General features: G+C 38.7%; 1 protein-coding gene across 1 annotated transcript; it reads right to left on the minus strand.

Moving 5' to 3' along the window:
* Positions 1-22: 22 nt before the first annotated feature.
* Positions 23-67,510, minus strand: LOC139709887 (hyalin-like; the record flags this gene model as incomplete). Its single annotated transcript, XM_071621843.1, has 12 exons — positions 67,162-67,510; positions 59,927-60,160; positions 58,851-59,090; positions 58,079-58,318; positions 55,422-55,664; positions 30,288-30,431; positions 10,806-11,048; positions 9,188-9,325; positions 8,594-8,842; positions 2,230-2,472; positions 617-754; positions 23-271 (listed from the first exon to the last, which is right to left on the minus strand). Coding segments are annotated over exons 1-12 (2,710 nt in total), but the record flags the coding sequence as incomplete, so codon positions are not given.
* Between the last annotated feature and the right edge of the window lie 76,669 nt (positions 67,511-144,179).

Consider the following 144,179-nt stretch of genomic DNA (forward strand, 5'->3'; position numbering starts at 1 on the left):
ACAATTCAGTGTGACTGCTCACCAATGATGGTGATTGAAAAGGAACATATGACAGCATTGCCACTCCGGTCTGTCGCAGTGTAGGTAACGTTGTATTCCCCGATGTTGTAGGTCCCGCCATTCCTGCCCGGTCCATTGAACACAAGAGACACATAGCCAGATGAATCTGATGCGTTCGGGTCAATCCAGGAAACAATCGCGTAAGGCAATCCAGGAAGTGTTGGCACCGACTGCGAATCCGGACATCCAGTGATGTTTGGAAGTGTCACATCTGTGAAGAGATGTTATTGTCACGTCAGTCTACATGTCAAACCCCGGTTATGTTAGTGCACGTCCAGATTCTCGTAGAAGACGTGATCTAAGAGTGACATCGGGGACTTGATTTTACTCAATCCATTCTATACATATAGATTATTGTGATTTCCCTTTAACATTGAAGATAAAGACTAAGGGCCTAGTAGACGAAGAAGCATAATATTTTGATTCATAACCGTGGCTTCATTTTTTTATGCTATGCAACAATACTATTCGATTGAATTTGCAAACATGGTGTTCAAAGTGACTCGATAATATAATTAAAGAGGTAATCAAATTTCTTTTTCTTGCTGTTTTTTACCTTCGCAGAGTCTCCCAGGGTACGACGGGTCAAGGTCCTCGAATCCGTCGTTACACCTACAGGTGAAATTCCCTTTACTGTTGATGCACTGGGCATTTTCATGGCAGTAGTAAGAAGCATTCGCACATTCGTCAAGATCTGTTGGGTCAAAGGAAAAGAGTCGTTTTCTTATTTTCAAAATGAAATTTCATTCACCGATTCTCACTCAATCCGAGGACACACATGCAATCATTGTTAATCGTTAAAATTTTATGTTGCGGAATTAAGGTGATACATTATCTTGTCGTGACGGGGAAAACTGATCATATCTATTTGAAAGGTCTCTTAAAAAAAACAGCGTTTCCTTATTATCAGAGTTTACTTTCTCTTCAACTAAACGAAATATTGCCGTTCTTTTTATTATCATGCATTGCCGTTCTTTTCATTATTGTTACTATTGCCTCAGCCTTGACTATAAGATCTTTTTGAACCTATACTTCGCAGTTGAAGGGTTTGTTCTATATTCTTTTTTCTTCTTCTTTTTCTTCTTCTCTTTCTTCCTCAAACCTCCGAGGATCGTTGTCTTTGTCTTTGTTGCATATTCCTGTCCATTCTGTTACCTCTTTATCACGATATAGTCTTGTTTCCTCTTGTAGCGTCTAGTCTGTTTTTTTTCCTATCATAGTCTTGTTGCTGTCTCAGTCCTGTTTTATGCTCATTACTCTGTTTTTTTTTTGTATAACTATTTGTCCGTCTGTCTCTTAGTGGGCTTCCAAACTTTTTAGTGACAAATTTTTTGTGCCGATTTGTTGTTGTCTTCAATTCAATTTTTGCATCGGGCTTCTAATACAAGAGGGGCCCACACTCTTTGTCTTTTTAGTGGGTCTCTCCGTTTTTTTTTCACACAGTGCATATATTGCCAACTATTTCACTTCCGTTACCTCAGCAACTATTGTAATGTATCGCTATAGTTAGTTTTTTTTTTCTATCATTATTGTTTTCTCTGTACAATTGTATGCACTGTTTCTTTCACTCAAGAAAGTGAGATTTATGTTTGTATATTGTGGAAAAAACAGATAAATTTGAACTTGAACTTGAATAGCCATTGTTAATCTTATATTAAACATAAATGTGTATGTGTATATGAAGTCAAGAATATCTGGCGTATGATAGATAGAATTAAGTGTACACTGATTGGTACCATGATTAACCAAATACGAAAGTATGTTTCATCATTTGAGGGTAAACCTTCAAAAGCTTTCTAGGAATTATTGTGTAACTTGGTATTTCCGCAAGGAAATGTGAAATAGAGCAATACATGTACATATTTGAAACAATTTGAAACAACAATCTAACCTAACTACTCACGTAATCTTGATTAGAATTTCACTTTCACATTATTTGTTGAACTTATTCCTTTAAAAGAGTTTCTTTCATTTTACCGCGATTGATTTTCTTTTGTAAAAACATCAACATGAAAGTAAAGGAAACATCGGAGCATTTTGACACCAACATGAGAAATTCATCAGGAAATCAGAGCTTCGAAATATTCATGTCAAATGTCTAAGAAGCCCAAAGAGAAAAGGTGATCCATGGATCATTGGAACTCGAGAAGGCTCGTGCATCTATCTTACCAAGTACAGTGATGACAAATTGACAGCTACCGACATTTCCACTCGCATCCTGTGAAGATACATTGACCGTAGTGTTGCCGACACCGAAAAGCGAGCCTGACCCGGGTACAGACACAGGCGGTGAGAAAGAACCCGAGTTATCTACCACAACTGGATTTGGCCACGTGACGTTCACAAAAGCAGAATTTGGCCTTTGACGCTTCCTTATGTCCTTGGGACAGGTGATGATTGGAGATTCACGGTCTATAGTAAGAGAAGATTGAATCCGTATAGTTTATAAGAGAGCATTTTACTCTTTTAATATTGTTTGGATGTCCATTACGGAGTATTGCTGAAAACATTTTGGTCTACCAGAAACGGAAATGAACGTATACAGCGGCGACGATGAAAACATGTGATTATTGCAGAGAATCAATTTGGCCGTTTTTGTTTTATATGCACTGCCTACCCGTTACTAAACGTGTGATGTGTTTCAGTCACTCATTAGGTGTATCAATATCAAAGCAATGCATGATCACAGCCTATTCTGTATCACAGTACTGATTCATCTTCATGCTCCAACACGCACTCTAATATGATCCAAACAAATTCTTCTTTCCATCACGAGTGTTATCATTTTGGGAACAGAGCTCCGTTAGCATCTGCGAATGTATCCTAGGATTCTCTATCATCATTGGAAGTGGGCTAAATAACATCATTGGAAGTTTTTAAAACCGCAGTAAAACTCTTCTCCGCCTTGATTTTTAACCGCGGTGAAACCAACATAACGTTCTCCAATGTAGAAGACTGAAGCGCACATTACTACTTCAGCACGAAATAAAGGAGCATAATAATGAATATCACTCCTGATGCGCTTGTTAACGACATGACTAATAACTTTTCTTATGTTTACCGACGACTGTTACTGTGAAATTGCACGTTGCTTCGTTCCCGCTTGAATCTTCAGCCGTAAAGTATACAGTGGTATTCCCGGCTGGCAATATACTTCCTGACGAAGCAGTGGAACTGATAATGAAGACCCCAGAGTTATCGGTTATGTAGGGATCTGACCACGTGACATTGGCACTGTACAATCCCTTGTCTGTTGACTGTGTGATGTCGGCGGGACAAGAGATGTTCGGAGACTCCAGATCTAAGAATAGATAGAGCGGATGTTATGAATGAACAGAATTCAGCACATCGTTGCTAAAGCTGCAAAATCGCAGGTTGAGATGTTTTTTCCTTTCTGTATTCTGTATTTCTATACATCCGTAAGATGTATTAGTATAGGCCTACGAGGCACAAACAGTAATTTCAGCACGGAATTTCATGGTTTTCCTCTAAGATAGAAAAGATACTATGATTAAACAGAAGATCACAAATAACTATGGGCGCAAGTCAAAATGGATTGGCTATAGATGAAAATGATGATGATTATGCTTGTCTATATGTCATGACCCATAATGAATGAAATGTTTACCGACGACTTTAACTGTGAAATTGCACGTTGCTTCGTTTCCGCTTGAATCTTCAGCCGTAAAATATACAGTTGTATTGCCGGCTGGAAATACACTTCCCGACGATTCAGTAGAGGTGATAGTAAAGACCCCAGAGTTATCGGTTACGAAGAGATCTGACCACGTGACATTGGCGCTGAACTGTCCCGGGTCTGTGGACTGTGTGATGTCGGCGGGACAAGAGATGTTCGGAGATTCCATATCTAAAGATCAAAGCACAAACGGACACAATCATGCTCTGCATCGTTGCTTCAGTGGACGAAAGCTCAAAATTATATATTTTTTTCTAAAAATAGTAATAACGTAATCAACAACCTCAATGTCATCGACCAGAATGTGTCCTCATTTGAGAAGGTTCTCAGTACTCGATTTTTATGCTAACTACAGTGTGGATTAGACATAGTGCAAATTATTTAATACGTATTAGTATACAAGGCAGAAACAGTAATTTCAGTCGGAAATTTGCTGGTTTGGCCGTTAAAGATAGGAAAGAGACTATGATTGAAAACTGAGACGAATAACTTTGTAATCAATATTTACCGACAACCGTGATTGAAAAATTGCACGTTGCGTCATTCCCGCTCAAATCTTCAGCCGTAATAGATACCGTGATATTCCCGGCTGGAAATATACTTCCCGACGAAGCAGTAGAGGTGATAGTGACGACCCCAGAATTATCTGTAACATATGCATCTGACCACGTGACATTGGCGCTGAACTGTCCCGGGTCTGTCGGCTGTGTGATGTCGGAGGGACAAGAGATGTTCGGAGATTCCATATCTAGATATCAAAACACAAACAAACACTAGCTCCGTATTGTTGCCTCAGTGGATGAAATCTCATATATATATATATATATATATATATATATGTATTTATTTATTTATATATACTATCAACAATAATCTAAACAACGAACTCCTTTTACCACAGCAAGGAAGGGAAGTTCATTTCAGGATGTCAAAATGGATGGGCTATAGAAGAAAATAATGATAATTACATGGTATGCTTGTTACAATATCACGACAAATAATGAATGACATATTTACCGACGACTGTCACTGTGAAATTGCACGTTGCTTCGTTCCCGCTTGAATCTTCAGCCGTAAAATATACAGTGGTATTCCCGGCTGGAAATATACTTCCCGGCGAATCAGTAGAGGTGATAGTGACGACCCCAGAGTTATCGGTTACGTAGGGATCTGACCACGTGACATTGGCGCTGAACTGTCCCGGGTCTGTTGACTGTGTGATGTCGGTGGGACAAGAGATGTTCGGAGACTCCATATCTAAACATCAAAACACAAACAAACACTAGCTCTGTATCGTTGCCTCAGTGGACGAAATCTAAAATACATATCTTTTTCTACTACCATTAATAATCTAAACAACTCACTCCTATTACCCCAACAAGGAAGGGAAATTCATTTGAGGACGTCAAAGTGGATTGGCTATATAAGAAAATGATAAAAATTACATTCAATGCTTGTCAAAATGTCACGACCAATATTGATTGAAATATTTACCGACGACTGTTACTGTGAAACTGCAGGTTGCTTCGTTTCCGCTTGAATCTTCAGCCGTAAAATATACAGTGGTATTCCCAGCTGGAAAGATACTTCCCGACGAAGCAGTAGAGGTGATAGTGAAGACCCCAGAGTTATCGGTCACGTAGGGATCTAACCACGTGACATTGGCGTTGAACTGTCCCGGGTCTGTAGACTGTGTGATGTCGGCGAGACAAGAGATGTTCGGAGACTCCATATCTAAACATCAAAACACAAGCAAACGAATATTGATTTGTGGACGAGAGCTCAAAAATATATCTTTTTTTTCTAATACCAGTAGTAACGTTAACAACTCATTTATATTACAGCAGAAGAGAAGGGAAATTAATCTTAGCAGGTCAAAATAGATTGGCTATAGATGAAAATAATGATGTTCGGAGATTCCAGATCTGAGAATAGATAGAGCGGATATGATGAAAGAACATAATTCTGCATAACGTTGCTACCGCCGCAAAATGACCAGTTGAAATGTATTTCCCCTAATCCGGAATGACGGCGAAACAGTTTGTCCTTATTTAAGTAGGTGTTTTCCTTTAATGCAAACTGCAATGTGAATTTGACACAGTGTAAGTCATTTAATACGTATTCATATATGAGGAGCAAGCTGTCATTTCAGCAGACAATTTGATGGCATGGCCCTAAAAGGTGGAAAAGTTACTATGAGAACAAAGTTACGAATAACATTGTTATCAATATTTACCGACGACTGTGATAGTAAAATTGCACGTGGCGTCATTATCGCTCAAATCTTCAGCTGTAATAGATACTGTGGTATTCCCGGCTGGAAAAACACTTCCCGACGAAGAAGTAGAGCTGATAGTAAAGACCCCAGAATTATCTGTAACATATGCATCTGACCACGTGACATTGGCGCTGAACTGTCCCGGGTCTGTTCGCTGTGTGACGTCGGCGGGACAAGAGATGTTCGGAGACTCCATATCTAAAAATCAAAACACAAACAAACACTAGCTTAGTATCGTTGCCTCAGTGGCCGAAATCTCAAATACATATCTTTTTCTACTATCTGTTACAATCCAAACAACGATCTCCTATCACCACAGCAAGGAAGGGAAATTCATTTCAGGACGTCAAAATGGATTGGCTATAGAAGAAAATGATGATAAATACATTGTATGCTTGTCAAAATGTCACGACCAATAATGATTGAAATATTTACCGACGATTGTCACTGTGAAATTGCACGTTGCTTCGTTCCCGCTTGAATCTTCAGCCGTAAAATATACAGTGGTATTCCCGGCTGGAAATATACTTCCCGGCGAATCAGTCGAGGTGATAGTGACGACCCCAGAGTTATCGGTTACGTAGGGATCTAACAACGTGACATTGGCGCTGAACTGTCCCGGGTCTGTAGACTGTGTGATGTCGGCGGGACAAGAGATGTTCGGAGACTCCATATCTAAACATCAAAACACAAACAAACACTAGCTCTGTATCGTTGCCTCAGTGGACGAAATCTAAAATACATATCTTTTTCTACTACCATTAATAATCTAAACAACTCACTCCTATTACCCCAACAAGGAAGGGAAATTCATTTGAGGACGTCAAAGTGGATTGGCTATATAAGAAAATGATAAAAATTACATTCAATGCTTGTCAAAATGTCACGACCAATATTGATTGAAATATTTACCGACGACTGTTACTGTGAAACTGCAGGTTGCTTCGTTTCCGCTTGAATCTTCAGCCGTAAAATATACAGTGGTATTCCCGGCTGGAAATATACTTCCCGACGAATCAGTAGATGTGATAGTAAAGACCCCAGAATTATCGGTTACGTAGGGATCTGACCACGTGACATTGGCACTGAACTCTCCCGGGTCTGTGGACTGCGTGATGTCGTCGGGACAAGAGATGTTCGGAGACTCCATATCTAAACATCAAAACACAAACAAACAAATATTGCTTCATGAGACGAAAGCTAAAAAATATACCATTTTTCTAATAACATTAGTAACGTTAACAACTCATTTACATTATAGCAGAAAGGAAGGGAAATTAATCTCAGCAGGTCAAAATGGATGGGCTATAGATGAATATGATGACAATAACATTGTATGCTTGTAAAATGTAACGACCAATAATGAATGAGATATTTACCGACGACTGTTACTGTGAAATTGCACGTTGCTTCGTTCCCGCTTGAATCTTCAGCCGTGAAATATACAGTGGTATTCCCGGCTGGAAATATACTTCCCGTCGTAGCAGTAGAGGTGATAGTGACGACCCCAGAGTTATCGGTTACGTAGAGATCTAACCACGTGACACTGGCGCTGAACTGTCCCGGGTCTGTTGGCTGTGTGATGTCGGCGGGACAAGAGATGTTCGGATACTCCAGATCTAAAGATAAAAATAGAAACAACTATATTCCGGTCGTCCCTGTAACAGCAGTTACAGCTTTAATATCTGATATTGAACAGCAGTGACAACAAACACAATTTCCAGCAGGAGTAGATAGAAACACGAATTTCAGGTCGTTTTGACTGAAAAAAAAAAATGTCTTCAACTTTTACTTTGATGATACCAACAAGCACAATTTGTCGACTTGATTTTAAAACACAGGAATTTCAGCAGAAACTGAAATATCAACACAGGATTGCTGTGAAGACATTTTCCAAAACACCAGTCTTAAATTCGTCGTTTCTGTTTTTTTTTTTTTTTTCTTTTTTGGGAACGCTGTGAAAGGAACATTTCTACAAGATGAATAGCTTGATGCCTTTCATTTTTGGGGGTTATACGTATAGGGTCAACCTGCGGTGATGTAATATACCCACATCCATTCCCTCAAATTATTCTTGATTCCAGTAAGTTTGATTCTGTTCCAGTTCATTCTATAGCTTGTCACATGACGTGCCTCCAATAAACTCTCCTAAATTCTCAAGAGTGAAAAATCAAACACCTAGGAGACCTAATCATACAGGACTTTGAAATCTTCGTTATGAGATGGCTTCTTTTGGAATTTCAGAGCACTTTATGAAAACAGCTTGTTTCTTTCGTATGCAACAATATTCAATATCCAAGCACATCACTGGGAGGCAAGTACAATATGTAAATGGAACCAAACAATTTCTGGGTCAAGCATTCTGCCAGCCTCAGAAACAACTGTTTTACTTATCAGTATTATGATGTTATATCATGAAAGAACTAATTACAGGAGAATCACTCTTGCGCTTGCTTTATAGAAATAACATCACCCTCTCGGGCAGTGGAAATAATTTATTATCAAGATTCATGAATCGACAGGAGTTATTGGATGCACAATTCAGTGTGACTGCTCACCAATGATGGTGATTGAAAAGGAACATATGACAGCATTGCCACTCCCGTCTGTCGCAGTGTACATAACGTTGTATTCCCCGATGTTGTAGGTCCCGCCATTCCTGCCCGGTCCATTGAACACAAGAGACACATAGCCAGATGAATCTGATGCGTTCGGTTCAATCCAGGAAACAATCGCGTAAGGCAATCCAGGAAGTGTTGGCACCGACTGCGAATCCGGACATCCAGTGATGTTTGGAAGTGTCACATCTGTGAAGAGATGTTATTGTCACGTCAGTCTACATGTCAAACCCCGGTTATGTTAGTGCACGTCCAGATTCTCGTAGAAGACGTGATCTAAGAGTGACATCGGGGACTTGATTTTACTCAATCCATTCTATACATATAGATTATTATCATTTCCCTTTAACATTGAAGATAAAGACTAAGGGCCTAGTAGACGAAGAAGCATAATATTTTGATTAATAACCGTGGCTTCATTTTTTTATGCCATGCAACAATACTATTCGATTGAATTTGCAAACATGGTGTTCAAAGTGACTCGATAGAATAATTAAAGAGGTAATCAAATGTCTTTTTCTTGCTGTTTTTTACCTTCGCAGAGTCTCCCAGGGTACGACGGGTCAAGGTCCTCGAATCCGGCGTTACACCTACAGGTGAAATTCCCTTTACTGTTGATGCACTGGGCATTTTCATGGCAGTAGTAAGAAGCATTCCCACATTCGTCAAGATCTGTTGGGTCAAAGGAACAGAGTCGTTTTTTTATTTTCAAAATGAAATTTCATTCACCGATTCTCACTCAATCCGAGGACACACATGCAATCATTGTTAATCGTTAAAATTTTATGTTGCGGAATTAAGGTGATACATTATCTTGTCGTGACGGGGAAAACTGATCATATCTATTTGAAAGGTCTCTTAAAAAACAGCGTTTCCTTATTATCAGAGTTTACTTTCTCTTCAACTAAACGAAATATTGCCGTTCTTTTTATTATCATGCATTGCCGTTCTTTTCATTATTGTTACTATTGCCTCAGCCTTGACTATAAGATCTTTTTGAACCTATACTTCGCAGTTGAAGGGTTTGTTCTATATTCTTTTTTCTTCTTCTTTTTCTTCTTCTCTTTCTTCCTGAAACCTCCGAGGATCGTTGTCTTTGTCTTTGTTGCATATTCCTGTCCATTCTGTTACCTCTTTATCACGCTATAGTCTTGTTTCCTCTTGTAGCGTCTAGTCTGTTTTTTTCCTATCATAGTCTTGTTGCTGTCTCAGTCCTGTTTTATGCTCATTACTCTGTTTGTTTGTTTTTTTTTTTTGTATAACTATTTGTCCGTCTGTCTCTTAGTGGGCTTACAAACTTTTTAGTGACAAACTTTTTGTGCCGATTTGTTGTTGTCTTCAATTCAATTTTTGCATCGGGATTCTAATACAAGAGGGGCCCACACTCTTTGTCTTTTTAGTGGGTCTCTCCGTTTTTTTCACACAGTGCATATATTGCCAACTATTTCACTTCCGTTACCTCAGCAACTATTGTAATGTATCGCTATAGTTAGTTTTTTTTTTCTATCATTATTGTTTTCTCTGTACAATTGTATGCACTGTTTCTTTCACTCAAGAAAGTGAGATTTATGTTTGTATATTGTGGAAAAAACAGATAAATTTGAACTTGAACTTGAATAGCCATTGTAAATCTTATATTAAACATAAATGTGTATGTGTATATGAAGTCAAGAATATCTGGCGTATGATAGATAGAATTAAGTGTACACTGATTGGTACCATGATTAACCAAATACGAAAGTATGTTTCATCATTTGAGGGTAAACCTTCAAAAGCTTTCTAGGAATTATTGTGTAACTTGGTATTTCCGCAAGGAAATGTGAAATAGAGCAATACATGTACATATTTGAAACAATTTGAAACAACAATCTAACCTAACTACTCACGTAATCTTGATTAGAATTTCACTTTCACATTATTCGTTGAACTTATTCCTTTAAAAGAGTTTCTTTCATTTTACCGCGATTGATTTTCTTTTGTAAAAACATCAACATGAAAGTAAAGGAAACATCGGAGCATTTTGACACCAACATGAGAAATTCATCAGGAAATCAGAGCTTCGAAATATTCATGTCAAATGTCTAAGAAGCCCAAAGAGAAAAGGTGATCCATGGATCATTGGAACTCGAGAAGGCTCGTGCATCTATCTTACCAAGTACAGTGATGACAAATTGACAGCTACCGACATTTCCACTCGCATCCTGTGAAGATACATTGACCGTAGTGTTGCCGACACCGAAAAGCGAGCCTGACCCGGGTACAGACACAGGCGGTGAGAAAGAACCCGAGTTATCTACCACAACTGGATTTGGCCACGTGACGTTCACAAAAGCAGAATTTGGCCTTTGACGCTTCCTTATGTCCTTGGGACAGGTGATGATTGGAGATTCACGGTCTATAGTAAGAGAAGATTGAATCCGTATAGTTTATAAGAGAGCATTTTACTCTTTTAATATTGTTTGGATGTCCATTACGGAGTATTGCTGAAAACATTTTGGTCTACCAGAAACGGAAATGAACGTATACAGCGGCGACGATGAAAACATGTGATTATTGCAGAGAATCAATTTGGCCGTTTTTGTTTTATATGCACTGCCTACCCGTTACTAAACGTGTGATGTGTTTCAGTTACTCATTAGGTGTATCAATATCAAAGCAATGCATGATCACAGCCTATTCTGTATCACAGTACTGATTCATCTTCATGCTCCAACACGCACTCTAATAATGATCCAAACAAATTTTTCTTTCCATCACGAGTGTTATCATTTTGGGAACAGAGCTCCGTTAGCATCTGCGAATGTATCCTAGGATTCTCTATCATCATTGGAAGTGGGCTAAATAACATCATTGGAAGTTTTTAAAACCGCAGTGAAAACTCTTCTCCGCCTTGATTTTTAACCGCGGTGAAACCAACATAACGTTCTCCAATGTAGAAGACTGAAGCGCACATTACTACTTCAGCACGAAATAAAGGAGCATAATAATGAATATCACTCCTGATGCGCTTGTTAACGACATGACTAATAACTTTTCTTATGTTTACCGACGACTGTTACTGTGAAATTGCACGTTGCTTCGTTCCCGCTTGAATCTTCAGCCGTAAAGTATACAGTGGTATTCCCGGCTGGCAATATACTTCCTGACGAAGCAGTGGAACTGATAATGAAGACCCCAGAGTTATCGGTTATGTAGGGATCTGACCACGTGACATTGGCACTGTACAATCCCTTGTCTGTTGACTGTGTGATGTCGGCGGGACAAGAGATGTTCGGAGACTCCAGATCTAAGAATAGATAGAGCGGATGTTATGAATGAACAGAATTCAGCACATCGTTGCTAAAGCTGCAAAATCGCAGGTTGAGATGTTTTTTCCTTTCTGTATTCTGTATTTCTATACATCTGTAAGATGTATTAGTATAGGCCTACGAGGCACAAACAGTAATTTCAGCACGGAATTTCATGGTTTTCCTCTAAGATAGAAAAGATACTATGATTAAACAGAAGATCACAAATAACTATGGGCGCAAGTCAAAATGGATTGGCTATAGAAGAAAATGATGATAAATACATTGTATGCTTGTCAAAATGTCACGACCAATACACGTTGCTTCGTTCCCGCTTGAATCTTCAGCCGTAAAATATACAGTGGTATTCCGGCTGGAAAGATACTTCCCGACGAAGCAGTAGAGGTGATAGTGAAGACCCCAGAGTTATCGCTTACATAGGGATCTAACCACGTGACATTGGCGCTGAACTGTCCCGGGTCTGTAGACTGTGTGATGTCGGCGGGACAAGAGATGTTCGGAGACTCCATATCTAAACATCAAAACACAAGCAAACCAATATTGATTTGTGGACGAGAGCTCAAAAATATATCATTCTTCTAATATCACTAGTAACGTTAACAACTCATTTATATTACAGCAGAAGAGAAATCAATTAATCATAGCAGTTCAAAATAGATTGGATATAGATGAAAATAATGAAAAAAAAAACATTGTATGCTTGTCAAAATGTCACGACCGATAATGAATGAAATATTTACCGACGACTGTTACTGTGAAATTGCATGTTGCTTCGTTCCCGCTCGAATCTTCAGCCGTAAAATGTACAGTGGTATTCCCGGCTGGAAAGATACTTCCCGACGAATCAGAAGAGGTGATAGTGAAGACCCCAGAGTTATCGGTTACATAGGGATCTAACCACGTGACATTGGCGCTGAACTGTCCCGGGTCTGTTGGCTGTGTGATGTCGGCGGGACAAGAGATGTTCGGAGATTCCAGATCTGAGAATAGATAGAGCGGATATGATGAAAGAACATAATTCTGCATACCGTTGCTACCGCCGCAAAATGACCAGTTGAAATGTTTTTCCCCTAATCCGGAATGACGACGAAACAGTTTGTCCTTATTTAAGTAGGTATTTTCCTTTTATGCAAACTGCAATGTGAATTTGACACAGTGTAAGTCATTTAATACGTATTCATATATGAGGAGCAAGCTGTCATTTTAGCAGACAATTTGATGGCATGGCCCTAAAAGGTGGAAAAGTTGCTATGAGAACAAAGTTACGAATAACATTGTTATCAATATTTACCGACGACTGTGATAGTAAAATTGCACGTGGCGTCATTTCCGCTCAAATCTTCAGCTGTAATAGATACTGTGGTATTCCCGGCTGGAAAAACACTTCCCGACGAAGAAGTAGAGCTGATAGTAAAGACCCCAGAATTATCTGTAACATATGCATTTGACCACGTGACATTGGCGCTGAACTGTCCCGGGTCTGTTCGCTGTGTGATGTCGGCGGGACAAGAGATGTTCGGAGACTCCATATCTAAAAATCAAAACACAAACAAACACTAGCTCAGTATCGTTGCCTTAGTGGACGAAATCTGAAATACATATCTTTTTCTATTATCTGTTACAATCCAAACAACGAACTCCTATCACCACAGCAAGGAAGGGAAATTCATTTCAGGACGTCAAAATGGATTGGCTATAGAAGAAAATGATGATAAATACATTGTATGCTTGTCAAAATGTCACGACCAATAATGATTGAAATATTTACCGACGACTGTCACTGTGAAATTGCACGTTGCTTCGTTCCCGCTTGAATCTTCAGCCGTGAAATATACAGTGGTATTCCCGGCTGGAAATATACTTCCCGGCGAATCAGTAGAGGTGATAGTGACGACCCCAGAGTTATCGGTTACGTAGGGATCTGACCACGTGACATTGGCGCTGAACTGTCCCGGGTCTGTTGGTTGTGTGATGTCGGTGGGACAAGAGATGTTCGGAGACTCCATATCTAAACGTCAAAACACAAGCCAACGAATATTGCTTCAGTGGTCAAAAGTTGAAAAATATATCATTTTTCTAATAGCAGAAGTAATGTTAACAACTCATTTACATTATAGCAAAATGGAAGGGAAATTAATCTCAGCAGGTCAAAATGGATGGGCTATAGATGACAATGATGAGAATAACATTGTATGCTTGCCAAAATGTCACGACCAATAATGAATGAAATATTTACCGACGATTGTTATTGTAAAATTGCACGTTGCTTCGTTCCCGCTTGAATCTTCAGCCGTAAAATATACAGTGGTATTCCCGGCTGGAAAGATACTTCCCGACGAAGCAGTAGAGGTGATAGTGAAAACCCCAGAGTTATCGGTTACGTACGGATCTAACCACGTGACATTGGCGCTGAACTGTCCCGGGTCTGTAGACTGTGTGATGTCGGCGGGACAAGAGATGTTCGGAGACTCCATATCTAAACATCAAAACACAAGCAAACCAATATTGATTTGTGGACGAGAGCTCAAAAATATATCATTCTTCTAATATCAGTAGTAACGTTAACAACTCATTTATATTACCGCAGAAGAGAAATCAATTAATCATAGCAGTTCAAAATAGATTGGCTATAGATGAAAATAATGAAAAAAAAAACATTGTATCCTTGTCAAAATGTCACGACCAATAATGAATGAAATATTTACCGACGACTGTTACTGTGAAATTGCATGTTGCTTCGTTCCCGCTCGAATCTTCAGCCGTAAAATGTACAGTGGTATTCCCGGCTGGAAAGATACTTCCCGACGAATCAGAAGAGGTGATAGTGAAGACCCCAGAGTTATCGGTTACATAGGGATCTAACCACGTGACATTGGCGCTGAACTGTCCCGGGTCTGTTGGCTGTGTGATGTCGGCGGGACAAGAGATGTTCGGAGATTCCAGATCTGAGAATAGATAGAGCGGATATGATGAAAGAACATAATTCTGCATACCGTTGCTACCGCCGCAAAATGACCAGTTGAAATGTTTTTCCCCTAATCCGGAATGACGACGAAACAGTTTGTCCTTATTTAAGTAGGTATTTTCCTTTTATGCAAACTGCAATGTGAATTTGACACAGTGTAAGTCATTTAATACGTATTCATATATGAGGAGCAAGCTGTCATTTTAGCAGACAATTTGATGGCATGGCCCTAAAAGGTGGAAAAGTTGCTATGAGAACAAAGTTACGAATAACATTGTTATCAATATTTACCGACGACTGTGATAGTAAAATTGCACGTGGCGTCATTTCCGCTCAAATCTTCAGCTGTAATAGATACTGTGGTATTCCCGGCTGGAAAAACACTTCCCGACGAAGAAGTAGAGCTGATAGTAAAGACCCCAGAATTATCTGTAACATATGCATCTGACCACGTGACATTGGCGCTGAACTGTCCCGGGTCTGTTCGCTGTGTGATGTCGGCGGGACAAGAGATGTTCGGAGACTCCATATCTAAAAATCAAAACACAAGAAACACTAGCTCAGTATCGTTGCCTTAGTGGACGAAATCTGAAATACATATCTTTTTCTATTATCGGTTACAATCCAAACAAAGAACTCCTATCACCACATCAAGGAAGGGAAATTCATTTCAGGACGTCAAAATGGATTGGCTATAGAAGAAAATGATGATAAATACATTGTATGCTTGTCAAAATGTCACGACCAATAATGATTGAAATATTTACCGACGACTGTTATTGTAAAATTGCACGTTGCTTCGTTCCCGCTTGAATCTTCAGCCGTAAAATATACAGTGGTATTCCCGGCTGGAAAGATACTTCCCGACGAAGCAGTAGAGGTGATAGTGAAAACCCCAGAGTTATCGGTTACGTACGGATCTAACCACGTGACATTGGCGCTGAACTGTCCCGGGTCTGTAGACTGTGTGATGTCGGCGGGACAAGAGATGTTCGGAGACTCCATATCTAAACATCAAAACACAAGCAAACCAATATTGATTTGTGGACGAGAGCTCAAAAATATATCATTCTTCTAATATCAGTAGTAACGTTAACAACTCATTTATATTACAGCAGAAGAGAAATCAATTAATCATAGCAGTTCAAAATAGATTGGATATAGATGAAAATAATGAAAAAAACATTGTATGCTTGTCAAAATGTCACGACCGATAATGAATGAAATATTTACCGACGACTGTTACTGTGAAATTGCATGTTGCTTCGTTCCCGCTCGAATCTTCAGCCGTAAAATGTACAGTGGTATTCCCGGCTGGAAAGATACTTCCCGACGAATCAGAAGAGGTGATAGTGAAGACCCCAGAGTTATCGGTTACATAGGGATCTAACCACGTGACATTGGCGCTGAACTGTCCCGGGTCTGTTGGCTGTGTGATGTCGGCGGGACAAGAGATGTTCGGAGATTCCAGATCTGAGAATAGATAGAGCGGATATGATGAAAGAACATAATTCTGCATACCGTTGCTACCGCCGCAAAATGACCAGTTGAAATGTTTTTCCCCTAATCCGGAATGACGACGAAACAGTTTGTCCTTATTTAAGTAGGTATTTTCCTTTTATGCAAACTGCAATGTGAATTTGACACAGTGTAAGTCATTTAATACGTATTCATATATGAGGAGCAAGCTGTCATTTCAGCAGACAATTTGATGGCATGGCCCTAAAAGGTGGAAAAGTTACTATGAGAACAAAGTTACGAATAACATTGTTATCAATATTTACCGACGACTGTGATAGTAAAATTGCACGTGGCGTCATTTCCGCTCAAATCTTCAGCTGTAATAGATACTGTGGTATTCCCGGCTGGAAAAACACTTCCCGACGAAGAAGTAGAGCTGATAGTAAAGACCCCAGAATTATCTGTAACATATGCATCTGACCACGTGACATTGGCGCTGAACTGTCCCGGGTCTGTTCGCTGTGTGATGTCGGCGGGACAAGAGATGTTCGGAGACTCCATATCTAAAAATCAAAACACAAACAAACACTAGCTCAGTATCGTTGCCTTAGTGGACGAAATCTGAAATACATATCTTTTTCTATTATCTGTTACAATCCAAACAACGAACTCCTATCACCACATCAAGGAAGGGAAATTCATTTCAGGACGTCAAAATGGATTGGCTATAGAAGAAAATGATGATAAATACATTGTATGCTTGTCAAAATGTCACGACCAATAATGATTGAAATATTTACCGACGACTGTTATTGTAAAATTGCACGTTGCTTCGTTCCCGCTTGAATCTTCAGCCGTAAAATATACAGTGGTATTCCCGGCTGGAAAGATACTTCCCGACGAAGCAGTAGAGGTGATAGTGAAAACCCCAGAGTTATCGGTTACGTACGGATCTAACCACGTGACATTGGCGCTGAACTGTCCCGGGTCTGTAGACTGTGTGATGTCGGCGGGACAAGAGATGTTCGGAGACTCCATATCTAAACATCAAAACACAAGCAAATCAATATTGATTTGTGGACGAGAGCTCAAAAATATATCATTCTTCTAATATCAGTAGTAACGTTAACAACTCATTTATATTACAGCAGAAGAGAAATCAATTAATCATAGCAGTTCAAAATAGATTGGATATAGATGAAAATAATGAAAAAAACATTGTATGCTTGTCAAATTGTCACGACCGATAATGAATGAAATATTTACCGACGACTGTTACTGTGAAATTGCATGTTGCTTCGATCCCGCTCGAATCTTCAGCCGTAAAATATACAGTGGTATTCCCGGCTGGAAAGATACTTCCCGACGAATCAGAAGAGGTGATAGTGAAGACCCCAGAGTTATCGGTTACATAGGGATCTAACCACGTGACATTGGCGCTGAACTGTCCCGGGTCTGTTGGCTGTGTGATGTCGGCGGGACAAGAGATGTTCGGAGATTCCAGATCTGAGAATAGATAGAGCGGATATGATGAAAGAACATAATTCTGCACACCGTTGCTACCGCCGCAAAATGACCAGTTGAAATGTTTTTCCCCTAATCCGGAATGACGACTAAACAGTTTGTCCTTATTTAAGTAGGTATTTTCCTTTTATGCAAACTGCAATGTGAATTTGACACAGTGTAAGTCATTTAATACGTATTCATATATGAGGAGCAAGCTGTCATTTCAGCAGACAATTTGATGGCATGGCCCTAAAAGGTGGAAAAGTTACTATGAGAACAAAGTTACGAATAACATTGTTATCAATATTTACCGACGACTGTGATAGTAAAATTGCACGTGGCGTCATTTCCGCTCAAATCTTCAGCTGTAATAGATACTGTGGTATTCCCGGCTGGAAAAACACTTCCCGACGAAGAAGTAGAGCTGATAGTAAAGACCCCAGAATTATCTGTAACATATGCATCTGACCACGTGACATTGGCGCTGAACTGTCCCGGGTCTGTTCGCTGTGTGATGTCGGCGGGACAAGAGATGTTCGGAGACTCCATATCTAAAAATCAAAACACAAACAAACACTAGCTCAGTATCGTTGCCTTAGTGGACGAAATCTGAAATACATATCTTTTTCTATTATCTGTTACAATCCAAACAACGAACTCCTATCACCACAGCAAGGAAGGGAAATTCATTTCAGGACGTCAAAATGGATTGGCTATAGAAGAAAATGATGATAAATACATTGTATGCTTGTCAAAATGTCACGACCAATAATGATTGAAATATTTACCGACGACTGTCACTGTGAAATTGCACGTTGCTTCGTTCCCGCTTGAATCTTCAGCCGTGAAATATACAGTGGTATTCCCGGCTGGAAATATACTTCCCGGCGAATCAGTAGAGGTGATAGTGACGACCCCAGAGTTATCGGTTACGTAGGGATCTGACCACGTGACATTGGCGCTGAACTGTCCCGGGTCTGTTGGTTGTGTGATGTCGGTGGGACAAGAGATGTTCGGAGACTCCATATCTAAACGTCAAAACACAAGCCAACGAATATTGCTTCAGTGGTCAAAAGTTGAAAAATATATCATTTTTCTAATAGCAGAAGTAATGTTAACAACTCATTTACATTATAGCAAAATGGAAGGGAAATTAATTTCAGCAGGTCAAAATGGATGGGCTATAGATGGCAATGATGAGAATTACATTGTATGCTTGCCAAAATGTCACGACCAATAATGAATGAAATATTTACCGACGATTGTTATTGTAAAATTGCACGTTGCTTCGTTCCCGCTTGAATCTTCAGCCGTAAAATATACAGTGGTATTCCCGGCTGGAAAGATACTTCCCGACGAAGCAGTAGAGGTGATAGTGAAAACCCCAGAGTTATCGGTTACGTACGGATCTAACCACGTGACATTGGCGCTGAACTGTCCCGGGTCTGTAGACTGTGTGATGTCGGCGGGACAAGAGATGTTCGGAGACTCCATATCTAAACATCAAAACACAAGCAAACCAATATTGATTTGTGGACGAGAGCTCAAAAATATATCATTCTTCTAATATCAGTAGTAACGTTAACAACTCATTTATATTACAGCAGAAGAGAAATCAATTAATCATAGCAGTTCAAAATAGATTGGATATAGATGAAAATAATGAAAAAAACATTGTATGCTTGTCAAAATGTCACGACCAATAATGAATGAAATATTTACCGACGACTGTTACTGTGAAATTGCATGTTGCTTCGTTCCGGCTCGAATCTTCAGCCGTAAAATGTACAGTGGTATTCCCGGCTGGAAAGATACTTCCCGACGAATCAGAAGAGGTGATAGTGAAGACCCCAGAGTTATCGGTTACATAGGGATCTAACCACGTGACATTGGCGCTGAACTGTCCCGGGTCTGTTGGCTGTGTGATGTCGGCGGGACAAGAGATGTTCGGAGATTCCAGATCTGAGAATAGATAGAGCGGATATGATGAAAGAACATAATTCTGCATACCGTTGCTACCGCCGCAAAATGACCAGTTGAAATGTTTTTCCCCTAATCCGGAATGACGACGAAACAGTTTGTCCTTATTTAAGTAGGTATTTTCCTTTTATGCAAACTGCAATGTGAATTTGACACAGTGTAAGTCATTTAATACGTATTCATATATGAGGAGCAAGCTGTCATTTCAGCAGACAATTTGATGGCATGGCCCTAAAAGGTGGAAAAGTTACTATGAGAGCAAAGTTACGAATAACATTGTTATCAATATTTACCGACGACTGTGATAGTAAAATTGCACGTGGCGTCATTTCCGCTCAAATCTTCAGCTGTAATAGATACTGTGGTATTCCCGGCTGGAAAAACACTTCCCGACGAAGAAGTAGAGCTGATAGTAAAGACCCCAGAATTATCTGTAACATATGCATCTGACCACGTGACATTGGCGCTGAACTGTCCCGGGTCTGTTCGCTGTGTGATGTCGGCGGGACAAGAGATGTTCGGAGACTCCATATCTAAAAATCAAAACACAAACAAACACTAGCTCAGTATCGTTGCCTTAGTGGACGAAATCTGAAATACATATCTTTTTCTATTATCTGTTACAATCCAAACAACGAACTCCTATCACCACATCAAGGAAGGGAAATTCATTTCAGGACGTCAAAATGGATTGGCTATAGAAGAAAATGATGATAAATACATTGTATGCTTGTCAAAATGTCACGACCAATAATGATTGAAATATTTACCGACGACTGTTATTGTAAAATTGCACGTTGCTTCGTTCCCGCTTGAATCTTCAGCCGTAAAATATACAGTGGTATTCCCGGCTGGAAAGATACTTCCCGACGAAGCAGTAGAGGTGATAGTGAAAACCCCAGAGTTATCGGTTACGTACGGATCTAACCACGTGACATTGGCGCTGAACTGTCCCGGGTCTGTAGACTGTGTGATGTCGGCGGGACAAGAGATGTTCGGAGACTCCATATCTAAACATCAAAACACAAGCAAACCAATATTGATTTGTGGACGAGAGCTCAAAAATATATCATTCTTCTAATATCAGTAGTAACGTTAACAACTCATTTATATTACAGCAGAAGAGAAATCAATTAATCATAGCAGTTCAAAATAGATTGGATATAGATGAAAATAATGAAAAAAACATTGTATGCTTGTCAAAATGTCACGACCGATAATGAATGAAATATTTACCGACGACTGTTACTGTGAAATTGCATGTTGCTTCGTTCCCGCTCGAATCTTCAGCCGTAAAATGTACAGTGGTATTCCCGGCTGGAAAGATACTTCCCGACGAATCAGAAGAGGTGATAGTGAAGACCCCAGAGTTATCGGTTACATAGGGATCTAACCACGTGACATTGGCGCTGAACTGTCCCGGGTCTGTTGGCTGTGTGATGTCGGCGGGACAAGAGATGTTCGGAGATTCCAGATCTGAGAATAGATAGAGCGGATATGATGAAAGAACATAATTCTGCACACCGTTGCTACCGCCGCAAAATGACCAGTTGAAATGTTTTTCCCCTAATCCGGAATGACGACGAAACAGTTTGTCCTTATTTAAGTAGGTATTTTCCTTTTATGCAAACTGCAATGTGAATTTGACACAGTGTAAGTCATTTAATACGTATTCATATATGAGGAGCAAGCTGTCATTTCAGCAGACAATTTGATGGCATGGCCCTAAAAGGTGGAAAAGTTACTATGAGAACAAAGTTACGAATAACATTGTTATCAATATTTACCGACGACAGTGATAGTAAAATTGCACGTGGCGTCATTTCCGCTCAAATCTTCAGCTGTAATAGATACTGTGGTATTCCCGGCTGGAAAAACACTTCCCGACGAAGAAGTAGAGCTGATAGTAAAGACCCCAGAATTATCTGTAACATATGCATCTGACCACGTGACATTGGCGCTGAACTGTCCCGGGTCTGTTCGCTGTGTGATGTCGGCGGGACAAGAGATGTTCGGAGACTCCATATCTAAAAATCAAAACACAAACAAACACTAGCTCAGTATCGTTGCCTTAGTGGACGAAATCTGAAATACATATCTTTTTCTATTATCTGTTACAATCCAAACAACGAACTCCTATCACCACAGCAAGGAAGGGAAATTCATTTCAGGACGTCAAAATGGATTGGCTATAGAAGAAAATGATGATAAATACATTGTATGCTTGTCAAAATGTCACGACCAATAATGATTGAAATATTTACCGACGACTGTCACTGTGAAATTGCACGTTGCTTCGTTCCCGCTTGAATCTTCAGCCGTGAAATATACAGTGGTATTCCCGGCTGGAAATATACTTCCCGGCGAATCAGTAGAGGTGATAGTGACGACCCCAGAGTTATCGGTTACGTAGGGATCTGACCACGTGACATTGGCGCTGAACTGTCCCGGGTCTGTTGGTTGTGTGATGTCGGTGGGACAAGAGATGTTCGGAGACTCCATATCTAAACGTCAAAACACAAGCCAACGAATATTGCTTCAGTGGTCAAAAGTTGAAAAATATATCATTTTTCTAATAGCAGAAGTAATGTTAACAACTCATTTACATTATAGCAAAATGGAAGGGGAATTAATTTCAGCAGGTCAAAATGGATGGGCTATAGATGGCAATGATGAGAATTACATTGTATGCTTGCCAAAATGTCACGACCAATAATGAATGAAATATTTACCGACGATTGTTATTGTAAAATTGCACGTTGCTTCGTTCCCGCTTGAATCTTCAGCCGTAAAATATACAGTGGTATTCCCGGCTGGAAAGATACTTCCCGACGAAGCAGTAGAGGTGATAGTGAAAACCCCAGAGTTATCGGTTACGTACGGATCTAACCACGTGACATTGGCGCTGAACTGTCCCGGGTCTGTAGACTGTGTGATGTCGGCGGGACAAGAGATGTTCGGAGACTCCATATCTAAACATCAAAACACAAGCAAACCAATATTGATTTGTGGACGAGAGCTCAAAAATATATCATTCTTCTAATATCAGTAGTAACGTTAACAACTCATTTATATTACAGCAGAAGAGAAATCAATTAATCATAGCAGTTCAAAATAGATTGGATATAGATGAAAATAATGAAAAAAACATTGTATGCTTGTCAAAATGTCACGACCAATAATGAATGAAATATTTACCGACGACTGTTACTGTGAAATTGCATGTTGCTTCGTTCCGGCTCGAATCTTCAGCCGTAAAATGTACAGTGGTATTCCCGGCTGGAAAGATACTTCCCGACGAATCAGAAGAGGTGATAGTGAAGACCCCAGAGTTATCGGTTACATAGGGATCTAACCACGTGACATTGGCGCTGAACTGTCCCGGGTCTGTTGGCTGTGTGATGTCGGCGGGACAAGAGATGTTCGGAGATTCCAGATCTGAGAATAGATAGAGCGGATATGATGAAAGAACATAATTCTGCATACCGTTGCTACCGCCGCAAAATGACCAGTTGAAATGTTTTTCCCCTAATCCGGAATGACGACGAAACAGTTTGTCCTTATTTAAGTAGGTATTTTCCTTTTATGCAAACTGCAATGTGAATTTGACACAGTGTAAGTCATTTAATACGTATTCATATATGAGGAGCAAGCTGTCATTTCAGCAGACAATTTGATGGCATGGCCATAAAAGGTGGAAAAGTTACTATGAGAGCAAAGTTACGAATAACATTGTTATCAATATTTACCGACGACTGTGATAGTAAAATTGCACGTGGCGTCATTTCCGCTCAAATCTTCAGCTGTAATAGATACTGTGGTATTCCCGGCTGGAAAAACACTTCCCGACGAAGAAGTAGAGCTGATAGTAAAGACCCCAGAATTATCTGTAACATATGCATCAGACCACGTGACATTGGCGCTGAACTGTCCCGGGTCTGTTCGCTGTGTGATGTCGGCGGGACAAGAGATGTTCGGAGACTCCATATCTAAAAATCAAAACACAAACAAACACTAGCTCAGTATCGTTGCCTTAGTGGACGAAATCTGAAATACATATCTTTTTCTATTATCTGTTACAATCCAAACAACGAACTCCTATCACCACAGCAAGGAAGGGAAATTCATTTCAGGACGTCAAAATGGATTGGCTATAGAAGAAAATGATGATAAATACATTGTATGCTTGTCAAAATGTCACGACCAATAATGATTGAAATATTTACCGACGACTGTCACTGTGAAATTGCACGTTGCTTCGTTCCCGCTTGAATCTTCAGCCGTGAAATATACAGTGGTATTCCCGGCTGGAAATATACTTCCCGACGAAGCAGTAGAGGTGATAGTGACGACCCCAGAGTTATCGGTTACGTAGGGATCTGACCACGTGACATTGGCGCTGAACTGTCCCGGGTCTGTTGGTTGTGTGATGTCGGTGGGACAAGAGATGTTCGGAGACTCCATATCTAAACGTCAAAACACAAGCCAACGAATATTGCTTCAGTGGTCAAAAGTTGAAAAATATATCATTTTTCTAATAGCAGAAGTAATGTTAACAACTCATTTACATTATAGCAAAATGGAAGGGAAATTAATCTCAGCAGGTCAAAATGGATGGGCTATAGATGACAATGATAAGAATTACATTGTATGCTTGCCAAAATGTCACGACCAATAATGAATGAAAGATTTACCGACGATTGTTATTGTAAAATTGCACGTTGCTTCGTTCCCGCTTGAATCTTCAGCCGTAAAATATACAGTGGTATTCCCGGCTGGAAAGATACTTCCCGACGAAGCAGTAGAGGTGATAGTGAAAACCCCAGAGTTATCGGTTACATAGGGATCTAACCACGTGACATTGGCGTTGAACTGTCCCGGGTCTGTAGACTGTGTGATGTCGGCGGGACAAGAGATGTTCGGAGACTCCATATCTAAACATCAAAACACAAGCAAACCAATATTGATTTGTGGACGAGAGCTCAAAAATATATCATTCTTCTAATATCAGTAGTAACGTTAACAACTCATTTATATTACAGCAGAAGAGAAATCAATTAATCATAGCAGTTCAAAATAGATTGGCTATAGATGAAAATAATGAAAAAAAAAACATTGTATCCTTGTCAAAATGTCACGACCAATAATGAATGAAATATTTACCGACGACTGTTACTGTGAAATTGCATGTTGCTTCGTTCCCGCTCGAATCTTCAGCCGTAAAATGTACAGTGGTATTCCCGGCTGGAAAGATACTTCCCGACGAATCAGAAGAGGTGATAGTGAAGACCCCAGAGTTATCGGTTACATAGGGATCTAACCACGTGACATTGGCGCTGAACTGTCCCGGGTCTGTTGGCTGTGTGATGTCGGCGGGACAAGAGATGTTCGGAGATTCCAGATCTGAGAATAGATAGAGCGGATATGATGAAAGAACATAATTCTGCATACCGTTGCTACCGCCGCAAAATGACCAGTTGAAATGTTTTTCCCCTAATCCGGAATGACGACGAAACAGTTTGTCCTTATTTAAGTAGGTATTTTCCTTTTATGCAAACTGCAATGTGAATTTGACACAGTGTAAGTCATTTAATACGTATTCATATATGAGGAGCAAGCTGTCATTTCAGCAGACAATTTGATGGCATGGCCCTAAAAGGTGGAAAAGTTACTATGAGAACAAAGTTACGAATAACATTGTTATCAATATTTACCGACGACTGTGATAGTAAAATTGCACGTGGCGTCATTTCCGCTCAAATCTTCAGCTGTAATAGATACTGTGGTATTCCCGGCTGGAAAAACACTTCCCGACGAAGAAGTAGAGCTGATAGTAAAGACCCCAGAATTATCTGTAACATATGCATCTGACCACGTGACATTGGCGCTGAACTGTCCCGGGTCTGTTCGCTGTGTGATGTCGGCGGGACAAGAGATGTTCGGAGACTCCATATCTAAAAATCAAAGCACAAACAAACACTAGCTCTGTATTGTTGCCACAGTGGATGAAATCTCAAATACATATCTTTTTCTATTATCAGTAATAATCTAAACAACGCACTTTGATTACCACAGCATGGAAGGGAAATTCATATCAGGATGTCAAAATGGATTGGCTATAGAAGAAAATGATGATAACTACATTGTATGCTTGTCAAAATGTCACGACCAATAATGAATGAAATATTTACCGACGACTGCTACTGTGAAATTGCACGTTGCTTCGTTCCCGCTTGAATCTTCAGCCGTAAAATATACAGTGGTATTCCCGGCTGGAAATGTACTTCCCGACGAGGCAGTAGAGGTGATAGTGACAACCCCAGAGTTATCGGTTACGTAGGGATCTGACCACGTGACATTGGCGCTGAACTGTTCCGGGTCTGTTGGCTGTGTGATGTCGGCGGGACAAGAGATGTTCGGAGACTCCAGATCTGAGAATAGATAGAGCGGATATGATGAAAGAACATAATTCTGCACACCGTTGCTACCGCCGCAAAATGACCAGTTCAAATATTTTTCCCCTAATCCGTATTGACGACGAAACAATGTGTCCTTATTTAATTAAGTATTTTCCTTTCATGCAAACTGCAGTGTGAATTTGACACAGTGTAAGTCATTTAATACGTATTCATATATGAGGAGCAAACTGTCATTTCAGCAGAAAATTTGATGGTATGGCCCTTAAAGGTGGAAAAGATACTACAATATTTACCGACAACTGTGATTGAAAAATTGCACGTGGCGTCATTCCCGCTCGAATCTTGAGCTGTAATAGATACTGTGGTATTCCCGGCTGGAAAAACACTTCCCGACGAAGAAGTAGAGCTGATAGTAAAGACCCCAGAATTATCTGTAACATATGCATCTGACCACGTGACATTGGCGCTGAACTGTCCCGGGTCTGTGGACTGTGTGATGTCGGCGGGACAAGAGATGTTCGGAGACTCTATGTCTAAAAATCAAAAAGGAATCAAACACATTCTTCATTTCACACTTGTGAATATGATGTTATTGACTTAATAGTCAGGAGTTTAAGTAAAAACACCAATTAGCAATAGTTTGGCGAATTCGCTGCCTCAAAGAATATCCAGCTGCACTGCCCCTTTGCAGCCAACCGTTGTCGTCCCGCTGTCGGAAATTCACAGCGTGGATGCCTTCGTTCTAGTCTTGCAAGCGGAAGCAGTGGTATACTCCAAGCTTTCCGATGCGCTTCAACGACAGCGTTGTGGTGGTTTGCACCATAATGGATGCCACGCAGCTTGTACCATCACAGAGCCGCCACTTACCTGTGTTGTTTCGCTAAGGCTGCGTTCACATAGAAGTATACTATTCGGGTATTCGGGGCTCGTTTTCGAGGGCACGCGAATAGTTTGAATCGAACGATAGGATTTCCTCACACCGGTTCACATAAGAGGGCACTATTCGAAAGTACCGAATAGCTGCGAATAGTATAGCAAAGTGGGAATCGAGCTTGTTCGATTTTCTTGCAGCGTATACCGTCTCTCGTTTATGAAATAATGACAATTTTGGTCTAGATTTGCCCTTCAGCAAAAATAAGCATGTAGACTGACATTCTGATGTAGTTTAGAAATTGTTAATAAGATTTTCTGGGTTGTAGGAGGAAGAAATCCTCACTGCATGGGATGGTGAGTTGACGGTGCGGGCGATGGTGTACTCGGTGCCCGAATAGCGAATGGCGAATAGCGAGTAGCGAATACCGAATACCGAATACTTCTATGTGAACGCAGCCTAATGAAGACGTCACGAAGGTTTTTCTCATGGTAATCGATGAACTCGTTCTATTCCATCTGCTCGATCAAAAGGACCTACAGCTCTATTAAACAACATGTCACAAGTGTCCAAGATGAAGCATTCTGTGCTCTCTAGCCCAGCGGAGATTAGCAACTCTGTTATGTGGCGAAAAGCCAGGCGTGGACATTAAGCCTTCATGCTTAGTAACCATGCTGGAGCCATCTCCAATTAATGATTGACCTAGAAACGTTGATCCCATCATTTCTCGACCACAAACGACAACGACATTTTTTTCATTTCATAGGCAGAGATTAAACATTTCATCGATCATCTCGTCTCGGACCTCTCATCGGACCTTCATCGGACCTTCATCTTGCACCTCTTGGAGGTTTCCGTGGCGCCATATTCCGTGCCTCACATGGTTGATGTTTAAGATATACCCTGTAACATCCAGATGATATTAGGGATATTACTCTGCAGCCGTCCTACCCCAGTGCTACCAGTCTCTCGCGCATAAGCAGCTCCGTTTAACAAGGCATAAACCAGGAAACATTTTCATAGATCAATATTGGAGACAGTTCTAGGAGCTCGAAAACAGCCTCGTTTAACACGGCGTTGCATCAAGGGATGGGTGAGAATTTCACTGGCAATTTCCTGTATAGTCTCGAACAAGATAACTATCTACTTTTTTTGTTTTAAAGAATATCTTATTCTTCATCAATGGGAAACATATACAAACAAATCTATACAAAATTCTCTGGACCAGTTTCATAATCATTTTCGTCAATGAATACAAAATTTATACCAAAACTTAACATCAATTTAATACATTTTGATACACTCCGATACATTTTTTTCTCACAATCCATATACACAATCCGTATACACATCTCTTCTTTTCTATTTTTACAGTACTAATCCCTCATTCTCTTTTTAATTTAATTCTTTCATTGCATTACAAATTGTATTAACTAAATCACTAACCCCAAAAATAATTTCTTTTTATGTACTATGTATTTACTGTTTGTTTCAAACAATATTTTATTTCGATTCCATCATCCATCGTTGAATACAATTCAATATTTAGTTGTGTTGCTTGCTGCGTGACATTTCAAACGTATATCAAAATATTACAAAATAATTCTTAGGACTGTCATTGTGTCAATTTCTGATTATTCTACTATACAATACACAGTAACTGCTTCACAAATAAAATCATCCCCGCAATAATTATACAATCAATTTTTGATAATGCCTAATGGGTCAGCAAAACCAATATGTATGTACAATACACATTACAAAATATACCCATTGACTGCGTCCGTATAGTATATACTCGTCACAGCAGTGATTATTAGATAATGAAATCAATATTGTTAAGGGGTCAAACAAAAGGTCTGCATACCTATGTATCAGGGGTCAACAAAAAGCCTACATACCTATGTACACACATACATATACAAAAACTTTACAAATCTACATGATCAATGTCTGTACATAATCCATACCTATAAACATATTCTTTCTGTAATACATCACCCGTATAACCTCATCAACACTCTCCCCTCTAAATAGGCATACTCCAGGTATACCTCACTCCAGCACAGATACACACACGTATTTGCACACACACACACACACACACGCCCACAAACATCGAACCTATTCACCAAACAATCAACAACAAAAAGCACAAAAAGGTACCAATTGATGTGGAGTAAGAATCACCGTGTCATGAATTGATTCCATTTCCTGCTGTGCAAGGCCAGCGTATCTCGTTTCATTGCTAATTTCCTTTCTTCTTCTCGACTTTCTAACATTCTTTCTCTAATTTCTCTTATCAATGGGGGCCTGCTCTTTTCCTTCGAAAATACAAATATCATCCTTTTTATGAATAATATAATGGTTTATGAGTTGTCCTTTTCCAATATCTTGCGTTTTAATACCAACATGAACAGATTGCCAATCTAACTTTTGCATCTGGGGTAAAACAAAAACTTCACTACACAATTTCCAAATCTGACTGACTTCACTACAATAAAAAAACAAGTGTTCATAAGTCTCAACCTCAGAATAACAAAATGTACATTGATTATCTCCTACAAAACCAAAAGAAAATAACTTAGCTTTTGTATATATTCAACCATACAACATTTTATATTGAAATTCACGCAGCTTACAATCAAGAGTAGACTTCCAAGGCCTTAGAAAAGTCGATCTAATATCTATTTCCTCAAAATTATATAAACCAACTAAGTTATTATATGCTGATGATGTTTCAATTCCATCCCTCATCAACGCTTTATAAATAAGTTTTGACGTTATATCCTGTATATGATATATTTTGTTCTGCGTAATTTACGTAATACATAATCGATGCAATAGGGGAAATGTTATCACTCAACTACCCATTTGTTTACACGCAGACTGCCAAATTAAAAAAAAAAATCAAAAAAAAAAACCAGACTGTGAAATTGTTTCAAAAAAAATATCCCATTAATGTCCAACGGTGCCTTATGAGCAGGATGACTATATACGATACGACCATTCTTGGGCATGGCCTTAAGAAAAATAGCACCACCTTGACGATTGGAAATAAAAATGAGAATTATACGAGGGCCGTGAGGTATAAATGGCTGAGTGATTATGCATGACTGCTCACCAATGATAGTGATTGAAAAGGAGCATGCGACGGTATTGCTCGAACCGTCCATCGCGGTGTACGTGACGTTGTATTCTCCAATGTTGTAGGCACCGCCATTATTGCCTGGTCCGTTGAACACAAGAGACACGTAGCCAGACGAATCTGATGCATTCGGTTCAATCCAGGAAACAATCGCATAAGGCAATCCAGAGATTGCGGGCACCGACTGTGAATCTGGACATCCAGTGATGCTTGGAAATGTAACATCTGTTAAGAGAAGGCATTAAATCTTGTGTAAATAATGACGAAATTGTGGATGCCGTTTATAATTGCCGGGGAATCCAAAATGAGAGATTACACAAAAAGGTAATACAGGTCCTAAGGCCGTGCTCATCATTCTTAAAAAGAAGAAGAAGAAGAAGAAGTAATGAACACTATCCAAGTGAAATCCTCGCCAACTTTTTCATATAGTAATCACTGATACTGTATTCTCATCCAGAATTATCTATAGGATACACAAAGGCGAAAATCCCGAGATGAAATAAATGTAATAGGGATACTATATGCTCTAAACGGATCAATTCAAAGATATATTAACCCTTTGGTGATATGATCTTTGCAGTCAGAATGATATTTTACGTCAATGTATTGTACGAGATTATGTGCAACCCTTACCAAATCACAAACATTTTCTTAGTACACGTACCTGATATTCATTACAACACAAACCACTATTGCCTCTGATAAAATCCAAACGAGTAAACCAAACACCCACCGTCACAATTTCGTCCCGGAGAATGTAGGTTCAGGTCGTCATATCCAGTATTGCACTGACAGGTAAAGGAACCCTCGGTATTCATGCATGTTGCGTTTTCATGACAGTCATGTGTAGCTGTTGAGCATTCATCAACATCTATTTGCAATAAAAGAAAAACAATCGAGGACACTTAAATCAGTCACTATACATCAATGTCGATGAGGAAGTGATTTAAAGCATAACATCAGTCCTGGACAAGTTTCAATTCAATTCAATTCGTTTATTCATCTCATTTTCGGATAAAACAATACAACAGTATTGGATTTTACAATACACAAAAAGATAATCAATCATTTACATATAACAGTGAAAATGAAAAAAGAGAACTTGAGTAAAGCCAAAAGGCCTTGTGAAGTAAGTTTCCTTCCGAGTATGCACAAAATAATTAATTTTATTTTGATTTTGATTTTGTCACCACTTCTACGGTTAAGTAGATATTATAACTAGTCTATCTGTTGTCGATGGCTACTTGTGTCATCACTTCTATTATCAATGTATGATGGGCTGTCACTGTTCAGAGATCGTGGGCGGGGGAATTTCGTAAAACGTTTTATCCGACAACTTTGTTGAACAAATTTTCTCTAGGCCAATCACATGCAATGATTTCAGTAGCTTATAACAATGTGTCAGGAAAGAAAAAAAATCAGACAAAACGCTTCATGACACGATCAGCCCCCCTCCTGAGCGTATTTCTGGTCCCTAGTAAGATATTCACAATGCGAAGAAACCTTTGGCTATCTACCATAAATGCTATCATTAAAAATATATATATATATATGAACTGGAAATTTATCTTTTTAAGATATTTTGTTACTTCAGACTTTCTCCCATAAAATCATGACGAACTGGATATTTGATTATCATTTCCACTTTCGATCTAATATTCGTATTTCATGCACGTTCTGCCAGTGTCTGATTACCTAATGATATTTTTTACTCTCAGAGGCATAAAAACGATATTTGCATCTATCACTTAAATTCATTTTCGGTGTATGGTAGTACAAAGAATATGAAACAAATGCGACACAGTTATAGACTACTGCGCAATCCCATACAGCCTTGCCTACGGGAAACGAATATCTGAGAATCCAATACAAGAGAAGACAAGGAAAAGTAGAAATTACGCGGTGCGTGATGTATGTCCCCGCCGGAAGTAGCATTTAGTAGCAAAATGTACAATATAGGTCAAAAACCAAGGTCAAAGGTCAAAGAAGTCAAAGGTCAAAATTCTGTGTAGAAGTTTTGAAGCCCTCACCTTGTGCCATCACATAAAGCAAACGGAATCGAAATCAGGTTAGAAATGGCGAAGGAGTAGCATTTTGTAGCCAATGTACAATATAGGTCAAAAATCAAGGTCAAAGGTAAAAGAAGTCAAAGGCCAAAAATCTGTGTAGAAGTTTTGAAGCCCTCACCTAGTGCCATCACATAAAGCAAATGGAATCGAAATCGGGTTAGAAATGGCGAAGGAGTAGCATTTGGTAGCAAAATGTACAATACAGGTCAAAAAATCAAGGTCAAAGGTCAAAGAGGTCAAAGGTCAAAATTTTGTGTAGAAGTTTTGAAGCTCTCACCGAGTGCCACCACATAAAGCAAACAGAATCGAAATCGGGTTAGAAATGGCGAAGGAGTAGCATTTTGTAGCCAATGTACAATGTAGGTCAAAAATCAAGGTCAAAGGTCAAAGAAGTCAAAGGTCAAAGAAGTCAAAGGTCAAAATTCTGTGTAGAAGTTTTGAAGCCCTCTACTAGTGCCATCACATAAAGCAAACGGAATCGAAATCGGGTTAGAAATGGCGAAGGAGTAGCATTTTGTAGCCAATGTACAATGTAGGTCAAAAATCAAGGTCAAAGGTCAAAGAAGTCAAAGGTCAAAATTCTGTGTAGAAATTTTGAAGCCCTCACCTAGTGCCATCACATAAAGCAAACGGAATCGAAATCGGATTAGAAATGGCGAAGGAGTAGCATTTTGAAGCAAAATGTACAATATAGGTCAAAGGTCAAGGTCAAAGGTCACAACTGAAATTCTGTGTAGAAGTTTCAAAGCTCCCATGTAGTGCTATCATATAAAGCAAACAGAATCAAAATTGGCTCATAAATGACAGAGAAGTAGCAAATTGAACATTTTGATCACACACGGACGCACAGACAGACGGACACACGGACGGACACACGGACACACACACGTACGGAGCCCGTTTCATAGGGAACAAACAAAAGAATGCAATGTCCATCCGTCGATATAGACAAGGGAGAAGAAGGAGGAGCGAGCAAAAAAAAAATGTCCTGAATCATCATCTCCACAATTTTCTGAACAAACCAGCATACATAAACAAACATATAAATCACGACATCCAAGTAAACATGAATTAATTGGTATTAATACAGAATATGAGACTTCAAAGTAACCACGTGACATGGAACTGATGAATTATCCTTCCATCAAAAGCAGGTAAATTTCAATAACACGTGGGTACTGTTTGTGATCCGTCGTAACTGCATGACATTTGATGAAAACATTAAAGTGTGATTTATCCCTAATTAGCGGAAACTTGAAAAAGGAACTCATTTAAGTAAAAGTAGGGTCAATCAGAGCCTTCTATTACAAAGTTTGGCCAACTTAAACACAGGCGCCATTTTGTGCCCACCTTGTGCCCACCAAAGAGGTTCTGTAATGTAATAGAGTGCGCTCTCGCATATAGAAGCGGGGCCAATTGAACGACCCGCCGCCATTAGCAAAGTGGTCGAGAAGTCGAGCATTCGCGAGGATACCACACGTTTCTGGTAGTCAACCTCTTTCGTGCGCGCGCGCCACTGCTCAATTGGCCCCGTTTTCATTTGTACGCACCGAATGGTGAGGGCTTACTCTATTACATAATAGAACCTCACGCAATGGGCACCGTAGATCGAAAAAACTCATAACAGGGTTGGCCAAACTCTGTAATAGAAGGCTCTGGGGTCAATAATAACATTTGTAGAGTACGCATTATACATCATAGTGACGAATACCACATATTTACAGCTATGAAATGGAAACATGACATATCATTCATAATGATACATAATGTTATTCGAGACATAAGTTCATGTGAACTATACAGCCAAAAGATCGGTAGGCATGAAAAGTCCTTTTCCCTCCTCGAAAAGAAAAAGGTTCCTGCGTACGACCTTGTCTTTGTCTCTCGTATATCCCCCAGAGATCGACTGGATCAAATCGTCGACACGATATCTGTCGTTTAAAGTGATATTACGGTACTCACATGGCATACATGACCCCTTACCATGCTCACGTAGGAAATAGTTCCCAGCGGATTCATTTTGAGCATTCAGCTAGTATTCGGCCACACCCTGCATCATTACCTTCCGCACAAAAACTATAAACCGTGCACAGCTTTCTTGGGGGGGGGGGGGGGGGGGGGGGAATCGATGCTCGTCTGTCACGGGTTTTATCAATAAACTAGTAACGGTGATGCAGCATGTTCGTTATTTTGTTTGTGTGTAATCACAATCCATTTTCAAGTAACTATACAAACTAATATGTACACTTTAGGCTAAATTCCGAGTTAAGATGGAATCATCCCAAGAGCTTGACATTGAAAATAGTTTCATGAGTCATACAGCCCACGAGTCATACAACCTAATGACCTCGACACTGGGTAAAAAAGGCCCTCTGCTTCAGCTGCTGATCTCGGCTCTAGGCAAATGTAACCCACGAGACCGACTCCTGGCAAAAAAGGCCCCTTGGAACCGGCAATGCGTACTAAGTCTCCTGATGTAATGTCGGTCTTGCGTGCCCCCCCCCCCCCTTTGTTTTTTTTGCCTAGTGTTGATCTCGATGGCTTCAATTTCATAGTGCCGAGCTTGTGGATCCTATGTAGCTGGTGGGTCTATATTCATACTTGATGTCAAGCTCATGGGTCTTTTTACTCAGTGTCTTTAGCTCGTGGGCTGTATGATTCATGAGCTGTACGACTCGTGGGTATCGAGGTCGTGACGTGCACTGGATGAGATGTGCAATGAACAAGGGCCTATAATCACACAACAACAGCAAACAGAACAGTTTCTTGATGTTGTTTACAACGATATAGCTCCACAGTCCACCCGCAGGAATCCTATGGCATTATAGGAAGTGGCTTCAGGGCTGAAAGAGAATAAAAAAGTGAGAATTTTGTATACTGTAGGCGAAAAAAAAAAAGATTACACAGGACCCGTGTCCATCCCTGTCCTGATTACTTTCGCAGGAGATTCACACGATAGATCCGACATAACTGTTAAATATCAGACACAATCCGTATTTCCAACTCACTTTCCAAAGTATAGGACCGCAGATACTTACCAGTAAGGGGAGCTGTAGCTGTGATTATATCAATTTCTGTAACAGTTGAATCTGAAAATGGGCATGGTTATAAACAAACAATCATTACTTCTGTGATCAAATAAAAAAAAACACCATTTTTCAAACTTTGTACACCAGACCCCGTGAGGATGTTCTATCCGAGCATTGTTTGATAATTACATAGTTCTTTTGTTTTATTACTGAAAACGTCGATTCATAATAAGGTTATTTTCACTTTATATTAACACTTTCTGAGTCCTACTGAGAAGTCACAGTTACTTGAATGAATGTTGCTTTTTTATTAATTCCAAATTGATATAGAACAAATACGAGTTGTTGCAACTGATTGACAAATTGCCCTACATCGACGTAAATAAGCACTGAATTGATCAGTGTTTTAGTAGTAGCCATGATAAAAAATCATGGGCGTACATACTCGAGCAGGATTCGAACCTACAACCTCCTGATCACCGGACAGGCGTCATCTCCACTAGACCACCGAGCTTTCACCCGCCAGCAAGTGTTGGTTCTAATCCTTACAGCGTGCAGCGGGTACTGCTTTGTTATTTAAATTCATGAAATTCTTCCGTCGAGATGTTTTCATTGCAACTGATTGACAAATTGCCCTACATCGACGTAAATAAGCACTGAATTATCTCCACCACTAGAGTGCTTTAAGGTTTGGGGGCGTTGTAATCATGTCAACCGCGAATGTGCAGTGCAAACTTGACGCAGTGACATGTTCAATTAATTGATGTGAAATGCGCAAACGTATCCGGCAAAATGTGGAAGTCATTGTATTCATAAGTAATCGGATTATTTAACAATATTACGTATGGATGATAGATGGGGGAGGGAGACCGAATTGAGGTGCTCGATTGTACCACCATTAACATTTTTATGAACATCTGATCGACCCGTACTGTACTCCTTAAGAGGCCTAAATGTAGGAACCTCCTACTTTTACAGATAGGGCCTACAAAATACATTGTAATAGCAAATTAAGTCTTGATGAAGCAAAGCTCATGTGGCGAAGCTGACTTGGGACAGGGAAAACGTCTCACGTAGTAACGCTATAGGGTTATATTATATTTCCGGTCGCCACAGCAGCCCCGTTAGCCCGAAACGTCGTGCGCCGTTGGATTTGGCAATTTTCCTCTCTTTTTTTTTTGTCCGTGAAAAAGTTTTGACCATTTGTCCTACAGCCTGGTCTTCTCTGTTTGTATAGAATATGAAGCAATGTGTCGTTTACCTCATTTTACTGCAGCCATGAAGTATCTAAAAAGCCCCGTGAATGCCATGGCCTATCTTTTCAGTTTAGATACTGGCCTGAAAACACTGCAAGCACGTCCTGTCACTTTTGTCTATACCTTTGTTGGCCTTTGCTGGCTTTCAAAACGTGATTGCCGTGGCCGCCGGATGCATAATGTAAACCTGGCATTAATATGTTGTTTAATACTCATTTACAGCCATGCATGCACTAGATGTGAGGGCAAAACTCATCATTTTCTTTTCACTCCTTCCAGAAATACAAGAATAGAACGACAGATAATCAAAAGGAAATGTTTGAGGGTAATAAATGCTGAACATAGACAGTTAATATTGCGAGAACCGCTGAACCAAGTGGATTGGGAAGGCGCAATATAGAACAATGTTGCAGAGCGCACTCTTTTATATAGTTCACAAAATACACGAGCATTAAAGCCAGTTATACAGTGTAAGTTAGCTATTTGCAGGGTAAGGCTGATTTTGTTTGGTAAAAACACTATAAGACATGTTCGTTGCTTTACCAGTTGTGGAATTTACACAAATTTCTTGGTAGTCGTCACAACAGTCTTGATGAATTACGCAAACCGAGTCACACCAGCAAGTTGCAAAGTGGCAGTTTTCATCATAACCGATGCAGCAACCCAGTTCACAGGTTGAGTCTGGTTTTGAATACCATAAAAACCGCAATACAAAGAAATAAAACTGCGATCTTTACATCACTACATGAATCGTTTCTTCTTCTTCTTCTTCTGATTACATCTGCCTCCTTCAATAAGCTGAAGATTCTTGCAGACTGTTTAATACAGTTTATTTACAGATACATACAAGCATATAACAAATATGAAGAACAAGATTAGCCACTGTGATCAACCGTTTAATAGTCGGTTACGGAATGCTCCCACAGATGGCGTTGCAACAATTAAGTTTGTAAACCATCAGCGGATACAGATGTTTACATAATTGACCTCCTAAATCTCATGGAATACATAACCGTGACTCAATCTGAATTTAAAAAAAAAAAAACACGGCAGTATTAATCTAACCATGAAAACATTTCAGTAGTACAATAGGCAGGAAAGACCAAACTAACAAATACAAATCTTTAGCACAATTGTATTTTTGCCCTTATTTACAAAACGCATTTCCATGCAGGGGTGAAGATGTACGACAACAGAAAAATTCATTTTGTCATGTGCGTTTGTGTTATAAATCTGCTTTCAAAACCCAAAGTCATCCCAGCATGTATGACTTGCTGAGTAAAATGAAAACGATTTGTTTCAAGTATCTTGCAGCTAATAAATTCTCCATATTGCTTTTTAACATCTCCAATGACGTTGTGCTTACTATACCTATGATAAGTGTAGTTGTGCGAGCGTTGGTTGTCGTTTCCCTTGGTGTCGATTCCGGTGTTATCGTAGTGCTATCTGTTGTTGAAATAGGGACTACAACACAAGGCAATGCTGAGTGAGACTTAAAGGTTTAATTTTGAATACCTCATTGCACACAGTTTTGCAGTCTTCTCACAGGTCAGATCCGTTTTTTACACTTTTTCCATAAATCTTGAATTTGTCTTTTTAAGAGATGCTTGCAAAAACGATGAACTAATTTAGCCTTTGTAATCATACATAAACACAAAGCAATGCTGAATAAAACTTAAAAGTTTAATGTCGAATACTTCATTGTACACATTTTTGCATTCTTCTCAAATGTTAGTTTCGTTTTACTCTTTGTCTGGAAATCTTGAATTTGTCTTTTTTTTTTAAAGAGATGATTGTAAAAATGAAGATACTGTGTTAGCCGTGGTTCGCACAGACAAAATGATTTCTTGGTTTAAGCTCGTTATACGTTTGAAGGAGTATTCCTCTTTTTCCAAGCTACAATAACGACACCATGTTGAGATTCCATAAAAATGTTGAAATACAGAATCAGTAAAAACGCTTCAATCTCAGCTTAAAGGCCCCCTCACACCTGAGCAAATTGCCTGAAATATGACTTGCGATGGCTGGCGAAAGGCATTTTTGGAAAAATCGTTTTCAATGGTAATTGATAGTAAGTCATATTTACCCTTCGTGTTTGGGTTCGCACACCTTCTGAACTAACAGTTGCAATAATTCAAATTCGCACGGGATTTTTGAACTTGTTTAAAATTTTCCGACGAATTGAAAAATCGTCTGTCATTCGCATCTCTTATTTAGTCTGCGGTAATCGTTCGTTTATCGTTCGTGTGCTATTGTCACGCATAGTCCCTCATCGCGCTTTTGCCAAGGTGGACCGATCTCGAAAGAACTCCAAACGAAGCAACACGATGACTAAATATGACTTGCGCATAGACACGAAGATACTATGACAAACGTATTTTCGCTTGCCATCTTCTATGCGAAGGGAAACTAAGATTGACTTTTACTAAATTTGAAAGGCGATGCATACACGAAGGCAAGTCTAAGAGATACTATGACAAACTATGGATTGCGAAGTGATACGAATACGAGCGAATGACCTGACGAAAAAATTGGCGAATGCTGAGCTGCTCTATGTGACCAGCCACTCACCACGCAACTCATATATTTTTATAAACATTCCACCTGAAAGTTTCAAAGTATCTTCAGAAAAATGGAAGATGCAGCCCGCCTCAGAGTCCAGTATTTACTGGCAATGGCTCAGAATGATATTATACATCAGCAGCTGAACCTCGTATACACCAGTTCATCAGAGGCCGCTTCAGATGGAGACGAGGCTTCAGACGACGTCGTATCTGGAGAAGGACGTGGCTGAACCCTGCCAGAAAAAAAGGGCTTTTGGAATCTACGACCAGCTGTTGGTTGAGCTCCGAAGAGAAGACCCTTCGACTTTCAAGAAATTTCTCCGCATGCCCCCTGAACTCTACGATGAAATCCTGGAGAGGGTCAGAGGAAGAATCAGGAGGCAGTGCACCTGGTATAGGGAGCTGCTGGAAGAAGGTCTCAAGTTGGCAGCTACTTTCCGTCATCTTGTGTCTGGCACCAAGTACTCCGACATGCAGTATGGGTGGAGGGTGCCTGAAAACGCCCTATCTGTAGTGGCCAGGGAAGTGTGTCAGGCCATATGTGACGAGTATGCAGATGAAGTCATGACAGCCCCTTCAACCCCTGATGGATGGAAACAACTTGCTGGAGGTGGATTCTACAAGCGGTGGAATTTTCCCCACTGTGTGGCAGCTATTGATGGCAAGCATGTGGCCATCAGAAAGCCTCCTCTGTCCGGCTCGCTATGCTGCAACTACAAGGGCTTTTTAGTATAATCCTGTTGGCTATAGTGGACAGTGACTACAAATTTATCTGGTGCGATGTTGGTGGTAGGTATAATACGATAGGGGAAAGGGGGTAGGTCGAGCCAATTTAGGGGTACGTCAGATTTGTTATCACCTCACCTCCATTGTTAGTGTTTCAATATTTATTTTTTTGCTAAAATGATAGCAATTGGGGCAATTCATTTCAGTTTTTGCTTGATACCCTTTTTCTTCTTCAAAATCGTGCTTTAAGAATAATCAATAATATTGGATATTTATTTCACACGAATGATCTTTTGTGTAGAAGCAAAAATCTGAAACTGATTGATTGATTTTATTATCATTATTATTATTATTATTATTATTATTATTATTATTATTATTATTATTTCATTTGGCAGAAAACATGCAATACATAATCAATTACAAAGCTCAAAACAATCAATCAATACAATAACACAAAAATACCGTAACACTGAATGCACCTGACAGGGCTGCCAGGCGTTGGGCAAGTTAACTATTAAAATAACTGTAGTCCGCGGACCGCCCTAACCTATATCCCTTCCACTAATCCAGATGCATCCAGCGTTACAGATTTATGTGCCACTGATTATCATAAAATATTCATAACTGTACTTTTTAAAATCTCTTGCAAAAAATACAAACTATGTACAAATTTGTTTCATTATAATGTTGGTATTTTTATGTATAAATTTTCTATTGATGAGCTTCCTGACAATTTTGCACTTATGTTCACAAGAAATAACTCTTTTCATATCTACCCAACTCGTCATCGTGATGACTATCACCTTCCACGTACTCGCACAATTTTTGCAAAAAAAAACCATTAATGTTTACAGTGCCAAAAATACTGGAATCTTCCGGCTGATTTTACTGTTTATCTTTGACGTCCTTTAAATGTAAATGTTGCGTAGATGATTTCTCTGGCCGCACTGAAATCTGGACTGACCTGGTCGCTTTTATACTCCCCGAGGAGCGCAAACACACGTACGAGAACGCCTGATCTATATTCTTTTGTCTTCGTTTCCAATCGCACGCCATATCAAACCATTGCTCATTGCTCGTTCGTGTTATCGGGTCATATCAACCCTTTGCTCGCCTTCGGCCGCAATTTACTCAAAGAAAAGAACCGAAAAATCGCTATCCTTCGCATGTCATATCTATCCTTCGCTTACCGTTCGTTAATCATATTTGACTTTAGTTTATAATCGGATGATTTGAAGGCAATTTTATTTGAAATCGTTGAATTCGCACGCATTTCGTGCGTTTTTCCCATTCGTCCCCCTTCGTCCCCCTACATTCGCTCAGGTGTGAGGGGACTTTAAGGAATATGATTGTGTTCAATGTTCTTGTTTCGCTGTACCTGTTTTTGAGCATGTAAAATTGAGTTGTACTAAACCTACCTGTTGAAATTTGAGTTGTTTCAGCTGTAGTTGTCGAATCCGTCGTTTCAAACGGCGTAGTGCTTTCTGTTGTTGAAATACGGGCTACAACACAAAACAATCGCAATGCTGCGTGAAACTTCAATGTTTATAGTGAATACTCCATTGCACACTCGAGACATTCGTTCGGGTATTTTTCGTTTTTACACGTTTTTTTTGTTGTAAATCTTGAAGTTTTTTTTTTCTGAAAAAGATGTTTGAAAAACATATGATACAGATAGAGCGATTGTGAACACACAGTCAGTAAAAATGCTTCAATCTCAGCTTAAGGATTATAATTGTGTTCAATGTTACGGTGTTGCTGTACCTATTTTGGAGCATGTGAAATTGAGTTGTCCTATTATTAACCTACCTGTTGAAATGTGAGTTGTTTCAGCTGTAGTTGTCGAATCCGTCGTTTCAAACGTCGTAGTGCTTTCTGTTGTTGAAATACGGGCTACAACACAAAACAATCGCAATGCTGCGTGAAACTTCAATGTTTATAGTGAATACTCCATTGCACACTCGAAACATTCGGTCTTGTATTTTTCGTTTTTACACCTATTTTTTTAAATCTAGAAGTTATTATTGTTTTTCTAAAAAAAAAAGTGTTTGAAAAAACCGACGATACAGATATAGAGCGATTGCGAACATTCAAAAAAAAGGCTCCCTGGTGTAAGCTGGTTGCAAATGTGTGTGCATTTTTCCTCTTACCAAAGTACAACAACGATACAATGATTAACGATTTTATTTAAAAAAAAACACTTATACGTAAACTCTCAACTGACTGTTAGTACCGCAAACTATCGCAAGTTCACCATCCACGCATTCTTGCAGACTAAGTACCCATTAGAACAAAGCAAATAGGGGGCGGTGGCCGGGGAGCGATTTTTTTTTCCGTAACCCTAACGCGTCGAAATTGCCAATTGTGTCACTTGAGCAAAGACTATCAGTGTACAAGTTGGTTTTTGTACGCATGTGCGTGGACTTCACAGTTAGGCGTTGAGTTCGTACTGTTACACAGTATATATACAGAGTACCATTGGCATGGTCGTCTGCTAACCACAGAATCAGACAATGTGAGAATGGGACGCTGTCCAGGTGTATGGGTATGTGTATGCGCGTGTGTGAGTGTGTGTTTGTGTGTGTGTGTGTGACTGTGTGTGTGTGTGTGTGTGTGTTTCCACTTCACATGTCATCGCCATCGCGTTCCGCTTTGCCTTAAGCTGGTATCTCACTGAGCGGCGAACGTTTGTGAACGTAGCGAATTTGAGATTCGCCAACTTTTCTGACGAATGTTTGCGAAAAATCAAAGTTCGCTTCTGCCATTAGCGACAGTTAGCGACTTTTAGCGATGTTTAGCGACAATTAGCAACACTTTAGCGAATGTTTGCGAAAGTGTTTGCGAACACAGGTGGCGAATATTAGCGAATGTTAGCAAATGTTAGCGACAATTTTGCAAACGTTAGCGACAATTTTGCAAATGTTAGCGACAGTTTTGCAAATATTAGCAACTGTTTGCAAATCCTTTGCGACAATTTTGCGAATGTTCTTGGACCTAGAAAAGAACCAGGCGATTGTGTATAGTAAGACCCATAAAACGACATAAAACCTTCCACTGAATTCAGATCTCTTGTGACAACCGTTCAAGATGGATTTCCAGGATATGGAAAGAAATTTCTGCCAAGAAGAGGCTCAAGGTGTTGCTATCCTTGAAGAGCTGCTTTGTCAGGCTGCTGCTACAGCTATTCTCTCTAAAAAAGAAAGAGTGAAAATGTTCACTCTTGAAGAAGTGAATAACAGAAAAGAGTGAGTTTCAAGTGAAATTAGAGTGATTTTGGACTGAAAATGCTCATTTTCACTCATTTTGGAGTAACTTCAGGGATCGCTCCAAAGATTTTCGAGTGATCCCTGAGGTCACTCCAAAATGAGTGAAAATAGATATTTTCACTCAAAATTCACTCCAATTTTACTCAAAACTCACTCTTTTCTGTAATTCACTCCTTCAAGAGTGAACATTTTCCCTCTTTCTTTTTTAGAGAGTTGTGCAGCATAAGAGAAATAAAGTAAAGAAAAACAAGAAATGAAGAAGAAAAGAAAGAGAGTCAGAGAGTGCTTATGTTGCAGAGGACAGACTTTAGTCAATATGGAAAGCTTTTGAAGCAATTACAATCATGATGGAGATGTCAAGAGCTTCAAGAACTTTCTTAGAGAGGAACCTAGTTTGTCTGTTTCAGAAGCTTTTATATAGGAACCATGTGGTTACTTGTTCGCTAGCAGTGGCGAATCCTATAAAAACGTTAGCGACACCGTATTACGCCCGTTTGCGAATTCTTACGAGAGTTTTGCGAATGTTTGCGAATGTTTGCAACTGTTTGCGAAAATACAAATTCGCAAAGGTTCGCAAAGAAATTTTGAACATGTTCAAAATTTCTTTGCGACAAGAAAAACTGTTTGCGACAATAAAAACCGTTTGCGAACTTTCTTGCGAATGTTAACGAACCTTTTTGCAACCGTTTACGAACCCTGGCGAATTCCCAAATTCGCTACGTTCGCAAACGTTCGCCGCTCAGTGAGATACCCCCTTTAGGTGGTATTTCTGTAGTTTTGTTCGCCGTCTGCTGACACTTTTCCTGTGTCTCGCGAGACTTGCGCCAGTTAGGATGCATGCAAACTCGACGTCGTCATCAATATCTTGCAAAAAGTAAATTGGAAATCTAATTGAAGCTTGGAATAAATCATAATCAAAGTATTATATCTACGTAGCGACACGTAGCGGTATATAGGTTAGTGAAGCAACCTTCTTTGTCAAATTTGTAATCTGCTATTTACATGTAGATTAACGTCTGTAAATATATTTTTTTTTCATTTTACTCATGTTTGTATTCCCATATACACTATAATCTTGTATACCTTTTGTGTCATGTGTAATCTTTGAGTATTGTATTCACTGGTATATTGTTATTTATACTCTTTGTTTGCTACTCTCATACCCCGAGAGGGGGTCGAAAGAGTCAATAAAATTCACAAAATTCACAAATATTTAGGTCTGCAGCGATTGCTTTATTGTTAACATTGAACCAGATTCGAAGAGGGCACTTGGTCTTGGGTAACATGGACGAACTCCTGGATTAATTTGGGTTTATCCTCCAACTTCACAATGATTCAGAAAGGCGTAGTATAGGCTCCTTTTTAGTTCAGTATCATATATCAACGTATATGGTTACATTCTCATGCAATAACATCCATGATGAAGATGGGGAAGCCGGGAAGAGAAACTGCGGGAGGGGGAGCTAGTAATCATCGATTTTGATCGATATCGATGAAATCTCTCTATAAGTATTTTAATTTAATCAGCTTTAAAAAGGTATTTTGGATCGGCATTTACAAATCAAAAGATGTGCTATTTCCATCAAAATCGATTCATTTTCCCAGCCCATATGTGCAAAATTGCTCTAGTATCACGGTTTGAATTGCTCTATCAATAATTTGTTGATGTTCACTTTATTATTGCCAACCCTATAGTCCTTCTCATCACTTATCGTCACCTCTACAATCACGACCATCATTGCAGGAAACCAAAACCCAAAAAGAAATGTGGATTGAGTGAAAGCAGCAACATAGAACACATCAGTGAAAGTTTAAGGAAAATTGGGCAATCGATGCAAAAGTTATGAATTTTTAAAGTTTGGATGTTGGAACCACTGGATGCATGACATCATGTGTGGGCAACAACATAAAGAAAATATAAAGAAAACAAACATGTTTTCACTTTTCTTGAGTAATGGAAGAGCTTAACCACTTTCAGAAAGTATAGGGGGAATGATACCCTTAACATAAGTCAGTATCAATTAAGTTGATGGAATGAATAATTTTATTGATTTTTTTGTGTGGAATTCTCTTCATATTTTCTGTACATTGTTGCCCATCATGGTCTCTAGTAGTATCTTTATTCAGTGATTACAACACAAAAAATATAAAAACGAAAACTTTGCATCGATTGTCCGATTTTTCCTCAAACTTTCACTGATGTATAATGCCTATGTTGCTGCGTTCCCTCAATCCATATTGGTCTTTGGGTTTTGGTTTCCTATAATATCAACCAATCGTCACTACCATCATTGCTTTTATTAGATTACCTTGCACGACCATAAACATCATTACTATCATTTCACAACTGGATATCATCTTATCATCATCACCACGATTATCACTCGTATTACCATCGTATACATATCACCACAAGCAATATTATATCTTCCACCACTATCAATACTTTTTTTCATGTCATCAATCCATCAACAACAACTTCACGAAATCTCTTTCAAAGTTCAAATTCAGCATCATCATCATTATCATCAGTCTAAATAAGCATTGCGACTGGCAATATATTCATACTCGATCCCTCCCTCCAATGCCCACATGGCCTAGCACCCGTAATTGAAATGATGAAGAGAAACGATTGAATATTAAAACACTGATTTATTTGTTTGTTTGTTTGTAAGAACACTAGCCGCATTCACACGTACAAAATAGCTGGTTACCGAGCGCGCTCCAAAACTCGAGAGTTCTTGTTATATTCGCAACTTTTTATAAACTTCATGATCGATATATCGTAGAAACAAACACCAGGCTTTAACTGGTATCAGATTCCCAGGTGGGTTCATGACTTTAAATGTGTATAAACCATTTGTTGTCGACTGACACCCAAAAAGGGAAGCCATGCGTGATTTGTTGTCTCGAAGTCGTGCAGTATCGTACACATAAAAAGTTATGAGATATTGGAGCTGTGATAGAAGTTTACCAGTATGTGAAGTTTATCAATATCAGCATAGCCATAATTATTATGTCAGGGCTCGACACTAACGGTGGCCCGGTGGCCCGGGGCCACCAAAAATGAAAGTCGGGCCACCAAATTTTAAAAAAGGGCAAATTTGGTGGCCCGACTCGGGCCACCAAAATTTTTTGAAAAGTATGTCAATAAATTCGTAACTTTTTGCGCCGGAAATTAGCAGTTAAATTTGTTCAAAGGATGGATGAAAAGGACTGATTGAATGCCTGAGAGTGAGTGTTGCAAGTTTCTTGAAGTTTACTTATGAGTAGATATGTCCAACTTCTTATTCTTACTATCATAAATCTTAAATATTTGACTCATTAAAAAAAAGGACTTGTAATGTGTTTTGTTTTGTTTTTTTCGGGACACCAATTTTTTCTCTCGGGCCACCAAAAATATGAAATTTAGGATTTTGGTGGCCCCATCGGGCCACCAAACAAAAAAGTTAGTGTTGAGCCATGCATATGTGACCCTGCACCTCAAAACAAACAAAAAGTCGCCAGACATGAATTTTTAGTTAAGACCATATTCTGAAAGAGCAGACTTTAAGCTTTAAAATAATGTATAACTCAAATCGAATGGACTCTTCTAACCTATCTAAATATTGGAAAGAAAGCACAAACTCAGGAAAAGTGTAAACTGAGAAAAGAGGCTCTGAAGTACAGTGTCTATTCAAGCGCTTAATCTTTACCAAACCGTGCTGGCTGTGCGATGAATGGGACAAAAAAACAGGAAGTAAACCACAGCAGTAACAACAATGAAGGGATTATCAGATTAAACTGAAATTAAGCATGCCTCATTAACACATTCTGTCCATAATCAATGCCAACTTTCAAGGCAGTAGCACTATCTTTTTACAAGTTATTAGAGTTGAAAGTGCAGAGTGTGGACAAGGTTTTTCAGAAATGAAAAAGGGATTCTAAAGACACACCTAATCACACTATTCTACCAAAAATGTTTGAGATAAACTGCTAAAAAAACACACTTTCCTGCCCGTTTTATGATACCAAATTTTAGCATAATGTAAAAGAAGACTTGCTCTTTTAGAAAATATGAAAAAGTCAGGTTCGGCTAGGTTGACCCATTTCACTTATTTTCAGTCCTCACGCAAAATCAGTGTGTGCGACTTTATGTTCGTTTTGAGGTGCACGATCACATATGTTATATATGAGAGAGAGAGAGAGAAAAAAAGAATCAAACCCACAGCTCCGATTCTCAAGTAAAATACATTTGTAGAAGAGATTTGAAACGATCGTTTTATAATGTGTTATTTGGCACAAAATAATTCCACTTATTTTTGATAATATTAATCGATAACCAAATGAAAATCATTTTGCCCGATATTAGCCAAATTTAAGATCTTTTCATTAAATTGGAGCAACGAGCATTAGTTCCGAGTCACAGAGGCTACTTTCGAGTTTGTATGAAATACATTCATAGGAAACTGATAACTATAAGTTTGAACGATGATAGCACCCAAAATATCATGGTTACAGTTCATTATTGAGAAGGTTCGTTATTCAGAAGGTTCTTTATTCCGAAGGTTCGTTATTCCAAAGATCCGTTATTCCGAAGGTTCGTTATTCCGAAGATTCGTTATTCCGAAGTTTCGTTTTCCAATGGTTCGTTATTCCGAAGGTTCGTTATTCCGAAGGTTCGTTATGGACCCTATTTCATTGTCGGATTAATGAACCTTCGGAATAACGAACCCTATTTTATTTTCGGATTAGCGAACCTTCGGAATAACGAACCCTATTTCATTTTCGAATAAACGAGCCTTCAGAAAGTGAACCCTATTTTTTCAGATAAACGAACCTTCGAAATAACTAACCTGCGGAATAACGCCACAAATGTTCGGATCAACATACCCTTTTTGATTTTCGGATTAACGAATCTTCGGAATAACGAATATCCGAAACACACAAATTCCCTATACTTAGAGGTTTGTTAACCCTTAATTCAAGAAAGGTTCGTTAATCCGAATATTTGTGACATATTCCGAAGGTTCGTTAGTCCGAAAATAAAATAGGGTTTCTATTCCTAAGGCTCGTTTATTCGAAAATGAAATGGGGTTCGTTATTCCGAAGGTTCGTTAATCCAAAAATCAAACAGGGTTCTGAAATTGGTCATAAGACTTTTTTTGTTCAAAAGTTATCTGGATGTCTATAACGTCCAAACGTTTTTCTGTCGGTCCTTAAAAAATTAGAAAGGTTTCTTGTTATTTTAACGATTAAAAAAACGTTTTCATAACGTCCAATTGAAACGTTTTGAATACGTCGAAAGCCTTCCAGAAAAATGATGTTCTGAAAATGTTTTGACAAAACGTCCAAATAACGAACTTGGAACGTTTCAAGAACATTTAGAAACGTCCAAATGTCAGCTAGGACCCAGATTTGTATCATGGTTGTACTTTGAGGTACTCACATGCGCTTTATTAGACCTAGCCCACGATCTAAAAATGACGTCAAAATCACGTCCATTTTCCTTGTTTACATAGTTTTCGTGAAAAAGGCGTCTTTCAGACGTCTTCCTTTTTTCTTTTCCAATATACGTAAAAAAGGCATGAATTAATGTGTAGATGACGTGCTCATGACGTTATTCTGACGTAAATCTTGTCTTTAGAATTGTGATTTACACGTCATTTAGACGAATCTAATGACCACCAATGACATCTTCGGGACAACTTTTATTTGAGCAAAAATACGACATATTGACGTCAGTTTGAAAAATACGACATATTGACGTCAGTTTGAAAAATACGACATATTCACGTCAGTTTGAAACGTTTATATGATGTCAAGTATCTGTGTTTATTTTCGTCTATAAGACTTTAAAGTAGTAATCTACACGTCTTTACAACGTCTTCGTATAACCAACCAGGCGTCAGAAAGACGTCACAAATATGACGTCGTTTAGATATCTTCAAACAACAATACGACTTATTGGCGTCAGTTTGAGACGTCTAAATAGCGTCTGTTCCATTTGAGCAAAATAAAAAATCTTATTTTTGACATTTGACTGACGTGAAATTGTCGTCGTTCTGACGACAGTATAATTATGTCGCAAACTGATATAACTCTATAAAATTATAATTCGTAGGCCTTATTATATGAAGTCACAAAGACGTCGCAAAACTGACGAAAATTTAACGTCACGTCGTAAATAAGTTGCTAAACAAAGTAAATTTCATTTCACTAATACGTCGTAAATATGAAGTGAATAATACGTCTCAAAACTGACTTGAATTTTACGTCTTAACCCAGCTAACACAAAGACGTTTTCTAAACGTTCTTGAAACATTCCAAGTTCGTTATTTCAACGTTTTGTCAAAACTTTTTCAGAACGTCTTCTGGTGGAAGGTTTTCGACGTATTTAAACGTTCCAATTGGACGTTATAAAAGCGTTTTTTTTTTTAAACGGTAAGATAGCACTAAAAAAACTTTCTAAAGTTTTAAGGACCAACAGAAAAAGGTTTGGACGTTATAGACATCCAGATAACTTTTGAAAACCCTCTAGAACGTTTAAAAACGTTTTAAGAACGTTCAAAAAAGTCTTATGACCCATTCCAGAATCTTGTTTGATTTTGGGATTAACGAATCTCGGAATAGCGAACCCTATTTCATTTTCGAATAAACGACCTTTTGGAATAGCGAACCCTATTGTATTTTCGGACTAACGAAGCTTCGGAATAACGTCACAAATGTTCGGATTAACGAACCTTTCTTGAATTTAGGGTTAACAAACCTCTAAGTATATAGGGAATTTGTGTGTTTCGGATATTCGTTATTCCGCAGGTTCGTTAATCCGAGAATCAAATAGGGTATGTTATTCCGAACATTTGTGACGTTATTTCGCAGGTTAGTTATTCCGAAGGTTCGTTTATACGAAAAAAATAGGGTTCGCTTTCTGAAGGCTCGTTTATTCGAAAATGAAATATAGGGTTCGTTATTCCGAATGTTCGCTAATACAATCCGAAAATAAAATAGGGTTTATTGATCCGACAATGAAATAGGGTCCATAACGAACCTTCGGAATAACGAGCTTTGTTTCATTTTCGGATTAACGAACCTTTGGAAAACGAAACTTCGGAATAACGAACCTTCGGAATAACGAATATTTGGAAGAACGAACCTCGGAATAAAGAACCTTCTGAATAACGAACCTTCTCAATAACGAACTGTAACCATGATATTTTGGGTGCTATCATCGTTCAAACTTATAGTTATCAGTTTCCTATGAATGTATTTCATACAAACTCGAAAGTAGCCTCTGTGACTCGGAACTAATGCTCGTTGCTCTAACTTAATGAAAAGATCTCAAATTTGGCTAATATCGGGCAAAATGATTTTCATTTGGTTATCGATTAATATTATTAAAAAATAAGTGAAATTATTTTGTGCCAAATAACACATTATAAAACGATCGTTTCAAATCTCTTCTACAAATGTGTTTTACTTGAGAATCGGAGCTGTGGGTTTGATTCTTTTTTTTTCTCTCTCTCTCTCTCATATAGTAAACATATTATGGCTATGCTGATATTGATAAACTTCATATACTGGTAAACTTCTATCACAGCTCTAATATCTCATCACTTTTTATGTGTACGATACTGCACGACTTCGAGACAACAAATCACGCATGGCTTCCCTTTTTGGGTGTCAGTCGACAACAAATGGTTTATACACATTTTAAGTCATGAACCCACCTGGGAATCTGATACCAGTTAAAGCCTGGGGTTTGTTTCTATGATATATCGATCATAAAGTTTATAAAAAGTTGCGAGTATAACAAGAACTCTCGAGTTTTGGAGCGCGCTCGGTAACCAGCTATTTTGTACGTGTGAATGCGGCTAGTGTTCTTACAAACGAACAAACAAACAAACCAACAAATCAGTTTTTTAATATTCAATCGTTTCTCTTCATCATTTCATTTACGGGTGCTACAATAGGCCATGTGGGCATTGGAGGGAGGGATCGAGTATGAATATATTGCCAGTAGCAATTCTTATTTAGACTTATGATAATGATGATGATGCTGAAAACTTTGAAAGAGATTTCGTGAAGTTGTTGTTGATGGATTGATGACATGAAAAAAAGTATTGATAGTGGTGGAAGATATAATATTGCTTGTGGTGATATGTATACGATGGTAATACGAGTGATAATCGTGGTGATGATGATAAGATGATATCCAGTTGTGAAATGATAGTAATGATGTTTATGGTCGTGCAAGGTAATCTAATAAAAGCAATGATGGTAGTGACGATTGGTTGATATTAAAGGAAACCAAAACCCAAAGACCAACATGGATTAAGTGAACGCAGCAACATTAGCATCATACATCAGTGAAAGTTTGAGGAAAAATCGGACAATCGATGCAAAGTTTTTCGTTTTTATATTTTTTGTGTTGTAATCACTGAATAAAGAGACTACTAGAGACCATGATGGGCAACAATGTAAAGAAAATATGAAGAGAATTCCACACACAAAAATCAATAAAATTATACATTCCATCAACTTAATTGATACTGACTTATGCTAAGGGTATCATTCCCCCATACTTTCTGAAAGTGGTTAATCAAATGCTCTTCCATTACTCAAGAAAAGTGAAAACATGTTTGTTTTCTTTATATTTTCTTTATGTTGTTGCCCACACATGATGTCATGCATCCAGTGGTTCCAACATCCAAACGCTAAAAATTTATAACTTTTGCATCGATTGCCCGATTTTCCTTTCACTGATGTGTTCTACTAATGTTGCTGCTTTCACTCAATCCACATTTCTTTTTGGGTTTTGGTTTCCTGCAATGATGATCGTGATGGTAGAGGTGACGATGGTAAGTGATGAGAAGGACTATAGGGTTGGCAATGATAAAGTGAACATCAAACAATTATTGATAGAGCAATTCAAACCGTGATACTAGAGCAATTTTGCACATATGGGCTGGGAAAATGAATCGATTTTGATGGAAATAGCACATCTTTTGATGTTTAAATGCCGATCCAAAATGCCTTTTTAAAGCTGATTAAATTGAAATATTTATAGAGCTAGATTTCATCGATATCGATCAAAATCGATGATTACTATAGCTCCCCCCCCCCCCCCCTCCCGCAGTTTCTCTTCCCGGCTTCCCCATCTTCATCATGGATGTTATTGCATGAGAATGTAACCATATACGTTGATATAATTATGAACCTGAACTAAAAAGGAGCCTATACTACGCCTTTCTGAATCATTGTGAAGTTGGAGGACAAACCCAAATAAACCCACTGAGGAGTTCTTCCATGTTACCCAAGACCAAGTGCCCTCTTCGAATCTGGTTTTGTCGGGCTTAATAAACATGATCAATGTTAACAATAGCAATCGCTGCAGACCTAAATATTTGTGAATTTTGTGAATTTTATTGACTCTTTAGACCCCCTCTCGGGGTATGAGAGTAGCAAACAAAGAGTATAAATAACAATATACCAGTGAATACAATACACAAAGATTACACATGACACAAAAGATATACAAGATTATAGTGTATATGGGAATACAAACATGAGTAAAATGAAAATAATTATATACAGACGTTAATCTACATGTAAATAGCAGATTACAAATTTGACAAAGAAGGTTGCTTCACTAACCTACCGCTACGTGTCGCTACGTAGATATGATACTTTGATTATGATTTATTCCAAGCTTCAATTAGATTTCCAATTTACTTTTTGCAAGATATTGATGACGACGTCGAGTTTGCATGCATCCTTACTGGCGCAAGTCTCGCGAGACACAGGAAAAGTGTCAGCAGACGGCGAACAAAACTACAGAAATACCACCTAAGGCAAAGCGGAACGCGATGGCGATGACATGTGAAGTGGAAACACACACACACACACACACACTCACACACAAACACACACACAAACAAACACTCACACACGCGCATACGCACACCCACACACACAAACCCGTTGTTATGTTTCTGGTTGAAGGACGGCGTCCCATTCTCACGTTGTAATCTGATTCTGTGGTTAGCAGACGACCATGCCAATGGTACTCTGTATATACTGTGTAACAGTACGAACTCAACGCCTAACTGTCCTGAAGTCCACGCACATGCGTACAAAATCCAACTTGTACACTGATAGTCTTTGCTCAAGTGACACAATGGGCAATTTCGACGCGTTAGGGTTACGGAAAAAAAAATCGCGGCCGGGGAGGGGGTTGGGATAGGCATGGGTTGAAGCTCTGTAGACCTCTATTAGGTTGTGTCCTTTATTTTTATATATTCTATCACACTGGTGAAAAAAAAAATACTTGTCAAATACGTAGAAAATTTGACCATGTGTCTTCGAAAGGCAGATAAAAATATAAGAACGTCCCGAGTCCTGCCTGGGCGGGATGGGACACACCATTTAGAACTGTCATAAATAACATTGAAAGTACATTCATCAGTGTATATCCTCAGAGCATTCCTGGCTTTTCAAGAAATCTTTCCATTTTGTCTATTAAAGGGTTCTGTGACCGGGAATGTGGGCATGTTGTCCATTTGTTTAGGTTACATATTCTGCACCCTTGTGATGGTGATTATGTTGAAGCTTGTGGACAAATTTGAGCGTGTTTTTTTTTTCAATATGAAGATGAAAATCTGAAAGTTAGACTCAAACTTGATCCCCCTTCTACCAACTGGGTCGATAAGACAAATTGGTTGAAACTACTGTCACAAATATACTTACTGACACCAGCTTAGCTCTTTCACTTCTGGTCCTAAAGAAGATGATTTTTTTCTCAAAGAATACATAATTTGAGGGTTTCCCCAATCCCCTACATCTTGGGGGCTCATCTAAAGAATTTGAGATTCCACCCTTACATGTTGCTACCTGCCAAGTTTTGGTGAAAGACCGTCGTTGGATTTTCAGAAAGAAGCTGAAATGTAAAAAGTTTACGCAAGACGCACGACGGATGTTGCCCGGTGAATGGTCTCTAGAGCTCACTTGAGACTGTGGCTCAGGCGACTAAAAGTAGACAGAAAATAAATGAAATAACTTTATTGTAGTTCGGAATAGCAAAAATTGTGTTTAATGTTACTCTGTTTCTGTATCGTTTTTAGAGTACTTGAAATGGAAGGGTACTAGCCCTACCTGTTGTAAATCCTGTAGTGGTCAATTCCATTAGTATGTTGTTTTTTTTTTGCAAATTGCTTATTGCCTTCTGATGTTACACTTATTACATTGAAATTGCATTCTCTAACGTTATTTTTGTAATGAGTCTTTTTTCTTCCACAAAATAGGAAGTCACAGCAAAAAAGCATATTCGTTAACGTGATTCATTAGAGTGAGAGGTTCCGCAATTCTCTTGGTAAGCCATAACAGTAGCTAACCGACGAGCAGTATGAACATTGATCCAACCAGAGAAGTATCAAAACACTCGTACACTAAATAATTCCACGTTTTGAATGCGACGCATATCTCCACGTTTGGTGAATAGTGGTCATCGCAAGGAGAAATAGGGTGTCTTTTATGAGTAAACTGGGTGGAACCAAGGAACTTCTTGATGGAAATCTCTCATCCACAATGGTTCAGCTGGGACAGCGGGGCGACGAGGAGAAGGGGCGAGTAGTCGAGGAGGCGAGGGGCGAGTAGTCGAGGAGGCAAGGGGCGAGGAGGTAATGGCTTACATTGCTCAACTGGATGGACTCAATAGCACTGTAATCCTTTTCTTTTGCTTGTACCAGGGAGGTGGAAGAAATCTTCCACCTCCTTGTTTGTACATGCCGCTGAGCCTCAATAATGAGATAACATGAACTAAGGAATCAGCGTGACGTTGCCTCCACTGCGCTGATATTGATGTCAAGGGGAAAAAGACAGGGTTTGGCAACCAACATATTCCATTCAATCTCTTTTCCTGTATAGGCCCTGCTTCGTTTCATGTGTCAAGTGCAGAGTGCCAAGTACCAGACGTTTCTGCTTAATTAAGCATAAGAAGTACACAGCAAGCAACATCATGATCAATTCGTTGCCACCGAGGTGTGATAAATCAATGTTAAGTCTTACCTGGCGATCCGGTTCTAGTGAACATTGTGTATATAACCTATGGGCTGCAGTAATGAAAGAATACACAGTTAGGCATTCATACTGGTGAGACACGTGTCATATACTTGTATTTAGGGTAACGAAAAGACACAAGATGTACGATAATTTCTTACCAATCACAGTTACTAGAAACAGGCAGCTTCCGACATTTCCATTCGGATCTGCCGACGACACGTTCACCGTGGTATTTCCGATACCAAAGAATGATCCGGACTCTGGAACAGAAACTGGGTAGGTGAATTCGCCCGAGTTGTCTACCACAGCCGGAACGGACCAAGTGATGTTGACAGATGATGAATTAGGCTGCAGAACCTCCAGGAGATCATCAGGACAAGTAATGTTGGGAGACTCTCGATCTGCACAAAGATGATTCATGTAATTCAGGTTACATTCTTACACTTGAATGTGACCTCGATGATAGAAAGTTAATTTCTTTATACATTTTTTTCCATTCCGTAATTCAAGGAAGAAACTTGGCCTGCGATCTTTGACGCTTGGCAATTAATGCGACTTCTTTCAGTAACAAAACCTGTCGTCTTTGAGAGGTCAGTGCACATTTCTTGATGAGAGCATCACATCCATAATTTTAGCCCTTGTACATTCCTACTGAGGGAAAAGAGAAACGAGAGGGCTTGGGAGGTGAACTCTTCTGAGGCCATCAGTTGGATAGTGTGCGTGATGCAAGGGTTTGTACATTGCGTGCATTATTACTGGTACTTTGAGAATCGATCGCATCCAAAGCTAAGCGCTTAAATATCGCCTCTACTGCATGACTATTTGAACAGCAATTCTGTCCATCATAGCTTTCATGCTGTCTTTTTCTTTTTCAAGCGAGGACCATGTGATATGATTATAGTCACGTCTCCTGCACTCCTACCCTGCTTCCCTTGAATACCCAGAATTCCGCTCAATCCTTACCTTGACATAGTAGTCCATGTTTTAGCTGACTTTGACAAATAAAGTAAACTCGAACGCACAATCATTAAAAATCGTTCATAATTTCCTAATACGAAGTGAGAAATGTCATGAAAACCTAAACAAAACAAAGCAAAGAAAAAATGTTTTCGATAGATGGTTGAACGTCTATAAACAGTTTCCCGAAATTATGATTCTTTGACTTTTACAACATCATGGTTGATTAATTGCTATAAACTCGGGTCTTATGAATTGTAACTTCACTGTGAGAGAAGGTGAAGCTTTGTGTACATATCGAGTGAGGCTTGTGATGCATTGCAATCATCTGTAACTTTAACATGGTTGGGGTGAATAACACTGATTTGTGAAGGCATTTTCATCCCATGCAGTGGCGTTTCTAGGGAAAACGGCGCCCGGGGCAAGCGCGAAAATTGCGCCCCTAACTGATGATTTCTGAAAAAGTGTTCAACCCCGACCCGATCCCGGTAGGGACTTTAAAAAAAGGTCCGCATGATATGCTTTTTCAAGCACCTAAGAGGGGTCTTTTGAGGGTGATTTAAATGAAATAAATTTTGATAAATTTTGGCGAGCGAGCGCAGCGAGCGAGCCGAAAATTATTGTATTTCAGCTTACAAAACATGGAATTCATGTCATTTTTTCTTATTAAATCTTATAATTCTAATCTAGATATAGTGACGGCCTTATAGATAACGATTGATACCAACAAACTAAGGACTTGAAAAAATACTCTAAATTAGTATATATGCGCGAGTCAGCCAAAATTTGTATACTTCTGTGTCATCATTACGTTTTGTTCTTGTCTTCTTCTTATTTTGATAAATTTAGGCGAGCGAGCACAGCGAGCGAGCCGAAAATTTTTGTATTTCAGCTTACAAAACATGGAATTCATGTCATTTTTTCTTATTAAATCTTATAATTCTAATCTAGATATAGTGACGGACTTATAGATAACGATTTATACCAACAAACTAAAGACTTGAAAAAATACTCTAAATTAGTATATATGCGCGAGTCAGCCGAAATTTGTATATTTCTGCGTCATCATTACGTTTTGTTCTTATCTTTTTTTGGTAAATTTTGGCGAGCGAGCGCAGCGAGCGAGCCGAAAATTTTTGTATTTCAGCTTACAAAACATGGAATTCTTGTCTTTTTTGCTTATTAAATCTTACAATTCTAATCAAGATATAGTGACGGCCTTATAGATAACGATTCATACCAACAAACTGAGGACTTGAAAAATACTCTAAATTTGTATGCGCGAGTAATGAGTCGACATTTGTATATTTCTGCGTCATCATCACGTTTTGTTCTTTTTTTATTAATTTTTGGCGAGCGAGCGCAGCGAGCGAGCCGAAAAATTTTGTATTTCAGCTTACAAAACATGGAATTCGCAATTCTTGTGTGAACACAATAACACAATAAACATTGTTATTTGTCCGCGTCATCATCATGTTTTGTTTTTATCTTGTTTGATTTGGTTTTCTGCCCCCTTCTCCCTCCCCCCCCCCCCCCCCTCCTCTCCCGTCCGGGCGAGTTTTGTTTTGTTTTTTTTCCCTTCTTCTTCTTCTTTTTTTTTCTTCTTCTTCTTTTTTTTTTCGTTTTTTCGTTTTTTTTGCGCCCCCAAGGAGTGGCGCCCGGGGCACGTGCCCCCCTTGCCCCCCCCCCTAGATACGCCACTGATCCCATGGTTTTCTGATTTCATGTCCGATAAACTACCACTAACAAAATCACTCTCATTACTTTATTTGGATTGTACATACCCTAATCCTTCTATCGAAATGAACTGTAACATGGAGTGGCAGAACTCTTTGCCCCTGTCGTCTGCAGTACCTACCTTGTACCTCGACTCTCACAAAACAAGTTTCCTCGTTTCCCGCCAGGTCTGTCGCTGATAGCTCGACGTCGAAGACGCCAATGGGGAGTTCAGCTGTGAGAGTATCATTACTGGTAACTGGTTCCAGAAGAGAATTATCAGTGACTACAGGAGATGGTATGCTGACTATCGAGTAGTTCAAACCTGGCAACGTTGAGACAACTATTCTATCAGAGCAGTTGAGGACTGGTGGCTCAGTGTCTGAAAAAAGGCATTCATTGAAGGTAAATAAGTCACATAATTCACGCAGTGGGAACTCAAGAAATTCCATAACGTTATATCGAGTATATCTGAATGTAAGGTGAATGATTTCATCTTTCTGTTCCAAATAGATATCCTCGGCATTTCGCATTCGCGTGCCATCTCGGCTCAATCTAGGCTAAGTAAATACCTGGCATGTTTCTTAGCAATCATTATAGTAGCTCTAGGCTTGTGAAAAGGACACCATGATAAAATATATGATTGTATTTTACAGGGTTAAAATTCAACATTGCCCGAAGACAACCCGCGTTTGTACATTATAGATTGCAGAAGTAGGCCCTAAGTGCTAGATCTGATATTAGTTCATTCACGAGATATCACTATTACAACATTGACAGCTTGTGCAATGCACTGTAACTCCCACACTACTTTTTGGGTCTTTACTGTAAACAACTTTATAACTGCTTCAAAAGACTATCGTGTATTTAGTTTCCGAAAGACATGATTAACATAATCAAGGTGGACATGTTACCGACTACGGTGATGTTGAATGTGCAAGAGGCTCTATTCTGGCTGGCGTCCACTGCATTTATGGTGACCGACGTGGTGCCTGGAGGGAAGGTGCTACCTGAGACATGACTCGACTCGATTGTGAAATTTCCAGAGTTGTCTGCAATGTTAGGATTTGGCCACGTGACACTGGCGCTATAGAGTCCCGGATCTGTCGACTGTGTGATGTCATCGGGACAGGTTACATTCGGCGATTCACGATCTAATGAGATAATAGTGCGAAAGTGACATTAAGGACTGACACCGAAGTAAAGCTAACAAGTTTCTGTCAAAAAGTTCAAGAGTATACTGTTAGTTGGAATTCAGTTTAGGCATCATTGCAATCTTTTGTTGAGAAACTTGTTTGGCTGGGAGAATACGTGTCTCTAGTTACATTTTTTTTGGGGGGGGGTCATAAAACAGATGTAAATTTTGAAAACAGCCATATGAAGAATAAAGATAAACCAAAAAGCTTTTAAACTTTAAACATAAATACCTCGAAATCGCAAATGGGATTTGAAAATAGTAATTTGATATAATGTCCGGCCTGTCAAGATGAATTAGATTCATGTTTTATTAGTCTACGTGATACACAGTGAATTATGTGTACGCGCCATTTCCAAGGCACATTCACACTAACTCCTTCATTAAAAAATGAAAATGACTTTGTCCTGGGTTTGTCTCTATTAGAAATTCATGGACGAGTCTTGTCAATACATGTATTTGTAGAAAAAGGCTTATTTTCTTTCATCACTTAAGTTCAGGTTAGTGAACGACGACACTCTCATGTATGTTATTGCACCTCTCGCATGTGATGTTGTGTGAATTTGTTTCATTGTTTTGCATAATTATCTATCAGGATGAGCTTTATCGTTATAAGTTATAACTCTTCCCACGTCATATGTCTACACTTTGTATCTTACTACTTCACATTTGCATATTCTATGTGTCCTACCGCGTTACTTATGTATGTAGAGAAATGTGCAGAAATTACACGAAAATATAATTACTAACATATAACTTATGTTGAAATAAAAACAAATATCGAAATCAATTTACCTTCCACAACGACTCGGGTAGTACACGAAGCTGTATTTCCGGCATCGTCCGTAGCTTGAAATAAGACCTCGTGCGTTCCGATAGTAAGTTCCAAGTCAGAAGTGCCATTGGTGTATGTAACCGAACCGTTATCTGATACGTACGGGGGCGGAATGTCCACGATACCAAAGTTCTGTCCCGGTAATGTGGCGGTAACTATCTCTTCCGTACAATTGATGAAAGGCGGCACTGCGTCTGTGGTTTGTAGATGTGTGGGTGATTGTGTGTTTATAGCGTGTGAGAGAAATGGGTTGTTTAAGCCATGAAAGCTCTTTTGCCCACAGAAAAGAAACTGTACAAATAAACCCATTTACAATATGCGCAATTCAAAGAAGGTGCTAGGGACTATTAAATCGCAAAACCTATGTAATCATAATGAGAAGGGATTAATAGAATAAAAATGATTGATAATAGAAGATGTCGATATAACACTAACAGAGATAAAAGATCTCCTTGTGGTCTTAACATTCATTAGTAATTAGTTAACCCTACTGGGAAGAACACAGTGTCCCACAGTGTGAAACTCAATATGGAGCATAGGGTGAACACATTGTGAACACAGTGTGAAATCTCTTCACACTATTTCGAGTGTTTTCACATTATGAACACATTGTAAATCATCAATTCACAGTGTAAATCATGAATTCCCAGTGTGAAACAGAACATTAATATGTCAACTCTCTGTGAAAACCCACACCAGTGTGAAAATAATCTTTACACTGTTAAATTTGAGCGTTTTCACATAGTTGACTATGTGAACACTTTGTGGGACACTGTGTTCTTTTCAGCAGGGTGAGACAGTTAACAAGATAGATAATAATGATCTACTATGACTACAATGCTACAACTCCTAATAGCAAAAAGATATCTTAAAGACACGAAAAGATGTATGGTGAATTTATTAATACATTGTACCTCGATTAGGTCGAATTAAAAGGAATTCTTGAATAGAATTAGCATATTCATATCCATCGGGGAAGAATTTTTGGGTGCACGTTACGAGACCGACACCCACGAGTCATACAGCCCACAGGTCATACAGCTCACACGTCATAAAGCCCACGAGTCATACAGCTCACAGGTCATACAGCCCACTAGTTATACAGCCCACGAGTTCGACACTGAGTAAATAAAGCCCATGAGTTCGACATCAAGTAAAATAAGCCCACGAGTTATACAGCCCATGAGTTCGACACTGCACTTAAAAGGCTCACGAGACCGACAGTACGCAAACAAAGCTCACGAGACCGACACTAGGCAAAAGAGGCTCACGAGACCGACATTAGGCAAAAGAGGCTCACGAGACCGACACTAGGTAAAAGAGGCCCACGAGACCGACAGGATGAACAGCGCCACCAATAGACCAATAAATTGTTTAGGGTGTGCAGATAATGGCACAATTATAGGAAAATATCAGAGATGGAAAAGGAGATTTGCTAGGGTATTACCCCGTCAATTGCCCTCCCTCACCCCCTGAACTGATCAAGATCTTTAATTGTGTTTGAGTGTGTGAGTGTTTGTGGACAAAATTAACAAAATTCAGTGAAAGTGCATGAGATGTTTCATCATTGATTTCAAAAATGTCTAAACACCCTCGTTTCCCTTTCCTGTACTTAGAAAAATAAAAATGAAATAAAATGATGTGGACATTCAGATTAACCAACTAAAAAAATGTCAAGCTGTAAAATGAAGTTTACAAGACAATATTTCACAAAATGGTCAGTGTTGCAGTGCACACCTGCTTTATACGATATGGAAGGGGCTGTTGTCTGCAAAGGTGTTGATTTAGTATAAATTCACAGAAAATAATGTTATCGCCTATTAAGCTAGCGTTAAGGATTCGGGGGGGGGGGGGAAGGATGCAGCCATGAAAACAGCTATTCTATTTGGTGAAAAATGTACCGTTTTGAGGAGAATAATTTTACAAAAACAAGCCACAAATCGAGGTGAATCGCTGCGATATAAAACGTTTTCATCCGTTGAATGTCTTACATTATAGTCACAGAGAAAATTACAAATTGAACCCTAAGTAGGCGGATAGGATATCTAAGAAAGCCCACTTAACTAGTGAAGCGAGGAAGAAAAGGACGAAAAAAGTACATCCTGCCCAACATCTAGCTAGAAATTGGGAAATACTACTAAAAATAGCACGACGGCATCTCAATCAAATCATACATCGTTAATTATTGTCCTAATTTGTTTTCATATATTATCATTTCTTTTCTTTTTTTTGGGGGGGGGGGGGGTCCCATGAAGAGGACAATTTTATTAAAAAGAAAAGAAAAGTTGGTAACACTGTTACTCCCCGTAGCGAGACGGGCTGCCCCTATCAAAGACACACGTGTAGAAACACATAGGCCTATCTTGATGTCGTTGATATGTAGATGATGCTGTTCAAGTAGTTACAACCTCTCGCTCAATGGCGTGACGAAATTGCACGCGCCAGTATGTAATTTTCCCCTTCATGGAACACCCATACAGGAAAATATTTGTAATTGACAATCCATGGCGTTGTTAATTCCTGTCAGTCTCGTGAGCCTTCTTTGCCAATTTTTGGTCTCGTGGCCTTTCTTTGCCTAGTGTCGGTCTCGTGAGCATCTTTTGCGTACTGTCGGTCTCGTGAGCCTTTATTGTGTAGCGTCGGTCTCGTGGGCTTTCTTTGCTGAGTATCGGTCTCGTGAGCTATTGCGTACTGTCGGTCTCGTGAGCCTTTATTGTGTAGCGTCGGTCTCGTGGGCTTTCTTTGCTGAGTGTCGGTCTCGTGAGTCTTTTGTGTGTAGTGTCGATGTACTGTCGAACTCATGGGCTGTATGACTCATGAGCCGTATAACTCATGGGCTGTATGACTCATGGACCTGTTATTAATGCTGGTCTCGTGGACCGTATGACTCGTTTGATTATACGATGTGTGTGAAGTTGGCTGACTTATACTGGTTCCTAGGAGTTAATTTGCGTTTCTTTAACACGACCCGAGTTCTGGACGAAAGTGCACTCATCGGACCTGCCAGATTATTCGATTTCATGACATTTGCTCCTGGGACAAGTTAATATTGCTCCCATAGGTACACAAAGGAAAAGAGAGGGCCATTTTCTGGAGTGATATTGTTATTTTGTGAAAAGTATAGATAAAGGCTGTATCACACCTTTCCGGGCAAGCTACTTGTGCTTGTTGCGAGGAGGGATTTTCCAGCACGCAGGAGAATTTTCCCGGGCGGACAAGAATATTTGCGAGTTTCGCACTTGTTTCGTACCTACTAGACACGTGCGACTTATCATCTACTTGCGTGTATTCCGTGTGACCTGCCTGAGAGCTTTGAAACCGATCCGTTTTCTGTTACGAGCGACTTACAGGTACTGCGAGGTACCTGCATTAGAGTTGCCTGAGAGGTGCTGCCGGTAAGGGTCTCCTACTGGTGTTGTGCGTGTACCTCTGCGAGCGAACCCCCACGACTCTCTCGGAACAAGTTTTGAGCATGCTCAAGGCCTTGTCATACCGTATCTGGGGAAGTTTTGAGGCTTGACTTGCAGGGAAACAAATTTGGTACCCGGAGCTCTGCGCAGTTGGTCCGCACCTGACAGTACCTAGCGCGTATCTCGCCTGTAGTTGCCCGGAGGTGCGCACGCAAGTCCCATTTAACCGCAGCCAAGTTTTGAGCATGACCAGAACTTTAACCGGGTGAGTCGCGGGGATCGGTGCCCGGAGAGGTCGACGCAGAAGGCCAGTAGGAGCCCCTTAGCGGCAGCACCTCGCAGGCAACTCCCCCGCAGGTACTTCGCAGTCCCCGTATGCAGCCAAGATAAATGACATTCTGTGGGACTTCTGCCATTCTTTCAGAGGAATTCCTTCACTGAGTTGTCAGCACCCACGCGACTGGTACACAGGTCACACAGTATAATAATAATAATAATTGCATTTATATGGCGCTTCATACTGACGTTTCTAAGCGCACTTTGCTACTCATACAAATAGATTAGAAAACACAATAACATTAACAAAATCAGCGTTAACAGTAACAAAAGAAGAAGAAAGAAAAGAAAAGAAAAGAAAAATACATGTGATACAATGGTACAATAATTGATAACTGTGTGCGCCTCCAGAAAAAAAATACAACTGATTAAAAAGGTGAGCTTTAAGAAGAATTTTAAATGATTCAACAGATGAGGCATTCTGAATATAAAGAGGGAGTTTATTCCAAAGAGTGGGAGCAATGGAAGAGAAGGCTCGGTCGCCATAACGGGTTTTTGTACGTGGGCCATGAAGTAATTGGAGAGGGGAAGATGAACGGAGGGGTCTGGCAGAAGAGGAGGAGCGGAGAGAGACTAGGTTTTGAAGATATATGGGTGCAAGATTACGTGTGATTTTGTACGTCAGAAGTAGGATCTTGAAAGTAATACGGGAATGGACTGGAAGCCAATGGAGTGAGCGGAGAACAGGAGATATATGGTCATGTCTCCTACTGAGGGAGACTAATCTAGCGGCTGAATTTTGGATACATTGGAGAGGGGATATGTGAGAAAGAGGGAGGCCGGCAAGGAGGGAGTTGCAGTAGTCCAGATAGGAGGAGACGAAGGCATGGACAAGCCGCTCAGTTGATGATTGATCAAGCAGACGCCTGATCTTCCCTATTTTGAAAATACCCCATGATGCAGACTTACAAATGTTTGTGATATGGTGTTTAAGCGTTAAGTGTTTGTCCAAAGTAAAGCCAAGGTCTCTAACACAGTCAGAGACCTTAATAATCCCATCCCGAGTAGTTAGATCTGGTAGAGGAACTGTGCTCCTAAACTGTGATGAGAAATGGATGAGTTCAGACTTGTCTTCGTTCAGACGGAGTCTGTTGGCAGTGGACCAGGCTTTGATGTCGTTGAGACATTCTCTCAGTGAATTAACAGCAGCAATCCTATCGCCAGGTGACATAGTTATGTAAATTTGAGTGTCGTCAGCATACATAGCGTAGTTGACTCCATGATGACAATTGATGATTCTGGTGAGTGGACCTGTATAGAGGAGAAAAAGAAGGGGGCCGGCAACGGATCCTTGCGGAACTCCGCAGCTGATAGGACTAGGACGTGACCAGGTCCCATTGATTATCACCCTCTGTGTGCGATCTTGAAGATATGACTTGATCCATTGGATGGCAGTGCCTGTGATGGAATAGTCATTACTAAGTCGTTGTAGTAGCAACGTGTGGTCGAGCGTGTCAAACGCAGCCGAATAGTCAAGAAGAAGAAGAGCAGCCTCATTGCCCTTGTCGACAGCAAGAAGGAGATCGTTGAGCACTTTCAACAAGGCAGTTTCTGTTGAGTGGAGGTTGCGGTATGCTGACTGGTTTGTAGGAAGCAGATGATTACTGTCAACATAAGACATTAACTGTGTAGACACAATCCTTTCAAGAGGCTTACTCACAAATGGCAGATTGGCAATTGGTCGGTAATTGCTCAGGACATCGGGATCTAGGTTCGGTTTCTTCAACAGAGGGGAAACAAGAGATGTCTTGAAAGGTATTGGAACTATACCCGATGACAATGATGTGTTAATGATGTTTTTTAGAACCGGAAGCAGCTCATCAAGGCACTCTTTGAGCAGCCAAGTTGGAAGAGGGTCCAGACTGCAAGATTTTGGTGGAGATAGCATGATGAGACGTCGAAGCTGTTCATCAGTGACCGGATTAAACTCGCTCAGGTTGCAGTTCAAAGAGTTTATTTATTTATTTATTCATTCTCCACTCATGGGATGGATTGCCCTGGTCAGCTAAAAGCTGGTTTTCACAGGGGTCCAACCAAAATACAAAACATGCCATCAGTACAAACAACAAATCAATCAATAATATACAACTGAAATTACATAAAAAAGCCAGAATGGCATAAGCTATACAAATTTAACTAAGGAAAAAAACCTACATACTAATAAATTAGAAACAATATAGTATAATCAACATCAAAAATCGGGGAATGGGGGTGGGGGATGGATGAGAAAAATCGTTCTTGTATACAATCTCAAATAATCTACTAATTTCGTTGACTCATTATCCTGCAAAAATAGGTATGTCGGGGCTGTGATTTACGTAGCGTTTGAATGCTTCAATTGATACAATTGTTGAAGAGGGATGATTAAGCTCATTCCAAAGTTTGGCCCCTCGATAAGATAGGGACCGTTTACCATAGTTGGTCTTCGGTTGAATGAATTTCAATTTGAATGGGCCGGACCTTGTGCTATAAGCAGTCTGTCGAAAACAAAACATTTGATTTAAATAGGGAGGGTATAATTCATGTAATGAACGGTACATTGTACATGCTAGTTGTTTAGCCCATCTTACATGTAGCCGATCTAATTTCAATGTATCATATAAATTATCAGAAGGATGCATATAATCAACATTCATAACAATACGAAGTGATCTATTTTGTAGTATTTGTAATTGCGAAAGGTAAGATTTGGAGGCATTTTCCCAAACCGGACTACAATAATCAAAGTGACATTGCAAAACTGATTTATAGAATAACAAAGCAGTGTCATTACTAATATACGGCCGCAATCTCTTGAGAAAATACATACATTTAATAACTTTTTTCTTAACATGATCGACCTGATTATGCCATAAAAGGTTTTGGTCAATAACAACCCCTAAATACTTACAAACTTCAACCTTTCTAATTTCACTGTCATCTATATAAACATGGCAATCATTAAAGAGTTTATTAACTCTTTGTAGCCTTTGGCGTGAACCAATAAACATCACTTCGCATTTCTTTGGACTAACCATAAGCTTATTATCTTTTAACAAATTTGACAGACTCAACAAATCTTCATTCAATTTTCTTGTAATGTCCCTTGGATCTTTGGATGAGGTGAATAAACAAGTATCGTCAGCGTATAAAGCTAGATCACAACAGTGTGCATTATTCGGCATATCATTAACAAAAATAGAGAAAAGTAGGGGGCCCAATAAAGAACCCTGGTGTACTCCGCATTCTACATCTTCTTCATCAGAAATGTAGCCATTTACAGAAGTGAATTGTTTCCTACCAACAAAATAATTCTTAAACCACTCCAAAGTTATTTCACTGAAACCATACATCTCTAATTTTTCTACAAGAAAAAAGAGTTCTCAGGAGCCTGGACGGACAACTCCAAATGGTTCACGTCAGATACAAAGGAAGACACATATCATCGATTTTCTTCATGAAGAATATACTGAACCTGTGCGCCAGTTCTGAATCAGATGAGTGTTCAGGATAAATAGAAGAGTCAGAAGGGGTGGACAGTCTCTTCACGAAGTTGAATAGTCGTTTAGAGTCAGCATTGGCGATCTCTTTTCTCAGGTACTGGGACTTTGCATCGGTAATCAGACTGTAGTACAGCTCACATTCTTGACGATACAGGTCCATGTCAGTCTGCATGCCGGACTTCAACATGCGACGTTCAGCACGACGCCGACGCCTCCTGGCATCCCTAATCTCATCAGAGAACCAAGGGGCATTGGGTCTAACTGTCACAGTCACGGTTTTAACAGGGGCATGCTTGTCCAACAGATTACTCAGCATGTCATTATACATTGAAATTGCTTCTGTAGGACAAGATGTACACTGGGAAGTCAAATTGAGACCCGTAAGTAGAATTTAAGTAGAACCCGTCCAGCAAGTAAGACACATGATTTGACTCGCCCAAATCCTTGTCCGCCCTCAGAAATTTCCGGTATGCTGGAAAATCCCTACACACAAAAAGCCCGCGTAGCATGCCCGGAAAGGTGTGACAGGGCCTAAACATGGTCGCGGGTAAAAAGATTTGCGTGCGCACCTCCGGGTGACTACGGGTGAGATACGTGCTAGGTACTGTCATGTGCGGGTCATCTGCGGGGACCTCCGGGTAATAAAAATTGTACTTCACAAGTCGCACGCAAGGCTTGCCCGGAAAGGTATGACACGGCCTTTACATTCAAGAATCCTGTAGTGTTATGTTAAGTAAATTATTCGGAATGACATCAACTAACAACCGCTGTAAAACCACTAAATAGATATTACGATGAGGGCATAGAATAAAATAACATCAAAAACAGATACAATTACATCATAGCCCTCTAAGATTGGCCTATCAAGTACACTGACCGGTTTTGGCTGTAGGATTAAAAAAAGAAGACACCTGGTGAAATATTCTGTAGGTTTATGATTTTTTACTTTCCATGTTCTGACTTTTTAACTTTTGTCAAAATTGGTCGAAAAACAGTTTGAACATAAATTTGGGTGTCTGTGTTGTGCGGGGAGTGTATGCAAGGCTCCACCGATTTCTCATATCGTTCATTGACATTACTCTCGGAGTAAATCCCGTGAATAGGGAAATCGAACTTACCTCTACACGTCGGTAGTGTTACATATATCCCACCCCCTTTGCAGGACACTGTAGAGTTGCCAACGATATCAAAACCTTCTTCGCACGAGTACTCGCAATTATCAAACGTATCTCTACCTCCGGGGAGGCACTCCATTGACGAGGTGACCAGATGAGGGGGAAACACGGGTATATAGCAGGGATCGCCTGGGTAGAATTGAATTAAGCCATTGATCGCTCACGTTTGTATTCGTGAAAGGATGTGAAGGGGGTGACTCGCATTAAAGTTTATACGAAAACGGAATTGTCAACTCACAATTTGTCCCCATATATACAAAGCCTTTGAGTTAATGATGAACAGATCGGTGGAAAAGAAAAAAGATTGAATCGCAGTGTGCTATATGTAATGTCTTGTTTCAAGTACCAAAGTCAATAGCAATGACTATATTATACTTCGTGAACGAAAAATGTTCATGACTATCTCACGTTGTACTCAGAAAGTAATAAAGTCGCTTTCACTTATCTGGGTAAAAATGAACCTGGTAAAAAAGTGAAATCTACTCCCCTTAACTATAGATAGAATAAACTATTCAGACATATTCCGGGTTACATTATGGTTGGTAGGGATTGATATCAAATATATATAATTTGCAATTTTAGAAATTCTCGTGATTAGAGTTTGGGAAATCGAGTCCACAGATAAACAACTTAAAACAAAGGATTTACTTGATATTTTTAACATAATTACAATAAAAATTGACATTTTAACCGCGCTTAATACAAACTTTCTAGGCGCCTATATATCGTTGCTTTGAACTTGCACACATAAATGATTCTACGAATTTGTAAAGCTTTGCTTTAAAAAAATGCTATAAATACAAAGATACCTTAGTGGCAGCGTATTTAATAAGAGGAGGCAAAAGTATAGAAGAGACATTGTAAATGCTTCAAAAGATCTGCATATAGATCAATCTTATCATACGCAAAATTGTAAGAACGTAACCTGGCAGAGAGGATCTATCGTCTTCAATCTCACCTGCTGTGTATGCTTGAGGAATGATGAAAAAGATAACAGACATGCATCCGTAAACGAGCATTTTTGAGACTGCAACGGGTCTCCAATTGTTCCAACCCATCTTCCAGAGTGAATCATGTGATGCCCATTGCTGACTATTCCGTAATGAGTTCTCCTACAAACCGAGCAAGACACAAAGATACAAGATACAAGATACAAAATGATATTATTAGGATAGGTTTGTGCTATTCTCTGTTGTACTATTAATCCAATTTGGTGTACAGTAGGTAGACCTACGTCGTGTGTATAATGTTCAACCAGGTTCGATCCTAGGCGGTAAATCGTGCTTTTTGGAAACTACTTTAAACATGACTAACTCAGATGAATGGACTTGATCTCGTTCATAAGTAAAACACACACACACACACACACACACACACACACACACACACACAACGTACGGTATGATAACGGAGGTCATCTTACAATGCCTTGTCTAAGTTTGGTGTTTATTTTGCAGTATAAAGTTTCTTTTTTTTTAATAACGGTGAATTGAACAATGCTGCTGCAAATTTCATAGGGGTAATCACTCAGTACATAAATTTGTGACGCAGACAACAGCAGGACACCAAAAAATACTCTACCCTCTCAGGCGTTACACTGTGTGATCAAGGAGTACAAGGATATAATTCACTAAACCATGATTATTTACTTCCCGCAATCAAAACTGGTAATCATAATAATCCATGACATTGAATCCTCGTCAGGCTTATGTCCTACATCGATAGTAAAGCACCCATTATTTGTGTGTATGGTCATGGAAAATTATCGTTTCTATCGAGTCGAAAGGAAGGGAAAAGCCAATATATTTTCATTGTGTGCGAGTAATCTCAATCCATAGCATTTAAACTCCTTCAACTCTGTGTTGCATATTCAATAGGCGTAGTGCAAATGTGCATCAGTGCAATAAGAGTGCAACGAAAGAATGTCAAAAATATTCACCAAATTGAAGGCATTATCCTGAGCTCTCATAATCACATTACTTAGCATACTGTCTGTCTTGTTCAGAGAGGTAAACCGATTCTATAACTTGGGTTTTGTTTCCACTTTCGTGAGAGAAAGTTGAGCGTCGTCTGTCCACCTTGCCCAGTGTAGTTCTCCCACGTTAGTATTATAGCTAGAACATACGATATTTATGAACATATTGACTGGACACTTGCGACGCAAAGATTATCCAGATGATGTAACTTAGGACAGTCATTCTCATCTGCTCATAGTCTGCAACAGACATAAGAACAGAAAGTGATGTGTGCGAATGATAATTATATGCAATTTGTCGTCGAGTCACCCTAAATGTCTTCAGTCGTTACATTGATAAATATGAAGGATACCTGCCTCATGTGATATAATCATCAGCTGTATCTCCATACTTCATCACACCACATTGGCTCTTGCAAATATACCTGGCAGCACTTATTACTGCTATGTATAATTACATTGTGAACGGCTATCTCAGACTGTCTTTTTCTATCTTGTGAGCGAATATAGTTCTGTGAGTTTTGGTTTACAATTTGCAAATAGATTTGACCCGCCATTGTGCCGAGCCGGGGTAAGCAGGACGACGTGGAATACACTGTTGACACTGTCTTAATGGGGCATTCCAGACGATTTTCATAATTTCACATCATGTATTAGATAAATCGACAGCTCCATGTAAAGATTTGTTGAATTTATTGTGGTCCTTGGGCAGAGAACCAATAATCTAAAAAATCTTAAACACATTACACTGAACAACGTTGATGACATGGGAGGCTCATATTTTCAGAAATGTAGCGGTGTAATTCCATCACAATACGATTATACCGTTTGCTTAATACATTCACCTGTGTGGAATGTATGCATGCCTTCTTCTTTTGTTCTGCTTCCTTGAGACTCCACTCATGCATTCTTACTGTGAGGTTGCCATGTCATCATCCTTGGTAATTGAAATTTGTTATACATTTTGAAAACATTCTTATTCCTCATCCCAACCACTATAAATTCTGAAACCCTGTACTCTGTATGACTATAGCTGTTCAAACGTAAAAGCCTGAAAATCATCCGGAGGTCTCCTTTAAAGTGATAGATAAATGGAAAAGAATTCCTGAATTCTGTTCGTCAAGTAGAGCGTGTCGTCATTAAAGGTGGCGCATAATACAACGTTTTGAAATCAGTGATCATGGTGAAGGAAAACTTACAGACCTAGAGTCCCAGTTAGATAACGGTACAAAGAAGATCGCAAACTTCAAGTTCATTACTGAAAGACAACGCTCAGCTATGGACAAGGTTGGGCGAGCTGCTAACAACCAGGAACAATACTCTAGACAAAATAATTGAGTATATGAATATAACAACGACCCAAGTCCATGGAAGACCATTTCGAGTGAACTAAAAAAAAAAATCATATCTTTTTTGTTTGTCCAATAATATTATATTTAACTGTGATGGTATGGCAAAATTGTATATACAAATTAGAACATATATTATTATGACAATTGATATTAACATTAATTGTGGAGAGGCCATTTTGTGTGATGGACTTGGGTCGTTCTTTGATTCATATGGACTTGGGTCGTTCTTTGATTCATATGGACTTGGGTCGTTCTTTGATTCATATACATGATATTCTGCTATAGAGATGAGAGAAGGACGAGAGAGGGCACTATAATATGAATGTAAGAATGACCCAAGTCCTTCATTCTTTCAACTTTCAACTTTCAACTTTATTTTCACCTCCATCAAAATGAACAAAGAACTTTATGTACATTGCGTATTCACGGGATATTTGTGATACAGAACAAAACTTGAAAAGGTACATAAGAAAATTATGAAAGTGAAAAGTAGATGTGATTACATCATATTCTTACATTCATATAAGATTTAACTCATTTATTTCAGGCACTTCCGGGGGTAATTAGGATTTATCATTTATACACAAGATGAGTCCGTGCATAAGCTACAATTTCCCATGTCAAACTGAATTTGGCCAATAATTGGACTTGGGTCGTTCTTATATTCATATACTCAATTGTCTTCGTTTCACAGCATACACCAGCAAAGTCAATTGTTTCATTGCCAAGGAGGATCTGAAAGTCGAATCATCAAAAAAAAACAAACCAACAACATCGAGAGGTCCCATTGTCTTCCTTCAAAGAAGAATGAGGAAGACTCAGGGCCAGCAGCCAGGGTAACATGCCATAGAAAGAGCAAGGAAAGGCCTCGAATAGTCATTGCCAAATTTGTTTCTATCGCATGCGCAAAGTGATCCTATCCAAACGCCGTGTATTCAAAGAAACAAAGATGGGGTGTGAGCAAGATTTGACGAGAACAAACACAAACTTCTTAAAAACAAAACGAAACCGAAGTCTTGTAAGAAAGTCTTCGCAGTCTTGACATCAGATGGCAGGGTTATTGCGCCCTCCTTCCATCAAACGAAGGAAGGACAGCCAAAGGACTCATAACTCAGGAAAGTGACTTAGAATATAATCGCGTAGGCAATTGTTGCTTTCTAATTTGAATCGGTAAAGACGTGTTGTAGTTCTAAACACCAATGATGTCTATGTAATGGCTATACAACACGATATTAGCTATTTTTGTACGATTAATATTTTTATGCCCACTTTGTTTGTTTGTTTTTTGATAGGTGATTCATGTGGTACGGAGTTACCAGTGTGTGCTGCTTTGGATCCGTGAAAAATAATCAAAAGGTATTCCAATCAACTGGATGTAAAAGAGAAAGAGAGAGAGGGAGAGAGAATGGGTTCACATTCGACGCGTTGGAATGAATGAAAGGGATAATAATGGATTATGATAATATACATGTATAGGGCCGGTGTGTATATCTAAAGTGGGAATGCTCTCAATGTTCTATGAAGCACTCAAGTAGTTTCATTGTTGATGAACTTAATTGACTTAATTAATAATCAACGGCGATACCATAAAACATGCACTAACGGCATCTCAATAATTATCAGTCTATTCCCAGTACTTGCTTGAAATATGATGGCCCAAAGATCTGAGACAAAGTGAAGAAACTTGCATCTGAACCTTCACCCCTCTGAATAATATCTTTATTTCATTTGATATGCCTTGTCCGCCTTGGACTAATTAACATAACAATGTCGGAATTTCGGAGCTTGGGTATTTGTTCCATGTTCATCGTGTCACTGCCGGAAACCAGGGACAGCCTGGTGGTAGTAGTGTCGCTGCCCGGAAAGCAGTAGATGACAGGTTCGAGTCCCACTGGTTCCTTTTTTCCGACATGTTTGTTAATTTACAGATCAGCAGTTGCGATCTTAACAAATTTTATTTGTAGAGGGAGACAAAGTGAAGAAACTTACATCTGATCAATAGTTTATATTCATCACAACAAAATGTGATGGCATATGTACTGTAATAACAAATGATTCGTATGCTCTTATTGGTCACATGTTAACAAATGCTCGCAATCTGTGCATGGAGTCAAGCATACTGGCATATTACGTGAGCCGTCGTCGTTATTTTGCTTCTGAAGTGGGACGTACAAGGTGATTATGTCACTTACTGTTACCCACAGAAGATTGAAATACTTTGACCATAATTCATTCATTCATAGTCTACGATTTCAACCATGGTTCGAAGTGTGCGACATCGATGTTGATGAAGAAGATCCTCATTTTGAAAGCAAGCAAGCTTTTCACTAGTGCATTGCCATTACTGAAATGGCGGATGAATACACCGGGGTCGATTACTAAACGTTAGCTAGAATGACTGGTACAGCTTCAAAGCTGAATAACACGCTGAATTATGGGCTCAACTGCGGCTCCACATGGACCTGTGGCCGCAGCTGTAACGTGTGTGTGTGTGTGTGTTTTCATGGGGGGGGGGGGGTGGATGAGGGGAGGGGGAGGGTCAGTGACCGCACACGACAGATGGCCGCTGTAGACAAGTGGTCGCAAGGGCATTTTTGACTGTATAACGTGCATGAAAAAAAAAACCCGAAGTGATTGCAAAGGACCAATACTGACTGATTTTTTTTTCTCATTCTTATAGCAAACACGATCATAAATATCACATTTGCTCAAATTTGCTTTTCTTTACATTTCAGAGAAAGGAAAATATCATTCGAAGCAAGCCATTTACAGCAGGACTGGAATGAGGAAGTGCAAATACAGTGAAATCCATCTCTAAATGGATTTTGTACGACAAAGGCTTTTTTTTCACAGTCAATCCGTTACGGATATTGCGCAGGATCTCTCATCTCGGTTCGGAGAAGACCACAATGTGGTTTCTCAGTGCTAATAATAATTTATTATAACTCAGGCGATTTCGCATAAAGGGCAAATGCACTTTTTGTGAGAGATGTAAGATAGCACCGTCTCACGCAAAATGAGCATGCGTTTCTTAGAGAAATATTTGTAGCGTATGTAGTACAGCCATGCAGGCTGATAGCCATTTATACGTACATATTCCGAAAGCAGATTCATTTATCCTATTGTTTGAAGGAGACCTCCTGATGATTTTCAGACTTTTATATTTGAACAACTATAAATGATTTATACCAAGTACAGAGTTTCAGAATTTATAGTGATTAGGTTGAGGTATAAGAATGTTTTCAAAATTTCCAACAAGTTGCAATGAACAAGGATGATGACATGGCAGCCTTACCATAATAATGCATGAGTTGGGGCTTGAGGAAGCAGAATAAAAGAAGAAGGCATGCATACATTCTATGCAGATGAACTTGTTAAACAAGTGGTATTGTTATGGAATTACACTGATACATTTCTGAAATTGGATATGGAGGCTCCTATGTCATCAACACTGTCCAGTGTAATTTGTTTCAGATTTTTTCAGAGTATTGTTTCTCTGCTCAAGGACTACAATGAATTCCACAAATCTATACACGGAGCTGTCGATTATGTACTACATGATGTGAAATTATGAAAATCGTCCGGAATGCCCCTTTAAGCAGATTGATTTGTTTGCTTAGAAAGATGATGTTTTTGTTTTCCATAATGTTTACCTCGAGAGCTGGGCAACCTTAATGAAGGTAAACATTTGATGACGGGTAGCGTGATTTATAACAAAGACATGACAAATCATAATACACCGAGTACATGATCTTCTTTCAAGGAAGGAATATGAGATTGCGATCATTCCCAAACAGAGCTATGATTTAAAGTCGTGTATTCCTCGCGATGACAGTAATATCATCATACTTTTGCCCTGAATATGTATTTCATTTTTTTTTTTGCAGTACACGCATGTATATCAGTTTTTGTATCATTTATATCTCAAAGCTAGAACGTGTATTGTTGTTGTTTTTCGGGAGGGGGAGAAAACAGGATCACTACAATGTTAGATATACTGTTATGATATTACATAGAATACATGTGCCAGTATCGATGATACAAGGTACATTATAGTAATGAAAAATCATCCAAGCACACTACAGCCCAATAAACCTTAAGTGAGCAATGCCTATATCGGGCTTCATCTGATTTACAATAGATTTCAAATTTATAATCGATTTTGACGTGGGAAGCGTATTAATGTGCACGAAAGATAACCTCTCTTTCTCACACTCCTACAAAAGGAAAGGGGGAAAGAAGCAACAATGCAGCGAAGTTCAAAGGGACAATGACATAGACAGGCTATTTTACTGGGATTAGGTATGGGGTGTTGAAGAGTGATACTTGAGTCACTATAATAGGCTGATTTACGGACGTTTTGCTATTACATTACCACGTATGTAGACAGATCTTGATATTCCAGTAGGTAAAGATTGTAACATGTCTATGTATAATGAATGCTATCCAGATTCCATTATATAATAATGAGGGGTGGTTTTAGTATCAGCGTCTCGTCATAAAAAGAGACACACTCGCGAGTGAAACATATAGGCCTGTGTTCCCACTTTGGATATCTAGTAACTTTTAAGTTAGCTATCTATCTTAACGTTATTACCGACAATCATGAAGTATGGAAATATCATATCAATGAAGTAAGCTGTTAAGTCTCAAGACCATTAGGTGCAAGCAATAGTACTGGGTATAAACATGCCTCCTGTGATTTTTCTTCTATGTTTACCTTGTAATATACGTGGAGAATTGTGCAAAGAAGCTGTTCGATCGACTTTAGTTTGCATAAGCGTGCAATTCGTATGACTAGTAATAGACCATTCCATGATTGAATTACCAAAAAATAAATGATACGCTAAGCTGGCATGTGAAATTGTCAATATCTCCAAACTTAGGATGTGTAATTGAGCTTTTACATCAGATTTACTTTTATCTGAAATTTGTTTGAACAATATTGAAAAAAAAAGACACTTTTCAATGAATGAGTCAGCTAGGTTGTTACTTGTGGTTATTGAACCTATTTCAACTATATATAATGAAGAAAATTCACAATAAAAATTGTCTACTTGCGCGACTTTATAATTGAAGAGTCTTCAACATTGAAAAATACACACACTTTTTTCCCTGATAGTTTACCATTTGCAGATGAAACAAAAACCCAGCATTAGTTCTTTAAAATATTTCTAATCTGTGAGTTAGGAATAGAAACAACCACTGTAAAGATTTGAATTGGTAAGATTTATGTTTAGTATTGTTTGATATGCAATATGTGAACAATAGTTATAACAAAAATGTTTCCAGCCTTAACCGTCTACAGTTACGGTTTACTGAGAAAAGTACATATCTCTCCTTATATTTTAGGATTTATCGCGAAAATTTTATATGATATATCTTTGTAGGATGTTTTGTGGTACAACAGACCTACACATATGCATTCAATGTCATACCTTGAAAAAAATTTAAATCACAGTTCCCTACGGTAAACAGGGCCTTTAACCACATACATAATCCTTCTTCTTCTTCTTCTTCTTCTTCTTCTTCTTCTTCTTCTTCTTCTTCTCCTTCTTCTTCTTCTTCTTCTTCCAGTGTGGTACAGTCCTCCTCTGGCGTATTATCGTACCTTGTGCTTGTCAAGTGCTGGGTGTACAGTGTGCAGGTAAAAAATCCTCTACAAAAATGTCTATGTGCGGCTGAAAAACAAGACGAGAGCTCATCGGAGCTTTACAAGTTGCACCTCCTTCTTGAAGATCTCCAAGGAGGTGCAGCTACTGGTGGAAGGTGGTAGGGAGTTCCATAGCCGAATAGCATCTGGATAGAACGTGGGCTGAAACAAGTGAGTTCTGGCAAATGGAACTTGAAGCTTATGTAGGTCTCCGCGTGTTGACGGTCCTGCAACTGGTATAAAGTTGGTGACTAGGAAGATCTACCAGACCATCAAGAATGCTATACATCATGTAGACTCTTTGCTGTGCTCTCCTTTCTTGAAGAGTGTTCCACTGTAGTTTATTGAGCATGGTAGTAACACTAAGTTCCTATCTCTGTGGATCCATAAAGACTGCAGTTGCCATCGTGGTAGTCTTCCCAATTTTAGCTTTAAAAAATATACGCTTCTTTGGCAAAATAACCCACATCAAATTACCCATGCATGCTTTGTGTATAGTACAAATAAATTATGGCAGTCTAGACAGTCATAGTGTATTTTACCAATTGATCAGATCATAACAACCGAGTTTGTGCAATAAGAAAGTTTTGTATTTAATAAGAAAGCCATGGAATTCCAAGGTTTCACATGTTTCCACAAAGAAGTGATATCTGTCAAAACATATGTAAGAAAGATTATGTGATGTTGTCATCGGTGTATAGGAAATAGAACTGGCGAAAATTTGAAATTCCTACATACCCATTTTATGTCCGAATAGTTGACATTTGTAGTATCTTCTTGTTCTCTAGGGTTCATTCTATCTTTTTTATCACATTCAACTTGAGCATGAAGTGAGTTGACATTTTATATTGTAAGACTCACCATACTCGGACTTGGGATTTCGAACCATGTACTTCGTTACCTCATTGTGAGAGTTGAATAAATCTTAGTTTGGATGAATGATAAGAAACACATGCAAAGTGAATAAGAAATGGAGCTTAAACAAGAGCGTTGACCCGTTGATAAGTATGCCACAAAACATATCAGTACCATTTTAGTCACACCCAGTGGTATGAACCAACTGTCCAGCAATGGTCTAGGCGTGTTTGCAGAGAACGATTTAGAAGCAACACGCTCTTGCATTTGCAATAGTTGAAATGAATCGCTTGGCTGATGAGAATGAAAATAATAAACTGTTAATGCATACGTACCCTTGGTGCACCAGTGTATTCCGAACGAATCACAATCGCGCGTGTTATCACCATTAATCAGAGTCACGTCAGTCCAACTATGCAGCCTCTTTTCTCCGCAGAGCAATACGGGTAGTTGGAGAACCAAGTGGGAAAAAGGGTGTCTCTTGAAGAGCTTTAATGCGTGTGTACAGCTACAATGCGTTGTTCACGAACAGCTCACTGCACGTAAATACGGGGCTTTTGACTTCCTGTTGGGCTTCTTATGATTACACCGAGAGGTGTTCCAAAATCCTGCCAAGCAGCATTACAAACTTTTTTTTTTTGGTGTGGGAGGGGTGCTGCGTTTTAACACAAAAGGCGTCGTGCATCAATAGCTTTAATCACAGCCTAGACTCTGTCGGCTGGTAATTCTTTTGTAACTCTCTCTCTCTCTCTCTCTCTCTCTCTCTCGCTCTCTCTCTCCCTCTCGCACACGTGTTTAGAACTCCTCCCTTTGATGACGAGACTGTAATAGAACAAGTAAAATATGGGGAAAACTATGAAGTTGTTGTTTATGGAAAGAAAACATCCTTCATTGAAGCCAACAGACTTTGACCCGACGGTTTTGCTGTTCCACCCTCATTATTTTCAACACCGATGAAAGGGCTCGTTTTCAAATCGGAACACCCTTTTTGCATTTCCAATTCATTTTCTGATAAAAGGAAATTAGAGAAATTTATATAGTTCAAAAGAGAATCTTGACCAGTTAAAAGTTAGTCTGAAAGAAAGAGTAAAGTTTTATTAACACAACACTGAAAATTAATGAAAACTAAACAAAAAATTGGAATGTTATTTCATTTTGAATTTAAACTAATTCTCACAAAAGAGTTTTGGAACAGTCAATATGCCATAAAGATTATCAGTATCTCACCACTTTCTACATCAATCTTAAAATATCCATTTTCCAGGATTGTTTTGCAGAAATTAAAGAACTCTAAGATTTCATGATTTTCTTGATCACATTTTTCTTTGGTGCTTGTAACATTTTAAATGGTTCGTAATTCCCCTTCAATGTAATTTACTTGCATTTTCATTTTGTGTTTTCAACAATAATGGTTTATGATGATATCGATAAAGGTTGGTACAAAAAAAAAAATTGTGTGCCTGCATCACCCAACAATTCAAAGTATGTGAAAGGAAGTCACAAATTGTCTCCTTTTTCACAGTTTTTTTTTTCTGGAATATTATAATTTAACATCAAAATGAGGAGTTCGCTAATATGCCCTTCAGAGGATCGTTTATGTTAATAGACAGAAGTATAGAGACAAACGTAAAAAAAGAATAGGGAGGGGAAACACGGCATCTGAAAATGTGAAATGTTAAAAATGCCAGCAAAATGCTATGGAGAACCTCCCTGGAATTGTATATCTTCCCAGAAGTGTGAAATTAATAGTTTCTAACGAACGAAACTAACAATCACAAACTTAACAATCACAAAACCTAACTTGAATTCGGCAATAAAGTATGCTCCCCGCCCCCCGCCAAACCTCCCCCCAAACAATCGGATTTCCGCATTGATAACTTTCAATTTGACTAAACTGTCTGAATGCTACCTCAGGGTCTATATAAAACATCTTACCCATACTTTGTAGAAAATCCCATTCAATTTGGTCGAGTGGTCACAGAGGGATGTGAATTACTTAATTGTAAAGCATTTCATGGGTCTGTTTCTACTAAGTTCAGCACTTATTAATGTTTTTGGCTGTTTGGAACTGCATATTAATGTGTGAACACAATGGACAGAACTTGGAGGGAAGGTATTCCTAACATGCTCTACAAATATTTTCATTTCTCCCAGACCACTGAAGCAAATCGGAAGATATTGTTTCATTTCCTGAAGATTTATTTGAATTCATTCACTATTTTCAAAGTTATTATTACGGATTTTCCCGTCGTTTTCTTCTTTTTTTTTCGGGGGGGGGGGGCGGTCATACGGTATAGCCTGAAACCAGGAAACTTTCGGAATTTGAAGTCCAAACATAAATTTATAATGTGTGTGATGTGTGTGTGTGTGTGTGTGTGTGTGTGTGTGTGTGCGTTTGTACAGTATCCAACAGTGTGAAAGACAATGTAAATCACAGAGTGACCACATTGTGAACACAGTGTGAAATCTCTTCACGGTGTGAGACAGAACATCACTATGCAAATATTGTGTAAAAACCGCATCACAATATGCAATTGTCTTTTTACAGATATATTCGGGCGTTTTCACATCGTCGACTATGTGAACATAATTATAATTGTGAACGCACTGTGGGACACTGTGTTCTTTCCAGCAGGGCCTCTTGAATCATCAATGTACCTTAGATACGAGATGGTGTTCCATGATATTGTTTATTATCCATTTTAAGACATCTAATGATTGGGGTTGCTCGCTCCCCAATAAGTAAATGGCATCAGTATACTAGCACTTTTTTAAAACCAAATACGGCCCTGAGATTCATGATGGCGGCTGTATCACAAAACAGGAGACAGTCATGCGCTGAGGCAAAGGAATTTTACCTTGCCAATGCATCCGTATTCATTCTGTTCATGAGCTCGTTTTTACGTCAAAGCACCGCTCCGTCCAATAAGTGCATGTCGAACTCCACTCATTAACGGCACTTCAATTAGGCCAAGTCAACACGATACTTGCGTTTTGGCAGTGTGTTTTTAATTGTACTGAGAATGATAATTTGAATTATAATAAAAACTAGCAACAATGACAATTGGAATACCTCGAAATTAAAAGGCCATAGAATGCATCATATTTCATTGGCTATAAGTGTCTATAATTTTCAATATCATGATAGCTAGGTTATGGAGGGGTTTTTTGTGTCTGTTTTTAATGGTCACGGGAATCAACCAATGCTGGCACTGGCACTGTTCCAGAAGGTTTGTCGTGTATACATGTAACTGCATATTGCCTTCCCTGTGTGTTGCATGTAACAAACATGGCTCAAAGGGCACATCTCCCATGAAGTCTACACCCTTTCAAAGGATGCAAACGCATTTAGTGACTCGAACCCGGAGATGACCTCCTGTGTGAAAAGTTTGAGCGTAATTCATTTCACCACAATGCTCCCACGAAACAGAAAGATGTTTGATACCCGAATTTCTGATTGTGAAAGCCATCAAGATAAATCCATTGTAACAAGGAATAGACATGAATAATATTCTGCGAGACGGATCGTGAGAGTTGCCCTTTATAGTATATGCAATCAAATGGAATTTTCAGAGTCACGGAGATAAACAGCTTGCGTGACAACTGCACACAAGGAAGTATAGAGAGAAAAAGTTTTGAGAACCCCCTGGCAACTGAAATGATGACAAGAATAAGCAAGCAAATTATGAACATTGAGGAAGAGAACCCCCTTTTTGTTTTTGTTTTTGTTTTTTTGGTAAATTGAAGTTTGCCATTGGTTGTTCGAAACAAACTCGAACCTTAAGTCGTCAAGATTTGTAAGTGACGCGCGGCATCAGCAAACATTCGCATGTATGAATTACCGGCTTATTGATATTCCAGTGGGTTAGCCTTATCTTTTCATCTGTCACGTAATGATAAATTTATACAGATTACGTATAATACATAAAAGTCAAGCCTGTCTATAGCGACCACCAATGGGAGATGAAAAGAGTGGCCGTGTTTATACCGGCTATCCGATATTTTGTGTGTATTGCCTAAACATGAATGTGTATCGCTGTATACCTCTATAAATGCTTACATAAGCAATTGTATGTGTATATTTATACATGCGTTTCATGCATTTGATGATGCCGGTATTGATTGAGTAAAGGGTTGCAAAGAAAGCATGCATACTTCCACCAAGTTGTAGTTCATGGGTGCATTGTCATTGCAGCGATCACTGAACTGTTAAAGGAGACCTCAGGATGATTTTCAGATTTGTACATTTGAACAACTATAAAATAGACGTACTGAGGACAGACTTTCAAAATTTATGATAAGTGGGATAAAGAATATGAATATTCTCAAAATTTAGAACAAATTGCAATGAACAAGGATGATGACATAGCAGAGTCACCATAAGAATGCATGAGTTGGGGCTCAAGGAAGAAGAACAAAAGAAGAAGGCATGCATAGATTATACACAGGTGAACAAGGCCAAGCAAGCAGTGTTGTAATGGAATTACACTGATACATTTCTAAAATATGTAAGGCTACTATGTTTTCATCCTTGTTCAATGTAATTTGTTGAACGTTTTTCAAAGTATTGTTTCTCTGCTCAAGAACCACAGTAAATTCCACAAATCTATACATGGAGTTGTCGATTAATGTACTACATGATGTGAAATTATTAAAAAAAATTGTCTGGAATGCCCTTTTTATGGCCTCGGAACAGCGCGAGCACGGTAACGGCAACCACGCGGTCCTTTTTGTTGTTTATTTATTTGCGGTTTTTGTGTTTTTGTTTGTTTCTTTGTTTCTTTGTTTTCTATGGCGCGCCAAAAGGAACCATGTCTGGTTCTGTATACTTCCCCGCCAATAATTTAGTTACAAAGTAAATTTTCAACTGGTGATCTAGTTGCCCTGATTTTGGCATAAGAATAAAATTTTGGGCGATTTCTTACGGAATTGTTTTTTTTTTCAACAGAATGATGAATTTTGGCGCACCATAACGCAAACACACACACACACACACACACACACACACACGCACACACACACAATCGGACCATTGCCGTTACCGTGCTGGGTGTGTCGAGGTCTTTGGTTAAGAATGGCCAGCACGGCTGGAAAGCAGTAAAGCATGCTGAATTATCCGCTCTGCTGCGACTCCTTCTGGGTCTGTGGCCGCTACAGACAGGTGGTCTCTACGTACAGAGTCTTCAATATATGGCTTTGCTTTCGGGTGAGTCTTCAATATGGCTTTGCTCTCGGATGAGTCTTTAGTCGCAGCAATCGGCAGATGACCACTAACTCAAGTTTGCACTTTGGCTGTATGTAGATGTTTGTGTGCATGTGTGGAGAGAGAGGGATATACAGAAAGACAGACAGGGAGAGAAGAGAAGAAAGAGTTCAGTAAACACGGGAATTGATAATGGTAAATTCATGAATTACTGGGGTCAAAAATATTGTTCTCCACCATTCGCTGGAGTTTCAAGCCGTTGTGAACAATACTCCCTAGTGGTGGACCATCAGTGGACCATCAGTGCAATACAGGGCAGTGCAATGCACCACCATTACCACACTACTTTTTATGTAGGTAGATATAGATGTAGATGTAGATATAGATATAGATATAGATATAGATATGGATATAGATATAGATATGGATATAGAAATAGCTATAGATATAGATATAAATATAAATATAGATTTAGATTTAGATTTAGATTTAGTTATAGATATAGATATAGATATTTATCTAGAGATATTGAAAGAGATAGAGGTAGAGATATAGATATCTATAGTGTCCGTAGACGGAGAAGGAAGGGCTTCTGAACCCTCTGCCAATTGTGCATTATTTTACTGTTTTCCGCCTACGGATATTACTGCTTCACCAAACTGTGATTTTTATTGGATTTTAACGTTTGCACATGTACAGTTTTTAACGTGTTCTCCTCGTTTCTGTTGCGGTACTCAGTTGTAATGAGTGTAACACTTTCTCTCATCGAGGCCATTTTCTTGTCGGCAATTTGCATATTTGGCATCATGGCTCAGCAGCAGACACCGGCCTTTCGGAAATACACCTGCCCGCAACTCTCGCCTGAAGAGTGGAATCACATTGACGATGACATAAAAGCCGCTACACGTATAATACATCATGAATTGGCCAGTGATTCAATACCCGCCTCACTAGCAGGGGACCGTTTTACCGAGATTTTACAGGAGTATTTTGACACGTCGCCACACTTCTCAGGTATGAACGAAACAAGCAAGTGCAAACCATTTATCAGGAGACAATCTAAGACGCTGTTGGAAATGAAAAAAATGAAAAATTCTCTACGCAAAACGGCCTTTTCTCCAAACGCAAATTCTGATGATCGTGCTAAATTCTATGAGGCATTGCATTCGTATAACTTTTTGCGGAAGGAACAAAGAGCCCATGAAAAGCAACGATCAGCAAAATATGAAGAAAGTAAATTTAGGAAAAATTTTTGGTCTTTCAGTAAAAATGTCGTCAATGATACCTTGTACTCTTCGGCATCCGATCCCACCTTTTCGCGACAAACAGCTGATGACTACTTTTCAGCGAAGTACGCAGCCGAACCCACGCCGATCGACCCGGACAAGCTCGACTGGTGGACGGGCCCGGAGGCTGATGAGATTCACCATCAATTCAACATGGGACCAATCAGACCGAAAGATATCAAGCAAGTTCTAGGTCACAAAAGTTCAAACTCTGCACCAGGGCCAGATGGGATTCCCTATGGGATACTAAAGAAACTGCCCAGTATTCATCATTTCTTGGCAACTCTCTATAGCAAGCTATTATTGAGCCCTAACCCCACCCCACCGCAATCTTGGACTCAAGCAAAAGTTATCCTTCTGCATAAAAAGGACTCTTTGGACAATCCTGAGAACTTCAGAATGATAGCACTCTCCAGCGTGTTTGGTAAGATTTTTCACCAAATAATTGTAAATCGCCTTGAGAGCTATCTAACTCAGAATGATCTGATTGACACTACAACTCAGAAAGGTTTCATGAAAGGTGTTTCAGGGTGTGTTGACCATAACATGATTGTTCACGAGGTAATCAAACATGCTAAAATCAACAAGAGAACCGTCCACTTCACATGGTTTGACCTACAAGATGCATTTGGGTCAGTGCCTCATACACTGATCGAGTATATACTCAGCAGTTATTTTCTTCCATCAGAATTGAGAGCCTACATTAGTAATTTGTACTCTGTTATCTCTGGTACAGTAGTAACAAAACATTGGAACACTGAGCCATTTCAGTTTCGGAAAGGGATCTTTCAGGGGGATCCATTATCGCCCCTTATTTTCACAATGTGTATTAACCCCCTACTTGAGTATTTGAAAACAAATGATAAATTTGGTTATATGTTGAATGAGAGTAAATATGTGACTACATTTTTCGCTGATGATTTCTGTCTGATCACCTCCAACAGTAGATCCCACCAGCGAATTATGAATACGCTGTCTTCTCATGTCACTAGTCTCGGGCTCAGACTTAAACCGCAGAAGTGTAGGTCATTGTCAATATCTAGTGGAACTATTAACAAAACTACCGCATTTCACATTGAGGGCCAGAATGTTCTGTCGCTGAGTGACACTGATAATCGTTTCAAGTTTCTTGGGTCATTGGTCACTGATAAAGATAATTCTAAGTCAGTGTATGATTACCTGAGCGAACTTATATTGTCAGGTTTACGTAACATTGATGCTTCTCAAGTACGCCCTATGTACAAATTGGAAATGTATTCTCGTTATTTTCTACCATCAATCAGATTCCATGTCACGGTCAATGACCTTTGTCAAACGCATCTCAAGCAGCTCGATGCTCTCACGAATAGATATGCAAAAAAGTGGTCGGGCCTCGCCCATCCAGCCACCATGGCAATGCTTCACATGCCTGAGGGACTTGACATTCCTTCCATTTCTAATTTGTACATTGAATGCCATACTTTTGCACATGTCCAAATTCGGGAAAAGAGTGACTCTAAAGTCAATGAATGTTTGAATTCAAAAGTTCAAAGGGAGAAGAAGTGGACAAGAAAAATATCTGCCACTGTCCAATGCGAAAGAGATTGGAACGACATTCACATGCAAAATCTATCGGCCCCGCAACAAAAGCGAGCGGCGAAGAATTTGTGTAAACAACGAGTGTCAGAATACTGGCGCAATCATGTAAAAAATCTGGCTGTACAAGGAAAAACTCTTGAATTAATTAGCTTAGAAACCGGTAACGCCCAGTGGAAAAGTGTGGCATACAATTTACCTGAAAGAGTTGCAAAGTTCATGCTTAATGCTCTAACAGACTCACTGAATACGCGGGCAAATCTGCTTACATGGGGTAAGAGGTCGAGTGATAGGTGCACAAAATGTGGTAATCGTGAAACACTTCATCACGTGCTCAATCATTGTTCGGTCGCTTTGGAGCAAGGCCGCTTCACATGGCGCCACAACAACATTTTACATCACATTGTTGAGGTCGCCCGGTTAGGTATCCATGGGAACGGTGAAGCTTCACCGGATCCCATCATACAAAGTGATCTTGCAGGTGAAATAAGGCCCAATCGGTCCACTGTTCCTCTGGAATGCACGCAAACTGACCTAATCCCGGACCTATGCATCCTTTGGAAAAGCGATAAGAAACTCGCAATTATTGAGCTCACAGTCCCGTTTGAAACAAATTTGCTCAAGGCAAATGAACGGAAGTCAAACAAATATGCATCTTTGGTATCTGACATCGAAGCAAATGGTTACACTGTTGTCTTTCTACCTATTGAAATAGGTTCCCGGGGCTTTGTTAGTAATGACAATGTGCAAAGGCTGAAGAAATTTCTCGCGTTATGCGGAAAACCAGTGTCTTTCAAGACGTTTCGGGACAGATTGTCGTCACTTGCCATCACTTCTTCATTTGTAATTTATTCGGCTAAGGAAGAACCAAAGTGGGAATGTCAAAATACATTGTTTTGACATAATTCAATTCTAATCCTTGGCCCAATGTTTAGGTTGAGGCCACTGGATTAATTGTGTATCGGATTGATATTCGGGAGGGCTTCATGTCGGGCATGAGTTTTTTTTTCCGAGATGGGCTATCATTATAACATATAATTATGAAGTAGTTGAGATGTGTGTAGGGTTTGCACATAGTCGAGTTTATTGCTTTATGTGATGGGAGTGTTCTGCCGTCGGATGGGCTCTGGTTTGAGGTTTGGAAAGGGTTTTTTTTTTTCTTTCTTTTCTTTTGTCCGTTTAGTCTGAATAAACTTTGTTATTTTGAGTTATGTGAGGGAAACCAGTGTCTTTTAAGATTTTTCGGGACAGATTGTCGTCACTTGCAATCATTTTTTTTTTTTTCATTTGTAATTTATTCGGCTAAGGAAGAACCAAAGTGGGGATGTCAAAATCCATTGTTTTGACATAATTCAATTTTAATTTTTGACCCAATGTTTATAATAGGTTGAGGCCACTGGATTAATTGTGTATTGGATTGATATTCGGGAGGACTTGATGTCGGGCGTGAGTTTTTCTGAGACGGGCTATCATTATAACATATAATTATGAAGTATAGTTGAGATGTGTGTAGGGTTTGCATTTAGTCGAGTTCATTGCTCTATGTGATGGGTGTGTTATGCCGTCGGGTGGGCTCTGGCTTGAGGTTTGGAAAGGGCTTTTTTTTTGTCCATTTAGTCTGAATACATTTTGTTATCTTGAGTTATGTGAGGGAAACCAGTGTCTTTTAAGACTTATCGGGACAGATTGCCGTCACTTGCAATCATTTTTTTTATTTGTAATTTATTCGGCTAAGGAAGAATTAAAATGGCAATGTCAAAATTCATTGTTTTGACATAATTTTATATTAATCCGTGGCCCTTTGTTTAGGTTGAGGCCACTGGATTAATTGTGTATCGGATTGATATTCGGGAGGGTTTGTTGTCGGGCATGAGTTTTTGTGAGACGGGTTATCATTATAACATATATATATATATATATTTTAATGTATATGAATATAAATTAAAGGTTTATAATAATGGTGTGTCCCCATCCGGGTCTGGGCTTTTCCAGGGTTTTTCCGGTTCCCCGGGGCTGAGTTGTCTTATGTGATATTAATAATTTATGTAATTTATTGTTATTGTTATGTTAATGTGCGCGGAATGAATGACCGTGTCTCATTGTGAATAATTTATGTATGCGGAATCGCCCCACTTTATTATATAGGACTCACTGGAATACAAAATAATGTAAATGTTTGTTAAAATTCAATAGGTATGTTAAATGCCGTCAAGAGAAAAGTGTATCATGTATGTACTACACTTGGCCGAGTTTTCTTCTTCTTCTTCTTCGTCTTCTTCTTCATGCTATTTTACTTTTCTCCTTTTTTCTTTCTATGTCTCCATTTTCTCTACTCCTAATCTTTCTGGTCTCATTTCTTATCCTTTTGCCTGCTTATACAATATTTTTCACACTTTGAATATGTGTAGGATTCTGTCAAAGTTATGTGTATTTATGTTCGTAAATCTTCTGTAACATTGTGTGATATTTATGTATATGCCCTGCTTATTCTGTTCATCCAGTTATGTCCTGGGCTTTTATGTTTTGTATTTATGTATTCCTTTGTTCGATTTGTATATCAATAAAGTGATGAAATATATATATATATAGCACATATATAGATATAGATATAAGATATAGGTATAGATAAAGATATAGGATGTAGCTACAGATAGAGATTTACATACAGATATACATGTATTCTCATACATTATGTTTGTATAATATACATTTATCAATGAACCGTTGATTAAAATTGTCGTCAAAACTGTGTCCTCCTTGATTTTGGTTTTCCTGCTTAATATCTCTATTCATCAGCCATTACCATAATTATGTGAAATTGCACGTATTAAACTTGCTTCAATGAACTCACACAAGGTAGATTCTCGAAATATGAAGAAAAAATAATGCATATGAGGTTTTACTTTATTCGGGGGAGGGGTAACAATCCTAACAGTATGGGACTACTTAATCAGTATGGCAGTCTATACAATACTTGTCTTGTGAAGTCGCTTCCAATTTTTTTTTTTTTGTGTGTGTGTGTGTGATGGTGGTGATGGTGGTGGTACAGTATATTCGCACTGACTGTATCATATCTGCATTGTACAAAAAGAAAAAAAAACGCTTTAAAAGGAAATATTATGTGCGTCGTAAACATTCATTTATTTCAAATACAATGGACAGTGCTGAAAGATGAGAACTCCATTTTAGGGAGGCTTTTCATTCGATGGGTGTGACGGTAAGCTTGAATCACCGGCGCTTAAACTGTCTGAACAAAGAGCAGAATTTCTACACAGGAATGTTATTTCGGAGGTTTCGGCGGATTTACGGGGTTCGGGTTGAATGAATCGGCTAAGTATGTCTATCATAACACGTACAGGTGGTGCCAGCGACGCATCAAACGAGAAGTGCAATACTTAATATTTCATCATATTTCGTAGCCTGTGGAATCAGAATATACACTGATGAATGAAACTGATATGCTTTTCTTACATTAATTCATTCACTGCCTGCTGATGTCTAACTTTAAGAATAATTACTGCCACTCAAGAGGTAGTAACCATGGCATCAGTATTTACTCTGTAAAAAAATGTATAGGCATTCTTGGACTGTAATGGACAGAATCGTCCATAAAATTGTTTACAGTGTAACGTGAAAGAGTACAGGTAAACCATTACATACTTGCATATTATTCGAAAACTTTCAAATATTAAAGAAACAACACGGTTAATTTGTCAATTATAGAATTTGAACAGCAGTTCTTATGATTTAAACTTTTATCTTGCAATTCTAAACCTCGCATTTTCCTCAGAAATGTACGAGAGGAAGATGTATATAGGCTCTTCTGTAAGGTTGCATGAGAGCGGCATCCAACATCACTGATCCTAAGATTTGGAAAAAGATAGAAAAGTGACAACTCAAACGCTTAGCTTTTGTGACATATTACTTAAGTGTATCAAACTCAATAGAGAGTTATTGTTATAGTAGAAGACCTTCGGGCTGTACTTGCCAAAACAAGCATGGTTTTGGTGTCTCGGAAAGACGAGATTATGAGCTGCTCAGCGCGTTTTAGAATAACTCGGCTTCTCAGCAATACCAACAATTTGCCCCGAACCAGTGTGACACAAAGTATCGCAAGACACAAGAAGGATCGTTCCCCTCTTATGTGGTCTTTATACTTGGTAATGTGGCACCTTATACATCAGATTTTACCAAGCATATGCATTGAGGCCTACTTTAGGAAGGGCGTTAAGTTAAGGCGTTTTTACAGATTTTGGGGGTGCTTGAGGTCTCTACGGCTTCTTGTCTCATTGCTTTACATATTGTTTTTTGGTTTGGTTTTCTGTCATAGCTTTACGTGTATTGTAGTATAGTGCGAAAGGAGTAAGAGAGTCGTTCATGCATGGCGCTGTATATACGTCAACCTGCCTTACAAAAGAGCCATTACGCACAAAAGTGAGGTTAAGCTTATTCAGAATGTGAACGATTTTCCGCCCTTTCTCGAGCCCCGAGACGAAAGGGGAAGGCTGATACTGGCTGTTTAGTGTGAAATATCTTCCTTATGTCCAATACCCATAATGCCCATAAGACAGCAGGAGATGAGACTATAGACAGTCATTAACAATACATTAAACATTATTAGTGAATGTTCTCCCCCTCCCCCTGCACTTGGCGTTCTGACCCACTGCGTTTGTAAAGCAACTCCAGAAATCATCACACCTATAAAAGAGCATATACTTTTGATATAATCAGATTCCGTTCACGGAGGGGGTCTATCTGGCAAATGTCTGGGAGGGAAGTTTTAAGTATGAGCTCCAATAAGTGGGATTATACTGTTTCTTTTTAATATTTGCAATACACAACCTCGACTTGGAGTTGATGATGATTACACGTATCATCATTTTCGTGACGCTTAACATCTAGCAATATCACAGCTTATCTTTTATAGAAGGAAACCACAAAACCTGACTTCATTCCTGGGAAGCTATGTGCGATCTCCAGAAGCTTCTCACCCCTTTGGTTATTCCTGATTACACTAATTTGCATTATTTGCATAATGCATATTCATAACATCTCTCTCTTTCTCGTGTCAGACACAGCATTGATCTTTTCATCAAATGTATCGAAACCAAGTATAAACTTCTACGAGAACAAAAGAAAAGACACCACAATCAACCGCTAACACTCCATCTATGTGGAATTTATCATTTTGTCTCCGGCATTTCCTTCTACAGCAATCACGCCCTCCTCCTTAGATATGCATGGATAATTTCAACAAGAAGGATATCATGAGCGTTTAGTTAATATTCAATCTTCTAGCGCTTCCTTGAAACTATATTGATTCGCTGATCCCTTCGAGCAAAATGTATTGTGTTTCACCTATTTACAGATTTTTTTTTTACTTTATTCAATCGTCTATTGAGTCGTTTATTTGTTCAGTCTTTTTATACAATCATCCTGTTATTCATCTTCCAACATATTCAAGGTGAACAAAACAATTCCACATCGTTGGGGGAAATACAAGGAAGTCCCGATGACAGTTTCTCGAGGAAATTACATACTTGTTAGCATGCAAACGGAAAACCCCAGTCCATTTCATTCATTCAAATCTTTGTATTAACATTTCTCCGAAAATAAAAATCATCAAGTAGTGTGCAAGCGTCATACTAATTCGATGATTTCAAATGCCCTGATTCCACTTCAAGTACACACACATGTGTCGTTGCACGGTAGCATGTGTATGGTAGTGAAAAGGGAATAACAGCTTGGATCATGGCACTGCAAGATTATTTTTGGTTTATAGGAGGAGAGTCATACCACTTAATCTCTTGAGATAGAATATGAATTCATGAAAACAAGTATAATGTATGTTGTACAGGACTTATCACTATAGGCACACAGGACCCTAACAACAAGCACTGACAAGGACAAAAATATCAAGACCATCGTCCCTCCTTCTCATCGTTGAAACAGGAACAAGTTTAAAAAAGGACGAAGGAATAGGAAGGTTACAAGTAACTTGTACACTTCATGTTATAATCCAATTAGTGATGGGTAACTTTTAAAGGCTGTAAATGCATGCAATTCAATGCAGCAACGAATCATTGTGATTGTTCGAGTTTCAAATGCCATGCTTATGGTCCTTGCATTAGCATCGGTCTGTACGCAAATGAACAATCAAGGACTGGTATCACAAGTCATAATGAAAAGATAATTACAGACCTCCCTGCATGGGGGATATAGTTTTACGTTTTTCATAAGAGATAATCATGTGACAGCTGAAACAACACTTGTAGGTTGCCAGAGCATCACATACCTACCTTATTCATCAGAAATTTCAAGGGTCAAAATATGAGCTCATGGGAAATGGTAGCGAACAAGAGCAAAGCATCACATGGAAATAATCGGAGCATCAATACATTGACACATCTGCAAAAGTACATAAGTTGTAGTGTATCTGTAAACACCTGTCACTCTGTCTCCGTCTGTCTGTCTGTCTGTCTGTCATTCTGTCTACAAGGGCATTCTCATTCGTCTCTATTATCGACTGTGTAGTTTCGAGATGAATAAAAATGAACTAAATCGATTAGAGCATGTCAGGTTTGCATTCTATGTACAGTTTTCATTTTCAATAGCATAGAAAACACCATCATAACCTGTAGATATTGTTATTAAAAAGATGGACTTCCTCGTTCCTTCAGAACTAGCCCCACGTAACACTGGTGCAATAAGAGTTTTGGGAGCATCTGTAAGTTACTCTTTATTCCATTTGAATAATAATCAGCTTTTTCAGCTGGCCGTGTCTGAGACTATAGTATCGACAAAATCAATGGCAGTGAGACTATCAACTATAGGGGGTACTGTATTTTTCGTATTGCGTTTCCTCATTGAATGTCATCAGCCTATTAGTTTGGTCTAATTTTAGGTATGAGGAAAAGAAAATGTATCCTAGTTCAGCTGTCTCGCCCAGAGAAACTCATTAACGTGGCAGACAAGAAAGAAAATGAAACTAGCGCCCATGCCTATTGCAGTTAAGGAAAAAAATCAATACCGAAAATGGCAGATTACCATCTAATTTGTACATTCATATTTAATGGCACGTTTTCTTGTTTTCTTTCTTGTTTTATCTAATCATTTTTCCTTCGTTACCCTGAATATTAATACTGTAATTATGATCACACTGTAAATCCCACAAAAAAATATATACCTTGACTGGTTACATTCTTACAATGCAATAATATTGGAAACAAGAATACAGTGGTTGAAAACAAAGTCAATTAATGACTGATATTTAAAGGGGAAATCAAGTTGAAGATATTTCTAAGTTTCAGTCCATATGAAATATTAGTATCAATGTTTACTGTTGGTATCACTGCAATTGCATGTGGTGCCCTTATTGCAGAAACACATTTTACATTTCACCTTCTTTATAAACCTGGCTTGAGCGGATTAGTGTCACATGCACTGAAATTGAAAATTAGCCATCGACGTACATTAGGTTTTAATGCTAAATATCTGTGATGTCACTCGCTGGAGCAAAGGTACAATGGACAAACACCATGACCTTACTCAAGCTGGGTCACAGGTCACTCCTTCACTGTTCAGCCCAGAAGTCACTGCCATAAATCATCAAACCATCTCTATCAGGTATATCTCTCTTTACACGTGGGTCACCCCAGCAACTATTATTAGAGATTACTGTCAACTATACATATTTATATTTTTCTTATAACATTAAATCAGGATCTAAGATTACCTGTGTAAAGAAGGTTACTAAAAAAGTAAAGGAAATCATATATTCTGTTAAATGATTTATCTTATTTATTCATTTACTTATTCATTTATTTCATATTTTTTGTGGACACAATTTGGTATCGCAAAATGGTCGCTTCGGAAGAGATAATACACAAATATACTTGGCCTTGAGAGTTTCTTGTTAAAACTATGGGCAGAGGTGACTCCAAACTAGTACTATTCACTGAGGGGCGCAGCCCCGAAGTGAATAGTACTAGTTTGGAGTCACCGAGGCCCGTAGTTTTAACAAGAAACTCGAAACTAGGCAAAGTATATTTGTTTTATAGTTTGGATAAAAAATTAGAATAAAAAGTGAAAATCATTTTATATAGGCCCTCGGCTTAGCCGCACTGCGGCGGCAGCGCAGCGCCTGCAATACCCAACAGCGCGAGAGATCGAAAATTGAAAAACGTAGTAGCCGTGGCACCCCCAGAGTTGCCCGTCGCATGTATCCAAGCGCTCGTATGGCCGCTGCAAACACTAGAATTCGGGACTGGACGCGGACGGGTATCCACTTGATTGTAAAGAAGGGTGATTGTGACATCATTTTGCAAATAGTATACTATTTGCAAAATGTCGTCATAAAAGTGACGTCATTTTGCAAGTAGTACTTCATGGAGTGTCAAACACACCAACACTCTAAAATAGTTCAAAATACCTATAATCACGTGAAGCTCTTTTAACCAATCAATGGAAGACAAATTTTTGATCCAAAATATAATAGATCTTATATGAAGTAGTTTTATATGTGAAATTCTCTAAATTTGGTGTGAACACAAGTTTTTTCTTAACTTTTGGTAAAACGAGTTCAGAATCAGGTTATTTGGTTTAATTCCGTGATGCGCGCAAACAATGAAATTAATTTTGGAAAAAAAAAGTTATGTTCCAAAGGGGTATTTAAGATAAATCATTCTCTTAACGATGACGCTGAACGATCACTATCGTCTTGGTTAAGCTTTGAATAACTTCGCGCCAGGTAATATGATAATTAGTCCTGCTTATTGCAATTTTTAGATTTTTTTTTCTGTTAATCATATAACATTCTCTGGGGTGGGATGGAAAAAGCAAATTGAGTAAAAAAGATCTTTGAATAAGCTTAAACACGCGGAATATTCAACTTGTTCAAATGACCGAATTATGTAGAAAGACATAGAAGTTATGCTATAAGATATTATTTCAATCACCTCATCATGAAAAGGAATGGGTAGAAATATTCATTACAATTATTCAAAGATATTTAATAATCCCTGCAAATGCACTATGAATTAAAAATCTTGATATTTTCAACATAGAATGAACTGCATAAAACAATAATTGGATTCATTATTACCTTTTGCCATGGATGTCTCTCACCCAAACTTCGACATGGAAGAGACTGATGACTGCAGTATCATGCAGTTCACAGAATAGTTTGGTATCTGAAACGGTAGCACAGTCATCATGCTCATGAATTGATATTACTGTATGCTTGCACACAAAAATACGACCATGAATGTCGGCAGCTGAAGACTGCAACAGTCAAGTTTGGAGCACATGTGTACACGAAGCTGCATATTATACTTTTAACAGTGAGCTTTAAATTCTGTGCATAATCCTGAAGGAAAACAACAACCAAATCATCAAAACAGGAAAATACAGGAACACCCCCCCCTACTTTAATTTGACTTGGTTACACATTTGAGGTCCAATCATGAAATACCTAGAACATTCAAGAGCTAGGAGTCTGTAAACACTTCACGAAGAATTGCAAATAACATCTCCAAGAATGCTTTGGTGGGTACTTAGTCTACTGCCAACTATTATGTTTAGCTTTCCAGAAATATTAGAGATAGATTTCTTAGAAATAGAAAGGTTTGAAATCTCTACCATCCTCATTCTAAACCTTTGCGGCATCGGATTGTTCTTAAATTCAACACTTTTTACTTTTCACATAAATAACGCAATGGAGAAACCCACAACGTTGTAAGAGCCCCTGCATGCTTGAGTGAAAAAAAAAGAAACAAAACAAAACAAAAGAGGCAAACATGCATCTCAGTTGAAAATCAGATTTTCTCAAGTTAATGTCTTTTACCGGTTGCCGGATTTCACATCGTTCTATGGTGGGGTTTTTGAAATAGAATGGACCAAGTAGCTTGCATTTGTTTTGCCCTCTTCAAATATTCATTGCGTCGACTGTTAGGAATGCAAAGAAGCAGTGCATTGTCTTGATTTTCTTTAGGCTTTTGTAGCATTTCATAAAGTCTATAATAGGTTCCATGCCATTCATTCGTATGAATACGCCATAATAGCGTGATTGGTAGTGTGTGTGTGTGTGTGTGTGTGTGTGTGTGTGTGTGTGTGTGTGTGTGTTGGTGTGTGTGTTGGTGTGTGTGTGTGTGTTTGTTTGTTTCCATTCGTTTACCATTATGGTTCACAATTCTTACCAACATCTGATGAGGAAACTCGTCACAGTACATTCGTTTAATGAATCATGACCAAAATAATTAATGTGAAAGAGAAATACCAGTGCATTGGCAAGAACAAAGCATGAACAAAACAAAAAGTTGATAATGGTCCTGGTAGCACTGCCACTTCTGTTCTCTTATGAGGACCACCACTGTAACTGTTATGAACACAGGAAAAATCTGTAGAGTATCTAGGCCTACATGCAAAAAGACTTGTACAGTACAGTACTATATTCCTAACTGGGAAAGAAGATACTTTGTGATTTACGCGTTTAATTTTATGTGATATATATATAATATATAAATATGCATGTATGTAGGCATATATGATTATATATATTTACACGTTCATTATATATATTTTTTTTAATCCTCGGAACACTAAAATATTTGCATTTGAAATTTATTTTGGCGCAAAAACAAAAATGTAGTTGAAATGTGATATACATTGTATATACATGTATATGATATTAGAAATTATTTTTTTTAAATGTAAATTTTTAGTGTCCCTTGGGCCACCGGGCCTCTGCTAATGTCGAGCCTTGTACACACACACACACACACACACACACACACACACACACACACACACACACAAACACACACACACATCACAGTGGACGTAGCTTTCGTTTACTTTGAATGCCTGTAATGCCAATGCAAAGCTTTTGACCTTTGAACAGGTCTTCGTCAGGAGTTTGGAAATCAACGTAACGAATAGCAACCAATTTGAAATGAAACTGTCAATTATTATTTCTCTTTAAGTCATTATTTGACAAAATGAAGATAACTTACATCCTTTACCAAACTCAGAAGCACAAGATTTTCCCTGTTTTTGCAGGTTAAGGTATCAAAGTTGCCTTTATTGATGTCCCAAGCATCAAACACGGAAACAAAATATCAATAATGATGTATATATATATTTTTTTTTTTTTTGGGGGGGGGGGTGAGTAACGAAAAGAATCGGGCGCGATGTTCAGGAATTCTGATTGATGGTGGTTTTAGTTATGGATAATCATTATGCAGCGTTGTTTTGTGTGTCTCTCTGCATATGTGTCTTATGGAAGGAGGTGGAGAATAAGGTTGAGAGATACGGCCACCATTTTGGTATTCATTGACTCTTGGATGTTTTTATTTTTAATTCCAAAAGTATCACACCCTTACTCTAAAGCTAGGATAAACTAATATTCTAGCCTTGGTGGTGGTGGTGGTGGTGGTGGGGTGATCGAGCTGTTTGCCGGTTAAGGCCCCTACTTTCAAAAAGAAGGGGATTAGTCCAACTCTTGCTCTTCAAGAAATATAAAGAAGTTCCCGTGGGTTTGTGTGGGTAACAACTTCAGTTTGCTCACCATAGGTGGAAAATTTAGGTCTTACAGGGCGTCGAGGGCCACAGGACCCCCTACAGTCTATTTTTATTGTTTGTTTTTTATTGTTCCATATTCCACATTTCAACAAATACATAAAACATAGACATCACGATACGAAAGCCTGGATGAATTGTCACGTACAGCTTATAAGACAATAAAACATGTGAAATATGAGGAATCTACATAGAAGCATTGCTTGTAGGGTGTAGATTCCCAGATGCGGTCTATTAAAAAGACCCGAGTCAGAACTGACCCGGAACTGGGTCCGTTGGGGTCACACACCATTCCGGGTCAGAAATGACTTGGAATTTGGTCATGAAGACCACGAATGGGGTCATCCTGACCCGATTCATGACTCTGAATGGGTCATATTTGACCACATTCCTTGTCATTTCTGACCCGGAACGGTGTATGACCCCAACGGACCCAGTTCCGGGTCAGTTCTGACTTGGATGTTTTAAGAGTGAATGCCCGGCAACAGTTGTTCTTCTGCCTTTAGAATGTAACCTACAACAGTAAGGCCTATATCACTTCAATCAGAGTAGATTTGGCGCGATATAAATTACATGATTTTATTTTTGTTACGTATTAATGATAATAGACGAGATTACTTTTCCATCCAATAGGTTACTCTAGGTACAAAGTTTGTGTCTTTAAGTGCGTCTCAGGAGCGGCTGTGACTGAAAATATCCCACCGGTTTGACGAGCTAGTTACTTTTCAGCAAGGTTGACCTAATTTGGGGGCCCCTTTTCATGGCCATCAAGTATGTAAAATTGAATGCAGGCCCTGTTGCTACCAGCTGAAACTGAATTGGCCCAAATAGGATTCTATTTCATTTTTAGAAAGTAGAGTAGATTATACATTGTCAGGCGGATCAATAAGTCCTGAGTTTGTTCTGTTACCCGATTTTCATTGCACAAGACAATGCACTATAGACAAGTCACCGTTCATACACGATTACTCGAATAAATATGCCCACATACCTACTTTCACTTAAGCCAAATACACCAACTTTCAAGACAATCTCGCAAACATGCAAACAGACTCAAACACACACACACACACACACACAAACACACACAAACACATACACGCATGCAAATACGCAAGAATACACAAATGCGCACACCAACGATCAGTCTCTTTTTGACAATGCGCATTAACCACTTTTTTTCTGCACAAGGTAGAATCAGAAAGAAAGATTGATTGATTGATTTGAAAGAGACAACAAAAACTACTGTATTAGCCCGATGTTCATCTTTATTTAGGTGAAAGTTAAAATGAGATCATAAGAAGGTGAAAACTTGCTTGAACAATGGTTCATCTTGTGCACAAATCATCGGTCCTCCTAGTTTCCTACTACAAGTACGTACTAATCATACAAGCAGAAGACAGGTTATTATTATCATACATAGTTTCTATTAAAGACCTAACTCCCAAATTAAAAAATAAACCCCTCACAACTACAGAAAGGAATACAGTGTAATGCCTCAAGGAATTAAACGATTAATGTTTTTTGTTTGTTTGTTCGTTGTTTTTTGTTGGTTTGTTTTGGTCTTGTTTCTGTTATCCTTTATCCCCGAAACTCTGTTGAGACAGATGATACTGGTAACCTCGACACAATTTGTGACGAGGACATGCTCCTTTTGGCATCCTCGCATAAGTTATTATGCAAACAGTTAGCTATCGCTTAACCACACTCAGTATTTTTCGAGACCATTATGTCTGCATCCTCATGCCAAACGAAAAGGTGACTAGCAGTAAAATTTTAAAACAAATTGAAAACATTACTCCTAATGTAGAAACATGCAAAACCCCGCTGCATCAACAAAGCGATCATCAAGCATTCAATTTCATTGTAGTTTGTACTCAGTAAATCATTTCAAACATTACATTTGCCCAGTTCACCCAGGAATGAAGGGAATGATAAAGTTCACGTAGTTTCTTGAAGCTTTACTTATCTTTATATATAAGGTATATATGTTTGACATACTAGTATACACGAACATTATATCACCAGAGGTAAAATGCATCATTATGATATGCATATGTACTAAGTTCCTCTATCGAGCATTGTTTTTTTATAAGCTAACCATTTATTACAAAGTATAACATAGCTGTAACAATAATAAATTTCAGCTGCAGTTGGAATTCCTCCAGTGTCCTTAAAGGCACAGGGAATGGAAGAGATTTAGTACTTTGAGAGAACAAGAAATCATGGTGATTTATTGTTCAAAGGATTCCTTTTCCATAATTAATGATATTAACATGGTGGCAGACAGACAGACAGAGAGTCACAACCAAGATTGATTTGGGTTAAAAGAGCTCGAAACGTCCCATTTACCATGCTGTAAATCTGACACCGCATTTTATACGTTTAACATTTTCTCGTTGGGCTATTTAGCTGACTCTGAGTAGCTATACCATAACATAGAATATACAACTGATGCACAGGACAGAGCGGATCGGTGAGAATTAGATGCACGAGTCTTTGGAACTGTTTAAACCCGCGAGCGCACTGTAGCAGACTTTAACAAGAGCGTCTAATTCTCACTGATCCACGAAATAGACCGGTACATCATTCGTGTTATAAAATACGCCCGTAAATTCATGAAATACAACCTTTTTCCCAATCATGCATCTCGGTACACCTACAACACTATACAAGACTTGAGCCATGCGTTCAGTGCGGATCAGTAAAAATCAATGCATGACAATTGACCAATCAGATTGCAGAGATTCTAAAGCCCATTTTATAATAGGCCTACATTTTTAACACCCTACTTTTTACAACCTAGTTTACTGTCACTACAAAAATATAGTATTGCTATTGTTTGTTTGTTTTGTTGTTGTTGTTGTTGTTTTCAATTCAGAACTCAAATCCTTCGTTTGGGAAGATCAGCCTTGGTGTTCTTTCAGGGAAAGTCATTTCCACACTTTCGGGGCGAAAGGTTGATCTATGTCCCACCATAGACTGTTTTGCACTAAACGAGATCAGAGTTTCAGAATTGCCCTTGGATGTTGAACTGGTGTGATCGGTACTGGTATCGAATTTGAAGCTAACAGCATCCGAGGACCGGGGCAAACATAATTGAAATTGGCTCCGCCAAATTCCACGCACTAGCGGCTGTCGCACGCAATAAAGTACGAAGATGAAGAATCCCTGCAACGAGTTCAGCACGGTGAAGACGGCAATAACAGCCTTGTTTGCCCGTCTGATAAGGCTCAGGTACCCGAGGGCCCAGGTAAGGCCCATCAACAGCAAAATGCAGATGGCGTTTTGGAACCGTCGGAGGCGCTGTCGCTTTTCTGTCTCGTCGATCACTCGACCTTTGACCGTTTTGTTGAGTCGTCTTATCACACGAACGAAGACTACCACGTTGAAAACCATGATTACACCGACCGGAACAAGCACGCCTCCAATCAACGGTGACCTTGTTAAGAAGCAACTGTAGTTATAAAACGGGAGATTAAAAAGACAAATTTATCCAGTTTTTATTTGGCTTTGCTTATCAACTCAGGGATCATGATCTGAGGAGGTTTCCGTCATCTAGTTAGAATTGTAAATAAACCAACAACATGAGCCAAAACTGATCTATTTTCAACAAGGGAAAGTAGTAACTTCGTCTGTATATTTTTAATTTCGTTTACTTTTATTCTCGCGTTTATTTTAATACGCATGAAAGACATGAAAAAGATCGTGTTTTTACGCTTAAGTATATACTAATTTTTATTCAGATTTTAATTCTTTATTTGGAAACAGTGTGACATAGAGGAAAAGGCCCCGGACGTTCACACAGAATGCACTGGGTTCAAACCCCGTCCGATGTGTACGTTCTTAAATTGGATCACGTTTTACCCACGATGCCCCTCTTGACCCGGGTATATAAGTGGGTAGGCCTATCTAGCAATCCTGGGGGAATCATAATAAGAGGGTCGTCTGGAAAAAGCGTTGTTTATACTAAAAAGGCCATGCTAGCTTTATAGCACCGTATCATTATTATAACGTACCCGAAGGAGGCGACAACGATGGAAACGGTACAGTTCAATTCAGGTACAAAGTACAAAATACCAATCCGTACGGGGTAGAGAAGAAACTTACTAGTTAGCTGCAGCATAGTTTTGACGCGTCGCTCCAGCAGTTATGGCAACGATAAGAAGCGGACATCCTGAAGTAAGATGATGAAGACATACTTAGTGTTAGTCAATTTAGCTTAGTGTTTTTGCTATCGAAGTGAAAATAATGTATAAATGTTATTCTGTTCATTTCCCGTGACTAGCAAAGCAGGTTTTCCAAAACGTAAAGCATGTTCGACAAAGTGAAATTACACCTCTTCCTTGTTTTTGTTTGCTTGTTTGTTTAAAGAGACCATCAAAGGAGGCTTACAAATTGAAACACACACACAAATTCAATTACGCCTAAGAACATAGTACTCAGTAATTGTAGATAAACAAAAGATCTCATTCACACATCATGCAACTAAACATTGCAAAGGGAATGTGTTGGCAAGGTACAAAAACAAAATAATGGGATGTGCTCAATTTTTCTTCAGCTTTGACAACGCCCACTCTCCTAATTCAACTCTAAGTGCTAATTAAAAGCCAAAACATGGTGATGGAATTGACATTTAGGACTGAAGGAGTGCATATGTCTACGTCATACTGATTAACCTCACCCCATGCAACCAGCGACGCCTTAATAAGGAAGTAAGGCATATACGTGTTGAACACGCGCACAAACAAGACGTGCATGTTATAACCCTCGACCCCCATCCAGAAGAGGGACGCCAGCATGAAGTAGTGGAGAAAGCCCGCCAGAATGGAACATGGAAGGGTTGCTGGCTTATTGGTGACAGCCTCTTCCATCTCTCGCTCATTGGTGACAGCCTCTTCCATCTCTCGCTCATTGTCAAAGCTGAGCAGCAGCACAAAGGTCACATACAAGCCAAGGAGTGCGCAGCACAACGAAATCAAAATTTGGTTGGGTTTCCGATCCCGTAATTTCCTGTAAGATATAAACAAACCCCACTGAACTTACTCATTCCCGATTTATCCAACATTCCACACATCTTATGCATTTGTTAAGATATAACTCTTTATGATGCGCAAATGATTTTCAGCTTATTCTTTCTTTACAGGAACAGAAACAGTAGACCTTATAGGCCCTTGTATGAACTTTTTCTTGTTTACTAAATGTGAATTTTAATGGATTCCAACTTGAAAATTTAAAAGATGAAGTAACCGATCACATTAGCAGCGTAATATTCAGATATGCATACAGTCACCATGTCGCTCTAAACTCATCAGAATATAGGTAAGTTTGTGATATTTAGTTGCTTGTGCACTTTAGTAAAATGATAGTCTACTATCAATATATATTTATATATATATATATATATATATATATATATATATATATATATTACACACACATGTACACACTAAAAGTGCGTGCCAAGTACATACCCCATAGGGTATGGTTTGCCGTAAGAAATTCACATCTTATAATTTATAGAAACATTATTCAGCACAAAACAGCAGAAATCTAGTAAGCAACTGCTTCAAATCAATGTGAGAAACCCTATCTCTATACAAAAAAAAAACAAAACAATCTAGATCTATGGCAAATCACATATTTATAGCAGAAAGGCTCCGTCGAATTCTGAAAAATTGGAATTAACGCTGAAAACGTCACATATTCATTTTTTTTTCTTATCACTTTATTTACTTGTTTAAGTCCATACTAATCGTTAAGTGCTTTTCTATGAGATATTGTATATGATTTTACATGTATGCATGTTTCCTATGAAATAGCATGGTTGGTATAATATATATAATTTATCTAAGTGAGCAACAAAAACCTAATGAATAATCAAATAAACAAAAGCAAACTGACTTCTGGACTTAACTTTTTATATGTCTCATTGTATACTTTGTCTATTATCTGAACAGCCCGAACTATGGAAAATAGTTTTTACTTGTTAATAGCATAGGTGAGAATGGTGGCCAGAAGTCCCCAGATCGACATGCAGCACCCAAAGTAACTGATGATTTCCAGAATGTAGTCAACAAGGACTGAGACTGCAGAACCGCCATACAAATCCTTGTGGTAGAAGAATGGAGAGAAAGTAGAATAAAAAGAAATATAGTTCATGCTTAAGATCATTGCTCGTTCAAAAGTGCACATGCATATCATTTTCTTAAAGTCAGTTTTAATTCACGGACCGGCTGAAAAACAGCCTCCGGCTGAGCCCGGTACCGTGACAAAATAAGATAAATGAAATGAAAATGAAATGAAAAATGAGTTGTTCATCAATGCGGCGCATAAATGTGCCTCTACCATTATTTGTATTCATCAGTGGATACAATTATAAGATATCGTTATGTTAGTGTTTTTAAGATCCCATATTTAGGGCTAACATTGAAATGGCATCGATAATTTATAATGGTATATGTTTCAAAAATAACTAGAAATGTCGCTATGGCGACTGATGCCTCCGCCATAATGCATGATTCTCCCAATAGGTGTATAGTACAATGTCAATGACAATTTCACATAACTGGCAAAATATCGAAATAACAGGTTTGTCAGAAATATCTTGAATGTTCACTTTCCACGAACTGGGTTTGCTATAATTGTCTATTAAAGAGTGCAGGTACACATATTTGGGGATTTGGAAATTTTTACTTGACTTCTGACCAACCTTATCATAAGTTTATGCATTGAGTATAATTTTCAAGGTATGAAGAAAGAGTGTAATTACAGTACAAAATATATCTTTTTTTTTCATTTAAACCTGACCTTTGACCCTTAACCTTTGACCTTTGACCTTTTGGCTGGAAATTTCCAAGAGAATCTCCATTAAGTAATACATGTACATATATTAAATTTTAAAACTAATAATGCAATCATTGCATATACTAGTATATGAGGGAAATAGTACAAATTAAGACACAATTTATTGAATAATTACATTGCGTAAGTCCATTGAAATTTCCTTCTTTCTTGTTTATGTGCCTTTACCTGCTGTGTTGGTTGTTGTTATTCAAATCAGCTAAGCCTCTCTGTTTGCGCTCTTAAATTCCTTCACACCAGTACCCCTTTTGGTACCCTAAGACTTCGGAACGCGTGAACAGCTGGCTTGTTGTATTCCCCTTAGTGCTATACTGGCTGGTAATTCTAATCAATTTCAAATTTTCTTTGAATGTTAGTACTTGTATGTTCACTCTTTAGGTTTCCCGTATCTCCTCCGAGGACTCGCATGTCGAGTTGTTCTCTTTTCACCGTTATTCAAATCATACTACTACACTATTGTCAACATTGTTAAATCAACTGTTCTTACATCTGCAGAATGTGGTTGTCTGTATAACACTATTAATGTATTTAGAAGATTCTGTTAGTGCACCAGATATTTTTGCCTTTCATTTCTGTTTCTCTTTATTTTGGTCCTACGTTGCATCAGTGCTCCTCATCTTTACACTCTGTTCAGAATTTGGGACCTACGCTTAACAAGCTCGCTTTTAAGTAGGTTCCGTCATATTTCTTTAGCGTTATACTTAGAACCAAACGTACGATGATTGACCACTATATGTTTTTTTTTATATTCTTACATTAATTTACTGTACATCCAAGCCGGATATTATGATTCACTATGTTTTTATTATATTTGATGTACATTCCTTCATTGAGAAGTATGAAAATAAATTGAAATTGAAATTGAAATTGATAGTAACATTTTGAGTTGACCTTGACCTTTGACCCCCTGACTATTGACCCATGACCCCTAAATTCCCTAGATAATCCCTGCCAGTCAGTACATGCATATGTACCAAGTTCCATGAAGATACATTGAACCATTTGTGAGAAAAGTGATATTGCATCATTTTCACCTAACCTTTGACCTTTTGACCTTTGACCTTATGACATGAAACTCTCTCTGGAGAATCTTTACGCAGTAGTACATGTCTACACTAAAGTCAAAGTCAAGGTCAAAATAACTGCGGGCATTGCATAGATATGGGGGAAATAGCAACATTTTTAGCATTTGACCTTGACCTTTTGACCTTTGACCTCTTGCCAATGTCACTAAAATCTACTCAACTAATTGTCCCATCATACATCATCCTTGGACCAAGTTTGGTGAAAGCTGCTTCATCCAGTTATGAGTTATCACGTAAACAGATAAATTTTAGGATTTGACCTTGATCTTTGACCTTTGACCTCTGTCCGATTTCACTGAAAAACTAATGAAGTAATTTTCCCATCATACATCATCCTCCAACAAAGTTTGGTGAAATTTGCTCCATCCAGTCTTGAGTTATCGCGTAAACGGATACAATTTCATGATTTGACCTTGACCTTTGACCTTTGACCTTTAGCCGATTTCACCCAAAATCTAATCAAATCATTGCCCCATAATACTTCATACTTGGACCAAGTTTGGTAAAATTCCAGTAAATATTACTCAAGTTAGCGCGTAAACGAAAGCGGACGGACGTACGTACGGACGTACGGACGTACGGACGTACGGACGGACGGACAACCCGAAAACATAATGCCTCCGGCACCACTTCGTGGCGGAGGCATAAAAATAGATTAATGTTAAAATTGATTAAACCTTTCATGTGCCCTGAGTGCCTATTGGTACAGAAAAGCGCAAAGCGTGGTACACTTTCCAAAGTCTCTAGCACAGAAAGGAATAAACCATAAAAGCCCAGGGCCAAACTCTCAAAGCAGATTTTGTTTTGGTGTGATAATATATTGTAGTCCTGATTTGGAGTTATTTGACGTTTTCCAGTGTTGGCCGTAGGTTCTATGTGTTGTGAAATGATAATTAGATAAATCAAGAAGGACAAAGTGATGAAGATATGCACATACTGCTTATTGGCTCTGAAATCTAGGTTGCAAGACGGGATAGACTTAAACCGTAGTATGTCGAAGAACATTGCTTTCGACTATAAAGACCGTCCCTAAATGACACATTTTGCACTACTGGCCTGGAAAATTGCAATAGGCTTTTTCTTTCATTTATTACCAGCTTTAGTTCTATTCCAGACAATTCCTTGAAAGTGAATGATATTTTCGCTTATATAGGAAGTTCTCAGTACAGTATTTTAGAATGTGGTCCCTTTTAACTCAACAAAACTGGAGAAATGCATAAAATATTAAATGATGAGACTGTTGAAAAAATACTTGCACAATGATTAAGTTGAACTGAAGTCAGACAAAACAATGGTTATGATTACAGCATTTTGTGAGAAATTACACGGAAGTGATGTTATCTATGACTCATATTATAATATCAATAATTTCCTAATCCAGAGCAATTTTCTAGACCTTAGGCTATATATCGCAATAGCCAAATACAGCTATCATTTCATTCATGATGAAAACAGACTGTTTAAGGCCGCCAGAGGAAAGAAAAATTCGAGTGGAATTCTAATGGTGGGCAAGTTCCAAGCAGCTCTCGTGATAGCGCCATCACTCGGCTTAACGCGTATAGTCGGCATAAAAGAATCGATAAAAACGTTCCAAACTAGACTATTTCTGGACATGTATTGTATTTAGTCCAACAGGATCACAACTTTCTTTCTCATCAGCGGCCCACGTGTTCATTACCATTATTGGCACTTTGGTCATCACTAACAGCATTTCACTCACCATGAGAATACCAAAATTTGTGAGATGGTTACATTCACACTCCGGTCGTTCTTCGGTGCTGGAATTACTCAGCCAGCAGCCTCTGGTCGACCAGTTACCCGTGCCGTTGTTAGCTTCGTAGTCCCAAAACACGCAAATTGGATTGGTACCATTCTGAATGTTTAAATGAATTGCATTAAATAATTCATGAGCTTTGACTTTCCCGTCAGCAAGGAAAAACTTCGCCCATGTCAAAATAATTGCAATCACATTATATAAAACCAGGCAATTAATTACCAAGGTAGGTGATGAACTGAGATGTGAAACACAAAAAAAAAGGGCAATATCCTCTCAATTCATTCTGCAGGTGCCAGTAACTCACAATATTTGTCATAGATGCTAAGAAGTAAATCTTGGTCTATAATTTGAATTAACTTTTTCATTTTATCACCAATTATGAATCATGTACTGAGAGATAACATTGGAAGAGGCAAGTTTTGATGTGGTTGAATGACATTTTTCCTTAGTGCTTTGAATACTTGAATAACAATAAGCATTTCTTTGAGTGCGTGCGTGTGTGTGTGTGAGTGTGTGTGTGTCAAAATGAAGAAGATGATGAAAAAAATCAAGACTGAACACATTGCCACATCAACAGGGACGTTATTAAGAAGAAAGCTATAAAAATCGCAATAGCTTACTTGTATGAGAGGTGTGAACGAAATTCGGACAGGCTGTTTTAAGCGTTCTATCACCCGATTCCCGATAGACGCCCCTAAAATGCGAGAATTAATAATCCTGTTATATTCGGTATTTTCAACGGTTCTGTTTTCTTCGGTGTTATTTTCATTCTTGAATGAAAACGGAAAGAGCGACGGGTCACGGAAACCTGTAGCAAAAACGCGAGTTGTGTTCACATTCGCAACAACCTCTCCCGGAACGAAAATGCTAGCTTCCGGCCGACTTTGGTTCTTTGTCAAGTTTGTGGCATCCCCCTGCTCGAGACGAAGATCATCGGTTGTAATGGTTTCATTGACACCAGTGACTGTCAGAAGAACTGAAAAACCAGCCAGAATTTCTTCTGCTTCTACGTCGTCAACCTTTTCAGAAAGAGAGAAGGAGAGGAAGGACTCATGAATCAATTGATTCACTGGTCTTCAATTGGTGACACGCTAACGGTTATGAATCAATTTTTCCTTCTTAATGACGAAATGTTATTCATTTTTCTTCAAATGTGTACATTGTGTGGACAATGGCCGGGCGGTCGGAAGCCTGGTGGGCACTCCCCAAATCTTCACCCTGTAAAGCCGGACTATTTTGACTCTTTCCTTATCCCACGGGGATACATTACATGCCTCTCTCTATAATCTATAACCTATCTAATTTTCTGGTATTAATTTGTCATATTTGCCACATGGATTTAGCAACTTAAACTCTTCATGACCCCACCTTTGAACTTTCTCAGTACCTGCTACTGGGGGAGCTTCTCACGATATAACGTTTTTTCAAACGATAAAAGTTTTTCCAAACATGTGACATGTCTTTACAATTGGCCAAATAATTTTTTATATTTATATTTACCACAAAAGAAGAGCATTTTAAGTATTATGGTTGAAGTTTCTCAAGGTCACTACATTCAATGGGGCATTATTCATTAAAATAATTCTAAAGATGTATAAAGGAAATGCAATATTACTATACTTCTTAGGTATGTCTTCAGCCCAATAATTTAATGACTTTTATGCACAGAGTTGGAGCACCTCAAAATGTATTTCTAACTACATTTCGAATTTTTAAAGGTTGTCAAATGAGGGCAATATTCGGCGATATGAAAAATACATTGAAATCATCTTTAATATAAGTTTTCTCGGGAAGTGTGTGCAAAAATGGCAACAGTGATGTAAAAAGAATAATTGCAGCATGATAATGAAATATATATATATATATATATATATATATATATGTAATCTGAAGTAAAAGAAAACTTGAATTCCTGATAATTACTGGTAATGTAGACTCATGATCTGGTGATCGATGCCATGGTAACAAGCAATATCGTAGCTTATATCATAGCTAAATTACACATTATGATGTTAGTAGCGAAATGCTAGGAAAGTCTCCAAAGTTGGTTAAAATTGAGTTGAGGGTGGAAGAGTGGCAAATGAAAATATGGTAGGGGCACAATGTGCAATATATACCCCTCCTCTCCCCCCCCCCCCCCCCCCCCCGGCTTTATATCGTTAGATTGTCTGGCAGTTGTAAATCGGGCAACTTCCTACTTAGAAATATGCCACATGATTTTCTCGTGATTGGCAGAGTGTTTCCTATCCAGTTAATCTAGCTCATTTTTTTTTTTGCTCGGTCCCCCTGATTTAAGTTCCTTTAAGGTCATGTAATATTATCATTTAGTGTTCATAATAAACCAAATTTACAAAATAGGTGTTACTTTTCATTGATCTCTGTGGATGTATGGTACAAATGCAACATTGTATGATTGTGTGTGAGCTTAATAAATGAAATGAAAACAGAAATAAAATGAACACCCACCACAGAGAACTTGCCAGACGTTGTTTTTGTATATGTAGTTATATATTAAGTAGATTATACCTGTCTGCATGAAAATTGGTTTCCTTTCCATGAACTAGGCTGCTACTCTCGTTTCCACTCCACCAGGTTAACATCATCGTAATACTGAATCACCAACGTCTATTGGACTTACCACTGCCGCTATGTTAGGCTCCGTCACTGTTAGCGTTTCGTTTTGCTGGATCCCAACATTAACGAACTGTTCCTCCATGAATCGTACTGCTCTGCTAACAGCACCGCTCATCTCTTGTGCCATTTGTAATTCATTATCTGATGTGTCTGCCATGTTGTTGACAATATCCACTACCAAAAACCGTCACCTGTTGAGATAAAGCACTTTCTTGATACACTGCATGTTTTGGACGGGACTTATCACCCTATTCCAAATGGACACGAGATCCTAGTTTTAAAGAGCAGATCAGATTAAACATTTACTTCGACGTTATTCGATGTCGACACGGATGCAAGGAACATATTTATGACAGCACATTTCTTTTGACCAAATGAGTTTCATTCAACGATACATCTCGTGGTTTAGAAGTTGAATTTCGCCTACTTTACACATCAAAATTCTTTTGCAAAATCTGGTGGCCCCAGAAACAGACTTTTTTACTCCTTTCTTGGTTGGGTAGGCGAGGGGAAAAGACCTGACTAATTTCTTCTGTTAAGATGAGAGCAACAAACTTGACAAGGGCCCAATGACGGCGTTAATCTATTACATGATATGCTAATACATGACTCACTCATCAGCTGAGAAAGTGACAGTCGATGAGTTTAGGAAATAAAACGCCTCATCCTCAAAATGAAAGATAACGAAGAAAAAAGAAAGAAAATTGAATGAATGATAGTATTTGCTGAACACTTCTTGATACATATATCTAACAAACAGCGAGCATTATAATTCACAATACCTCGATTTCGCTGGAATCTACAGAGGCGATATCCTGGAGAATTTCAGACACGGTTTCCAGTCCTGTTGCTGTGAGACTTTCTGTGTCTTCCGTTATTTCAGCTGCTCGAGTCGCGACCATCTCCACATTTTCAGTGGTCACTTCTTCCTACAGCCATCAAAAAAACGAGCCATCGTAAATACACTATCAAGTTTCGGTTGAAAAATAAAGTAGATAAAAGTTCTTAATTAACACAGCTTACAAAACAGTGCTTAGAACAGCATGTGTCACAGACAAGGTATAAAATATTGTTCTCGTGGTTGTTGTATTTTTTTTTGTGTGTGTTTTCTTATTTCTCTTTCTTCCCCTTTTCTCTGATCCGATATGTCCGATTGTTATTTTCTTAAACTTGACAGGTCAACAGGGCAACATCTACATAACTCAATGTGATTAGACAGGCGAACAGAATCAGTTTGCTTGCAGGCTAGGTGTGGGTGAATGATTGGCTCTTTGAAGTTTCTTTATTCTGTTTTTTAATCCCTTCAAGGTGTATTCGACTTTACTAAGTATTGTACGTTCACAATGTGTAAGAAAGCTACATTCGCTGACGTCTGTCTTTTTTTTTTTACATTACTTAGAAAGAACCACGTATGATATAGCAAAGTACATACACTATAAATTATTTGCGACGAACTTCAGTGCTAAATAGTAATGTCATTAATATTGTATATGGTATTTGTTGAAACGTATCGTCTTTTCGCAGCAAAGCGTATCACAGAAATCACCACTTTCATCCATCTCCCTCTTTAAGTGGTAATAAAATCTTCATTTAAGATTCAAGACAGATATTGTAGTTTTCCATGTGTATTCATAACAGTAATGGATGAGAGGCTTGAACAGTCTTACCTGTTGCAGAATTTTCAGGAGCTCATCGGCAGTGAGGTCTCGTCCACAGTTATCTTCCCGCTCCCAATTACACGGTGAGATCGTATCTCCTTCGCAGGTCGCTACAATGGCAGGCTGGCCACCTGTCAGGTTCATGGCAAAACACAAAGAAATGATGGTTCTTCGTCAGCACTATACCCAAATACCGGGATATATCAGTGATTTTAATAACTCATACTCAAATACCGGGATATATTAGTGATTTTAGTAACTCCAGCACTAAATTTCTTGAGTAATACACTCCCGATGCACTGAAGAAATACATGTATATAAACAAACAAATAAATGTAGGCATATATTATACTATTACATACATACATGCCCTCGTCAAGGATGAAGAGATGAAATCCCCAAATAGAAAGTCATTGATTTTAAGTCAAATGTCAGTAAATCAAAGAGATACAAGAAATACAGCTTTATCTCTAAAAATGTTCACTTGAAAAACAATTTCTCCACAATGAAGTGGAGGTCTATAGTGTAGACCAGGGCCCCATTTCATAAAATATGTTAGGATAGCAACTCTTGCTGGAATGGCAACTTCCCATAGCAACAGCCAATCAGGAAGCTGGATTCTTGTCATTACCATGACAACTGCCATTCCAGCAAGAGTTGCTATCATATCAAATTTTTGTGAAATAAGGCCCTGGTGTGTCAAAACGGTGTTCTTGGAAGGGCAAGTAGAAACGTTTGAAGATTTCTCTCAAACCACCTTCATGTACATGTGAATTGAGTGAATGCAGCAATATTAGTAGAACACATCAGTGAATGTTGGGGGAAAAAATAAAACCCGTTCAAAAGTTATGAATTTTCTGCGCAGTCCTTACTGGATGAGAAGACTACTACAGTGTATAAAGAGAATTTCACTTTCTCTTTTAAAGTTCACATTTCCTCGACTTGTCACCGATGTATGTTAATGGTAATACATGTATCCCCCCCCCCCGCCTTCCGAGAGGCAAGTCAAATGTTCTTTTATTATGCGAGAAAAGTAAAAATATGTTGAAATCATTGTATACATGTGACATAACAAGCTGTAGCAGTCTTCTCATCCAGCAGTGACTGACTGAGCAGAAACTTTAAGAATTCATAACTTTTGAACGGATTGTCCGATTTTCCTCAAACTCTCATTGGTGTGTTTTAGCAATATTGCTGCCTTCATTCAATCCATAATGTCTATGACAGTGAACATGTCATTTGGAGGCCTGTGTGTGAAATGACGGCAGAGGGCAGTACTTACGATTTATTTTGGTGTCGGGACAGACTGGCCCATCTGTTGCATTGATTCTGCTATTAAGGTCACCAGCCGGAAATGATGCATTGCCATATTGAGTTTCAAAAGTCTTCGGAGGGCATATGACTGTAAAGAAATATAATGAGATATCCCACATAAAGTGCTTATTGTCCATCAAGGACTGCACAACTTGACTCTCGTGAAAAATTTGTCGAGCTTTTACTAATATCTCGTTGAATAATTTCAGTTTTAAGTTAAATTTAACTAAGATACATACAACCTAACATCTGATATTTTAAAACAATCTTTTATGGGTTATTACAGGCGACTCATGTTAAAACGAGAACCATTTTGATTGGCAGCTTTATTTCTTTATACCAAACTTTTGCTACGTCCGAACATTAGGAGAACAGGATATCTAGCTAATAATTTTGGGTCTTACATTTTACTTTGTTGTATCCGAAATGTCGTTGTAGCCGTGTTAATTGTATGAATTCCAATGCGTGAAAATTAATCACTGCAAGTTTTGTAAGAGAAGAAAGAGAAGAGGGGAATTTTACAGACCTCCGAATTCTCACGTTGATTTCTTTGACGAATTAGACAAGAATTTAGACTCTGCTCTCTCGGAACATATGAGTTGTATTATATTAGGTGATTTCAATTATAATTATATGCCACACCAACATGATGTGAATGGCGAAAAAGTTGTTTTATGCAAATATGTATGGACTAAGTCAGTTAATTGATACTGCCACAAGAGTTACAAATACTGCTTCTACTTTAATTGACTTGATATTTGTATCAGACAAAGAACTTTACAGTGAATGGGGAATATTTGAGACTAGCATTAGTGATCATTATTTGGTATATGCTATTCGGGACTTCAGTGCAAAGATCCATCAAAAATCTTAATGTGCGGAATTTCGCTCATTCAAAAATCTTAAGGGAAACCAAAACCCAAAGAGAAATGTGGATTGAGTGAAAGCAGCAACATTAGTAGAACTCATGAGTGAACGTTTGAGGAAAATCGGACAATCAATTTAAAAGTTGTGAATTTTTAAACATATTAAAGTTTGGGTGTTGGAATCACTGGATGAGGAGACTACTAGAGGTTATGACGTCCTGAGTGGACAACAGTATAACGAAAATATAATGGGAATTCCACAAAAATTCATTTTTCATGAAAATTACACATTCCGTCAACTTGATACTGACATATGTTAAGGCTAGTAATTATTCCTCCTGCTTTCTGAAAGCGGATAGTCAAGTCCTCTTTCATTATACTAGAAAAGTGAATTTTTGTGGAATTCCCTTTATATCTTCTTTATGTTGTTGTCCACACATGACATAAAAATCTCTCCTAGTCTCCTCATCCAGCGGTTCCAACATCAAAACTTTTAAAATTTGTAATTTTTGTATCAATTGTCTAATTTTCCTCAAACTTTCACTGTTGTGTTCTACTAATGTTGCTGCTTTCACTCAATCCACATTTCTCTTTGGGTTTTGGTTTCCTTTAATGAGGAGGAATTTTATAGTGATTTGAGAAGTGCTCCGTGGCAGGTCATAAAAGATATAGACGACGTTGATGATGCGTGGGATATGTGGTTGACTCTTTTCAATAATGTTATCAACAAGCACATGTACCTTTGCGCAAAAAGCGGATAAGAAAACATGCATGTCCACGGATATCTGATGAGGTTGTTAAGCTCATGACGGAACGTGATAAAGTTCTCAAAGCTGCTAAAGCTAACAATAGTGATGATCTTTGGAATACCTATAAATATCTAAACTAGAAATGTCGCTATGGCGACTGGTATGCCTCCGCCATAATGCATGATTCTCCTAATAGGTCTAGATAGTACAGGTGGACAATGTGTGATTACATCTTCACAAAACTGGCAAAATATTGAAATGACAAGTTTGTCACAAATGTGTTGAATGTTCACCTTCCTTGACCTTGGTTTAATTGGATGAATAGGAGAGCATGTATTCGGGGATTTAAGGACTTTAACTTGACTTTGACCCATTCATACATTTATGCATTGAGTAATTTTCATGGTACAGGTATGGAGAAAAAGTGCAATTTCTGTACTGAATAGTAAATTGTTACCATGTTCATCTGGCCTTTGACCCTAAAATTCATAAGATAATCACTTTCAGGTAGAACATGCATAAATATGCAGTAAGTTTCACGATAAATTGAGCCACTTCCGAGATATGGAGGAAAAAGTTAGTTCAGCACTTTCACTTGATCTTTGACCTTTTGACCTTTGAGGCAAAAAAAAAAAGAAAAGAAAAAAAAACTCTCCAGAGAATTTCTATTAGGTTACACATGCATACACCAAGTGTAAAAAAAAAAAAAAAAAAAATCCTGCTGGCATTGCATGAACATGAGGGAAATGGTAAAATTTTGAAGTGTTGCGCTTGACCTTTGACCCCTGACCTTTGACCCCATGAACCCTACATTCTCTAGATAATCACTGCCAGTCAGTACATGTATATACTATGTTCCATGAAGATACCTTGAACAATTTTCCAATTTACAGAGAAAAAAAAAAAGAAGTTTTAATACTTTTACTCGACCTTTTGACCTTTGACCTTTGACCTCATGACCCAAACTTTCACCACAGAATCTAAATTGGGTAATACATGTATACACTAAGTTTCAAGAAAATATCTTCAGGCATTGCATAGATATGGTGGAAATAGTGAAATTTTATGTATTTGACCTTGACCTTTTGACCTTTGACCTTGAGCACGTGCACCCAAAAGTTGATAGGCACAACTTCACCCCCTAATACACATACAATCCAAGTTTCATTAGGATACCTCAACAGGTTTTGATAGTTACCTTGTCCACAAAATTCATTACGGACGGACGGACGGACGGACGGACAACCCGAAAACATAATGCCTCCGGCACCACTTCGTGGCGGAGGCATAAAAACAAAGTTACTCATCTCATGAGAATAAGAAAAAAAAACAGTATAACACTGACCAAATTGTACAAAATCGTAACAACACTAAGAAAATGTGGAAGAGCTTGAGAGAACTTAAATCATCACCCATTTCTCCCAATACCATAAAGGTTGATGATGCAGAAGTATCGGACAACGCAAGTATTGCTGAAGCATTCAACATTTTTTTTTTTTCATATCTAATGCTACTAAAATTACAAAAGATCTGCAGAGGAATACTTCTCAAATGATATTACATGAGGACAAAGATTTTGTTCCATCTCATTCTCAATATAACTTAAGTATGATAACGAGAGATTTTGTATTGAGACAGATCGAACTTCTTGGCATAGATAAAGCAATCGGAGAAGATTACATCAGCTGCAAACTTTTAAAAGTGACAGAAAATGTTATTGCAGAATCTCTTTGCGATATTATTAACAAATCCCTGTCTACGCGAGTTGTTCCACGTGAATGGAAAAAGGCTCGGGTAGTACCAATATTTAAAGCAGGAGACATTTCTTCGTTGAATAACTACCGCTCCATCTCAATCTTACCAACCGCGAGTAAAATTATCGAAAGGGCCGTACACCAACAACTGAGCGAATTCATGAATGCGAATGATTTACTACACCCTAATCAATCTGGATTTAGACCATTTCATTCCACATCAACTGCTCTTGCAAAACTTGTGAATCAGTGGTCTTTGAATATAGATAATAATCAAATTTCTGGAGTTGCCTTTATAGATCTTCGGAAGGCATTTGACACTGTAGATCATGACCTACTTTTACATAAATTAAAGTGCATAGGGTGCAGTAAGACGACTGTAGATTGGTTCAAATCCTATTTAAGTGACAGACAGCAAGTGACGCAATTCAAAGGAGCCAAGTTCCAACCTTCAACTATTAAATTAGGTGTACCTCAAGGGTCAATTCTTGGTCCCCTTTTATTTTCAATTTATGTCAACAGTCTACCCGAGTGTACTTCAGAAGGTGTTATAGATATGTACGCTGACGATACGACCCTCACTGTCAGTGCTAATGACGCAGCAGTTTTAGAAGAAAAGATAACTGTTGCACTAAACAAGGTAATGGGGTGGATTAAGGAAAATCGTCTCGTCCTTAACACTGACAAAACTTCTGTCATGATTATCGGCTCCCGTGCTAATCTCGGGAAAATTGAAAATTTCAGTATTTCATTACATGGTAGTCTGATTAAAAGAGTTCAGTTCACCAAACGTTTAGGTGTTTTAATAGAGGAAGAACTGAAATGGTCAAAACAAATCGAAAATGTATGTAAACGTACCCAGAAAAGTGTCTGCATGATAAAGAGAGCGAAGGCCTTTTTGTCCCAACAATCCCTAACATTACTTTATAATAATCTATAGTGTTACCACAATTTGATTACTGTTCTGTTGTTTGGTCAAATAGATTTCAATCCCATACAACTAAGCTAGAAAAAAAAATCAATAGAGGGCAGCACGAATAATTTTGGACAAAACATATGACACACCGTCGGCTGATTTATTCAAAAGTCTTAAATGGATGACACTAGACAAACGTTTTGAGTTCAGTCGCGTTATGATGATATATAACTGCGTCCATAACTTAGCACCTTCGTACCTTCAGGTGCACTTTGAATAGTTAAGCCTAGTGATGTACATGAACATCATACAAGGCTAATAGACAGTGGAAGTCTACGTGTGCCAAGATTTCGCTCTGATTGTCACAAGTGCAGCCCAATCGTATATTTGAATGGAACAGGCTGGATTATCCAATTAGATCAGCTTCTTCCATATATTCATTTAAGAGTTTGTTTAAGCAAAGCTGTTATTTGTAAGTAACACACGAAATCTATTCTAGGCTAGCTGTGGCATGTACTTTTTTTATGTTACTTTGCAATGTACAGTATGCTGGTATGTATCTACACTGTATATGTCATCTTCTGTATATACGTTTTGCTATTTAATGTACATACTTTAATTATGTTCATCAATATTATTCAGGGCTCCATGGAAGACCACTATTTATCGGTGAATGGGCTACCCTTACAAAAGATTAGAAATTAATGAATAGATAAATAAATAAATAGTGACAGGGTCATAACACCAAACGATATAGGCCTATAATATGTAAACGGAATGCAAATTAGGGGGTCCTTATCAGTTGATTTTACGTAATAGGGCAGATACAGTTGTACTAATGAAATCGCACTTTTACTTTCGTTTCTATGAAACATTATGGCCTTAAAATCAATTAGTTGTAGTTTCATAGACACATCATAATGGAATAACTCAAATTAAGTAAAATGACGTAAAATATATATTAACCTTATACAGTAGTCTCCGCATAGTCGGGTATTGGCGGATAGAGCATTTCCTATAAGATTATACACTAAGCGGTGTAACCGATCTACTGGAGATCATGCTTTACGTCACAGCTACCACACACTAATTACGCACCGTACTTAATATATATTGGTTTGGTAAACTCTCGGGAACCTGCTGATATCGACAAATTGCAGCTCGTTGCCAAAACAATTCAAGGTCACTCTTCGCGAGCTTTTTGGTCACGGTACTTGCGCAATCTAAAATCTGGGGAAAAAATCTGAATCAGAAAATGATATTCCGTGTCCCCAACATATCCAAACACTTTACTTTTGAGAAAAGCTTCAAAATCCACTGTAAAATGTAATGATGACAGCAAATACAGCTCATACTCAAGTCACAACCGTTTCGGGTTTGTGTACGAGACACGAGTGCGTTGACTGTCCAGCAGGCCGACCTTGCGACAGGGGCTATTCAAGCAGCCAGTAAAGCGAGCGCGCTAGCGAGTCACATTGATGATGGGTAGCACGGTATTCGGTGAAGCCCCTTTTACACTTTCACGGATAGCATCACGGATGACCACGGATAGTCGGTCCGCGATCATCCGTACTGTTTCCGGCATGACCGTGTTGACTCCGTGAAGTCACCCGGCATGATCCTTGATCTTCCGGCATGTCCGTGAAAATGTTTTCATCCCGGACATCACGGATAAGAACCAATACGAACTCTTCCTTGTAGGCACCGGCTACTCCGTGTTACCCCGTATTCGAAATTAGGTCATTCGACGACTCACGTTTTTTCATCTTTTTCTGAATCTTGTCCATAATTTCTCACTCAGGACCACAATCAGAAGCCAAAAATGTGTTATGTACGAAATTTCCTGTGTAAACGTGCCAACTTTAAGAAAGATGAAAACCATCGAGGCTCCAGTTTAACACCGAATTCAATGGTAAATTGGTGACGTACGTCAGCAGTGCGCTATCCATTTTGTTCGAACATACTTGAACGGCTGAAAAGGGACAGCGTGCAATGCTACTTTTAATTGCACGTCACGTGATGAGTAATCGACCAATCGGATAACTAGAATCTTTTTTAGGTGTTGTATATTAACATGCTGCAACAAAAACCTAAGCCCTCTATCGAATCGGAGCTCATACATTTCTTCAGAATTGATATCTACCCCAATTTTGAAGATTTCTTGGGGAAAAATGAATATAAAAATATATCACAGATGTCTAGAAAATTGTAACTGAATTTACCGAAATGCCCTCCCGATTAATATAATAAGGTATTAAGTATGACATGAACTGGAACTGTTGTTCATTCCGTGTGTCAATGAAGCTGACTACCCAATAAAGACGTATCCCATTAAGCAGAGACTATACTGTATAAAGCATTACAAGGAGATTTATAAAGCTTACAGTCTAATGACAGCTTTTGAAGAAATATCCGTGGAGTGCGTAGTCTGTGTAAACGTTAAAACATTGGAGATATAAATTCAAGCGACACTTTCCATTTCTTACCTGTGCTCAACACAACAATCGAATCGGGATCAACCAGACCACCAGAGTTTTGGGCATAATCGATCAGTATGGAGCCAATTTCTGCGCGCTGATCACCGTCTGAAATAGTCCCATTATAGAGATAGATCTGATAGTCTGCCATCACACTTCCTTCTGATAACCCGTTGATTGCCACCGATACTTGTTGGGAAAGCCCGTTCTGAATAACTGTCTCCAGCTACCCAAAACAGAAGTTATAATACCAATGTGCTGGCGTTAGACGATGTGCGGCTCTTATAAAAATAGTTTTACGCAAAAAAAATAATAAATAGCTCGTTTGTTTTTTTTGTAAGGAATTTTAACAACTGGTTTGATAAACATGATATAAACGCTCCGAGAAACTTGTCCAAGACACGACATCGAACATTATAGGGTATTCTTTTATGTAAGTAAGCTAAGTTGTTTTCCACGAATTTATATTTACTACAATTGTAACATGTAACACCTAGAAAGAAAGAAAGAAAGAAAGAAAGAAAGAAAGAAAAAGCTAATTTACTAGACAACACACTCACCGTATTTTCAATAAGTGCGGAAGTTTGTTGGTACTGTTGTGTCAGGGGATTCAAGAGCGCTCTAGTAAAGTTCAAATTGAAAGACGTAGAAGCGACGTAGGTGACAACTCCTGTAACCATAAACGATGTTAAAAGACATTACAATTAGGTACTGACAAAAGATACACACAGGTATATACAAACAAACACACCCAAACACATTTGTAAACAAGAGCATACAGGTCTATGTGTTTCTGTCTCTGCTTTTTTTTTTCATCTCAGAAAGATCACATAAAATTTGTCATAAAAATTATTTTGATTAGTATCTTATCTATGAATTTATGAATGTCTTTGTGGAAAAAAAAAGTCTTCTAACTCGACCTACCTTTCACAGTCAACAGTGTTTCATTCGTCTTCACTGTTTTTTGATTAAACCCGATTCCTTGGCAGGAATAGTAGCCCTGATCTTCAGCGAGAACTTCACTGATGACGAAAGGGGATAGATTGGTGTTTCCACTAATTACTGTGGTTCCCTTGTACCAGTCAAAACTATCAACATTCGTAAAGGAGCAGTGCAACTCAACTCGACTCAGTGCTTCCACTTCTTCTGCAGCTGACGGATGGGTTACAACGGTGGGTGGCTCTGAAACAAATAATTTTATGAAACAGACATTGTAATTTCAAAACACTATTAGAAGACCGGAAATGGCATGACTTACAGAGCGATGAACTCTGCGAAATCGAAAGAAAGCATAAATTAATGTAGTCATGTTATTGTATAACGCTAGAGACTGCACATCCTGTGTTTGTTTGTTTGTTTGTTTGTTTGTTTGTTTGTTTGTTTGTTTTGGGGGGTCGAGAAAGGTTCTCAACTGTGTTTCAAGTTAATAAACAGGTATACATTTAGGGTAAAAAGTGACATGAAAACAAAAATCAATAAACCAACCATTGGGAATGATTTCTGTATTGCAGTTGATGTGTGTGAAAAACGCGGGGCACGTGCAGGAGTAGCTGGTATGATCGGCGGATGCATTGCAGGTACCACCATTCTGACAGGGCGTCAACCGGCAAGGGTCCAGGGCTGGTAGAAAACACGAAACATAGTAAAGATGATGACAGGTGGGGAAGTGGACGTTGACAATTTCCTGACCAAAAGGGTTTCAAATGTAACTGAGGGAGGTTTGACTCGCGAGATAAAGTCGAGGGACTTCTTACCCGAAGTAGCGTTTCAATCCCTGACGTTAGAACATTCCCTACATTCTAGAAAATAGAATCATCAACTGTGAAACACAGCTAGCTGGTACTCTGTAAAAATCATACTATCAACCCTTCCGTCATGCGAGAAGTACGAACCAAACTTAATTCGCACTGCATGCTGTCTCACTGAATTTCTCTAATCATCGGTCTCTCAGCTCTTAGCATTGTAAATAAAATCGATTGAACTGAAAATTACTGCAACGAATGAACTTCTACATATTATATGCCTGCCAATGCCATTTGCATCCGATTCAGATACCATTTTCACTTGGCCCGTCGCCACTTTGTAATAACATATTTGTGTGTGTGTGTGTGTGTGTGTGTGTGTGTGTGTGTGTGTTGTATTTACATTAAAGCAGGCGCTATAGTGTCCCAAAATTAAGCAAAGATGGACAAAAGATAAAGGGAAGGTTAAACCTCGGCTCTGACCGTATAAACATTGGGTCATTCATGATATGAGGGCACCTTTTATAGCTATTGTATGACCGTGGCACCGGTGGAGTTTCTGAAGCTCCAATAGCAACTTCTTCTTCGATGTCAAAATCTCCGTGTCTTTGCGTATCTTTCGGTTAAACTTCTCAATGAAGATTTACATCTTCGGCTGTTGACCGGCTTTTGATCATGATTTGACCCAACTTCGCAAAATGTTGAAAATTCCACATTTGGTAATTCCGTTTTGTGTCAATTTCGGCAAAACGTGACGCCACCCTAGTAAAAGAAAAGTCACCTTGACAAACACACGTGTAATCCGCATGTTATAGATATGAGTAAGATATATGCATGATATTCCATGTACCTCCAACTGAGGTTTGCTGACCGGAATGCATAAAAAGTCTTAGGTAATATATTATTACACAACATACGCCTTATGGATAGTCATGGATTTCCTGCACGAATCTCTACAGCCATATGCATCATGCTCGAGCGTGACGTAATGACATGGATATTATTGTTGAGACTACCGCGTCTTGTTAAAGTGTGCATCTCATTGGATGGCCTGGAGACTAGGTGATTATCTAGTGGAGACTCGAGTCTTCGCTGGACGTCTCCGCGACGACGTCCCTAGCCAGGTCTCAGGGGTGCTCAGGATAATCAGACATGTTTACTTTTTACGGAGACTTTTTCCGGTCTCCAGCTCGTCTGGGAAACGTCTCTATGACGTCTCCGAGACGTCTTAACAACCTTCTATAGACCCACGCCGACCTGCCGGAGACGATAGACACATCGTGGAGACGTCATGGAGACGTCAGGTTGAATAAGTTGTCACCATGTTTTGAGACATCTCTATGTGTCAGATAGCCCAGGTACTTAGCACTTGATTACCGCAATATTTGGGATCAAGAGTCAAAGAATACTTGACGGTTAAGTTTTCCATATAACGAATAAGGTTTGAATAGGTAACAGTAATGACAGAAAAAAGGGGGTTTTCAAAGGAATAAGCAGTTTCACATCAAAGACAACATCCAGAAACTCATTATAAAACAATTTAGAACCATTGCAATTCGGCAATTGGTTGGAGATGTTTCCGCTCCCCAGGCACGTGACCATTGCCGAGTCAGTCAAATTGAAGTCATCGCTGCAATCAAATGTACACGTTGTTCCGAAAAGAACGTCACTACCCGGCAAGCACTGCTCCTGGCGTTGCGGATCGGCGTCGTTGAAAGACTCGATGAAAATTAGTTCCTGCGACGGGTACTCTGGGATTGTACATGTCACCTCTAGACGTGAAAAAAACAAACGAACATGACCACAGTTTTCGACTAACATTGCTCAAACTACCTCAAGTTACACGGCCATGCACCCATGGCTTGCCTCTTTTTACCGATGTTAAAAGGTACACGTAAGCACGTATAAAGTAACATAGGCCGCAGTATGATTACAGCAAAGGAACATGTGTCGTATATCATGTAGTGCGTTGGGTATAACCAGCATCTCAAGTCTCTTCCTTTGAAAGCAAGATTTAATTTGGAAATCTTTCTTTACTGTTACATACCGGTAAGCTCAATGGTTTATGTGCAATGATGGAATTTGCAGGGAAAATGTTAACATAATAACCTTCTCCAAGAAAGAAAAAAAAAGCAGTAAAGTTACAAGAAATCCTGTACCGTGTGTTATGACGGACAACCAGAGTATTACATGATAATTCAACGTGAAAAGAAAATGGTTTATAATGACAGACGTGAAGATATCAAAGTCTCATTACACTCCAACCAAGAATGACAAATCTCAATTTGCCCTTCAACTTATTTCTCTCTTGCGCAATTGTATGCATTTGTTCCAGTTTCCTTACCAGCAAATTCCACTGTGAAGCTACAGTTGTAATCTGGATGATCTGTTATAGCGAAAGTGACGACTGATGTCGATGGTACATCAACCACCGTTCCATTGGCGATGTTGCTTTCCACGGTGTATCCACTGAAGGGTTGGTCGGGTATTTGGAATACGATCGTTGCTGAAAAACTATCGAGCTTCGCAAAGGAAGAACTTGGGCACACTGGTTTAATCAGCTCTGTGGAGTTAAGCATGGTAAGAATATGCTAACTCATGGCTGCAGCATAAAGTGGAAAAATGACGCAAAACATGCAGAAATCACCTAAATGTCTGTATGTCTTTGCTACATTGTGACATTCGTTTAGATAAAGCGAACCGAAATGAATTATAATTTGTACGATGATAGTTATATAGAAATGGCAAATCATAACAATAATATACTATCGCATCATACATCGTTATATTTACAAAGCCATGCCACACTGTACTGTACTGTACTCCTACTATAAATGCAAGTGTCATTACAAAACGCTTGTAAGCATTATTGAATAAGACATACATTAGCCCATACCACACACCACAGGAGTGTTCTTTCAATGAATGAATTATTATTTGAAATGATTGGAGTGTTAACCAAAAATTGTCGACAGATCAGTTAACGCTCCTTTTCAGTATATCTCCCTTTAATCTATGGATTGTTAAGTCTGCTGTTTGGCATCTAAGAATGACGTTTCATTGTATTTTGTAAGCTTACACAAAGAACAATTTGCAATGAAATGACTCTACATTACACCTTAACACTTTGATGAAATAATCAATTACGCAAGCGAAATTTTTGACGAAGTTCTAACGAGAGGTATTTGTACTGCCATTTGAAAAAAATACCAAACTTCCGGATTCTGCACCTCAACAAGTCCCTTCAGCAGAGAAAGAGGTATATCAACGTCATGCCTATACGTTGTAGTATCATGACGTGCAGTTTGAAATTAAACGTGACCAACTGTGCAGTGGTTTGAGCCGCCAGAATCGCTAGATATCGTGAATAAGGTACCACTGATACACATGATATGATATTCTTACCTAGCACTAACACAAAAAACACACACTCGTTTTCCCGCCCAACGACGGTGACAGGTGTAACCCCCTGAGCAAACGCCGATCCGTTGATAGTGGATGTTTCAAGTCCGTCGCCAAGAAACGGCCACGTAACCGTAGCAACATCACTGAACTGGTCCGTGAGGGTGGTGATATTGCTTGGGCAATATACTCGCGCTGCAAAACAAGAAAATATGTGTGAAATGTTTCGCCGGCACACCATTTTCTAATTTTCTAATATAAATGAAACAGAGACACACTTATTATTCAAATCGTCAGAGTTTGATATGATAAGTTTTGATATTCTATTGTCAACTTTGACAAGAAATGGTCAACCGACATTACCACATCTGCAATGATGAGAGTTTAAAAATAAATGTTTCCTGTGTCTCCCATATGCATGTATATGTGTGCAATATACATGTATGTATTGCAGCTATTGCACAACTTGTTTACAACTGGTTGTATAACACAGATAGATCACAAATGGCAATTCTACAATTGTTCTTATTATAAACCGATTTACTCGTACTCGACCCACTGTTTTATCATTTATGGCGGGATATGAAACAATTTTCTCTCCAACTGGATGAGTGAAATCTTCGCTCTCGATTGCCGTATAATGCGTAGTAACAGAGCATTTGTGCAAATCTGCTGGAAACGGAAACCTGTGTGTGTATGTGTGTGTGTGTGTATGTGTGCGTTAATGACTCTGTCTAACATTGTAATGTGAATACTCATGTGTATGGTTATTTAAAGCGTGTATGTGTTTACAGGTTTATTGTGTTTTGGCACTATGTAAGCGTGCGTGTACACAAATGTTTGCTAGATGTTTCAGTCTTTCCAAAGAACAATTCTAGCACTTCGAGGTGGGAAAATGTACGGGTACATGGTTTGTTTCTTACCAATAACGGTCACGGTGAATTGACAACTTCCAACATTGCCACTTTCATCTCTGGATGTTACTGTAACTGTCGTGTTTCCTAGATCAAAGAGCGCTCCTGATTCTGGACTAGATATCGGCTCTGTGAAGAATCCGGAGTTATCTACCACCACTGGAGTTGCCCAACTTACATTGGCTGTCTTTGAGCTCTGATCTTGTGCGACTTCACTGTCGCCTGGACACGTGATGTTCGGAGATTCGGTATCTGTGAGGCGCAATGAACATTAAATATTTCATGTTCATAATCATTATTCTATCAGCACTAGCATAGGACTGTATGAGGTATAGTAGATCAGAGTGCGGTGTCTACACAAGAGAGTACCGAGTTCGCATCCTGTGTGTGCTACCCTGGATAGGATGTTTCCCTACTTTGTCCCTCTGCACCTGAATATAACAATGGATATCGGACAATGATTGGTTATGATAATGGCCTGCTGAAACACCAGAGCCTTCACCCAATGGATTCCATCATTGAATAAGACCATGGCATAATCATTATATTTTTACAGAACCAGTGACTGTTATCTCACTGGTAAAAAGTCTCGGAGTAAGTGCATTTCCTTTTTTCCCAACCATCTTCGTTTGTTGTTAAGTTTGTCGGTAATCGATGCTATTGTCATTTTTCTGTCTTCATTAACATACTTTGGGTTAGACTCAGGCTATGAGAGAGAAAAAAACCCGAGTTATTTATCTCCACTGGGTCTCTCGACGTGACGTTCAGGAAAGGATAGTTCGGCCTTTGTTGCCTTGTTATGCCATCGGGACAAGTGATGTTGGGAGATTCACTGTCTACACAGCAAGATCTCCTGATGATCCTTTTACTACCGGTCTTCTTTCGACCCATACTAGACTCACTACAAGAACGCCTGGGCAATCTATTTTACCCTACCTGTTAAGACGCTCCACACCGAATGTTGTCCGGACATTGTTGCGGTAATTTCTGTCCAATTCTACCCCAGACTGCCAAGGGTACTTACTTGGACATTACAACGACAACGACAACGTCCCGACAACACTTTGAGATAAGATTCGGCTGATACACTAAGATCAACAGCTGTATGCTTAATAGTTCATGCAGGCGGAAAGGCAAACCGCGGGCCAAAGACGTGAAAGGATTTTAGAATCAAGCATTGTTTTCTAATGCTGTTGCCTACCTGAACGCGCACATTTTAGACCAATTTTTAGGAGCACTTTTCGAAAATTTGACATAAATGTATGAATGTCTTTTAGATTAGTCATATAATTTTGTTAAATAAATCTGACTAGAATTTCTTGTGAATGTAAAATTAATATTTCTCCAAAAATGCATAACTTCCACCTAAGAAGTCACTACTCTATCCACTCACCTAACACGTTGATCGTAAACTGGCAAGTAACAGCATTGCCAACCCAGTTTGTCGCAGTGTAGCTGACGTTGTATTCTCCAATGTCGAATCGAAAGCCATTCCCGCGGGGTCCATTGAACACAAGAGATACGTAGCCAGATGAATCTGATGCACTTGGTTCAATCCAGGAAACAATCGCGTAAGGCAATCCAGGGAGTGTGGAGACCGACTGCGAATCTGGACATCCAGTGATGTTTGGAAGTGTCACATCTGTGAGAAGATGATATTGTCATGTCAGTCTACAAGTCAAACCCAAATTATATGGTTACAAATCCCGCTGCTCGTGGGCTTGACATCGAAGAGAAGTGTTTACAAACCCTAATGGCAGCTGCTGGAGGCATTTCTATAATCTTTAAGATTTGGGGACACGAGAGGTCTACAGAGTCTTGTTTCATTTTTTTCCTTCAAAGTGACATCTAAAAAATTACTAGTATTGCACAAAACGATTCTCAAAGCAGAAACAAATGAGTTATTATTGCATACGACTCTCATAGCCTAAATAATGGAACAAAGTGAATAAATTATCAAGGCATTACGTACAAAAAGATCCGACCACTGGTACGTGTCCCTGTTTGAAGAATATATTTGTAAAAAGGCCTTATGATATGGCAGTTTTTCACATGCCTAAATAGGAATTCATAATGTTCATCCAACTGACTAGATCCAACTCCCACAAAAATTCACGAAGTTTGCTAAAAATTGATAGGAAATGAATGTTTTCTTTCAAAAGGACCTAAATCCCAAATACTTTGCAGGCAAAAAGGCCTATATCCATTTTATCTATTCTGTATCCTGATTGGCCAAAAGCAACGTCGTCATTGGCTTTACTGACCGATCAGAAATCTCCACACAAACAGCTGAGCAGAATACTGTCTGTGAAGCTGTGCGGAGCTTTTTCACATATTGCTCATGGTAAAAATTACTGCTTTCATCGATATTTCATCACTTTATTGACTTCTACAGTATTGGAGATTGCTGATATGATAAACAATCCCATGAAAAGAAAGAGAGATGAAAAATAATTATTGTGCTTTTAATTATGTTTATCGTTGTGTTTAAAGGTTCAAGTCCAGGTGATTTTTGCGGAGATTTTTAAGTTGGAATTGCTTCAGCTGATGCTTGTGGTGTTTTATTCCATTGACCACGTTAACCATGTTAACTGTTGTAAACCAACTATGTCAACGATGATGATAATAATAAAGGACAAAATGCTGATGGTGAAAATGGGAAGCTGAATCCTATTAGGAATCATGAACATGATTAAGGCATTGTACTTAGGAGAGATTGCTGCAATGTAGGGCAAGCCTGCTTTTTGAAACTACGGACAGAGTGCTGAAATCCAGAAAATACTGGTAATAAACGAGCATAAGCATAAATAGCCACTGAAACTCAAATTTCAAGTTGATTTTAAGTTGTTGCTACATCAGGCAAGATTTCTAGTGGCCAATTGAACAGTTTAAACAGATCAACTAATGTAGGAGGGGTACGGGATAAGAGTCAATCAGGTACTAGCAATAAACGACCACAGTAAGCCATTAAAAAAACTACTCATGCTCAAATTTTGAATTGATCTGAAGTTGTCGCTACTACAGGCGAGTCTTCTAAGTAGCCAAGTTAACAGTTTAAGCAGATCATATATTACGACAAAGAATAGGGGATAAGATAAATGTTTTCATGCTAAACTTTTGTAAATGTGTACACCTATTATTTTTCAAGACTTTTCTTCCAAAAGAGCATATATCCAAGATAATGAAAATAATAAAACATATGAAATTCTAAACATCTTTAAGATCTTTTCTATTCTTTTTTTTTCCTATGGTGATTAAACATAACGGAAGAAATTTTGAACGGAAACAAAGAATTGTATGAAAGAAAACAAAAATCTTAATTTACCTTTAGGAAATATCTTAACGGTCCAGTTTACCTTTGGGAGCAGTGATTTAAAAATTTTCCAAGATATCATATTTGATGCATATATGTGTAGGTCTGTTGTATCACAAAACATCCTACCACATAAAATTTTCGCAATAAGCCTAAAATGTCAGGATATATCAGTATTTTTCGTTACAAACCATAACCATAACTGTAGACGGTTTAGTCTGGAAACATTTTGTTCACATTTTGTGTATTGAGATATCCAAAAAAAGAGGTAAAACAAAATAATCCTAATAGAAGGCGTGGCCTGTCGCCTTTTATTATTATCACTTTTTGGATATCTCAGCCTTTTGAAAACCAACTTTCATCAAATAAACGTTGAATCCTTCTTGAAATTACACGCTCTTTTATATTTCATCAGAGGTTTCTCATTATGTTATAAACCTGAATCCCCGCCTCAACCAGTACTGTACAGTCCCTTTAACAATACTTGACATCGACACTACGGATTCAAATTGTATACAGTTGTAGTTTCTATCCCCAACTCACATTTTAGAACTATTTTAAAGCACCAATGCTGGGTTTTTGTTTCATCTGCAAATGGTAAATTATTCCTTTAAGTGAATTTAGGCCGTTTTGCGGTGTCTTTAGCTCTCGAAATATGGTTTATATCATATTTACAGTAAATGACACGCTGACCACCAAGAGCAATACTGTATCTTTAAAGATACCAATCAAAGAAAGTAATTCTTTGGCACATCTTCTTGTGAACACAAATGGCACGTGTGAAGAGGTCGCGAACTGTGATACCATTATAAAGGTATTGATACGTCAAAATAGTCACTTTCCATTGAGGGCATGATTTTGAAAGCTTTCTGAGAATTATCGATCAAAAAGAGATGCGACTAGATTCGGCAACGCAAAAAAAAACCAGAGAGCTGTAGATGCAAGACGCGAGGAAATAACCGCATACTCATTCATCTGTAACTTTTGTATCAACAATCATTTGAAAGTTCCTACCTTAAGCTCTGACAAAAGCAGCAACTTAGAAATACTCACCTTCACAATTTCTCCCTGGGTAGGCAATATTCTGGTCATTAAAACCTTCATTGCACTCACAGGTAAAATTGCCGTAGGTGTTTATGCAGGTAGCGTTGGCATGGCAATCAGAGAATGATATACATTCGTCAATATCTGGTAACCAGAGCAGATAGGAAAAGAAGTACATCATGTATGTTTCCATGATTTCTGTGTGTGTGTGTGTGTGTGTGTGTGCATGTGTGACTATTTGTGATTATCCATATACATGTAATGGGTGGGTATATGGGTGACTGATTTCTTTTCATTTTTTTTCTTATTCATCGATTTTACTTTCACCTAATAACAAGGATATTACTGGATTCAGGATAAACAACAAATTGCTACCCCCCCCCCCCCCCGAAAAAAAGCAAATACGACAGTTGCATGGAACTGTGAACAAAGGAGATGGGCTTTACTTATTGGGTAAAGGTGCAATGGCAAATTGGTACTTACTTAATGTACCGATATCCATAAAATGCTTCTCTCTTACTATCCAGTTCCTTTTAAACATTCAAAACCTCGCTAAATTTGACGTAGGTTAAAAAAAAAAGATGAAAAAAAGAAGAAGGATAAAACGCTCTCTGTCGAACCGAACGAATCGCACTCATGAAAGTAAACAGACTTTCCGGAAGATATCTGTCTGTACATCTACCTCTTGAGTAGCCCAGGAAATTACTATGCTTAAGTTTGACAAGTCATGAATGTGGTCTGACTTTTTAAGAGACTATAAGAAAAATTGAATATTTTGTACAAACATTGATAACTGTGAGTAATGTGGTTGACAAGTGTGACAAAAGTGATATCTAAATTGCGACTAATTTGCTTTTAGCGAAGTCCATGACTTCGTCGAAATCAGTAAGTTCACAAGAGAGACAAAAGAAACTAAACAGGACAGAACGGGCGGACAACCCCAAAATGTAATGCCTTTGTCAAGCTTATATAAAAGAGCCTTAGTGATCAATGATGTCTTGAAACTCGAGAAGTCCCTGCACATCTTACCAAGTACCATGACGATGAACTGGCAGCTTCCAACGTTTCCACTTAGATCCTGCGATGTTACATTCACGGTAGTGTTGCCAATACTAAACAGTGATCCTGACTCCGGGTCAGAGAGGGGATTTGAGTAAAAGCCCAAGTTATCTACCACCACCGGGGCTGACCACGTCACGTTCAGAAAAGCTGAGTACGGCATTTGTTGCATCGTGATGTCATCGGGACACGTGATGTTGGGAGATTCACGGTCTACAACGAGAGATAATTCAGGTTAGAGGTAATTCAGGTTAGTTTATACAGTAGGTTTTGGGCGTAAAGCATACCATACCATTATGTGGTGTTTTTTTAACGTCTTGCCACCAAAACTACCGTTTCCTCGATCCCTGATCCTCCTCTGCGGGGGGGGGGGGGGGGGGGGATGAAACTTGGATTCTCTTTAATATGGACATCCCACAAGCCCTTGCGAGCATGACTTCCACCAATAAAGTTGAATTTATTATCACGCAGCCGTCACCACTCTATCCACTCACCTAACACGTTGATTTCAAACTGGCAAGTGACTGCATTGCCAGCCCAGTCTGTCGCAGTGTAGCTGACGTTGTATTCTCCAATGTCGAATCGAAAGCCATTCCCGCGGGGTCCATTGAACACAAGAGACACGTAGCCAGATGAATCTGATGCACTTGGCTCAGTCCAGGAAACAATCGCGTAAGGCAATCCAGGGAGTGTGGAGACCGACTGAGAATCTGGACATCCAGTGATGTTTGGAAGTGTCACATCTGTTAAGAGATGTTATTGTCACGTCAGTCTACATGTCAAACCCAAATTATATGGTTACAAATCCCGCTGCTCATGGATCTGACGTCGAGGATTGTATTTACGAACCCTAACCGCAGTTGTATTAAGTATTAAGATTTGGTGACTCTGTAAGTCAAAGTCGCGTCTATAAATTCATTGACCACTAAATGTTTCTCAAAGCGAAGGCAAATGATTCATCATCGTACATGACTCATGTAATTGTCTAATGGAATAAAGTGGATAATGTATCAAGACATAGTGTACAAAATTATGATATCACTGTTACGTATATGGTTTTCATTATGTTCATACCAAATTATACGTTTCAACAGAGATACGAATCAGAGAGGACCCTTATTTGCCAAATCTGAGGTTACATGTTAAGACAAAGATTTTTTCCACATGAAAAAAACAAAACAAATCAAAATGTGAGGAGATCTAGAGTTGCGAAACCAATATAAGGGTCTTGTGCATCTTGTGTATCAACAAAAAAGGTCTTGTGCATTAAAGTCACTTGTCTTTGACGCCATGACTCCAAACCCTTTCGGAGAATAAGGGATATACAAGCTTTTCCACAAGAATTGCGATGTAGATTCGGTAATGCATTAACAAACGGAGAACAGTAGATGGAAGACGCAAGGAAATTATTCATTTCATTATGTCTCTATTTTATCAACAATCGATTAAAAGTTCCAACCGTAAGATTTGAGAGGAAAAGCAACTTGAAATACTCACCTTCACAGCTTCTACCTGGGTAGGCAATATTCTGGTCATCAAAACCTTCATTGCACTCACAAGTAAAATTGCCGTAGGTGTTAATGCAGGTAGCGTTGGCATGGCAATCAGCGAGCGAAATACATTCGTTAATATCTGTTAAACAGAAGAGATGGGAAAACAGGAATAGTGTATTTCTATCATTTCTTTGTTTTGTGGATCTTTCTCTAGAGGTGAATTATTTCTTTTTCTTTTCATTCATCATTTTTCGTTACGAATAAAGACATGAAAGAGAGGGATTTCATTTGACAAGTAAATTGTGGGAAGCGACAATATAAGAAGCAAAAATAAACAGTTGCATGACAAAAAAAAAAATAGAATGTGAACAAAGCAGACGGCCTGTCGATTTTCGTTAAAAGGGGTGCAAAGGCAAGGTGGTATTGATATAATGAACGGACGTTCAGAAGATCGTTATTCTTCTTGCCACAAGCAAACGTTGTTGATATTTTGAAGCCACGGAATTACCCAGTTTCTTACAAACTGCAGAAATTTTCCTAAATTTGGCATCGTTTAAAAAGAGGCTCTTAATGCAGAAGAATAAATATTGGACCTATTGAAATTAATCGACACTCCGAATGGCGTCAGTCTGTGTAGGGAATCAAACTTTAGGTAAATTTACTGTGGTAAAGTTTGACACGATATGAAGTAGACTTTAGTAAGAATAGAATTTAGTACGAATACTGTCGATTTGTAAGTGTTTTGTACACATTTTATAACTGTTCGTAACATGACGATGAAAAAAGTTTTAGCTTTTGTCCTAAAGTCCATGATTTTACGGAATTCAGTAATTTCACATCAGAAACAACGGGGGCATGCATGTAACACTTCAGAACAGACGCACAAACAACATAATACCTCTCGCAACCTTCGTAGTAGTGGCTTTAATAGTCGAAACTCGAAAAGTCCTCTTACCAAGTACCAAGACGATGAACTGGCAGCTTCCAACGTTTCCACTCAGATCCTGCGATGTTACATTGACCGTAGTGTTGTCGACAGGAAACAGAGTTCCTGATTCGGGAATAGACTGAGGCTCTGAGTAAAAGCCCGAATTATCCACCACCACCGGAGCTGACCACGTCACGTTCAGAAAAGCAGTGTTCGGCATTTGTTGCATCATGATATCATCGGGACAGGTGATGTTAGGAGATTCACGGTCTACGACAGTAAGAGATGTTAAATTCAGCATGATTTATACAGTAGGTCATGGACGTTAAGTAGAACATTCATCGATTAACTTTGGTCCTCGTCTTAGGGTGTAATCAAATATGAATACACTTTTATGTGGACATCTTGGAAAGTCCGGTGCTGGCATGACTTCCACCTAGATTGTTCAAGGGACTTTTAACCCGCCGCGCCGTCACCACTCTATCCACTCACCTAACACGTTGATTTCAAACTGGCAAGTAAGAGCATTGCCAGCCCAGTCTGTCGCAGTGTAGCTGACGTTATATTCTCCAATGTCGAATCGAAAGCCATTCCCGCGGGGTCCATTGAACACAAGAGATACGTAGCCAGATGAATCTGATGCACTTGGTTCAATCCAGGAAACAATCGCGTAAGGCAATCCAGGGAGTGTGGAGACCGACTGCGAATCTGGACATCCAGTGATGTTTGGAAATGTCACATCTGCGAAGATAGATGAGATCTTATTGTCACGCCAGTATACTAGTCAAACCCAAATCATATTGTTACAAATCAAATCGCTGGTGGATTTGACATTGAGGGTTTGTTTTTACAAACCCTAACAGCAGCTGTAGGAAGCATTTACACCTACGTTAAGATTTAATGACATGCGTTTGAGGGTTTCATATCATTTTTTTTTCAAAGTCACATTCAAAATTCACTGAACACTCAGCGATTCTCAAAGAAAATGCAAATGGATCATTATCGTTCAAGATTGATATAAATCATCTAATTGAATAAAGTTGATGAAGTATCAAGGCATGACTTACAAAATGATGAGATCTCTGTTACGTGTGTCTATTTCTTCAAGGTATAATTTTGATCATATTCTCAGAAAGTTGTGCTTTCCACAAAGCTACCGATCAGAGAGGACCATTCTTTGTCAAATTTAGGTCTACGGGTTGAGACAAAAGATGTTTTAATACGGTAAAACGAAATCAGGGTTGAAGTGGTCGAGAGTTGTGAAACCGATATAAAGGTCTTGTGCATCAAAGTTTCTTGTCTGATTCGAACCTTTTCTGAGAATAAGCGATATACATGCTTTCCAACAAGCGACAAGAAATGCGATGTAGATTCGGTAACGCAATAGCAGACGGAGAACAGAAGATTCAAGAGGCAAGGCAATGTCTGCATACTCATTCAATTATTTTTCTTTATTTTATCAACAATCGATTAAAAGTTCCTACCATAATATTTGAGAAGAAAAGCAACTTGAAATACTCACCTTCACAACTTCTACCTGGGTAGGCAATATTCTGGTCATCAAAACCTTCATTGCACTCACAAGTAAAATTGCCGTAGGTGTTAATGCAGGTAGCATTGGCATGGCAATCAGCCAGCGAAATGCATTCGTTAATATCTGTTAAACAGAACAGATGGGAAAACAAGAATAGTGTATTTATATGATTTCTTTGTTTTGTGGATCTTTCTCTAGAGATGAATTATTTCTTTTTTCTTTTTATTCATCACTTTTCGTTACGAATAAAGAAAAGGATTTCATTTGACAAGTAAATTCCTGGAAAGTGACAGTATAAACAGCAAATATAAGAGTTGCATGAAAAAAAAAAATAGAATGTGAACATAGCAGATGGCCTGTCGATTTTGGTTGAAATGGATGTAATGGCAAGGTGGTATTGATATAATGAACGGATGTTCAGAAGATCGATATTTTTCTTGCCACTAGCAAATGTTATTGATATTTTGAAGCCACGGAATTACCCACTTTCTTACAAACTGCAGAAATTTCCCTAACTTTGGCATCGGTTAAAAAGAGGCTCTTTATGCAGAAGAACAAATATACGACCTATAAAAATCAATTGACACTCCGAATGGCATCAGTCTGTGTCGGGAATCAATCTTTAGGTAAATTCACTGTGGTAAAGTTTGACACGATATGAAGTAGACTTTAGTAAGAATAGAATTTAGTACGAATTCTGTCGATTTGTAAGTACTTTGTACACATTTTATAACTGTTAGTAACATGAGGATGAAAAAGCTAAAAACAAAATGTTTAATTCACGATTTCATTTTAGCTTTTGTTCTAAAGTCCATGATTTTAGGGAAATCAGTAATTAAACATCGGAAACAACCGGAGAACAGACGCACAACCAACATAACGCCTCTCGCAACCTACGGGGTAGTGGCTTTATGGTGGAAACTCGAAAAGTTCACTTACCAAGTACCAAGACGATGAACTGACAGCTTCCAACGTTTCCACTCAGATCCTGCGAAGTTATATTGACCGTAGTGTTGTCTACAGGAAACAGAGTTCCTGATTCGGGAATAGACTGAGGCTCTGAGTAAAAGCCCGAGTTATCTACCACCACTGGGTCTGACCACGTCACGTTCAGAAAAGCAGAGTTTGGCATTTGTTGCATCGTAATGTCATCGGGACAGGTGATGTTAGGAGATTCACGGTCTTCGAGAAAAGATTATTAGTTCAGTAAGTTTATACAGTAGGCAATTGGCGTTAATCATGTAGACAACACATGGATTTATTTCAAATAGTAAAAGTTTTGTTTTTATGTTCTATCACCTTAACCACTGTTTTCCAAACCCTCTGATACTCCTATTATTAATGAATAGAATTAAACATTGATTGTATATCTGCATATCCTTTCCTATTCCTGTCAGAGGATGATTTCGACTTAAAAACTCAGACTTTAAGCCACTATCACGCCGCGGTCACCACTCCATCCACTCACCTAACACGTTGATTTCAAACTGGCAAGTGACAGCATTGCCAGCCCAGTCTGTCGCAGTGTAGCTGACGTTGTATTCTCCAATGTCGAATCGAAAGCCATTCCCGCGGGGTCCGTTGAACACAAGAGACACGTAGCCAGATGAATCCGATGCACTTGGTTCAATCCAGGAAACAATCGCGTAAGGCAATCCAGGGAGTGTGGAGACCGACTGCGAATCTGGACATCCAGTGATGTTTGGAAGTGTCACATCTGCGAAGGTAGATGAGATCTTATTGTCGCGCCAGTATACTAGTCAAACCCAAATCATATTGTTACAAATCGAATCGCTGGTGGATTTGACATTGAGGGTTTGTTTTTAAAAACCCTAACAGCAGCTGTAGGAAGCATTTACACATTCGTTAAGATTTAATGACATGCGTTCGAGGGTTTCATTTCATTTTTTTTCAAAGTCACATTCAAAATTCACTGAACATTCAGCGATTCTCAAAGAAAATGCAATTGGATCATCATCGTACAAGACTGATATAAACCATCTAATTGAATGAAGTTGATGAAGTATCAAGGCATGACTTTCAAAATGATGAGATCTCTGTTACGTGCGTTTATTTCTTCAAGGTATGATTTTGATCATATTCACAGAAAGTTGTGCTTTTCACAAAGCTACCGATCAGAGAGGAACGTTATTTGTCAAATTTAGGTCTATGTGTTGTGACAAAAGATGTTTTAATATGGTAAAACGAAATCAGGGTTGAAGTGGTCGAGAGTTGTGAAACCGATATAAAGGTCTTGTGCATCAAAGTTTCTTGTCTGATTCGAACCTTTTCTGAGAATAAGCGATATACATGCTTTCCAACAAGCGACAAGAAATGCGATGTAGATTCGGTAACGCAATAGCAGACGGAGAACAGTAGATTCAAGAGGCAAGGCAATGTCTGCATACTCATTCAATTATTTTTCTTTATTTTATCAACAATCGATTAAAAGTTCCTACCATAATATTTGAGAAGAAAAGCAACTTGAAATACTCACCTTCACAACTTCTACCTGGGTAGGCAATATTCTGGTCATCAAAACCTTCATTGCACTCACAAGTAAAATTGCCGTAGGTGTTAATGCAGGTAGCATTGGCATGGCAATCAGCCAGCGAAATGCATTCGTTAATATCTGTTAAACAGAACAGATGGGAAAACAAGAATAGTGTATTTATATGATTTCTTTGTTTTGTGGATCTTTCTCTAGAGATGAATTATTTCTTTTTTCTTTTTATTCATCACTTTTCGTTACGAATAAAGAAAAGGATTTCATTTGACAAGTAAATTCCTGGAAAGTGACAGTATAAACAGCAAATATAAGAGTTGCATGAAAAAAAAAATAGAATGTGAACATAGCAGATGGCCTGTCGATTTTGGTTGAAATGGATGTAATGGCAAGGTGGTATTGATATAATGAACGGATGTTCAGAAGATCGATATTTTTCTTGCCACTAGCAAATGTTATTGATATTTTGAAGCCACGGAAATACCCACTTTCTTACAAACTGCAGAAATTTCCCTAACTTTGGCATCGGTTAAAAAGAGGCTCTTTATGCAGAAGAACAAATATACGACCTATAAAAATCAATTGACACTCCGAATGGCATCAGTCTGTGTCGGGAATCAATCTTTAGGTAAATTCACTGTGGTAAAGTTTGACACGATATGAAGTAGACTTTAGTAAGAATAGAATTTAGTACGAATACTGTCGATTTGTAAGTACTTTGTACACATTTTATAACTGTTAGTAACATGAGGATGAAATAGCTAAAAACAAAATGTTTAATTCACGATTTCATTTTAGCTTTTGTTCTAAAGTCCATGATTTTAGGGAAATCAGTAATTAAACATCGGAAACAACCGGAGAACAGACGCACAACCAACATAACGCCTCTCGCAACCTACGGGGTAGTGGCTTTATGGTGGAAACTCGAAAAGTTCACTTACCAAGTACCAAGACGATGAACTGACAGCTTCCAACGTTTCCACTCAGATCCTGCGAAGTTATATTGACTGTAGTGTTGTCTACAGGAAACAGAGTTCCTGATTCGGGAATAGACTGAGGCTCTGAGTAAAAGCCCGAGTTATCTACCACCACTGGGTCTGACCACGTCACGTTCAGAAAAGCAGAGTTTGGCATTTGTTGCATCGTAATGTCATCGGGACAGGTGATGTTAGGAGATTCACGGTCTACGAGAAAAGATAATTAGTTCAGTAAGTTTATACAGTAGGTAATTGGCGTTAATCATGTAGACCACACATGGATTTATTTCAAATAAAGTTTTGTTTTTATGTTCTATCACCTTAACCACTGTTTTCCAAACCCTCTGATACTCCTATTAGTAATGAATAGTATCAAACATTGATTGTATATGTGCATATCCTTTTCTATTCCTGTCAGATAATGATTTCGACTTAAAAACTCAGACTTTAAGCCACTATCACGCTGCAGTCACCACTCTATCCACTCACCTAACACGTTGATTTCAAACTGGCAAGTGACAGCATTGCCAGCCCAGTCTGTCGCAGTGTAGCTGATGTTGTATTCTCCAATGTCGAATCGAAAGCCATTCCCGCGGGGTCCGTTGAACACAAGAGACACGTAGCCAGATGAATCTGATGCACTTGGTTCAATCCAGGAAACAATCGCGTAAGGCAATCCAGGGAGTGCGGACACCGACTGCGAATCTGGACATCCAGTGATGTTTGGAAGTGTCACATCTGTGAAGAGATGTTATTGTCACGTCAACTACATGTCAAACCAAGTGATATCGTTACAATCCGCTGCTCATGGATCTGACATTGAGGATTTGTTTTTACAATCCCTCAACGACAACTTTAGGAATCATATAATCATTTCTTCAGGTTCGGCAACACGAGTTCGAGCCTTTCATTTATTTGTTTTTTTCAAAGTCACATTTTAGAATTCATTAAGTATTCAACGATTCTCAAAGCAAGGACAAAAGTTATTATTGTAGATGACTGCCATAAATTTTCTGATGGAATAAAGTGGATAAAGTATCAAGGCAAGACGCCGTAAAAAAAATGATCACATTGCTGTTACATGTCTCTATTTCTTCAAGATAGAATTTGAATCTATTCACAGTAAATTATGCGTTCAACATCAAGTAGCAACATTATGCGTTCAACATCAAGTAGCAACATTGCAATACTTAAATATTCCTATCACAGAGGACTGCTGTTTGCCAAATGTAGGCCTACAAAGAAGTTTCCATATTAAAGTTAAATCGAAACAAGATGATATGAGGTCTAGCCTTGTGACATCAATATAACGAATATTGTTCGTCAAACTCACTTGTCATAAACGCCATAATTTTGAAAAGTTTCTAAGAGTTATCGATCTACAATCTTTTCCACAAGAACTATGATGTAAATTTCAAAGGCGGAAAGGCAATAACAAACAGAGAGCAGTACATGGAAGACTCAAGAAAATGCCAGCATACTCGTTCAATCATGTCGATATTGTATCATCAATCTTTCAAAAGTCTCTACCAAATCTTTGAGAGAGTAGTAACTCTGAAATACTCACCCTCACAATCTCTGCCTGGGTAGGCAATATTCAGGTCATCAAAACCTTCATTGCACTCACAAGTAAAATTGCCGTAGGTGTTTATGCAGGTAGCGTTGGCATGGCAATCAGCCAGCGAAATGCATTCATTGATATCTGCAAACAAGAACGATGGGTTAAAGAGGTAGATTTCTAAGATTTTTTTTTTTGTGTGTGTATGATTATCCGTCATAGATGTTCATAGAGGTGATTATCTCTCTTTCTTTTATTCATCATTTGCAATTTGAAATAAATAGAGAGAATTGACACGTACATTAATTGTGGCGAATGCACGGCATGAACAGCAAATACAACATTGCATGAAGAAAATGGGACTGTGCAAAAGGCAAATGGCTTGTCGTTTGTGGTGGTTAATGGGCGTAAAGAAAAACTTTTACAATTATTAGAATGAACAATCATTCCAATGTAACACGTATAATGAGGAGATTTCACGAAAATCAGTAATTTCAAATCACATACAACAGATGATTAACAGTAAAGAATAGCCAGAAAACCCAAAACTTTGATGCCACTGCCAACCTCCGGGGAAGTGGCTTATAGTTAGGAATAACTCCTGGTAACTCGGAAAGGCCCTTCACATCTTACCAAGTACGAAAATAATGAACTGGCAGCTTCCAACGTTTCCACTCGGATCCTGCGAAGTTACATTGACCGTAGTGTTGTCGACAGGAAACAGAGTTCCTGATTCGGGAGTAGACTGAGGCTCTGAGTAAAAGCCTGAGTTATCCACCACCACCGGGTCTGACCACGTCACGTTCAGAAAAGCAGAGTTCGGCATTTGTTGCACCGTAATGTCATCAGGACAGGTGATATTAGGAGACTCACGGTCTACAACAAGAGATGATTATTTCAGCATGATTTATGAAATAAAGCAGACTACACATCGATTTACTTCGAAGAGTTGAAGTTTTTATGTTCTTATATGTAATCATCTAGACCGCCGCGTTTTCCATGCCAATGACCCTCCTCTTAGGGTTGAATTAAACATGGATTCTCTTTTTGATGTGGACATCACATAAAGTTCTGAGCAGGCATGGCTTCCACCTAAATTGTTCATGGGACTATTACGTCGCCGTCACCACTCTATCCACTCACCTATCACGTTGATTTCAAACTGGCAAGTAACAGCATTGCCAGCCCAGTCTGTCGCAGTGTAGCTGACGTTGTATTCTCCAATGTCGAATCGAAAGCCATTCCCGCGGGGTCCGTTGAACACAAGAGACACGTAGCCAGATGAATCTGATGCGTTCGGTTCAATCCAGGAAACAATCGCGTAAGGCAATCCAGGGAGTGTGGACACCGACTGAGAATCTGGACATCCAGTGATGTTTGGAAGTGTCACATCTGTGAAGAGATGTTGTCATGTCAGTCTTCAAGTAAAACCCCAGTTGTGTTAAAAATCTTGCTGCTCATGGATTTGACATCGAGAATTTGTTTTTCCAAGCCCTAACAGCAGCTGCAATTATATGGTTACAAATCCCGCTGCTCATGGATCTGACGTCGAGGATTGTATTTACGAACCCTAACCGCAGTTGTATTGAGTATTAAGATTTGGTGACTCTGTAAGTCAAAGTCGCGTCTATGAATTCATTGACCACTAAATGTTTCTCAAAGCAAAGGCAAATGATTCATCATCGTACATGACTCATGTAATTGTCTAATGGAATAAAGTGGATAATGTATCAAGACATATAGTGTACAAAATTATGATATCACTGTTACGTATATGGTTTTCATTATGTTCATACCGAATTATACGTTTCAACAGAGATACGAATCAGAGAGGACCCTTATTTGCCAAATCTGAGGTTACATGTTAAGACAAAGATTTTTTTCCACATGAAAAAAACAAACAACAAATCAAAATGTGAGGAGATCTAGAGTTGCGAAACCAATATAAGGGTCTTGTGCATCTTGTGTATCAACAAAAAAGGTCTTGTGCATTAAAGTCACTTGTCTTTGACGCCATAACTCCAAACCCTTTCGGAGAATAAGCCCTAACAGCAGCTGCAGGACGCATTTACACAGTCGTCAAGATTTCATTACATGAGGTCGAGGGTTTTATTTCATATTTTTAAGTCATAATTAAAAGTTCATTGAAAGCTCAACTATTCTCAAAGCAACGACAAATGGATCATCATCGTAGAAGACTGAATAGGCCCTATACAATGATCTGATGGAATAAAATGGATAAAGAATTAAGGCATGACGTACAAAATGATGAGATCACTTTTACGTGTCTCTTTTTCTTGAAGAAATGGCTTTCATTATATTCACAGTAAATTATGCTCTCAACATCAAGTATCAATAATTTAATGGCTAAAGATATCGATCAGAGAAGACCGTTATATGCCAAAGTATTGTCATATCCTAGTATACGTGGGAAGAAGCCGCGAACCGTGATCAAAAAGATGCAAGATGGAATGAAACGTTACCATTCATTTAATTATGTCAGTATGTTACCAGTAATGGATTAAACGGTTTACCAGTGAGCTCCGAGGCAAGTGACAAATTTGAAATTCTCACCTTCACAACTTCTACCCGGGTAGGTAATATTCTGGTCATCAAAACCTTCATTGCACTCACAAGTAAAATTGCCGTAGGTGTTTGTGCAGGTAGCGTTGGCGTGGCAATCAGAGAATGAAATACATTCGTCAATGTCTGTTAACCAGAACAGATGGGAAAAGAATTATATTTCTATGTCTTCTGTATGTGTGGGGTGTGAGTGTGAGTGTGTGTGTGTGTGTGTGTGTGTGTGTGTGTGTGTGTGTGTGATTATCCGTAATGGGTTTGGATAGATAAGAATTATTTTCTTTTTCTTTCATAATATTTTTTTCACTTAAAAATAGAGGTTTGACAAGTACATTGAAGTAAAGTGAAAAGAAATACAAGCAGGCCTCCATGAAAGATATGTGACAGCGAACAAAGAAGAAGGTATGTCCTTTGCGTAAGAAGCGTAAAGGCAAACTGGTATTGACATTATGTACTGCTATCCACAAAAATATTATCCTCATTAAATAGCACAAGCGCACATATTCTGATATTTCGAGAGAGGATATTACCCTGTTCCCTTTAAACCCTTGACCTCTCTGAATTTGGCGCAGGTAGAAAAGAAAAAAAAAATCTTTCTCCAGAAAAATGAACCGGACTCATTAAAGTCATTCGACACTACGGAAGTTCTCAGTCCGCTGCGCCATTGACCTCTTAAGTAGCTCAGAAATTTACTCATAATGGTAAATTTTAAGACATTACAAGCGAGCTCTGCTTTGGTAACAATATGACAAGAGGTTAATATTTCGTACACACTTTCATGACTAACGGAATAATGATACGGTCGTCTTTATCTAGGATTGAATCTTCAGTGTTGCCACTGCTCTACCAAAGGGCCCCGGTACCTCCTTTACCTGAAGGTTGAAAAGTGTGAGACATCAGAGACAGCAGAAACAGAATGGGCGGACAACCCGAAAATACATTGCTTCTGGCAAGCTTTGGAGGTATAAGAGAGGGTTAGCAATCAATCTATGGAAATTTGAGGGGTCCCTGCACGTCTTACCAAGTACCGTGATGATGAACTGACAGCTTCCAACGTTTCCACTAGGATCCTGCGAAGTTACATTCACGGTAGTGTTGCCAATACCAAACAGCGATCCTGACGCAGGAATAGACTGAGGCTCTGAGTATAAGCCCGAGTTATCTACCACCACCGGGTCTGACCACGTCAC

This window comes from Diadema antillarum, unplaced genomic scaffold (assembly GCF_040938485.1).
Source record: "Diadema antillarum isolate AM-2024a unplaced genomic scaffold, OU_Dant_1.0 seq00001479_RagTag, whole genome shotgun sequence".
Lineage (NCBI taxonomy): Eukaryota > Metazoa > Echinodermata > Echinoidea > Diadematoida > Diadematidae > Diadema > Diadema antillarum.